We start from the raw sequence: 144179 nt of genomic DNA on the forward strand, positions 1-144179 counted from the left end.
GAAGCAGAGGGAGGGAGCCCTGCTGTATTTCACGTGTCATGGCGTGCTGGAAGAAAGAAGACTATCATTTAGTGGAATATTTACGAGCCGCAGGGTTCACGTCTCTGGGGAGGGAGCCTAATAAATTGGAGTTTCAGAGGAGATTGTATCTCAAAGAGCTCAAGAAGCTGTCGGTGGTTTTGTCTGAAAGTGGATGTGTTGGGGCTTGTGCTAGAGTGGTGGTGCTAGGGATGGAGATACCCGGAGGTGGAAGACTACTTGGAATAGTTTGGTTCTAGTGAAGTAATTGTTGTTCAAGGAATCTGAAAGTACATACAGAGAAATTCTTAAGAGAGGGAGTGGAGCAAAGAGAAAGAGCGATAGGGAGTTGTATTTTCTCTGTCTTATCACATAGTCCACACTGAATCAGAGCATGTCCAGGCAAGTCTCTAACATGTCTCCACATGTCAATGCAACCAATAAGGGGTTATTTGGGAGAGTTTGCATACTGTACCATACAGAACATTGACTACAATATACTATACATGCATACAAACATACAAACATGCATGTGTAGGGTCCTTGTATTGGAATATAATGTGTGTAAAAATCCAAATTCTCACTGGGCCAGCTTTGTAAGCTACATTGTATTTAATTTCTTTATTTGGCATGAAATATTCAGTTGTGGCCTCTTATAGCCATTTCTCAGGGAGAGCTCTTTACTGTTAGAGATCTAGCAACACATGCAGGAATGGCTGGAACGGAAAAATGGAATGGTCTCAAACACATAAAACATTTGGTTTCCATGTTTTTTGATACCATTCCATTCCAGCCATTATTATGAGACATCCACCAGCCTCCTCTGGTGTATATGTGATTCTATCTGTGTGAAAGAGACATACAGTTGAAGTTGGAAGTTTACATACACTTAGGTTGGAGTCATTAAAACTAGTTTTTCAACCACTCCACACATTTCTTGTTAACAAACTATAGTTTTGGCAAGTCGGTTAGGACATTTACTTTGTGCATGACACAAGTAATTTTTCCAACAATTGTTTACAGACAGATTATTTCACTTATAATTCACTGTATCACAATTCCAGTGGGTCAGAAGTTTACATACACTAAGTTGACTGTGCCTTTAAACAGCTTGGAAAATTCCAGAAAATGATGTCATGGCTTTAGAAGCTTCTGATAGGCTAATTGACATCATTCGAGTCAATTGGAGGTGTACCTGTGGATGTATTTCAAGGCCTACCTTCAAACTCAGTGCTTGACATCATGGGGAAATCAAAAGAAATTAGCCAAGACCTCAGAAAAATAATTGTAGACCTCCACAAGTCTGGTTCATCCTTGGGAGCAATTTCCAAATGCCTGAAGGTACCACATTCATCTATACAAAAAATAGTACGCAAGCATAAACACCATGAGACCACGCAGCCGTCATACTGCTCAGGAAGGAGACGCGTTCTGTCTCCAAGAGAGGAATGTACTTTGGTGCAAAAAGTGCAAATCAATCCCAGAACAACAGCAAAGGACCTTGTGAAGATGCTGGAGGAAACAGGTACAAAAGTATCTATATCCACAGTAAAACGAGTCCTATATTGACATAACCTGAAAGGCCGCTCAGCATGGAAGAAGCCTCTGCTCCAAAACAGCCATAAAAAAGCCAGACTACGGTTTGCAACTGCACATGGGGACAAAGATTGTACTTTTTGGAGAAATGTCCTCTGGTCTGATGAAACAAAAATAGAACTGTTTGGTCATAATGACCATCGTTATGTTTGGAGGAAAAAGGGGGAGGCTTGCAAGCCGAAGAACATCCCAAACGTGAAGCACGGGGTGGCAGCATCATGTTGTGGGGGTGCTTTGCTGCAGGAGGGACTGGTGCACTTCACAAAATAGATGGCATCATGAGGAATGGAAAATTATGTGGATATATTGAAGCAACATCTCAAGACATCAGTCAGGAAGTTAAAGCTTGGTCGCAAATGGGTCTTCCAAATGAACAATGACCCCAAGCATACTTCCAAAGTTGTGGCAAAATGGCTTAAGGACAACAAAGTCAAGGTATTGGAGTGGCCATCACATAGCCCTGGGCAGAACTGAAAAAGCATGTACGAGCAAGGAGGCCTACAAACCAGCTCTGTCAGGAGGAATGGGCCAGAATTCACCCAACTTATTGTGGGAAGCTTGTGGAAGGGTACCCGAAATGTTTGACCCAAGTTAAACAATTTAAAGGCAACGCTACCAAATACTAATTGAGTGTATGTAAACTTCTGACCCACTGGGAATGTGATGAAAGAAATAAAAGCTGAAATAAATCATTCTCTTTACTATTATTCGGACATTTCACATTCTTAAAATAAAGTGGTGATCCTAACTGACCTAAGACAGGGAATTTTTACTTGGATTAAACGTCAGGAATTGTGAAAAACTGAGTTTAAATGTATTTAGCTAAGGTGTATGTAAACTTCCGACTTCAACTGTATACACATAGTTCAGTATGTACTTGTCCATATCAACACACACATTTGCACTCACATGCGCCACATAACATTTGAACATCAAAACTCCATGTACGTTCCATATTCATTGTCTACAATCAATCGCATTCAATCAAATGTATTTATAAAACCTTTTTTACATCAGCACAAAGTGCTTATACAGAAACCCAGGCTAAAACCCCACAGAGCAAGCAATGCAGATGTACAGTAGAAGCACGGTGGCTAGGAAAAAATCCCCAAAGGCAGGAACCTAGGAAGAAATCTAGAGAGGAACCAGGCTCTGAGGGGTGGCCAGTCATCTTCTGGCTGTGCCGTGTGGAGATTATAGCACATGGCCATTAAGGCCAGATTGATCTTCAAGATGTATAACCGTTTGTAGATGACCAACAGGGTAAAATAATAATCACAGTGGTTATATAGGGTGCAACAGGTCAGGAGCTCAGGAGTAAATGTCAGTTGGCTTTTCAGAGCGAAACATTCAGAGGTTGAGACAGTTGGTGCGGTAGAGAGAGAAAAAGGGAAAGAGAGAGAGAGGGATGGAGAGAGAGAAAGAGAGAGAGGGAGGGGAGAGGGTCGAAACAGCAGGTCTAGGACAAGGTAGCACGTCCGGTAAACAGGTCAGGGTTCCATAGCCACAGGCAGAACAGCAGAAACTGGATCAGCAGCACGACCAGGTGGACTGGAGACAGGGACAGCCAGGAGTTGTCAGGCCAGGTAATCCTAAGGCATGATCCTAGGGCTCAGGTCCCCGGAGAGAGAGAGATAGAGAGAGAGAGATGGGAGAATTAGAGGGTGCATACCTAAGATCACACAGGACACCAGATAAGACAGCAGAACACTAGCCCCCAGCACATAAACTGTTGCAGTATAGATACTAGAGACTGAAACAGCCTTCAGAAAACTCTGAGCCCACCTGAACTCTCTTTGCACACTCCCATTAATACTTTCTGACAAGGCTTCACATCCCTGATGCTGTATGAAGGTTGTCATGGGAACAACAAGGAGACGAGGCAAGGGAGTCTACTCACAGTGACAGTGATTGGCCAGGATGAAAACTCATCAGACAGTTGTGGCTTTGGCATGTTGATTGTCTCTCAAAACAAACCAGTGTTAATCTTGGTCAGGTCACATGGCCCGTAGCTTCCACATAACAGTGGCATTTACATCCAAGCCTGAGTAACCTAGTTCTTTCATTCTGTAGTAGTGAGAATTATGTAAAGTTCTCTCCTGCTGTAGTAGTGAGAATTATGTAAAGTTATCTTCTTCTGTAGTAGTGAGAATGATGTAAAGTTCTTTCCTGCTGTAGTAGTGAGAATTATGTAAAGTTCTCTTCTTCTGTAGTAGTGAGAATGATGTACAGTAAGGGGCAAAAAGTCTTAAGGTAAATGATTTGCAGACTCAGGCGTTCTGCTCTCATGTCTGCCTCCCTGTCAGAGATTTATCACACAGTCTCACCACAAGTACACTACACAGCACTCAACACTACACACATCATACCATAGGCCATATAGACAGAGAGAGAGAGATTGTGTTAGGGATAAGATTGTTTGCATGTGTGTTTCTCTATGTGTGTCTGTCCTCACATTTGGGTCCACCTTTCACGTGTATTTTTATAAAATTCAGAAGCCAGGGATTTCAGGCCTCCTGTATGAGCTTAGAGCCGAACGGATTCTGATACCGTCATCCTCTTAAATCCTTGTACGTATTTTTAGTCTAAGCAGTTGCCTCAGCTTTTAGTCTGCATATATTGAATTGCATTTTCCAATATGATCCAAGCCTGTGTTGAAAAAATATAGATGTAGTCAGCAATGTTCTGCATTCCTTGGAGTCGGATATGTATATGATATCTCCCAAACAGCACACGGTTGCATGTGAGGGACGGTGAGATTGAACTCTTCACTGCTCTACAGTGTTTGTGTGCGGGTGTGTACAAACTTCATATCCATTCCAGGGGTAATGCAGACTAGCAGATGTTACCACAAAGCAGTGTCTCTATGACACAACCACACCATAATATACATGAGAGAGTGAAAGTGTTCTATATTACTGAGTGTGACAGAGAGAGGGTAAGAAACATCGTGATAGAGAAAGAGTCACACCCTCAGTCCAATCCATACATTAACCTTCCAGCCACATCCCTAGGTGTTGACATGTCAGTGTGGCAGAGTGACACTGGGTTGGCTGGGCGTCTCCTGCTCCATGTCAACCCTCTGTCAGGGCTAATGGCTGGTGACCTCAGGCCTGCTGATATCCCTTATCTCTGCCTACTAATGATATGACGTCAGCCCATTCCATAGTCCAGACTGTAGCATAGTGACTGCCATATCGCTATGACCATGCCATACATAGCATCCACTGGCAGACTACTCATACTGTAAACAACACATTGTGTTCTCACTCCTTGTAGGCCCTACATGGAAAGTCAAGTTGCCCGTGTCTGTAAAGTAGCCCAATACAAACAGACGTAGGTTACAGCTGAGGGTTCTGAGGGTGATACATGTACGCTCTCACGCACACCTTCAAATTAAAGAGGAAGCCCACACCTCCATCTAACACCAGACTGTTTTCCAGATGGACACTTCAGGACTCCTGTTGTTGAGGAAAAACAACCTGTTGGTCACTTCAGTACACACCTCATACATGTCAGAACATTTAGGGTTGGTGATTTATAATTTAGGATATATATTAATAATAATCTGTATGTTTTCATGGTGCACTTTAAATGAGCTACAGTATACCACTAGTCCTCATGTAGCTATTTTGGCCTTCTTATTTTGGTCGTCTGCATTTTTGCATCACTGCCTGGTACAGCAACTGCTCGGCCTCTGACCACAAGGCACTACAGAGGGTAGTGCGTACGGCCCAGTACATCACTGGGGCTAAGCTGCCTGCCATCCAGGACCTTTACACCAGGTGGTGTCAGAGGAAGGCCCTAAAAATTGTCAAAGACCCCAGCCACCCCAGTCATAGACTGTTCTCTCTACTACCGCATGGCAAGCGGTACCGGAGCGCCAAGTCTAGGACCAAAAATCTTCTCAACAGCTTTTACCCCCAAGTCATAAGACTCCTGAACAGGTAATCAAATGGCTACCGGACTATTTGCATTGTGTGCCCCCCCAACCCCTCTTTTACGCTGCTGCTACTCTCTATTTATCATATATGCATAGTCATTTTAACTATACATTAATTTACATACTACCTCAATTGGACCGACCAACCAGTGCCCCCACACATTGGCTAACCGGGCTATCTGCATTGTGTCCCGCCACCCACCACCCGCCAACCCCTCTTTTACGCTACTGCTACTCTGTTTATCATATATGCATAGTCACTTGAACCATATCTACATGTACATACTACCTCAATCAGCCTGCCTAACCGGTGCCTGTATATAGCCTCGTTACTGTTATAGCCTCGTTGCTGTTATAGCCTCGCTACTGTTATTTTTCACTGTCTTTTTTACTGTTGTTTTTATTTCTTTACTTACCTATTGTTCACCTGATACCTTTTTTTAATTGCACTGTTGATTAGAGCCTGTAAGTAAGCATTTCACTGTAAGGTCTACACCTGTTGTATTCGGCGCACGTGACAAATAAACTTTGATTTGATTTGATTACAAGGTGTCAACTTGTTCCTTTTTTCACATCTCATAGCTTCCCTCAAAAACAGTTACAGTTAGGACTGAGTGTCTGTGTAACTGTCTGAGATTATTTGATTTGCCGTATCTCATGCCCACATGCTACCAAGATGTTTTCCTGTGAACACAATTTATGTGAACACAATCTCTGTGAACATGTATTTTGTGAACACAGCAAAATAATAGACCGCCTCAGTTTAGAAGTCAACAGAGCGATCCTCATAGCTGGAAAATATGTTATCTACATTTTAATGAATCATCTCATCATCATGCATCATCAAACAGATCTGTTGGAAGAACCCACACCATCTATTAAATGACATTTCTCCAGTGGCCCATTTAATCAGAATCACGTGTGGGCGTTCACAACTGGTGATTGTGTAAAAGATGCGGTGCTTAGGCTCTATTATAAGCCGTATATTCTCATCAGTTGTATAGAAAGACACTCCATAAACCATGTATAGGTAGAATGTGTAGACTAATATATACAGCACATAATCTGTATCTATAGACTGTCTATGTATATATTAGTGAGTAACACTTTCATGGTCTCAGGTTGTACATCTTTTAAACAGGACCACCCACACTGACTGGGTCCCCTCTCCAAATTTAGGCCTGTTTTCACAGTCCACTTCTCCCCTACACCCCCTCTGCCCCCACTTCCCACCATAGCTAGCACTCAAGGTGTTATGGGGCTTGAGTTAGCTTACCCCCAAGGCTGACAGATTTTTAACCCACAAGGGTAACATCTTTTTGGGGTCGGAACTAATCAGTAGCTCACCGCTTTTCTCCGATGCATGACACACACACACACTGTCACGCCCTGACCTGAGAAAGATGGTTTGTTTCTCTATGTGGTTAGGTCAGTGTGGGGTGGGCATTCTATGTGTTGTATTTCTTTGTGTTGGGCCGAGTATGGTTCCTAACCAGAGGCAGCTGTCTATCGTTGTCTCTGATTAGGAACCATGCTTAGGCAGCCTTTTTCCACCTGTGTTTGTGGGATCTTGTTTTTGTATTGCCGTGAGTAGCATGCAAAACTTTTCGTTCGTTGTGTTGTTTATTGTTTTTTGCTGGTTCACCATTAAATAAAATATGATGAACCCAACACACACTGTGCCTTGGTCTACCTTTAACGACGGACGTTATACACACACACACACACACACACACACACACACACACACACACACACACACACACACACACACAAACACACTGCCCGTCTGGAAACCTTTCTGCAGCGGCTCGCAACTCACTTCACGCCTCCTGACTTACAGTTTTTCAGTTGTTAACACACGTTTGCTGAAACTACAGCTCAGGTACTCAAAACTCTAAAAACAAAACAGTTAGCCAATTTCCCCAAACCCCACATACATCTTGCAAAATGAAACACAGCAATCAAAATCATGTACTCCCTGCTCAAAATGAAACTCCGCATACAAATGAGACACACACACACGTATCAACTTAGTGACAAACGAGATCACACTAATGTGACATATACAAAACACTACGATCGGAACCTATTTCAGTGTAAAGACTACGACTTTGTTGTTATACTGTATATTGTTTGTGTGTACTCCAAAAAGAAAGAAACACAAATACAACAATTTTTGTTTTATATTTCAACATGGCAAACAGCATACTTTAAGCACACATACAGTAAATATATTTTGCATATGCAAAGGAATAATATACTGTATGTTAGATCAATTGTATGGAATAGATAAAGAAACTGTCAAAATACAGTCAAATCAAGATCATAATCCGAAATGTCTGTTTTGTTCCAGCCACAGATTTTCATCAACATCACAGGCGATATTCTCCTTTGCCAGACAGCGGGGGAAATATCTTCTGGCGTGACGCATCCACCCCTGACAGGACTCTGCTGGAATGGCACCACAGGCCTCCTAAATTGCCTGGAGAACGTTCATGGGGTTTGCGATCATACACCTTCCACCGCCATGCTGAAAACAACTCCTCAGTGGGGTTGAGAAGGTGGGAATATGGTGGGAGATAGAGAACTGTAAACCTGGGATGGTCATGGAACCAGCTGAGGATCTGAGCAGCCAGATGGAAACGTTGTCCCAAATTAGAACATACATTTACTGCTCAGGATCACCTGGCCCTCTCTGCTCTGCCTGAAAAGGTGTTCAGGAAATAAAGGAGATGGGCGTTGTTGTATGGTCTAAGGGTGGCATGGCAGTGGAGAACCCCATTGAGGCTCATAGCTGCTCATATGGTGACATTTCCCTCGCGCTGGCCAGGTACATTACCTCTATAATGGTGCGTTGACCAATGATCTTCCTTCCTCTCCTCCTCATCTTTGCTAAATTGAATCCAGCCTCATCTATGAATATCAGTTCCTGGGGGATGGGACTTGTATCCAACTCCATGATTCTCTGAAATGACAGTAAATACTGTAATTGCTGTATAGTAAAGTTCACTGGCAACATCAATGAGTCTCTAATGTTTCAAGAGTGTAATACTACTACATTACTTACTTGCACACCGTTTATCCTTCACTCGGGGAATTCCTTTCAAATGGGAGTGTAGATTTGCTTCACCTGGAGATGGTGTTTCTTAAGGATGGGGGCTGTGGTTGATAAGCTCCCTCTGATGTTATGGAAGATGGCAGGGTTGCCAATAACCTAGTTGTGAAGGTTGTGCTAAAGATTGAGAACTGTGTGTTGTGTTTTGCCAAGTGTTTGTTATAGAATTGCAATCTGAGTGTAAAGTAAAACATGTGTCAGTAGTAATGTAGATCTGGTGTCTGGTTCTGCTAAACGAGTTAAACGTGTGGGTCATTGTCTCGTGGGCCAGTTTTAGTGTGTAAACAATTGGGCAAAAACGTTAAAAAAAAACCTCTCCAGCTGTTGGTCGTGCTGTTTACGTATACTCACACACGTCTGAGAGGTGCTGAAAGGAACAGGAGGAAGCTTTCATGTCACCTCCTGATCAAAGGGTGATGACAGACAAAACAAAGGGGGTGAGATGCACATGAGGAAACACATAAAGAACCAACCCACAGACATACACAAAGATACACATAATGCCCAACAGCTTGGCAGAGTAATGGAGAATGTGATGCAACAGAGTCAGTATTTCCCCTGGCTGAGGCTTCAAGGGTCGTCAGTGTGATCAGAGTGAGGGGGCGATGGTGGGCAGGCCATGGCGCTGGGGAAAGGTCAGGGGAGCTTTAGGTCCAGTGGGAGAGAGGGGTGGGGGAGAGGGAATGGGGATGGGACAGAGGGGAGAGAAGGGAAGAGGTAGGCAGGTTGGGGACAGGAGAGAGGGAGAAAGGAAGAGTTGGGGAGAGGAGAGCAGAGAGAGGAAGGGTTGTGGGGAAGACAGGGTAGAGAAGAAGAACCATAGGGTAGAACTGAGAAAAGGGTAAAGGGTGAATTGAGAAAGGTGGGAGCAAAAGGAATGAGAGATAAGTTGAAAACAAGAAGGCAAATGACAGGAGAGGAGGACCCCACCTGTCCACCCCCCTCCTCTCACCCACTGCCCAGCAGTTGGTCAGGTCTCTGAGGGACAGGTGACGTTGGGCGAGTGTTTACTGGACGTGACGCACACCAGAGCAGAGGGAATGTGTGGTACGTCAAATGAGACGAGGGGGAGAAGAACAGACAGACAGAGAGACAGAGAGACAGAGAGACAGAGAGACAGAGAGACAGAGAGACAGAGAGACAGACAGACAGACAGACAGACAGACAGACAGACAGACAGACAGACAGACAGACAGACAGACAGAGAATTACAGACATAAGGGAAAGAGTTAAGCGAGAGAGTGAGAACAGCAGGCAGCATGTGTTTGTCATCTGTGTAACAGTAGCTGGGGCTAAGGGGCAAGGGGGATCTATAAAGGAGAGAAGGAGTGTTATATTACCCATGTTCTCCTGCTGCCCCCAGCTACCGTCACGCTCCACTAGGTGCTGATGTCACTCACTCACGTCCCAACACTCAGACACACACATTAAGACACAGAGGCATGCACATAGTTACGAACACACACACACAAGGACACAGAATCCGACCCACATGCACAAATGTACTTACTGACATACTGTACACACACACACACCCCAGCTAGCAATGAGGAATTGGCCCAGAAGCAGCGCTCTTCCGGGGGGCTGGAACTGATTGAATCGGCCCGGAATGGCCTTTGATGGGGAGAACATCAACACCCTAGAGGACGTCCTCAAAATGAATGACTGCCCAGAATCGGCCCAAGTACATCGGGCCGTTTCCGTCTACCGGAATTCAGCCATCTTACCAGAATCACCCCAGAAGCGCCCCAATGCAATTTCATATAAATGTATACAAAATTACCCAATTTAGTAATTTATACATTTTATACATACCCATTATACCCATTCACAAACATTTTTTGGAATACATTTACCCCCTTTTCGTCATATCCAATTGTCTTGTCCCATCGCTGCAACACCTGTACGGACTAGGGAGAGGCGAAGGTCGAGAGTCGTGCATCCTCCGAAACCCAACCCCGCCAAGCCGCATTGCTTCTTGACACAATGCACGCTTAACCCAGAAGCCAGCCGCACCGATGTGTCGGAGGAAACACCGTACACCTGCAGTGATCCTTCTCTTACCCTACTTCTTCAATGAAGACCCGAGTGGCCTTTATGTCCGTGACCAGGTATGCCTATGCACAAATGATCTGTTTCTTCATAAACATAATTATAATTTCATCATCTCTTGAAGACTGAAACAGGTTTCCTTCTCATCACCCCGAGAACACATCCCCACAGTGAAGCGTGGTGGCAGCATCATGCTGTGAGTATGTTTTTCATCGGTAGTGACTGGGAAACTGGTCAGAATTGAAGGAATGATGGATGGAGCTAAATACAGGGAAATTCTTGAGGGAAACCTGTTTCAGTCGTCAAGAGATTTGAGACTGGGACGGAGGTTTACCTTCCAGTAGGACAATGACCCTAAGCATGCTGCTAAAGCAACACTCGAGTGGTTTAAGGGGAAACATTTAAATGTCTTGGAATGGCCTAGTCAAAGCCCAGACCTCAATCCAGTTGAGAATCTGTGGTGACTTAAAAATAGCTGTACACCAGCGGAACCCATCCAACTTGAAGGAGCTGGAGCAGTTTTGCTTTGAAGAATGGGCAAAAATCCCAGTGGCCAGATGTGCCAAGCTTATAGAGACCTACCCCAAGAGACTTGCAGCTGTAATTGCGGCAAAGGGTGGCACTACAAAGTATTGACTTTGGGGTGGTGAATAGTTATGCACGCTCAAGTTCTGTTTTTTTGTCTTATTTCTTGTTTGTTTCACAATAAAAAATATGTTGCATCTTCAAAGTCGTAGGCATGTTGTGTAAATCAAATGATACAAACCCCCCCAAAAATCTATTTTAATTCCAGGTTGTAAGGCAACAAAATAGGAAAAATGCCAAGGGGGTGAATACTTTTGCAAGCCACTGTAGATGGACAGGTGCCTTTCCAAATCATGTCCAATCAATTGAATTTACCACAGGTGGACTCCAATCAAGTGTAGAAACATCTCAAGGATGATCAATGGAAACAGGATGCACCTGAGCTCAATTTCGAGTCACATAGCAAAGGTTCGGAATATTTACGTAAATAAATCTTAAAACCTGTTTTCACTTTATGTGTTATTGTGTGTAGATTGATGAGGAAAATGTTGAATTGAATCTATTTTATAATAAGGCTGTAAGTTAGGGGGTCTGAATACTTTCCGAATGCACTGTAATACTGTAGTTTTTACTGTAGTATTCTCCAGTATACTACAACATGCTATAGTAAGTATTACCCATGATTGAGGGATACTACAGTGTGTAGTATAGTATCCTATAGTATACTACAGTTTAGAATTCTGTAGTAAGTACTGTGGTATTCTATAGTAAACTGTAGTATTTCTTCATGTGGGCAACTCACTCTCACATACTCACAATCCAACGCCCTCACATCTCTTTTACCCCCACACACGCAGGTCTCCTACCCTCTGACGCTCATCACCTATTCAACAACACTTACTCCCTCATTCACATATTCACTAAACCACTCTCTCACTAACTCACCTATTCACTTCTTCATTCACCCACTCTCTAGTGTATAACCGCCATAGTCCTGTTTTCTGCTTCACTCACCTCCTCATACTCTCCTAGCTATCTCACTCCCTAGGGCACATGAGAAACACTCATAGGATGAAAAGACAAGAGGGAATGATCTGAGACACAGAGAGTTGCGGAGAGAGAGATGGAGATAGAGAGTAAGAGAGAGAGATAGAGAGAGCGACAGAGAGAGGGAGAGAGAGAGGGGGGGAGTGAGAGAGAGATGGAGAGAGGAGTGAAAGAGAAAGAGAGAGAGAGCTGGAGAGAGAGAGAGAGAGAGATGGAGAAAGAGAGTAAGAGAGAGACAGAGAGAGAAGGAGTAAGAGAGAGAGATGGAGAGAGGAGTGAGAGAAAAAGAGAGAGAGAGACGGAGAGAAAGATACAACCTATATTTATGTTCATTTATTTTCCCTTTCGTACTTTAACTATTTGCACATCATTACAACACTGTGTATATATACATAATATGACATTTGAAATGTCTTTATTCTTTTGTAAGTGTAATGTTTACTGTTAATGTTTTATTGTTTATTTCTCTTTTGTTTTTTATCTATTTCACTTGCTTTGGCAATGTAAACATACGTTTCCCATGCTAATAAAGCCTTTAAATTGAAAGAGAGAGATGAAGAGAGAGAGAGAGAGAGAGAGAGAGAAACACAGTTCCATGTTCTCTTGCTCAGAAAACATGAAAAAGTGGGCCACAGAACAACAACCCCAATGCATGCACCTAGACAGATAGATAGGACTGACAGGACTGTGCATTATACCCAGCATAAATATAGAAGGAACCAGTCTCTCTCCTCTGCACCCATATGGACATGACCTCCCTCACTCACGGAGCACATGGTGTTACGCTGAATACCGTCCCCCTCTCAACCCCTCAGCGCTTCCGTCACACTCTACAAATAACTCACACAGGGTCCCCAGACACAGCCACACCCCCCAGCATTGTTTATATGCCCTCACAACTTCTCATTGGTCGATACAGAGATGTCAATCATTGTTTACCTGCCCTCGTGACCTTTTATTGGTCGATATGGAGCTGTCAATCATGTCCAAGCCCCGCCCAGTCCTGTGTTTTCTGTTTATTTGTGTGCGTTGTGTGTGCCTCCTGACAGTGCTGTACTGTGCTGGCTAGGAAAATGCTTACTGCAGCCGTGACTGTGAAATACTGCATGCTTCCACGGGCGGACAAGGGCACACACTCCTCATTCAGGGGCTTTAAATCACACAGCACTGGAGGAGGTACACACACGCACGCACACATCCCCACTGCAGAATAGGTGAGGGTGATTTTTATGGTCCTCTTGTCCTCCTGTCCCCGTTAATGGTCAGCCCCTCCCTGCACCTGAACATCCTGGACACAGAAACACAGAGAGTGAGGGTCAGTAATTGAAGAGAGGGAATCAGTCACTGCTGGACTAAGCTGGACATGGGTGTCCATGAATTCCTCTATGGGGGCAGAGTTCAATACATGGTTGTATGTGTGTGTTTTGTGTCTGGTCAGGCTCTGTGGAGTAGACAGTGTTAAATGTCTGCAGGTACACGTGCGCATCTATACACACATTAACAACAATAGCTGTGGCTGAACAGTTTGTGGGGGAGACAAAGGTGGGAGACATTTTGTGCATGTGCTCACACACAGAATTACATAGGCATGCTCGCACACAGGCTGCTGTACATATACACAGGAAGTTCTCTCTCTTCTCCTTCCTGTCATCTGCCCAGCCTCTCCCCTTTCCTATCTCCTTGAAAATCTTCCCCTCACCCAATCTATTCTTCTCTCTCTCTCTCTCTCTCTCTCTCTCTCTCTCTCTCTCTCTCTCTCTGACCTGGCTATTTGCCCTGTGACACTCCCCTCTCTGGCAGCAGGGCCAAGTTCCTCTTCTGTCACTACATGTCATCACCCTCTCTCTTCTCCCTTTTCACCTCTCCCACCCTCATCTGACTCCCTCATCCTTAGGGCTCAGTCAGGGTGAGAGAGTTATGCTGGTTTGGAGGCAGGGTTAGACAGACAGATTGGATGGATGGGTGGACTAGAGAAAGACTAGAGAAAGGCACAGGCACCAGAGCCTCATCCCACCCTAGCCTCTGTCTGAGACCACTAGACAGACAGGAAGAGAGAGACAGAAAGAAATGGAAAACACAGAGAGAACAGCTGGTCTGGTAATGTAATACTTGTACTGGGCGATAGTGTAGGATAGACTGGGTTAGTCTGGGAGATAGGGTAGGATAGACTGGGCTAGTCTACCCCTTGACTGCTGTAATGACAGCCTACCACAGAGCACCATACTACCTAGTACACAGGATCTCTATCTCTGTATCTCTGCATGTCCCACCAGAACAGTCTCTTATTCTCTCTCACCTCCCCCCATCTCCCTCTGTGTAACGTGTGTGGGAGACGATCCGTGAAATCCACCTGATAACCAAGTATACCGTTACCTTGCTGCTGCTGTGGAGTCATCACCTGGAGAGCAGTTGGACCTACAGGCAGGAGAAGGAGAGGGAGGAGAGGGAGGGAAAGAGGTGACGGGGTGGAACACAAAAACACAGATGTATCTACATAAACACTAGCTATAGCTGGCATGCCAGAGGTGTTCGGACTGTGTACCATAACTGTCTCTCTCTTCATAAACAGCATTAAAACGATGCAGACCAGGCTATTGAACGTCAGAGGTGTTTTTCTAACAGAGTAACATCATCCCTCTGAGGCTGAACGAATTGCAACAGTAGCAGTAGCTCGCTTGGCTACATAACAGACTCAGAATCCCCTCTCTGGTTATGCGTGACATCAGACACCCAAGCACGTCAGCATGCGTGTACATATGTCCGTAGGATAGACTGGGCACAGCCCCTGCATGGCTTATGAGGAGATGGGTGGAGCAGGGAGTGGGAGGAGGGGTAAAATTACATCACAATACAATTTCATGGAAGTAGTTTTGAAGGTGCTGTAGCCCTTGACTGTTTGCAGAATAATGTTGCCCCCTACTGGTAGAGAATGGGACATGCATGGCTCTAAGCTGTTAAAAATGCAAATGCCACATTGAATGCTGCTAATGGATTTGTGCCACTCATCTATCCATTTTCACTCCAATTTTTACAACACATTTGTCTCATTGAGATAAAAGTGAGAATGTATTGTTTTAACCTGTTTCAAATGCAGAAGTTATCACTAGGTATCACTGAAAGGGTGATACCTAGTCAATTGTACAACTGAATGCCTTCAACTGAAATGTGTCTTCTGCGTTTAACCCAACCCCTCTGAATCAGATATGTAGTATTTGTGTGTGATGTTATGCTGCTTCCTGGCTGTCAGCTGTGGAATGCATTGAAGCACAACTGCTATGTTAACTTGACTTCTAAATGTCAAACAATCAATCAATTAATCAATCAGCTGAATCAATAAATCAATCGTCATGAATTCCCAATGAAATTGAGTTTAATAGATTGTTAAAAATAAGGTTATGATGCTGTTTTAGCAAACATTTACCAGGAGAAACCACAGTTATGGCCATACGGCTTTATGGGCCCAGAGAAAGGCCTGGTACATACTACAGACCATCCTCTGGGATACTGGAGATACACATATGCACACACACACACACACGCACGCACGCACGCACGCACGCACTCAAATGCAAGCCACACACACATGCAGACATCCATCCACCCAAAACGGTGGCAGTTAACAGGGATTTGAACCAAGTAATACATAGCCGTGTTCTTTAAAAAAAACATGCATAGCTTAGTACCATGAATGTGTTGTTCTCCTGATCAGTCCACAGACGTTACTGGACTGTTTAGCTTTGATCCTTGTGTATTTTCCATTTTCTATTGACCACGGTTTCATTTTATGGCACCATTATTACTAATCACTTTGAATATTCTCCTATTATGTTTTTTTCATGTAGAAAGTTACATTCTGAACCACCGAGGCTCAATAAGAAAAATAAATACTGCAATGGCTACAACACGATATGAACGTTTTTCTTCTGAATTGGACAATAAACAGGCCGAGGCCTAACCAATCCCAACCCAGTTTGTTTTCTTCAAATCAGATCGGTTCCTGGATGGGTGACCAGAGGCCTAACCAATCCCAACCCAGTTTGTTTTCTTCAAATCAGATCGGTTCCTGGATGGGTGACCAGAGGCCTAACCAATCCCAACCCAGTTTGTTTTCTTCAAATCAGATCGGTTCCTGGATGGGTGACCAGAGGCCTAACCAATCCCAACCCAGTTTGTTTTCTTCAAATCAGATCGGTTCCTGGATGGGTGACCAGAGGCCTAACCAATCCCAACCCAGTTTGTTTTCTTCAAATATAGAAAATGAAACACTTCGGTTTATCGGTTTTTCTGCTTTCAGGTTACAGACACCATCAAAATACAGATTCATTTATAGAAGTGTCTCACAGACAACAAGTACAAAGAGCCCAAAATCAAAAGTAAAAAAAGTTATTTGAATGCGTTTGTAAAAACACAAAAACAAATGAAACACAAAGCCAACTTAGTTCTGTGTGGACAATGATTTTTAAGGTGCAACGTAAACACTTACGTTCATTAATAAATTCCCTGTGAAATATACAATTTTTCAGAGATGAAACCTTAAAAAATATATATTCATCATCAAATCCTTGCTATTATGACTTTACTTAAAACCCCCAGAGAAGATGCAAATGGTTAATGTTAAATACAAATGACATTTAATATTCTTTTCATACTTCATTTTTTTGTCCTTTGGTAACTGGGTACATACACCTTGACAGAAATAAATAGTCCGTTACACCCTTTTCCCCTAAAATAGTTAGCACATTTTTAGTAGAAGTGTACATTACCACGGATGGGTGTTCTACTTCAAGCGGCCTACATTATGTTTAAAAGTGCCAGGGAGCTCTAGCATGAGGGAAGACCCTAAATTGCAGCAGGAGCACATTTCCCCAAAATGGCGGAACAGAGAGTTTGGCCCAAAATGGCAGAGCAAGCAGACATTTGGACGGAGATACAGTACAAGACTTCCCCATGCAGTCTGATACTAACTTCGGCACCGTTACAATACTTCAAAATGGATCTTTTCTCCCCGATTACCTCAAGAAAGTGAGGAAATAAGAAAGGCTTTTTAAAGTATTGGAACAGGGCCCTACATTACATCTCACAGTCCTTTCTACACACATAGGTGCCCAAACATTGCTCACATTACCAACACCACAAAGGTAGCAAAAATAAATCTGTTTTGTTCAAAGGTTCCGATCTAAAATGCTCGACATGGTAAAGGCGACAGTGAACCCACACACATACAGTCCCATATCATAACTTTACAAAACCACTTAACCATTCCCTTTTGTCTTCTGTTTCTAAACATACAATACTGATCTTCCCTTATTTAATGTCATCTTAAATCTATATAATGCAGTTCCTCATCTCTGTTGACTGTACTGTTATTTTAAATATTTGTTCATCCTGTGCCATTATGTGCAGTAAATACCATATAAGAAGTTTGCCTCCCAGGAAAATGACATTATTTGATCCTTATTGAACTATGGGATTACGTAGCACCTACACATGGTGGTACAGTACATATGTAATAACCTGGCATAATAAGCCTGTCCCTTTAAAGTAACTGTCCAGTGTTTCCAGATTTCAATGAAATATGACCTATAATTAATGACAATACGAGTGAAATAGTTTTCCTAGTTTTAAAAATTAAAATATGTTAAAAAAAATGCTGCTTTCCTATGGAATGGTGTGGGCTTACCCCAACAACAGAATGGGGTGGGCATATACCGGTCATTAAAAATATTTATGTGAGTAGACCGCTGATTGGCCAGCTCATCCTCCTCAGGAGGATGACATCATCCTCAATGAGGAAATAGCAAGCATTTTTGAAACGGTCTGTTTGAGACACAAGTTTGAGGTGGGGGTTTTGAAGTGTCGACAACATTATTTGAGTACGAGTTAACAGAATACAGACTTCTAAAACTGAGATTTTCACTGGACAGTTACTTTAAAACACTGAGGTGCATTTATACCGCAGTCGACTTCTAGAATGTGCTGCAGATATCTGAAGCAAGTGAAAACAACGGTTTGAAAAGGGCCCGGTGAAGTGCACTGCATTTAAAAAGAGTGCACTTATCTATCCCATGTGCACTTATCAGGAGTTGACTTCCCTACTTCACTTTAACCTTGCCTGGCAAACATTAGGGCCCCAAATTCATGGATACATTTAAAACAGACACTAAAAGAATCCTTAGCAACAATGTAGTCATCCACAGTAGTAATAATAATATCAATAATAACAACTTAAACCCTAAGGGAGGGGCATGCGGGGGGGGTTGTGTGACCGAGTAGTGATGTGGCAGTCTAGTCTGTGATTGGCTCACTCCTGGCAGGAAGTGACTTGCCAGACGATGATGTGGCTGCGTTCTGGTTTGGCGGGGGTGGCCTGCTTCATGGTGGGCTCCGATAGGCTGCCATCCACCTCTCCTTCATCATCACCTGTTGAGGAGAGATACGTCATATAACGTCATACACACACACACACCCCCCCCCCCTCCCCCCACACACACACTCTACTCACCCATTCTGAAGTCGATGTAGCCTTCTCCTCCACTCATGACCAGGAAGGTTTTGGCAGGTTCAGAGGTCGCCATGTCAGACGACTCACAGGCGGGGTCATCTGACCCAGAATCCCCCCCGGGTCCGGGGGACGGGATCACCTGACCTGGAACAGGAAGTTAAGTATTGAGTACTTTCTCGGTCAAGTTCAGGAAGAAAACTGAATGAAACAGGTAGGGACTACCTGCGCACAATCATTTTAATTTTCTGTTTCAAAATGTTTCTCGTTGCACACCCTAATGATCACTACCCCTTGCTGCTTACCTGGGACGGCTGCAAAGAACTTGACTGCGTCTCTGTGTCCGTGGAAACACAGCTGTGCCTGTGCCATGGAACAGTAGGGCACGAAGCTGCCTGGCAAAGTGCTCTCGGTGCCCTCCTCACTGAACACCCGCACAGCACCGCCAGGGCGATTTGGCACTGCACCCGCTGTCTTGTTGGCTACAACGTCACAACAACAAGAAGACAACTATAGAGTTAAAAACAAAACCTATAGAGTAATGATGTCAGGAAAAACTCCTGGCCTTAAATTAAGAATTTCTTAACTGTAATGTTTTGCGAAGTGAATCCATTTAGCTTGTTATCCATCCATAGCAAGCGGCACACTACAAAGCCTCCATTATAAACTGGATGTTCGAGCCCTGAATGCTGATTGACTGACAGCCATGGTATATCAGATCCTATACCACGAGTATGACAAAACAAATATTTGTACTGCTCTATTTACGTTGGTTACCAGTTTATAATAGCAAAAAGGCACCTTGGGTGTTTGTGGTATATGGCCAATATACCACGGCTAAGGGTTGTGCCTAAGAACAGCCCTTAGCTGTGGTATATTGTCCATATACCACACCACCTCGGGCCTTATTGTGTAAATATACCACAAGGCCATGGGTGCACTATGATGACATCACAGCCCAGCTCTTGCCTGGAGTAAACAGACAGATGACAGCATGTGTCATATGGAACAAGGGGGTGAAACATGACTCAGACAGAAAGAAAAGAGTGATTGTGAAGATGGGAAGAAGACTGAAAAGAGGAGAGAGAGAGAGAGAGAGAGAGAGAGAGAGAGAGAGAGAGAGAGAGAGAGAGAGAGAGAGAGAGAGAGAGAGAGAGAGAGAGAGAGAGAGAGAGAGAGAGAGAGAGAGAGAGAGAGAGAGAGAGAGAGAGAGAGAGAGAGAGAGAGAGAGAGAGAGAAGGTTAATGGAAAGGATGTTGTAGATTGTGAAATGTGTCAGTAACTGCAAGGCCATCCTGAAAACACATACAATAGACCCAAAGCCAAGGTCACGCTGTAAACATGCTACACTTGGAAAGGAAGGAGTCATTATGAAATGAATGAATGGAGTGAAACATTTAGAAACAATACAGACAAGTTAAAACTAAAAGACAGGTTATGGGTCGTCAACAGAGCGACAATGACTGTGATTGCCCTGCACAGACAAGGAAGCAGTCAGTTGGGTCTGTCTGTTTGTCTAGCTGCATAGAGAGAAGCAGAAAACTAACTGTTGTCTGTCTGTTTGTCTAGCTGCATAGAGAGAAGCAGAAAACTAACTTAAGGAGAGACCAGAAACCCACTACTAGGATCAGAAACAACAGGCAGGGAGAGACCAGAGATCCACTACTAGGATCAGAAACAACAGGCAGGGAGAGACCAGAGATCCACTACTAGGATCAGAAACAACAGGCAGGGAGAGACCAGAGATCCACTACTAGGATCAGAAACAACAGGCAGGGAGAGACCAGAGATCCACTACTAGGATCAGAAACAACAGGCAGGGAGAGACCAGAGACTCACTACTAGGATCAGAAACAACAGGCAGGGAGAGACCAGAGACTCACTACTAGGGTCAGAAACAACAGGCAGGGAGAGACCAGAGACTCACTACTAGGGTCAGAAACAACAGGCAGGGAGAGACCAGAGACTCACTACTAGGATCAGAAACAACAGGCAGGGAGAGACCAGAGACTCACTACTAGGATCAGAAACAACAGGCAGGGAGAGACCAGAGACTCACTACTAGGATCAGAAACAACAGGCAGGGAGAGACCAGAGACCCACTACTAGGATCAGAAACAACAGGCAGGGAGAGACCAGAGACCCACTACTAGGATCAGAAACAACAGGCAGGGAGAGACCAGAGACCCACTACTAGGATCAGAAACAACAGGCAGGGAGAGACCAGAGACCCACTTCTAGGATCAGAAACAACAGGCAGGGAGAGACCAGAGACCCACTACTAGGATCAGAAACAACAGGCAGGGAGAGACCAGAGATCCACTACTAGGATCAGAAACAACAGGCAGGGAGAGACCAGAGACCCACTACTAGGATCAGAAACAACAGGCAGGGAGAGACCAGAGACCCACTACTAGGATCAGAAACAACAGGCAGGGAGAGACCAGAGATCCACTACTAGGATCAGAAACAACAGGCAGGGAGAGACCAGAGACCCACTACTAGGATCAGAAACAACAGGCAGGGAGAGACCAGAGATCCACTACTAGGATCAGAAACAACAGGCAGGGAGAGACCAGAGACCCACTACTAGGATCAGAAACAACAGACAGGGAGAGACCAGAGACCCACTACTAGGATCAGAAACAACAGGCAGGGAGAGACCAGAGATCCACTACTAGGATCAGAAACAACAGACAGGGAGAGACCAGAGATCCACTACTAGGATCAGAAACAACAGACAGGGAGAGACCAGAGATCCACTACTAGGATCAGAAACAACAGGCAGGGAGAGACCAGAACTGACCAAAGAGCACAAACCAGACCCAAATACACGGAGAGGAGGATAGAGAGAAAGAAGGGTAGAGAGGAAAAGAGGAGAAGATGCCGCTATATGGAACTGACTAGGAATAGAAGCACTAGAGATAGAAAGGGCAAGACAGCAGGAAAGAGGAGGAGGGATAGAGGGAGAGAAACAGAGTAGTAAAGAAAGAGAGAAGTCTGGTTAAGAGGGACAGAAACAGAGTAGTAAAGAAAGAGAGAAGTCTGGTTAAGCTTGCTGTGTGATGGAGACTCACCCCTGAGGCCCCTCAGTAAGACTCCATGCTGAGGAGGACCTATAGCTTCAGTGAAAGAGGCAGGAGAGGAGGAGGGATATATGGGGCAGTGGAGGAGTAGAGAGTCTATGAATACCAACTGTCTCCTTTACAGACAGCTAATTGGAGCTGGTTCATTCACTGTATGAGTGTTAATTAAGCAGGTGTACTGAGGCAGCTCAGCAGGACAGCCACTAGCTGGCTCAGCCACAGACATTAAACCCTAACTGTAACCACACTGCTAACCTTATGCCTAACCTTAAATTTAGACCAAAAAGCTCATTTCTGTTTTCATGACTTTTTACAATATAGCCAATTTTGACTTTGCAGCTGGCCCATCAAGTGGAAATCGCTCAATAAACGTCAACCTGCGTGAATGAATGGGCCAAGTTAAAGTAGATACACCTTTTCACCATCCAACAACACCATACAGTGGCTTGAAAAATATTTGTTGATCGTTACGTTGTTATAAAACTTGGTCTTTTGAGGGACGTGAACCTTTTCAAGGGGCAAGTAACAATGAATGAGGGAAGGTGAGGAGAGGAGGCCATCTTAGATGACTGAGATGTAGCTCGTATGGACTTACCTTCTGACAGCGGGATGGAGATGATGACACCATTTCCTGTTCCGACCCACAGACGGCTACAGGATATCATGAGGGCTGTGATCCTGACGAAGGAGAAGCCCAGTTTACCAGTACCTAGAGAAGGGGAGAGAAGAGAGGACAGGGTCATAACACTGCTTAAACTCATGCTAAATTGACAGTGTAACAGGGTAACGTACACTGAGTGTACAAAACACTTCCCATGACAGACTGACCAGATGAATCCAGGTGAAATTTATGATCCATTATTCATGTTAAATCCACTTCAATCAGTGTAGATGAAGTGGAAGAGACAGTTTAAAGAAGGGTTTTTAAGCCTTGACACAATTGAGACATGGATTGTGTATGTGTGCCATTCAGAGGGTGAATGGGCAAGACAAGAAATATAAGCATGGTACTGTTTTGATGATAAGTGTTTGATGTGATTTCATTTGCATTGATGTCAGAGTGGTTCGAGGGACAATAGAGCCCTGAGTACCGGACCATTAGCGACCTGACGGCCGTTAGCGAGTTGGGTACTACTGTACCAACGCATGTCCAGAGTGCATAAGAGGAGATTACTGTGAATCAACAGTCGTGGAATTTGAATGAGGTCATGACTCATGACGCCGGTGTGGCGGTAATACGGTAACCGCAACAGCCCTAAGCACAATCATTCATGTATTCCCCCATGCATTCTACTGAAACAAAGTTATTTTTACATCTATCATCCTAAAACTCCTCTGCTTTGTCAATGTCAATACCTCATGCCAATAAAGCTGTATTGTTTTGAACAGTGAGTCAATGTACAGTACCCAGCATCTTGGAGACGTAGGGCTCTATGTCGACGTCCTGGAGGTGCTGGTAGGTGTGGGCGTGGAACAGTCTGAGGGTGGAGTCCAGGCGGATGGATACCCAGATCCCATCTCCCACCCAGGCCAGCTGACGCACCTGACTCTCCTTCCGGGGGTGGGCGTCAAACAACTTCTACACAGGAGGAAATAGATAAGTTAGCATTATAACCATGTTAAACCACACTAGATCACTATTAGATATTGCACAGACATCATGGGCTGATATACAGTGTATACTCTATTTGATTGTGGTTGTACATTTGAGAGAATACACAAATGTTAGATCACAAGAAACATAAGACACTGATCTCAAAGGTCAAAGTGGGCTGGAGTTATTCTAACCTATGTGGAATAAGTCACCAAAGGGGCTTTATCAATTTCATGGATGAAAGACTTAAAAGTAGAACTACAACAATTAGGACAACAAAACATCTTCAAACCAAAAGGTAGATTATACAATAACTTAGTGTCATTTTGTGAAACTTCCTTTTGGGAATTTTGGAAAAGACTTCTAACGGCTGTGGGGAAAGTCATAAGGATTCACATTTATCTAGCACTTTTCCGAAACACAAATCGCTTTACACTGTCCCCCCTTGTACCATCAGAAGGTTTACAGTATAAACCATGTCAGATGATGTACCTCTATCCTCATGGCCTTGGGTTGGATGACGTAGATCTTGTTCCTGTAGCCACACCACACCTTGTCATGCACCACTGTCATACAGCGGATAGAGTGGTGCGGCCGGCCCAGGTCTAGTAGGTGGTAGTTGGTCAGATCCCACTGTCCATCTGCATAGGGAGAAACACACAGAGAAATTATATGCCTGTGACACAAAATGGCTGCCAAGCCGTTTTACTCCAGGGAGCATCACAATAGCAGGTTGACGTTTATTAGAGTCTGGTCTTGGAGGCAGAACTGAGCGATTTCCGCTAGATAGGCCAGCTGCAAAGTCAAAATTTTCTATATTGTGAAAATTCATATAAAACACACATTTTCTTTTGGGTCATAATTTAAGGTTAGGGTTAGGCATTAGGGTTAGCAGTGTGGTTAAGGTTATGGTTAGGTTTAAAATAATATTGTATTACTTTGTGGCTTGGCCAGCTAGAAGATTCATTACAAAAACAGTAACCTGCATCACAATATGGCTTGAATCAATGCATCCTTACCCAGGCCTCTGTGGAATATAGCCAACGTGCCATCCGCCAAGGCAACCAGGACTCTTCCTCTCACATGCCTGCAGACAGAGAGCACACATAGACATGTCTGGTGAGATATACATGGCCTGAATACTCACTACAAGACATGTCTGGTGAGATATACATATATACTCACTACAAGTACTGTCTGTCTCTCTTTGGGAACCTTTGTGTGTGAAATAATTAAAAAATCATATCAATCATGTACAGTACCAGTCAAAAGTTTGGACACACCTACTCATTCAAGGGTTTTTATTTATTTTTACTATTGTCTACATAGAATAATAGTTAAGACATAAAAACTATGAAATAACACATATGGAATAATGTAGTAACCAAAAAAGTGTTAAACAAATCAAAATATATTTAATATTTGAAATTCTTCAAAGTAACCACCCTTTGCCTTGATGACAGCTTTGAACACTCTTGGCATTCTCTCAACCAGCTTCATGTGGTAGTCACCTGGAATGCATTTCAATCAACAGGTGTGCCTTGTTAAAAGTTAATTTGTGGAATTTCTTTCCTTCTTAATGCATTTGAGCCAATCAGTTGTGTTGTGAAAAGGCAGGGGTGGTATACAGAAGATAGCCCTATTTCATATTATGGAAGAACAGCTCAAATATGCAAAGAGAAATTACAGTCCATTATTACTTTAGACATGAAGGTCGGTCAATCCGCAAAATTTCAAGAACTTTCAAAGTTTCTTCAAGCGCAGTCGCAAAAAACACCAAGCACTATGATGAAAATGGCTCTTATGAGGACCGCCACAGGAAAGGAAGACCCAAAGTTACCTCTGCTGCAGAGGATAAGTTCATTAGAGTAAACTGCACCTCAGATTGCAGCCCAAATAAATGCTTCACAAAGTTCAAGTAAAAGACACATCTCAACATAACCTGCCCAGGGACTGCGGTTGAAAATTAGCCGGCTGGCTAAAACCGGCACTTTTACTGAAACGTTGATTAATGTGCACTGTCCCTGTAAAAATAAAATAAACTCAAACTCAAACATCAACTGTTCAGAGGAGGCTGTGTGAATTGGCCGAATTGCTGCAAAGAAACCACTCCTCAAGGACACCAATAATAAGAAGAGACTTGCTTGGGCCAAGAAACAAGAGCAATGGACATTAGACCGGTGGAAATCTGTCCTTTGGTCTGATGAGTCCAAATTTGAGATTTTTGGTTCCAACTGCTGTGTCTTTGTGAGACGCAGAGTAGGTGAACAGATGATCTCCGCATGTGTAGTTCCGACTGTGAAGCATGGAGGAGGAGGTGTTATGGTGTGGGGGTGCTTTGCTGGTGACACTGATCGGTGATTTATTTAGGATTCAAGGCACACTTAACCAGCATGGCTACCACAGCATTCTGTAGCGATACGCCATCCCATCTGGTTTGCACTTAGTGGGACTATGATAAGAGAATGATCTAATAAAGGTAAATGAATCAATAAACCATGATGAATTATTAGTCATACAGCATGGTTAATGAATAATCAATGTAATGATCAATGTAGTGATCGATTGATCTGATTAGTTCCAGAAAGTCCAGGAACAACTGGAGAGGGAAAGAAATGTGTGTGTATGCAATTAGTATTAGAGAGCAGGGGACAGATGGTAAAGGGAGTAAAACTTCAAAGGGTTCCTAACCTTGAGGGAAAGGAACAGGCTGAGCTACAATGTGATAAACAGCGTGAGAAGTCAAGGGGGGTTGCAGGTCACCAACAGTTTGTGTGTAAATGGATGTGCGTAAGTAAGCAAGAGCTATATAATGACTGTTTTGTTATCCTGACCTCAGAACGTTCTCTGAATAAAAGCTACAGAAACCTTTTGCAGAAAGCTGAGTCCTTGCCTAATTATTTAACCCATTGTCTTACAAACCTTGGGCATTAGTCATGGCGAATTGATTATTGATTATTATCATCAAGATATAAAATTCCTTTAACAATTGGTCCTTCGACCGGGATCTCAAAAACTGCCGCTGTCGTTCGAAAGAGACACCGAAACCGTGCACGGGCGGATGAAATATCCGTAAATCAAAGACCTGGCCCTTTTCTGTGGGTTCTTTACAGGCCGGTGGCAAACTGGTACGCGACAGAGGTGGTGACGAGATTCAACGAACATTGAAAAACTCAGCTGCAAATAACAAGGTTAGTAAGCTTTATTCATACTTTTGGGGAATAGCACCTGTATGATTACATTAAATAAGGGGTGAGTGATACACCTGTGTGTCTGCATTACATGATGGAATAAGGGACACAATTGGGTGTTGGCATTAAATGAGGAAACGACTGATGTGAGAGTGAAAGGCAAAAGCGATTGAGGTGAGAGTGAAAGGCAAAAGCGATTGAGGTGAGAGTGAAAGGCAAAAGCGATTGAGGTGAGAATGAAAGGCGGGAGCAAGTAGAGGATTTTAATGTACTCTGTTTGTTAGACGAACTATCCGGAAGGGAGTTTGTATCTGGTGACCTGTCTTTATAAGTTTGTGTGGAGAAAAATGTTTTAAAGGGAACCAAGTATTCTGTGCAAATGGAAGATAGGAATCGGGTATAAGTTCAAACAGGAGGAGGAGGGGTCCGAAATGACTCCATGGTATCTGTGGCCACTACCAATATAAACTAGCTAAATGTTGAGTACCTAAAACGTAAAATTGGTGGAAAGACATTGGCAGGAAACGTAAATTGGAAGGCGAAATATAGTAATATAATTATGAGGGAGGAGGTCAGAGACATGATTACATTAATATAGGTTGCCTGTCTAAATACGTCTAGGAGGGGATGGTCAGATCTTCCGGAGGCGCAACCTAGGTCTGATTATCCATGGGAGAAGGGAAACCTAATATGGCGGAGTGAGATACAGATATTATTGTCAAAAGTTACATGAAGCAACAGATAAATAGGCTGTTAACTAGGGCTTTACAACCCCTGGAAAATAGTATATAGTTGCATACGTATGCGACCTAATGTCCGATCAAAAGTCACCGCTATAGATAAAGTTTCAAGAAAGAGATACACATAGATTGTACAACACATAGACAAATTGGGAAATTTCCACAGGGGTAAGAGGATAATTGCGTATGAGATGGATAATGGATCTATCAAAAGTCATGAAAGAAATTATTCTGGGACCCTAGAGGAAATTACCAATAGGACATGGACACAGGAAAATACAGCAAACACATAGAGATCAATAGCAAGTACATACCGATTGTAATTGAATCAGAGTTTGAAAAAAAAAGCACATAGAATAAAAGATCATTCAGGAACTAAAGAGATACACATTGGGAAGTTTCCACAGGGGTAAGAGGATAATTGCGTGTGAGATAGATAAGAGGGTCAAAAGCCATGTACATGTGAGACCTAATGGATCTATCAAAAGTCATGAAAGAAATGATTCTGGGATCCTAGAGGAAATTTAGATTGTACAACACATAGACACATTGGGAAGTCTCCACAGGGGTAAGAGGATAATGGATCTATCAAAAGTCATGAAAGAAATTATTCTGGGACGCTAGAGGAAATTACCAGTAGGACATGGACAAAGGAAAATACAGCACACACATAGAGATCAATAGCAAGTACACACAGATTGTAATTGAATCAGAGTTTTATAAATGAAAGCACATAAACTATCTTTTATTCTAAGGTTCTTACGAATAATCCTTCTAAAATTCTAGATTGGGAGAAGAAGCAGAATAAATAAGAGTGTACTTTAACAACATGGGTAGTAAATCCTCTAAGAAAATCCCGGTATTGACGGGAGATGAACGTTTTATGCTGGGAAAGATAAGAGGAACATTTATTTTGGCCCGAAATGGAGGAAGAAATACGATTTTGATGGATGTTGAAAGATTGGAATTAATGGTAAAACAAATACATAGGGTCTGTGGGGGTAAGATAGAGAAGCAGCGCGCAGAAGGCCTTGACACTGCTCGGGTTTGGCTGGCAGAAGCTAGAAAGAGAGCGGAGGGGGGCAAGAGTAAGGGAGTTACTAAGAATGAATGTTTGGGTAGCCAGGTGCAGACAGAGAGGACTCCCACGGCTCTCACAGAGACACCATCTAAACCCAAATTATACCCCTCCCTGGCTGACCAGGGGTGGCGGGAGAACCCAGATAGCGAGGTGGTGGTAGTGAGACGGAGGCAACCACATCAAGTGCCGCCCGTACCGATACCCCCTCCCCCATATGCTGGTCCTCAGGGAGCCGAGGGAGGTAGAGAGGAAGAGACACAGGGAGGAGGACAGGATTTAGCCACTTTATTGAAAAAGTGGATAGAAACAGAGGGAGATAGAAAGATGAGAACTAGGGGTAGAGAGCGTGTTGGTGGTGCTGCACAACCCAGAGCCCTCAGTAGACTCGTTTCCCATAACCAAAGTCCGGATAGGCATAAACAAGGGGAAAGTGGGGATGATTCGGAATGGATAGAAGAGAAGGAAAGGACAGCCAGACAGTACCCTCTGATAGCCTTACCTAACCCCCGAGCTGGGGAGGAAGGACAGGGGCCGACACTGGAGGTATATAGAGCATGGACTCAGAGAGATGTAGCCAGGGCAGTAGAAGGGGTAGGACATCCCAAGACAGGAATGGATGGGTTCAAGAGAGATTTGCTCTGGCAGCCAGCTTTAAACTAAACACGGGTGAAGTAGAGAGAGCAGTTAGACAGCTGGTGGGAAAAGATTGGGCAGCAGTTAGGGGAAATTGGGTACCAGGAAATGGGGATTTGATAGTAGTGCCCTGGGCGATAGATGGACAATATGTCGAGAAAATCACACAGCTGTGTAATAATCTGAGGGACCACTATCACCGACATGCAGATTTCTCTAAGGTTCACGAGTGTAAACAAGAAGACAGTGAGACTATAAGCCAATACCTAGAGAGATTAAAGGACGTGTTCAATGCAAATAGTGGGTTAATAGAACCCCCGATAGTGGATGGATTTGATGCCCCGTATTATCAGCAATTAAAAATTGCTTTCCTCAGTGGAATGCGTCCCGAGATAAGCCGTGCCATCAAACAGAACCTCGTAGGGTGGGGGCTAGCAGATCTGAGAGATGTAAAGAGATATGCTGTACACTATGAGCAACTTGGCAAAGGTGAGAAAGAGAAGAAGGAAAGGAGCAGAGTATCTGATGGCCACTCTAGGAGAGATTGCAGGGAAGGGTAGAGGTGACAGGGGAGGAAAAAATAGCAAGGCAGGAGAGAAAGGGGGAAATAGATGTTACAATTGTGGCGAGACAGGACATTTTGCTAGAGAATGTGAGGAGCCGTGTAAACACTGCAATAAAGTAGGCCATAATCACCGAGATTGCAAAAATAACAAAGACAGGAGAGGCCAGAGAGGGGGTCGAGACAAATACAGAGAGAAGAAGGTCAGGCGCCCACAGCCAGACTCAGAAGAGGAGGAGGATGAGGCATGACTAACTATGGAGAGCGGGGGAACAAACACTAGTGAGGGGAAACAGGATTTTCAGGATTTAGTTATAAACAGCGATTGTGAAGTTTTTGAATTGGCTACAATTGATTTGGCATTACAACAAGAACAGAAACCCTATTTAACACTAACAGTAATGGGAGATAGAATCACATTTCTGTGTGATACTGGGGCGTGTCGCACAGCAATCTATGCAGACGAGGCTCCCAAAGGGATAAAAAGTAATGGGGAACAGATAATAGTACGGTCAGCATCAGGACATCAATTCATGGAACGGTTATCTGCTCCTATAGCCCTGAAACATGAGTCATCTGGGGGAGAAGCCACTGTCTCTGTTCTAATATCTAAACTATGCCCAGTCAACTTGTTAGGCCGAGATGTAATGACTAAACTGAATGTGGCCGTCACTCCCACTGAGAGGGGAATGAAGGCACACATTGTCAAAGACAATATGGTCGTCTGTGGGGATGGGGAACCATGTTATTGGTACAGTCAGGATTTGTTGGGGGGGGGGGGATAACAGATATTCCTAAAACCTTGATGGAACTCTCCGACCAACTGGCACCAGGACTCATTAAAATGTCCCCCGATGACTTACACTGTACTCTCTGATATAACAAACGCCCAGGTCCAGATCTTGTCTATGAGGAAGCATTACTTAGAAACCCAGGGAGAACTATAGGGTTAAAGTGGTTACACTATGACAGCACTCATGTTGCTGTGGAAGTGGAGCTACTAACACAAGACCAGACATTGTTCAGAGAAAGGTGGAGCCCCCATGTATCTCTCGCCAGGGAGCCCTCAGAAAGGTGGGAGGAAATGGGCCAGTGGGTGTCACAGGGGAGGAAAATCACAGACTGGGTAGACATGATTAGTGGAGATCAACACAGTCCCTCAACCGATAGGTATCGCAAGAAGCTATATTGGAGAGCTAATAGTGTTCCTTATGTACACCTAGAAGCCAGGATATCTTAAAGGGGTATACACACATGGCATTTTGGAAGTTTTGTTTTCTGAGTTTTAATTAAACACGTGAAATTCTTTTGATAGGGAATGTTCTGGGAACCTGGGATACAAAATATGGATAAAGTTCTTTGCCTTCATTTGTCTAATGTAGTAAGAAACACGGTTCTGAAAGGGTGATATGACTTTTGACCCCTCTGGTGGCTTCCCTGTGTGGTCTGATCAGCCGCAGTGAAAAGCCATTTGGATGGTGAATTTAAGGTCATTGGTGACATTGATTTTAAGGGAATTTGTAGAACTGATAATTGTTATGGAGTTAAAGTTCTTAGACACAATTGATAATTTGAACCAATGAGAAGACAATGTATCAAGGGGAGGGAAGTATAGTAGAGTAGTTAGGGAAGAAGGGTGTTTAACAAGAATAGATAAGTATAGCAAATGGGTAGAAGCGTTCCCAACTTACTTGGTGGACATGATTATGGTAGCTAAAATATTAAGTCAAGATATTATCCCTAGAGTTGGTTTACTAGGAGCCATCTCTTTAAATGATGGATGACAGTTTAGCTAATCAGGTAGAGCCTATAGAATGCCAGAGTTAGAGATACCAGAACAGGTAGACATAGAAGTTGAATAAATACTAGCAGAGCACATGAGAAGACTGTTTGTTAACCAAACCCGTTTGTCCAAGACTTTGTGTCCAACAGGTGAATTACAGGAGAAGGTGATTCACTCAGTACAACCAGGAGACTGGGTGTGGATCCAGTCCCGTTAGGAGAAAAAACTGGAAGCAACACCGTTGGGAAGGCCCATACCAGGTTCTGTTAAACCATTGCCTTTGCCATTAGAAAAGCTGAGTCACTTGGGTCCACGTTACTCACTGCAAGAAGGTATGTACACATATGAGCACTGCTGATCACACACAGAGTTAGGAGAAGAACCGAGTACCAACAGGGTCCGGGGGTTACCTCCTTAACGAAGATTCCCTATCCCGACCGTTCATCACTGTGTGTGCTCCTAGAGGTGTGAGTATGGGGTGGTACCTAGCAGATCGACTAAGGGCAGGAGAGGGTTGGCGGTTTTTGGGAAGAGTAGAGACTCTGAGCTGCATCATAGTTTTGGTAACCTTTCTGATACATTCAGATCCACCACCTTCCGGTACTAATCATAGGATACCGTTGTCATTGAGAAGAAGTAGAAGATAAACTATATAATACACTGATGAGTGACTTACAGAATAAGGAATCAAAGAAGATCAAGATGTAGAATTTAAGGTAAACATTAAACAATTTCCTGGGGAAGCAGACAACTGTACAGGAATTGGGGTTGGCCAGATTGAAGTACTCAGCCAACCCACCTAGGTTCACTTAACCTGTTATGGATAGGGGGCAGTATTTTCACGGCCGGATAAAAAACGTACCCGATTTAATCTGATTATTACTCCTGCCCAGAAACTAGAATATGCATATAATTATTAGCTTTGGATAGAAAACACTCCAAAGTTTCTAAAACTGTTTGAATGGTGTCTGTGAGTATAACAGAACTCATTTGGCAAGCCAAAACCTGAGAAGATTCTGTACAGGAAGTACCCTGTCTGACCATTTCTTGACCTTCATGTTTATCTCTATCCAAAACAGGGGATCTCTGCTGTTCAGTGACACTTCCTACGACTCCCATGGGCTCTCAGAAGGCGGCAAAAAGCTGAATCGTGGCTTTGCAGGCATTGGCTGAAAAACATTAGCGCGTTTGGATAGTGGCCGGTCAGAGTACTATGAGACTGAGGCTCGTGCACGAGTCGACTCCATGTTTACTTTCTCTCTCTTTGAACGAAAACAACCACTCCCGGTCGGAATATTATCGCTTTTTTTACGAGAAAAATTGCATAAAATTTGATTTTAAACAGCGGTTGACATGCTTCGAAGTACGGTAATGGAATATTTAGAATTTTTTTGTCACGAAACGCGTCGGGCGCGTAACCCTTCGTCACCCTTGGATAGTGTCTTGAACGCACGAACAAAACGCCGCTATTTGGATATAACTATGGATTATTTTGAACCAAACCAACATTTGTTATTGAAGTAGCAGTCCTGGGAGTGCATTCTGACGAAGAACACCAAAGGTAATCAAACTTTTCTAATAGTAAATCGGAGTTTGGTGAGGGTCAAACTTGGTGGGTGTCAAAATAGCTAGCCGTGATGGCCAGGCTATCTACTCAGAATATTGCAAAATGTGCTTTCACCGAAAAGCTATTTTAAAATCGGACACCTCGATTGCACAAAGGAGTTCTGTATCTATAATTCTTAAAATAATTATGTTTTTTGTGAACGTTTATCGTGAGTAATTTAGTAAATTCACCGGAAGTGGGAATGCTAGTTCTGAACGTCACATGCTAATGTAAAAAGCTGTTTTTTGATATAAATATGAACTTGATTGAACAAAACATGCATGTATTGTATAACATAATGTCCTAGGCGTGTCATCTGATGAAGATCATCAAAGGTTAGTGCTGCATTTAGCTGTGGTTTAGTTTTTTGTGACATTATATGCTAGCTTGAAAAATGGGTGTCTGATTATTTCTGGCTGGGTACTCTGCTGACATAATCTAATGTTTTGCTTTCGCTGTAAAGCCTTTTTGAAATCGGACAGTGTGGTTAGATAAAGGAGAGTCTTGTCTTTAACTCCTGATGAGTACCAGTGTTATAGATACAAGAATGGCACCGAGAACTTAGATGATTTTAATGGCTGAAAGGTAATCGTTAATGTGACTGACTTAGGTTTGAAAGCACAGGAGAAAATGTTTAACCTCATAGCACCTATAACTGATGTAGGGTGGGCCAGTATCAGTAAAGGACGCATACGACAGAAATTACCACAAAGGATGGTTAGGAACTTGCGTCCTGGGGTTATTGGTCCAACCAGTTCGAGTTAGTGATCAGAGACCAGTTATAGGAGGCTAAAGTAGGCACAGGAGGAGTTTTGACCAGGATGGGAGTAGCTTTACAAGATGGATGCTATTGGCATCCTCAGGGAAGTTCCAGATGAATACAAAGCTATGAATCAAATATGTGAAGGCTTTAACACTACATTATCTTGGTGGTTGACAATAAATAAAAATGTGGATGGGATTAATGACATCTTTTATAATCAACAGAGATTCATGAATGAAAACGGGGATGCAGTAAAGAGGTTCTCTGACCAATTATCCACCACTTCCCTCATGACCTGGTACAATAGACTGACTCTCGATATGTTATTGGAAGAAGAGGACGGTGTAGGTAGAATGATTAGGTTCATTGCTGTACGTACATTCCTGATAACACAGCCCATGTTTTGGAAATGGAAAAGTGTTGTAAGAACTGTATTATGGGCTGCTTTCACCTGTATGAGTGTGTTTGTGTTGTGTGGATGTTGTCTCGTCCCATGTGTGAGAGGTTTAATCACCAGGACTAGAGAGATCGATGACGCAGCAGTTGGTGAGATATGGACCGCTTCCGAGCTCCGATCAGTGGGATGGCGAATGCGGGCCTCCAGGCCAGGAAGATGGCTCCGTTTTATTTTTGAGATGCCAATGTTTGATGAAACAATTTTCAACGTTTAGATAGACTGTTCCTTTAATGAAAATTATGATGAAAATCCTGAATCAAAGTGTCATAATTGGAAATAGGCCTAGGACTGTCATTGATGAGTATAGGAAGAATATTCATGTATTGGTCTTGTTTAATCCTTGTATCACAATTAAGTTACATATAGCGTGTGATTATTTGTGTTTCCATATAGCGTATGATTATTAGTGTTTCCATATAGCGTGTGATTATTTGTGTTTCCATATAGCGTGTGATTATTAGTGTTTCCATATAGCGTGTGATTATTTGTGTTTCCATATAGCGTGTGATTATTTGTGTTTCCATATAGCGTGTGATTATTTGTGTTTCCATACAGCGTGTGATTATTTGTGTTTCCATATAGCGTGTGATTATTAGTGTTTCCATATAGCGTATGATTTTAGTGTTTCCATATAGCGTGTGATTATTAGTGTTTCCATATAGCGTGTGATTATTAGTGTTTCCATATAGCGTGTGATTATTAGTGTTTCCATATAGCGTGTGATTATTAGTGTTTCCATATAGCGTGTGATTATTAGTGTTTCCATATAGCGTGTGATTATTAGTGTTTCCATATAGCGTATGATTATTAGTGTTTCCATATAGCGTATGATTATTAGTGTTTCCATATAGCGTGTGATTATTAGTGTTTCCATATAGCGTGTGATTATTAGTGTTTCCATATAGCGTGTGATTATTTGTGTTTCCATATAGCGTGTGATTATTAGTGTTTCCATATAGCGTGTGATTATTAGTGTTTCCATATAGCGTATGATTATTAGTGTTTCCGTATAGCGTATGATTATTAGTGTTTCCATATAGCGTGTGATTATTAGTGTTTCCATATAGCGTGTGATTATTAGTGTTTCCATATAGCGTGTGATTATTAGTGTTTCCATATAGCGTGTGATTATTTGTGTTTCCATTTAGCGTATGATTATTTGTGTTTCCATATAGCGTGTGATTATTAGTGTTTCCATATAGCGTGTGATTATTTGTGTTTCCATATAGCGTGTGATTATTAGTGTTTCCATATAGCGTATGATTATTTGTGTTTCCATATAGCGTGTGATTATTTGTGTTTCCATATAGCGTGTGATTATTTGTGTTTCCATATAGCGTATGATTATTTGTGTTTCCATATAGCGTGTGATTATTAGTGTTTCCATATAGTGTATGATTATTTGTGTTTCCATATAGCGTGTGATTATTTGTGTTTACATAAAGCATGTGATTAGTAGGGTTCTCATATAGTATTTGATCATCATGGTGAATTATTTAATCATTTATGGGTGGAATTGATAAGAGAATTATCTAATAAAGGTAAATGAATCAATAAACCATGATGAATTATTAGTCATACAGCATGGTTAATGAATAATCAATGTAATGATCAATGTAGTGATCGATTGATCTGATTAGTTCCAGAAAGTCCAGGAACAACTGGAGAGGGAAAGAAATGTGTGTGTATGCAATTAGTATTAGAGAGCAGGGGACAGATGGTAAAGGGAGTAAAACTTCAAAGGGTTCCTAACCTTGAGGGAAAGGAACAGGCTGAGCTAGAATTTGATAAACAGCGTGAGAAGTCAAGGGGGGTTGCAGGTCACCAACAGTTTGTGTGTAAATGCATGTGCGTAAGAAAGCAAGAACTATATAATGACTGTTTTGTTATCCTGACCTCAGAACGTTCTCTGAATAAAAGCTACAGAAACCTTTTGCAGAAAGCTGAGTCCTTGCCTAATTATTTAACCCATTGTCTTACAAACCTTGGGCATTAGTCATGGCGAATTGATTATTGATTATTATCATCAAGATATAAAATTCCTTTAACAGACTATCATTTGTTTTTCAACAGGACAATGACCCAACACACCTCCAGGCTGTGTAAGGGCAATTTGACCAAGAAGGAGAATGATGGAGTGCTGCATCAGATGACCTGGCCTCAACAATCACCAGACCTCAACCCAATTGAGATGGTTTGGGATGAGTTGGACCGCAGAGTGAAGGAAAAGCAGCCAACAAGTGCTCAGCACATGTGGGAACTCCTTCAAGACTGTTGGAAAAGCATTCCTCATCAAATCAAATGTTATTTGTCACATGCGCCGAATACAACAAGTGTAGACTTTACTGTGAAATGCTTACTTACAAGCCCTTAACCAACACTGCAGTTTAAGAAGAGTTAAGAAAATAATTACCAAGTAGACTAAAATAAAAATTAACACAACAAGAATAACAATAACGAGGCTATATACAGGGGGTACCGGTATCGAGTCCGTGTGCGGGGGTACAGGCTAGTTGAAGCTGGTTGAGAGAATGCCAAGAGTGTGCAAAACTGATCAAGGCAAAGGGTGGCAACTTTGAAGAATCTGAAATCTAAAATATATTTGGATTTGTTTAACACTTTTTTTGGTTACTACATGATTCCATATGTGTTATTTCATAGTTTTGATGTCATCACTATTGTTCTACAATGTAGAAAATAGTAAAAATAAAGAAAAAACCCTTGAATGAGTAGGTGTGTCCAAACTATTGACTGGTATTGTATATAAATGACCTTGAGTACGAGCGGAGTCCTCAGAGTACTCACACTATGTTGAGGATGGAGTCCTTTAGCTTGATGGCGTGGAGACACTTCTTCCACCGAGCCACAGACGAGTGCACATACAAACTAGAGAAGGAGGAGACAAGAGAGGAGACAAAGATTAAAAAACACAATCCCAAAATAAATGGGGATGATTTTCTACAGATAATTATACAGATCAGGATGCATAAACAAAAATAAAGATTAACAGAGAAATTACTAAAAATGTATAATGCATTTTTCTTTTCTTGACCAAAGAGATTCTACTGTATATTCCATACTCATTTATTTCTGTGTGGCCCTAGTGGCCCCTGGTGACCACTCCCTTGTCCTCACCATCCGTTCTGGGCCCCCAGCCACATGGTGGGCAGGGCGCTGCTCATCCTCTGGACGTCCTCCCCAGCAGGGAGCATGTCGTCGGGAAGAGAAGCCTCGCCCACCCCCTCCTGGTCCCTGGGAGACAGAGAGAAAGAACAAGGCTGGTGAGCTTTAGTGTATCAAACACACATTAAGAAAGTCATACATTCTTTAATTACTCATGTATATAACCCAGTGCCTTAAACAAGGGACCAGAGTTCTCCCTGGTCAGGTCACTACTAACTAGTACTAGGTCAGACAGTCTCACCTCTGTGTGTCTGCAGTGGAGGACTCATGGTGGCCGGCTCCCAGAGGGTCTGTGAACACGTGCTCTGTGTAGGTGCCTGGCTGACTGACGACCAGCCCCTGGCTCTCCTCCCCCTCCTCTGTAGCCTCTGTGGCCTCTTCCGCCGTGGGGACCCCATCCTCTGCAGGACTGGGCTCTCTGGACAGATCCACTGTTGGGTGGAGGTAGGGGGAATATGTAGAGAGAAAATATTACAGTAAGTATGCATTAGATACAAAAGGATGATTCAGGGTGGAACCCAGGGCATACCCCAGTTTTATTGTGTGTGAAAGTGTGAAAATGCCAACACTAAAACCCCTCATTCAACTACTCCTGGTTGAATCAAATGGGTTAGTTCTGGGCAGGAACAAACGCCTTCAAGCCCTGTATCTCTCCAGGACTAGTGATGGAGGTGACCACTGCTATAATGTCCTGAACCGCAGCCAGTTCCTGTGTCTGTGTTACCTGAGCTGTGCTGAGCCGGGAGGTCATTGAGCCCTGCCCCGGCCATCTGGAGGACGGCGGTGGTCCCTTCTGTTGCCAAGGCGCCGTCGCTGCCCGTGGAGCCCAGACTGGCCACGCTGCCTGTCAACGACACGCCATCAACTGGCCCGGACTCCTGGTCCTGGGGTACAGGTAGCTCCTCCCCTGCAGGGTAGTCTGTCTCCAACACACCTGAGAAACAGACATGTGAAAACACACAGAAGTGAGCACACACACACACACACACACAGTACCGTTTTATTCATTCCATTCAGACATTACAATGACCCCTTCATCTGATTGAAAGTAACACCAGCCAACACTGACATATACAGACCCATCTTGAAACATACGTACTATCTTAATACTATAAATTCCTCATAAACTGTACACAAACACACACACTACACACAAACATCACACACACACCTGGTATGCTGGCGATGCAGAGGACGTGTGAGTTGCAGGCGTAGAAGCTGTCCAGCAGGTCAGAGGGCTGGTTGGCCTCCAGCACCATGACTTTAGTAGAGGAGTGGGTACTGGTACAGATCCACACCCTGCAGGACATCTCATCCTGCAGACGCAGCTCCTTCTCCTTCTCCTGGTCACCTTTCTCCTGCTCCTGGAGCAAGGACAGGACAGACTGATCATGAGCAAGGGCTCCATTATACCAGGACTAGTATGTGTAAGGGCTCCATTATACCAGGACTAGTATGTGTAAGGGCTCCATTATACCAGGACTAGTATGTGTAAGGGCTAACAATGTTGACTTGACTGAGCCCTGTCATGATGGCTTGAGGCCAGTGCTCGTAAATATGAGCTTTAACTTGTGTCTGTATGTATTACTATCCAGTCTTCTTTCTCCAGTCATTTACAGTACAAGCTCTCAAAAACAGTAATAAGCTGTTTTAAACACACTTATATTGTAAAGTTCCAGCATACAGTACTTTTGTTGACTGATATTCAAGCTCTCAAAAACAGTCAGAAGTTTCCATATACTGTCCTGTGATCCTGATGAGACACCCTCCTTATGTGAAGGTGCTTAAGGTACGGGTACACCCCCCTTGGCCAACATGCTCAAAACACCTCCCCCTTACCTTGTTCTCTGTCTCTAAATGGTCCAGGCTGCTCACAGAGCCCTTCCTGCTCTGTCCTTCCAACATGGACCCTCCCTCTCTGATCTTCCCTCCTGACAGGTTCACACCCGCAGCACACCACAGCTGCAGACATATCAATCAATCAAACAACGGAACATTTATAGAAATTGCATTTAAAAAAGCTCAATACACCACAGGAGGTTAGTGGCACCTTAATTAGGGAGGACGGGCACGTGGTAATGGCTGGAGCGGAATGAGTGGAAAGGTATCAACAACATCAAACAAAGTTTCCATGTGTTTGATGCCATTCCATTTGCTCCATTCCAGCCATTATGAGCTGTCCTCCCCTCAGCAGCCTCCATTGCAAAACATGTATTATACTTGTGTATCACAACTTGGTATTCAAATGTTGCATTGTGCACAAAAGTAATGTATGTTTTCACAGATCAAAATGAAGTTAACTTAATCCCAGTGTGTGCTGTGCTCACCTTCATAGAAGCATCTTTCTGGTCCAGGGGCCTCAGGTAGACTGGCACAGGTAGATTCTTCTCTTTGTTCTCTGTTGGGCCCCCGTTCACTACCTGAAAGGACACACAAGATGTCATATAAAAAAGAAAAACTTGGATATGGTTATTATTGCGAACTCTCTCCCTCTCTCTCTCCCCTCCCCTCCCCTCCTCTCCTACCTTAGATTTGCTGGGTAGACTCCATCCGTGGGCCTGTACCTGTCCATCCTCCTTCTGCATGTGGGCTTTGACCTGTCTGTACTGGGCCCTCTTTTGCTCCCTACGGGACGGAGAGGCAAATGGGTCCATTCTGACAGGGAGACAAGACAAAAAGGGAATTTCATTACAAAAAATTACATTATGGGCTGGTTTGCTGAATCCTGGAATAGAAAGCACTGTCAAATGAGATTCTCCAATGAAAAGGCTTTGAGGTCCAGAAATATGCCCAATATGGGTCATGAGAAACAAGCCCTAGGAGTATGTGAACAGTTGTAAAATAGAACAGGTCATGAACAGTTGTAAAATAGAGCAGGTCATGAACAGTTGTAAAATAGAACAGGTCATGAACAGTTGTAAAATAGAACAGGTCATGAACAGTTGTAAAATAGAACAGGTTATGAACAGTTGTAAAATAGAACAGGTCATGAACAGTTGTAAAATAGAACAGGTCATGAACAGTTGTAAAATAGAACAGGTTATGAACAGTTGTAAAATAGAACAGGTCATGAACAGTTGTAAAATAGAACAGGTCATGAACAGTTGTAAAATAGAGCAGGTCATGAACAGTTGTAAAATAGAACAGGTCATGAACAGTTGTAAAATAGAGCAGGTCATGAACAGTTGTAAAATAGAACAGGTCATGAACAGTTGTAAAATAGAACAGGTCATGAACAGTTGTAAAATAGAACAGGTCATGAACAGTTGTAAAATAGAACAGGTTATGAACAGTTGTAAAATAGAACAGGTTATGAACAGTTGTAAAATAGAACAGGTTATGAACAGTTGTAAAATAGAACAGGTCATGAACAGTTGTAAAATAGAACAGGTCATGAACAGTTGTAAAATAGAACAGGTTATGAACAGTTGTAAAATAGAACAGGTTATGAACAGTTGTAAAATAGAACAGGTTATGAACAGTTCTAACACTCATAAGTAGATGACCCACATATCCATGATTATATTATAAGTGCTGTGTAATACATGGAGTGAATGACCATGGCTCATCATGGCAGAGGTCAAGAGAGGAGTAAGGAGAGCTACAACAGTACTAACACATGACAGAATGAGTGCTGTGTCACTACTCACTCCTCGTTGAGGAAGTCGAAGGCCTTGGACTTCTCAGTGGGGAACTGGGAGAAGGTGCTGCTCCTCTTCTTCATTCCCCCTCCTGCAGGGGGCGTGTACTTCACCTCCCTCGCCTGGGACTCCGACTTCTTCATCACTGCTGTGCTGGAGGAGGAGGGGCTAAAGAGGCGGCTGAAACTGCGGGGGGAGAGAGAAACCATAGGGATGCGAAGGGGGGGGGGGGGTTGGTATAGGGAGGAGCAAGGCCGGGGGTCAACCACCAACCAACAGTAAACAGTCACCCACCACCACCACCACCACCACCACCTCAAGTATAGTGAAGTGAAGCATGCTGGGGATTTGGGAATGTTGATTAACAGAGCCAAGGCCCACCCATCACAATACCACTCGTGGCCCCTTAACTGAACGGGAGTCATACATATTAATATAGTGTTATAAGCCTACATACAGTACATTAGTACTGTACATTAGGACACCTACACCTGTGTATTTCTGTGTTTGTATATACGTTTTGGCATATGTTATCTGAATGTTAATAGCAGATAGTAATCTGATAGTGTGGGACAGATGGTAATCAAGCAGATAGATTTGAATGGACTGCATAACATGTGATTACAATGAGCTCCACAGCACAGTAAGAGGAAAGAGCCCCATGTTAAGACAGTCAGTCACAGTAAAACTCACAGGGATGAAGGAGGACACCTCTGTCAGTTGATCAAAAGAAGCATGCAATTATATTTTTATTATTTTCTTCATATGTCTACACATCATACTGTAATGTGACAGTAGATCTTACAAGAGTGCGCATTAATAAAGGCCTATTGCAGAATGAAGCACTTGTCCATAAATTGTCCTCTTAACAAATAAAACTTCTGAGAGGACATGAAGGAGATACAATCAGCTGACATAGACCTCTCCCTCTCAGCAGTCTTTAAGCAGACTAGCAGGACAACATAAGGCAACAGAGGCAGGCGGGAGGGAGGGCAAGAGAATCACATTGGACTGATTTGTTTGTGGATTGGATGGAAAACATGAAGAGAGTAGTACACATCCAGCATATGTCTATTGTTCAGGGGACTGTAGCAGACCTGGGTTCAAATACTATTTAAAATCGTTCAAATACTTTGAACGTTTGCTTTATCCTGCATGGACTGCCAGGTGGGCGGGATATACGCAGTAGGGAATTTTCTATTGGTTCCGTTGCAATAGGCAAGCTCAATCAAGCAAAGCGAAAGGATTTGAAATAGTATTTAAACCCATGGCTAGACTGTAGTTACTGTACCAAGGGGCAAGAGAGGGATGGCTATGACTTTTAAAACATTTACCTAAGACTGAACATTTAATAGCACATCCAAAAAGAAAGAAAACAGGGATGGAATTTCCAGAATGTTAGCATATGATATCATGTTGATAGTGTTGGATACATCATATCAGAAATGTATATAATTATTTCGTACAGCTGGTCATTGAAGGAAAGATTATTTGAGACTGCTTACAATTGCCAGATGCTGGATTTCTTCTTCTCAGTAAGGGAAGGGTTTTCTCTGGAGGCTCTGGTAAGACAACACAACATCATGTTAAAGGGACAGTTCAGCAGAATTACTTACGACATTGGTTAATTTAACAAAACCAAAGTGTTGATCGCAGTCACTCCTTGTCCATAAAATGCCTTCTAAGTAAAGAGATATTTAGATAACTATGTAATTTCTCTGAACTATTCCTTCAACTCATTCATTTAAATTGGTAGAGCAAGGATAGAGCAGAAGGATGATTTCAGTGGAGTCTCAGAGTGGAGATTAAAGAGTGTATATGAAAGGGGGTGTGGAGAAGGAAACCCTTCACTAGGCAACATAGTATTATGTTTCATTCTATTTAACATTTGATCTCCAAAAATGTTTATTTACTTTTGAACATTTGGTGTCCTGAAACAATGGACTTTGACATCACTCTGGGAACCAGTTATTAAGCAACTGCAGCATATTACTATAGCAGAGGCCATGGAAACAACTGGGGAAAGGATTAATATGTTGTGTCCATAATCCTTTGCCTATTCCTTCATATAGGTATCTGATTCTAGAGAAGAAGATTTTTTATATATATATATATATATATATATATATATATATATATTGAGCCTCTCTCTCTCGTTAGCTATGGCTATCCAACACTGGAACTGTTCCATGTCAAGGTAAGCTTTTGGTTTAATAAATGTATTGCCACTGGGCTCACCAGTGTAACTGCTAAACTGCTTACTGACTGTACACCGTACTGCATGATTGTAGCAGGTTTACTAACACATTAGTTCTAGTAGATATGTTGACTATGACATTAGCTAACATGGTGACAACAATGTAGGCTTGGTGTAGTGGTTAGCGATCATTTGCGCCTGGTCACAGACAGCTGTTGTGCTGTGCAATGAAGTCCACAAGCGAAGGGAAAAGGTGAGCAGAGGAGAGAGCGTGGATGTGAGAAGGAATCATACAACAAGCAAAGTGATTATGCTGTTTGTATGTGGCTTCTATGAAAGTGAACTGTGTTTGCGGGTGATCAGGGGTGTATTCATTCTGCCGATTCTGTTGAAAAACAAATCTTAAACGGAAGCAAGCAGAAAAGAATGGGGAATGTGAATGACATTTATCCAATATGCTGTAATAGAAATAAGGCCATGCTCATTAAAAAAAAATGGTCCTCCCTGATCTTAAATGGCACCGACCGCCACTGACTCAAGTGTATAGCAGTGGCCTAGTTTCAATTCTAGCATTCAGATTAAGAGGAAAGTCCTTGTTTAGTGGAAAATGTGGCGATATAATTGACCAAATTGTTTAATTGGCCATATTGTTTAAAAATACATGGTTAGCTGAGGGATATCATTGTATACTGGCTCTATTCTATTCCCTTCAATCCTACTCTCTCCTCCTCCTCACCTGATCATCTCTGTCCACCTAACAGCCTCCTGTAATTCCATCAGTCTCTCCTTGTACTGGTTCCTTTCCATGAGGACTCTAGCCATCTCTACCCTGGTGAACCTCTTCCTCTGGGCTGTAGGAACGTCACTCTGGAACACCAGAGAGAGAGGGTGTTTTTATTGGTCGGACATACAACGCACCAATCATAGTAACAAGCTGAATTTTAAGGAAGGTACATTTTGCAGCAATATGATAAAAATATACATTTAACAGTGATTACAATATAGAAAGGGGTACCACTATAGGACATGAAGAGGTACAGTCACATTATACAGGACAATGTTATACATATGTAAGAGGCACTCACATCCTCTTCCTCGTTTGGCTTCCCTTTCACCTCCTCCATCTCCACACGCACTCTGGAAAAACAGAAGAATTGGTTCAATCAGGTTCATCAACAATATGCTATGCCATGTGTTCATGTTGACAGTTTACTCTTGGTGATTTCCCTAATTGGTGGCCATATTAATATGTTGTGTTGCTGTTGTCAAATCAAATCAAATCTGATTTGTCACATGCGCCGAATACAACAGGTGTAGACCTTACATGATCAGTTGTGTGTGGTGTGTTATCGTGTGTTGTTGTTCTTATTGACCCACTTCTTGAGCTCCTCCTCCAGCTCTCTGTTCTTCTCCTCCAGGTTTTTCCTGGTCTGTGTCACGGCGTCTAGTTCCCCCTGCAACACTTCCTTCTCACACGACAGCTCATCCACCCGCGCTATCAGGTCATTCTTCACCACATTCAGAGCGTTCCTACAGGAAACAAGGGGGGAAAGGAATGAATGTGACACCTTACAACACTGCATGCAAGATGTTTGTGTTATGTTGTGCTTCCAGTATATAGTCCGGTATAGTGGGATCTACAAAGCTATCTAAATATGGAATAGACTTTGGACCAGTTTAAAAGACTGATAACATTTGAATAACTTTGGGAGGTATACATTGAAGAAAAATATAAATGCAACATGTAAAGTGTTAGTCCCATGTTTCATGAGCTGAAATAAAAGATCCCAGAAACAAAAAGCTTCTTTCTCTCAAATGTTGTGCTGAAATTTGTTTACATCCCTGTTAGTGACCATTTCTCCATTGCCAAGATTATCCATTCACCTGACAGGTGTGGCATTTCAATAAGCTAATTACACAGCATGATCATTACACAGGTCCACCTTGTGGTGGGGACAATAAAAGGCCACTCTAAAATGTCATATTTTGTCACACAACACAATGCCACAGATGTCTCAAATTGAGGGAGTGTGCAATTGCCACGCTGACTGCAGGAATGTCCACCAGAGCTGTCGTTTTAGAGAATTTTGCAGTACAGCCAACTGGCCTCACAACCGCAGACCATGTGTATGGGATCGGGTGGGCGAGCGGTTTGCTGATGTCAACGTTGTGAACAGAGTGCTCCATGGTGGCGGTGGGGTTATGGTATGGGCAGATAACATGATGAGATATTGAGGCCCATTGTCATGCCATGCACCTGCCGCCATCACCTCATGTTCCAGCATGATAATGCACGGCCCCATGTCGCAAGGATCTGTACACAATTCCTGGAAGCTGAAAATGTCCCAGTTCTTCTATGGCCTGCATACTCACCAGATATGTCACGCCTTGAGCATGTTTGGGATGCTCTAGATTGATGTGTAGGACAGCGTGTTCCAGTTCCCTCCAATATCCAGAAACATTTTCACAGCCATTGAAGAGTGTGTCACGTCCTGACCAGTAAAGGGGTTATTTGTTATTGTAGTTTGGTTAGGACGTGGCAGGGGGTGTTTGTTTTATGTGTTTCGGGGTTTTTTGGTTAATGTTCTATGTCAGTATATTTCTATGTTCGTTCTAGTTTTTCTATTTCTGTTTAGTTTATTGGGTTAACCTTCAATTGGAGGCAGCTGTTCCTCGTTGCCTCTAATTGAAGGTCCTATTTAGTAGGGGTGTTTTTTTGTGGGTAGTTGTTCCATGTGTAGATGTGTGCCTTACAGGACTGTTTCTCATTGTTTTTGTTTAAATGTTTATTTTGGTTTTCTTCAAAATAAAGAAGATGAGTATTCACATTCCCGCTGCGCCTTGGTCCCATCCTTATGACAAACGTGCCAGAACTACCCACCACCAACGGACCAAGCAGCGGGCCCAGGAGGAGCAAGGATCCTGGGCCAGGGAAAGAAGGGAGTGGAGGACATCATGGACATGGGAGGAGGTAATGGCAGGGGACAAGACCCTGCCATGGAAACAGGTGGAGATAGCGAGGGAGGAACGGCAACAGTACGAAGAGCGAGCCCAACGACGGAAGCACGAGAGGCACCCCCAATAACTTTTTTGGGGGGCACACGGGGAGTTTGGCTGGGCCAAGGGTGAGCCCTAAGCCAACTCCCCGTGCTTATTATGGGGAGCAGCGGATCAGAAGAGCGCCGGTCTATGCGGAAGTGCGCCCGATCTCGCCCATGCGCACGCACAGTCCGGTGCGAGCGATTCCAGCCCCTCGCAAGTGCCGTGTTAGAGTGGGCATCCAGCCAGGTAGGAGTATGCCTGCGCAGTACATCTGGCCACCAGTACGTCTCCTAGGCCCAGGCTACCCTGCGCCTGCTCTACACACGGCAGCCATCAGGCCTCTGCACAGCCCAGTTCGCCGTGCGCCAGCACTCCACCCGTGCAGGGCTACTGTGACTACCCAGCCAGGACGGGTGGTGCAGGCTGTGCCCTCCAGACCTCCAGTGCTTGTTCATGGCCCGGTGTATCCAGTTCCTGCTCCTCGCACTAGCCCGGAGGTGCGTGTCTCTAGTCTGGCGCCTCCAAAGCCAGCACCACGCACCAGGCCTCCAGTGCGTCAGCCCAGTCCAGTACGTCCTGTTCCGGCTCCTTGCACTAGCCTTGAGGTGCGTGTCTCCAGTCTGGTACCTCCAGTACCAGCCCCACGCACTAGGCCTCCAGTGCGTCAGCCCAGTCCAGTACGTCCTGTTCCTGCTCCTCGCACTGGCCTTGAGGTGCGTGTTACCAGTCTGGCGCCTCCAAAGCCAGCCCCACGCACCAGGCCTGTAGTGCGCCTGTCCAGTCCAGAGCTTCCGGCGACAGTTCCCCGTCCAGAGCTTCCGGCGACAGTTCCCCGTCCAGAGCTTCCGGCGACAGTTTCCCGTCCAGTGCTTCCGGCGACGGCCCACAGTCCGGAGCCTGCAGAGACGGCCCACAGTCCGGAGCCTGCAGAGACGGCCCACAGTCCGGAGCCTGCAGAGACGGCCCACAGTCCGGAGCCTGCAGAGACGGCCCACAGTCCGGAGCCTGCAGTCGCCCTACAGTCCGGAACCGGCGCAGCCAGAGTCGCCCTACAGTCCGGAACCGGCGCAGCCAGAGTCGCCCTCCAGCCCGAGGTCTCCAGCGACGCGCCTCAGCCCGAGGTCTCCAGCGACGCGCTTTAGCCCTGAGCCTTCAGCGGGGGTGGACAGGTTAAGTTGGGGACTAAGGCCAGAGCCTGAGCCACCTCCATAGTAGGAGGATTGGGGGGGGGGGGGTGTAGCACAAGAACCGTCGGTGACTGTGGCCACCCTCCCTTCCCTCCCTTTAGTTTGGGATTATTTTTGTTTTGGGGTTTATTTTTGTGTTTTGTTTGAGGTGCATCCGGGGTCTGCACCTTTGGGGGGGGGGGGGTACTGTCATGTCCTGACCAGTAAAGGGGTTATTTGTTATTGTAGTTTGGTCAGGACGTGGCAGGGGGTGTTTGTTTTATGTGTTTCGGGGTTTTTTGGTTAATGTTCTATGTTAGTATATTTCTATGTTCGTTCTAGTTTTTCTATTTCTATGTTTAGTTTATTGGGTTGACCTTCAATTGGAGGCAGCTGTTCCTCGTTGCCTCTAATTGAAGGTCCTATTTAGTAGGGGTGTTTTTTCATGGGTTTTTGTGGGTCGTTGTTCCATGTGTAGATGTGTGCCTTACAGGACTGTTTCTCATCGTTGTTTTTGTTTAAATGTTTATTTTGGTTTTCTTCAAAATAAAGAAGATGAGTATTCACATTCCCGCTGCGCCTTGGTCCCATCCTTACGACGAACGTGACAGAGTGGGACAACATTCCACAGGCCACAATCAACAGCCTGATCAACTTTATGCGAGGAGATGTGTCGTGCTGCATGATGCAAATGGTGGTCACACCAGATACTGACTGGTTTTCTGATCCATGCCCCTACTTTTTTTTTTAAGGTATCTGTGACCAACTGATGCATTTCTGTATTCCCAGTCATGTGAAATCCATAGATTAGGACCTAATGAATTTATGGAACTCTGTAACTCAAATCCTTGAAATTGTTGCATGTTGTGTTTATATTTTTGTTCAGTATAAATGTCAAATAAATCTAAAACTATACCACTCTTAGTGTGGTTTTCTTACTTTGTCTCCATTAGTTGTGTGTTCTCCGTGATCAGGTTCTCAACCTCACGACCCATACCTGTAAACAAGGAGCACCACTGAGAAATGACCTAGTTTTCTGCTTTGTGTTCATACAACAACATGTATAGAAGGCCTGGATAGATTCTCTTATCTATCAAATAGTTCTTAATCTACTATGTTTTTAAATCTTTATCCAAAATAAATCAATATTTATGGAGGTGCATTTACTTCAATGGATGAACACAGTCACATTGACTGACTTAAATATTCATATAGATATAATAAAGAAGTCCATTCAGGTTGTTAAATATCATAGTGAGATATTTCTAAGAAATACAAAACAGGGACAACCCCAACAGCCACCAAACAGAACATGTTACATGTCGCAACAGAGAAGGATGGAGCGAGCGGGTGAGGTCTTACCAAGCAAGCTAAGATCTGAGAAAACCATGCAATCCAAGTCAAGCAAGAGAACGAGAGAGAGGTGGAGAGAGTGAGACATGAGGTATGTATGAGAAACACAACGGAGGAATGAGAGCTAGGGTACTCCTAACAGGCTAGTGGGGAAAGGAATGAGTTACAGTTCTAGGGTAGAGAGACAGTTGGGAAAGCTAGAGAAGCTATAAAAACAAAACACACAAACTAAAACTATTTAAGCTGTAAAGTAAAAATGTGTTATTAAAGCTGTACGATGAGTTATTATTCATGCTTATAGTGCATGTTAGACAGAAATCAGTATAACCAAAGCAGTTATATGAAGAACAAAAATGTTCCAAATGCATTTAGCCCTTCTAACAGCATTCATATGTCCGGTTTCATCCTGTGATCAACTTTTGTTGCCACTGTAATGCTAGCGAGGAGCGGGGGTCAAATGCAGGTCAAGGCAGTAGTAGTAGAGCTATGAGCTGTCGATATGAGGTGGTGAGAGGCCGAATATAGAGCAGGGATGGGCAACTGGTCCTGAAGGGACATAGTGTATACAGGCAGGCTTTTGTTCCAGCCAAGCATTAAAACACACCAGATTCACAAAGCCTAATAAATTAGCCATGGTTTTCCAATATAGAACATGTTTGCTTTAATTAAGTCAGGTGTGTTTGGGTGGAGCAAAATCCTGCACACACACAACTGCAGATACCCATCCCTGGAATAGAGTTTTTCCTCTGAGGGCATAGAGAGAGGTATCGGAGGAGAAATAACAAAGGAGAAGGAGCAAAGGAGAGGTTTTGAGGTCATAATACACACCAGAGTACTCCACTGGGGTTAGGGACAAAAGCCAGAGGAGAGGACACAACGAGGAGAGAGAGAGGCGGGTTAGACACTGATGGAGCTAACAGCAGAGAATGACTTTTAACTTATACAAGCAGAATTTCTAAATCCAGTTTAGCTTTGTTTTTACCTAACAGCAACGGTTATTTCACTTCAGTGCAACAGCCAGTGTGTATTAGTGAGCTGAATGTAGTAAAATTGTGTCCGTTTATTGTCTAACTCAGTGGCCTGCTACTATAGTAATTCAGGAGTTAGCATGTATTGAAGACAGGAGCAGGAACAATGTAGGGAGGTCACCTGGGTAAACAACACACTCAGACACTCACAAGGGGTTAACACAAGTCATCCCAAAACTAGTTAAACTCCATCTGTCAAAAGACATTCCAAAACTAGTTAAACTCCATCTGTCAAAAGATATTCCAAAACTAGTTAAATGCCATCTGTCAAGAGACATTCCAAAGATAAACTTTTAAATGAATCCAATGGTTGAACTTTGTAGTTGACAGTGTCACACAGTTTGTACGTCCATTTTTTTGAATAGATAAATCTTCCCAAAAGTTGCTGTAATGTTGGGGGGAAATGAATACTGTTCCTTGAAGGTGTCAGGCTTAATTTAGTTCTTACAGTATAGCTTATATAGAAATCGATCCTTGTGTTGTAATTCATCATAACGTTACTACAATGTTACTACAACATTACTAAAATGCTAATAGCAACAGATCGTTAAAGGTGTTATATTTCATTACCATAAAGTCACTAGTGTTATAACAACATTACTACAATGCTAAACGCTACACATCCTTGGAGGTGTTTTGCTGCTATAGGAAAGAGTTCCTTCTCTCACTTACCCAGCAGGTCCGCCCCCTCGTCCACGTCTCCGATGACGTCCCCTATGCCTGCAGACGACAGCTCCGCAAACAGAGAGTCTGTGTTGCGGTCAAACGCCATGTTCTCAATGCCAATGCCTCCTTTGGTCGGGGTGCTGCATAGTGGAGGGATTAGCAGTTAGCATTTAGCAGATTGTACAGGAGTAATACCCAATGTATTTCAAGGTCTAAAAAGTAGTCTCAATTTGTCAATGAAAGAGAGGATTTATCCCAAATTGACTATATGGTTATGGTTTTGTAGGGGTTACCTGGATGCTTTGTATCCACTGAGGTCCATGTCCAGTTCAGGGGTGGACTCAATGATGTCATGCACCTCTGAGCTATCCTCGTTCTCTGGCAAACCTACAGATATAATACAGAATATAATAAAATCAAAGAGAACTTAATTATGTGCTATTAGATCATCAAGAATGGATACAAAGACAAATCTCTCTGTCATCTACCATTGTAATACTTGTCGTGAGGACTTAGTTGCAGTATCGTGAGTAACATTTCATACCCACTGATATTGACCTGTTCCCCAGTGCCGCCAGCAACTCCATGCTCTTACTGTTTGGCCTCTCCCCTTCCATGGCGACGTCCGAGGCCGTGGTGGACATGGGAGTGACCGACTTCGAGCCAAGGTCCGACAGCTCGTCCTGCAACCACAACCGATAGGGTCATCATAGAGGTCATAGAGAGGTCAAGAATCAAAGGTTAACCCTAACCCTGACCTTGACCCATTAAGGGATAACATTTTCCTGAACTAGGGCCCAGAGTTTTTCCTGGTAAGGTCATGTGCGGGGAAAAACTCCTGTCTCTAGTGCTAGGTACAGTAGAGACAGGACAGGAACTAAGGAACACAGGGACGTCACCATGGTAACAGGTCAGACAGGGGAGACACCACAACACCGCCTGGCTTAAAGCAATCACACTGGAGCTGGGGACAAAACTAAACAAGCACTAGTTACAGACATTGAGAATACAAGTAGTACAGACAGAAACCCATGGCCTGTGACTCCCATCAACTTCCAGAAAAAATGTATTCTATTATGAGTCAGTTAAGAACAAATTCTTATTTACAATGACGGACGGCCTACCGCAGCCAAACCCGGACAATTCTGGGCCAATTGTGTGCCGCCCATTGGGACTCCCAATCACAGCTGGATGTAATTCAGCCTGGATTCAAACCAGGGTCTGTAGTGACGCCTCTTGCACTGAGATGCAGTGCCTTAGACCACTGCGCCACTCGGGAGTAAAGATCTTTCAATTTAATATATAACATTTCTTAAGGGTATTTCTTTGAAGTGATGACTTTTTCATTGGTAGAAGCTCTAAAAAACTGAAATAGGAATCCATTATTCTGTACAATAATCCAAAAAGAATTTGATCGTAGATGATGTATTTTCTGTAGTTTGAGCTCAGGACCAGGAATACGATGACTGGGACAAGGAAAGGTAGAACACAGTCAACAGACAGCTAATACACACTAATTCACACTTCACATCAGATCACAGGGTTCACATGGACTTCACAAGAGGTCAGAGGTCAACAAAGAACATAAACCAATCATGGGCCCAGTGGGGAGTGCCATTCCTTCACTGAGAGACAACAACACAGAACACACACACAACTCAAAGTTCAGCTCATAACAGAAACAAAACACAAGATTCACTATGAATGACAACACAATAATAAGTGATCTAATCTACAATGTTAGTCTACATAGAGTACAATAAGATATAAAACTACAGTGTAGTTCTACTGTGTAAAACAGAGTGTTATAACTACGAAGACGTATTTAACTACGGAGAGTGGTATACATGCTAAAACTGTGAGATAACCACATACTGTGAGACAATTTGCTTCCAAGTTCACGTGAAAAAAATGAAACGGAGCTAGGACAGCAACAGCGTGTGAAAGAAGTACAGCTAGTACCATGCAGTTTGGCAAAATGAAACACGACAACATAGAAGCTGAATGGAACCACGCCTTCCCCACTCTACAGACCACTGACTGATCAAAACAGCTCATTTTAGGGGGGAAACTAAATGGAGGTGATCATTGATTGTTCCTTTAGCTCACTGAGAAGGATCTATCTAGGATTTGAAGGGAAACCTGACATGGTTGCATTGGGCTCAGGTGGTCTGTGAAGTGAGGGACTTTGAATAATGCGCAAAGGGATGCTGCTTGCTCTGAAAAAAATGAAACAGCACACTGAAGACAACTACTAAAGCCCACACACACACACAACATGGGGCTCCCCATGGCATGTACAAGCGGCTTGCAGTGACGGTTTTCTTATCCACCACCACAGAGACAACTACCTTGCAGTCGTCTGGGAGTGAATTCCCCCAAGAGATCTGCAGCGTACTGTAACCATCCCTTTTCTTTGGGGGGTCGTCTGCATCCAACTGCTTGGGAAGAGAGTTACAATGAAGAAGCGCATTTCTGCAGAAGCACTGAGGCAACACACACTGCCAAGCGTGCGTGTGTGTGTGTGAGTGCTCGAGTCGGTCTACATTGCTCACAGCTGGTGATGGTTGGCTGAAAGTCAAGGTTTTTAGATTCAACATGTCGGAGGTTTTGAGGTGACCGACTAGCCCAGTGACTACCATCTCACCACAGCTGACTGAAGCCATCTCACCACAGCTGACTGAAGCCATCTCACCACAGCTGACTGAAGCCTATGAAGTCCAGTCACTAAACCATACAGAAGAACCCTACTTACATAGTCAGAGTATTATTGTGTCAATGAAGTTTAGGGTTTGAGTTACTCACATACTGACTCTTGGGTTTGAACGCTTATGAGGTCGCCCTTATTTACGAGAGAACCCAAAAACCCTGAACACACTCGAATTCCAAACTAAATCTGAAAATACATATGTTCACATCTTTCATTGGTGGCTGCAATCTCCCTTTTCTAGGTTCTTCTGAATGGGTAAGAAACAGGTTATTGCAATGAATGATTCCGATACCATTCTAAAAGTCCAGGCATCAGAAGCAGTGGTAATCTGGTTGAAATGGCACACAGCATTTGGTTCATGGCTGCGAGACATAGGTTTGCTGTTTGAATTGACAGCTGGACGAGAGAGCAGTGCTCAATCAATAGTAGTGAGTGACCGATGGCATTTGTTAATGAACTCAGAGCAGTTCATCTGAAGAGAATACATGTCAGAAAACTATGGTCATGTCAACATGGGGTTTGCACATAGCCCCCAACTGGTTCTAATGACATCATTTCAACCAGCTTTGACCGCTGGGACTGAGTATTTTTTGCCTATATAAAGAAAACCAATACAGTCTATAAGAGATACCACTGTCACTACACTTACAGATCAACAATAGACGATTCCATAAAGAAAAAGCTATTTCTAGGTTGGCCAAACCATAAAATGTTATGTAGTAGAACATTTTGACAATAAATACAACTACTCATTTACAAAGAGTCAAAACATCCAATCACGTGACGGCCTGCGCTCTCTCTCCCCCAGTGATTGGGTGCCTGCCAGCAGCCTCTATCCCAGAATGTACCACGACACAGACCATCTACCCCTCGTCACGGAGACCATGCCCCACTTCTGAACGAAGCAGAGCAGCAGCCGAAATAACACAGGCACCCTTAGGGTATTTTACCATCACTGAAGAGAAAAATAGATATGTATACAGACTCCATGCAGTAATATTCAAAGTGGTGATGCTTATTCCTACCGCTTATGTAAAGGAAGTGCAAAGCCCCTTTCAGAACGGTACAATAACACACTGTAAGTCTTTGTGACTGTGGGTCTGTGGGGGAGCGTGACGGCATTTGGTATACTACTGAGAATCTCATCCAGTGCCAGAGAGCGATGATGTCATTATGTTACCATCCGACAGACATCTAACAGGATGAGGCCAAATTACTAAATAAGGAGCATTCTATCCTGCTAAGTTATGCATATTCATGAAGTTGGCCCTCTGAAACATGCTCTGAATGGCTGGTTTGGGGGTTCATTTGCATATGTACTGAGGAGGAGGGGAGGGCGGTTGTATGAATACACAGAAGCCCCTGTCAGATCCTTCTAGAAGACATCACAGAGGGGTGCCGACTCTCTCCCCTCTCAGAGCCCTTTCCAAAGACCTCTTCATTAGGCATGCTAAGCGTGCCTAGTCCAGAGCCCTGTGCTCTAAGCACATGAGGGGGAGGAAACAATAGGAGGCAGCCACTTCAGACTATTGAGGTGCACCCTTGCTCTCTCACATTGTGCGTGATTAGTCCAAAGCCCCCCCTTCTTGCAGAAAGAGGCATTTCAAATGTATTTGAACAGGGCCCTATAGCCTCACCCAGGCAGAAATAAACAGACTCAGGTTTATTCAAATGTGTCTGATCATTAAAATAGACAGTTTCATTCCCCCCTTTTTTTCTAGGCTGCGCCAATCACATCTCCGTGTATCTGTTATCGAGCCGTCCCCATTTCCCACCTTGAGGCTGGCATTGGAGCGCGGACGCTCCAGGTCGTTGAACCTCCAGGCCTCTGCGCCCGGCGTCTCAGACCTGGCCTGGAGGTCAGGGGTCAGAACTGACCCCCCTCCTGACATGGGGAAGACACCCAGAGACATGGGACGCTCTTTCCTAGAGAGACAGAAGAGGAAGAGGGTCAGTCAGATTATACAGTGTGAGGGGCATGTTGAGCATGACTGTCTACACTAACTACACTATAAATATATCTGGCCATTCGTATTGACAACGTTTAAAAAACATTCTGATGAGCGAGTTAAAAAGCTAAGACTTAACGTGGGCTTATGTTTTAGAAACAGATCTTGCCTCTCTCTACACAACAGGAAGCAGATTGTACAGTCAACTTTACTGCCAGTTGTTGACTATGGTGACACCATTTACCAGAATGCAGCAGCCACTACTCTTACACCTTGGGATGCCGTCTACCACAGCGCCGTTCGCTTTATCACAGGTGACAGTTTTAATACTCCTGACTGCATCCTGTATCAAAAGGTTGGCTGGTACTCATTAAAGTCCTATAGATCACTTCACTATTCCTTTTTTGCTTACAAAGCTCTACTAAACAAATTAGGTGAATCCGCCTTTGGTTTTAATGCCCCCCATTTTTGGAATAACCTGCAGAACTCCTGGTGTCCTGATTCCCTGATTCCACTAGGGCAGTTTAGGAGTCTAATGTTGAATTGGTTAAATAGGAATTGCATTTGTCTTGATTAAATGTCAACATTTACTCTGATGTTGAAGTTGTAGTTTTTTAAATTGTAACCTGTAGTTTTTAGAAATGTTTTATTGGAATGTTAATGTTTGGTCTCAATGGGCTCCCCTGGTTAAATAAAACATTTAAAAATATATACTTTTAGAATGTTCCAAGTCCAAGTCATCAAATTCCACCTGCTATAAATAACAGATGTTATAATCATCTACAGGTAACTGCCAAAGTACAGGAAACACCAACATAAAGTGTCTTAATAGGGTGTTGGGCTATCACGAGCCAGAACAGCTTCAATGCACCTTGGCATAGAGTCTACAAGTGTCTGGAACTCTATTGGAAGAACGTGACCAAATTCTACCTCAAGAAAATCCATAATTTGGTGTCTTGTTGATTGTGGTGGGAATTGCTGTCTCAGGTGCCGCTTCAGAATCTCCCATAAGCAGTGGTGGAAAAAGTATTCAATTCTCATACTTGAAGAAAAGTAAAGACACCTTAATAGAAAATCACTACTAAGGTAAGAGTCACCCAGTAAAATATTACTTGAGTAAAAGACTAAAAGTATTTGGTTTTAAATATACTTAAGTATCAAAAGTAAATGTAGTTGCTAAAATATACTTAAGTGTCAAAAGTAAAAGTACAAATAATAAAAAATTCCTTATATTAAGCAAATCAGACAGCACAATATTCTTGTTTTTTTTATTTACGGATAGCCAGGGTCACACTCCAACACTCTGACATCATTACAAACAAAACGTGTGTTTAGTGAGTCCGCCAGATCAGAGGCAGTAGAGATGACCAGGGATGTTCTCTTGATAAGTGTGCGAATTGGACCATTTTCTGTCCTGCTAAGCATTCAAAATGTAACGAGTACTTCTGAGTGTCAGGGGAAATGTAAGGAGTAAAAAGGACATCATATTCTTTAGGAATGAGGTGAAGTAAAAGTACATCACCGGGGCCAAGCTTCCTTCCATCCAGGATCTCTATACCAGGCAGTGTCAGAGGAAGACCCTAAAAATTGTCAAAGACTCCAGCCACCCTAGTCATAGACTGTTCTCTCTGCTACCACACGGCAAGCGGTACCGGAGCACCAAGTCTAGGTCCAAGAGGCTTCTAAACAGCTTCTACCCCCAAGCCATAAGACTCCTGAACAGCTAATCAAACTCTTTGCATTGCCCCCCCCCCCCCCTACTCTGCTGCTACTCTCTATTATTATATATGCATAGTCATTTTAATAACTCTACCTACATGTACATATTACCTCAATTACCTCGACACCGGTGCCCCCGCACATTGACTCCGTACTGGTACCCCTGTATATGGCCTCCACATTGACTCTGTACCAGTACCCCCTGTATATGGCCTCCACATTGACTCTGTACTGGTACCCCTGTATATAGCCTCCACATTGACTCTGTACCGGTACCCCCTGTATATAGCCTCCACATTGACTCTGTACCGGTAACCCCTGTATATAGCCTCCACATTGACTCTGTACCGGTAACCCCTGTATATAGCCTCCACATTGACTCTGTACCGGTAACCCCTGTATATAGCCCCGCTATTGTTATTTACTGCTGCTCTTAGCTCTTACTTTTGGGGGGGGGGGTATTTTCTTAAAACTGCATTGTTGGTTAAGGGCTTGTAAGAAAGCATTTCACTGTTGTATTCTGCGCATGTGACTAATACAATTGTATTTTATTTGAAAAGTTAATAATAGTAAAGCACAGATACCAAAAAATGACTTCAGTAGCACTTTAATATATATTTACTTAAGTACTTTTTCATGCTCATCAACTGTCTCCCGAGTGGCGCAGCAGTCTAAGGAACTGCATCTCAGTGCAATAGGTATCACTACAGTCCCTGGTTTGAATCCAGGCTGTATCACATCAGGCCGTGATTGGGTGTCCCATATGGCAGTGCACAATTGGCCCAGTGTTGCCCGGGGGAGGCCGTCATTGTAAATAACCATTTGTTCTTAACTGACTTGCCTAGTTAAATAAAGGTTAAATAAAAAAAAAGTCAAATAATCAAACCACTCATCCCCTGTGGATGGGTCATTGTCATCCTATGGGGGCATAGCCATGGTAGCCAAAATAATGGCCTGCCCAGAATATTTATGCATGATGGGATGTTAATTCCTTAATTATCTCAGGAAACAGACCAGTGTGGAAGTACCGTAATTTCCGGACTATTGAGCACACCTGAATATAAGCCGCACCCACTGAATTTTTTTACAATTATTATTTTGAACATAAATAAGCCGCACATGTCTATAAGCCGCAGGTGCCTACCGGTACATTGAAACAAATTAACTTTGCACAGGCTTTAACGAAACACGGCTTGTAACAAAAATAAATAGGCTTTAACGAAACACGGCTTGTAACAAAAATAAATAGGCTTTAACGAAACACGGCTTGTAACAAAAAAATAATAATTAGCAGTAAGCTTTAGTTGTCTTTTTGCACTGAGTCAATTCCTCACGCTGCTGTTTCCAACGTCTTATCATCGACTTATTAAGACCAAGCTCCCGTGCAGCAGCTCTATTTCCTTTTCCAACAGCCAGATCAATCGCCTTCAACTTGAAAGCTGCATCATATGCATTTCTCCGTGTCTTTGCCATGATGAGGGTGACAAAATGACTACAGTAATCAGAATGATGGGAAGTTTGAGAGTGCTCGATTGAATCTAAACAGTAAACAAAAAAGTTGTTTGACCTTAACCCGTTCGGCAATTTCATTGGTCTAATGAAAGCTTCATGCCGCCCAAAAACTGAGCACGTCACAGAATGAGTTGTTTTGGGGGAAAAAAATTGAAAGCGGGAAAAATCCATATATTAGCCGTGTCATTGTTTAAGCCGCGAGGTTCAAAGCGTGGGAAAAAAGTTGCGGCTTATAGTCCGGAAATTACGGTACCAGTTTTCAATAGACTTTGTACCCTCATTTAATCAAGTGTTTCCATTATTTTGGCAGTTACCTTTATAACACCAAGACTTACCTGACTCTGCCCACTGTTCCAGAGTCTGAAGTCTCTACTACACTCATATGGTGGAGCTTGATCCTCTCTACATGCTCCATGTAGTTATGGATCATCTGTAATGGACAGAACAGACAGGTTAGTTCTACATGCTCCATGTAGTTATGGATCATCTGTAATGGACAGAACAGACAGGTTAGTTCTACCATGCTCCATGTAGTTATGGATCATCTGTAATGGACAGAACAGACAGGTTAGTTCTACATGCTCCATCTGTAATGGACAGAACAGACAGGTTAGTTCTACATGCTCCGTGTAGTTATGGATCATTTGTAATGGACAGAACAGACAGGTTAGTTCTACATGCTCCATGTAGTTATGGATCATCTGTAATGGACAGAACAGACAGGTTAGTTCTACATGCTCCGTGTTGTTATGGATCATCTGTAATGGACAGAACAGAGAGGTTAGTTCTACATGCTCCATGTAGTTATGGATCATCTGTAATGGACAGAACAGACAGGTTAGTTCTACATGCTCCATGTAGTTATGGATCATCTGTAATGGACAGAACAGACAGGTTAGTTCTACATGCTCCATATAGTTATGGATCATCTGTAATGGACAGAACAGACAGGTTAGTTCTACATGCTCCATGTAGTTATGGATCATCTGTAATGGACAGAACAGACAGGCTAGTTCTACATGCTCCATGTAGTTATGGATCATCTGTAATGGACAGAACAGACAGGTTAGTTCTACATGCTCCATGTAGTTATGGATCATCTGTAATGGACAGAACAGACAGGTTAGTTTTACATGCTCTGTGTTGTTATGGATCATCTGTAATGGACAGAACAGACAGGTTAGTTTTACATGCTCTGTGTTGTTATGGATCATCTGTAATGGACAGAACAGACAGGTTAGTTTTACATGCTCTGTGTTGTTATGGATCATCTGTAATGGACAGAACAGACAGGTTAGTTCTACTTTTGGTACTTGAAATCTTATTCTTAGACAAACAACACAGATTGGAAGAGTTCCCTCTTTTCTCCCTCTCTCTCTCTCTCTCTCTTTACCTCTGTGTGTCTTTGATGGAGTGAGTTGAACTCCTTCTTTAGCTCAGACTCTCGCTCTTCCATCCTGCCGACTGAAGGAGAAGAGAAGAACATCAGTCAGACAGTCAGTCAGATTATCATTTTGTCAGACAGACAGTCAGATTATCATTTTGTCAGACAGACAGTCAGATTATCAAACAGTAAATCAATCAGAGTATCAGTTTGTCAGACAGTCAGTCAGTCAGATGATCAGTTTGTCAGACAGTCAGTCAGTCAGTCAGATGATCAGTTTGTCAGACAGTCAGTCAGTCAGATGATCAGTTTGTCCGACAGACAGTCAGTCAGTCAGATGATCAGTTTGTCAGACAGACAGTCAGTCAGATGATCAGTTTGTCAGACAGACAGTCAGTCAGATGATCAGTTTGTCAGACAGACAGTCAGTCAGATGATCAGTTTGTCAGACAGTCAGTCAGTCAGATGATCAGTTTGTCAGTCAGTCAGTCAGTCAGATGATCAGTTTGTCAGACAGACAGACAGTCAGATGATCAGTTTGTCATACAGACAGACAGTCAGTCAGATGATCAGTTTGTCAGACAGACAGTCAGATGATCAGACAGTCAGACAGTCAGTCAGTCAGATTATCAGTTTGTCATACAGACAGACAGTCAGTCAGATGATCAGTTTGTCAGACAGACAGACAGTCAGTCAGAGGATCAGTTTGTCAGACAGTCAGTCAGTCAGATGATCAGTTTGTCAGACAGTCAGTCAGTCAGATGATCAGTTTGTCAGACAGTCAGTCAGTCAGATGATGTCAGTCAGTCAGTCTTATCCAACGCCAGTCTAGTCAGCTGTTTAATGAGTAGCTGTTCTTATAAGGAAACACACAGACATAGAGGCTAACCAATGAGTCATGAGTAACAACATATTGTGACAAAAGGTAAAGCTTCAATGACCACACAAATAGAACTGCTCTGAACTGAGATAAAATACTTTCATATTCTTGTGTTTCCAGAGAGACGACTGTGTCTGTTATCAACGCTGTTATAGCCACTACAGCCAGTCCACACTATCAACATCAATTAAAAGCAGCCCAACATGGAAAGATGTGGGACGAGCTATACTCTACTCCCTGTAATGACAATGATCTGCCACTAGGTGTCCTCAGTTCAACAGTAATAAGCCATCAGACACTAGACTGCTGTGTGATGCCAATGGGGCGGGGAACTCACAGTACTGAGAGGAGGTAATCTCTCTCAAATGATTTTAAATAGGCCCGATTTAAGACGTAACAAAAACCCCTAATCCTCCCATTAGTCTGTCTGGTTTAGCCTAAACCTGGCATTGAGCAGCCAACAGCCGGAGCACAGCACAATTACACTGACATTAACACTCTTCAAACGCTGCTGGGACACTGGTAATGTTTGATTTGAAAATACTGCTGTGATGTTATGGTAATGTTTGAATTGAAAATGCCATGACTATTCTAGAGGGATTCTGTGTCTGTTTCTGATGTGAAAGGAAAATAAGGGCAGGGTAACTTCATGTGATGAATTGATATGTGCTGTTGATGTATACTGATCAAACAGAGCACCTCAACTCTGTGTCTAGATGAAACAGAGCACCTCAACTCTGTGTCTAGATGAAACGGAGCACCTCCACTCTGTGTCTAGATGAAACAGAGCATCTCAACTCTGTGTCTATGTGTCTAGATGAAACAGAGCATCTCAACTCTGTGTCTAAATGAAACAGAGCATCTCAACTCTGTGTCTAAATGAAACAGAGCATCTCAACTCTGTGTCTAAATGAAACAGAGCATCTCAACTCTGTGTCTAAATGAAACAGAGCATCTCAACTCTGTGTCTAGATGAAACAGAGCATCTCAACTCTGTGTCTAGATGAAACAGAGCATCTCAACTCTGTGTCTAGATGAAACAGAGTTGAAGCGGCTAGAGGTTTTCATGGTGATGTTCTGGTACAGGGGTAACCCTACAATAATCTGTAAAGACAGATAATTGCGTACTGGGAGAATGATGTAACATGGGAACATGGCACCACTACAACAAGGGCAACAGTACCATTTCCATGATGTAGCCTACTGGCACTAGGAATGCATGTCACACAAGGCTGTGGTGGTGGGCCATTTATGATGAGGTCATCGGACTGGCAGTGCAGTGCAGTCCAGTAGTGGGTGCAGCATGTCGTTATTCATGGGTCTTCATTACAGCATGATCAGATCCTCTTTGGTGGATGAATTCCCTTTGATCAGCATAGCAGGGACCAATGAATTCATTCTATCTGACTGTATATTACATGATAAGGGCCCCATCCCCATCTCCCTAATTAACATCATCTCCATGTGGTGTTATTGATATTATATGAAGCCATTACACATCTCCTGAATGAGGGACCACTACTCCACATCACATAGAGGAGGACAGGTTGTTCTGACTCCAGATTAGGTAGGTAGGTAGGTAGGTAGGTAGGTAGGTAGGTAGGTACCGTAATTTCCGGACTATTGAGCGCACCTGAATATAAGCCGAACCCACTGAATTTTTGTACTTTTTTTATTTTGAACATAAATAAGCCGCACATGTCTGTAAGCCACAGGTGCCTACCGGTACATTGAAACAAATTAACTTTACACAGGCTTTAACGCAACACGGCTTGTAACAAAAATAAATAGGCTTTAACGAAACACGGCTTGTAACAAAAAATAAAAAATTAGCAGTAAGCTTTAGTTGTCTTTTTGCACTGAGTCAATTCCTCACGCTGCTGTTTCCAACGTCTTATCATCGACTCATTAAGACCAAGCTCCCGCGCAGCAGCTCGATTTCCTTTTCCAACAGCCAGATCAATCGCCTTCAACTTGAAAGCTGCATCATATGCATTTCTCCGTGTCTTTGCCATGATGAGGGAGACAAAATCACTACCATAATCAGATGGGAAGTTTGAGAGCGCTCGATTTAATCTAAACAGTAAACAAAAAAGTTGTTTGACCTTAACCCGTTCGGCAATTTCATTGGTCTAATGAAAGCTTCATGCCGCCCAAAAACTGAGCATGTCACAGAATGAAAAAAAATTGAAAGCGGGAAAAATCCATATGTTAGCCGCGTCATTGTTTAAGCCGCGAGGTTCAAAGCGTGGGAAAAAAGTTGCGGCTTATTGTCCGGAAATTATGGTCGGTAGGTAGGTAGGTAGGTAGAGTGAGGGAAAAAAGTATTTGATCCTCTGCTGATTTTGTACATTTGCCCACTGACAAAGAAATGATCACTCTATAATTTTAATGGTAGGTTTATTTGAACAGTGAGAGACAGAATAACAACAACAAAAATCCAGAAAAACACATGTCAAAAATGTTGTAAATTGGTTTGCATTTTAATGAGAGAAATAAGTATTTGACCCCTCTGCAAAACATTACTTAGTACTTGGTGGCAAAACCCTTGTTGGCAATCAGAGGTCAGACGTTTCTTGTAGTTGGCCACCAGGTTTGCACACATCTCAGGAGGGATTTCGTCCCACTCCTCTTTGCAGATCTTCTCCAAGTCATTAAGGTTTCGAGGCTGACGTTTGGCAACTCGAACCTTCAGCTCCCTCCACAGATTTTCTATGGGATTAAGGTCTGGAGACTGGCTAGGCCACTCCAGGACCTTAATGTGCTTCTTCTTGAGCCACTCCTTTGTTGCCTTGGCCATGTGTTTTGGGTCATTGTCATGCTGGAATACCCATCCACGACCCATTTTCAATGCCCTGGCTGAGGGAAGGAGGTTCTCACCCAAGATTTGACGGTACATGGCCCCGTCCATCGTCCCTTTGATGCGGTGAAGTTGTCCTGTCCCCTTAGCAGAAAAACACCCCCAAAGCATAATGTTTCCACCTCCATGTTTGACGGTGGGGATGGTGTTCTTGGGGTCATAGGCAGCATCCCTCCTCCTCCAAACACGGTGAGTTGAGTTGATGCCAAAGAGCTCCATTTTGGTCTCATCTGACCACAACACTTTCACCCAGTTGTCCTCTGAATCATTCAGATGTTCATTGGCAAACTTCAGACGGGCATGTATATGTATTCTTGAGTAGGGGGACCTTGCGGGCGCTGCAGGATTTCAGTCCTTCACAGCGTAGTGTTTTACCAATTGTTTTCTTGGTGACTATGGTCCCAGCTGCCTTGAGATCATTGACAAGATCCTCCCGTGTAGTTCTGGGCGGATTCCTCACTGTTCTCATGATCATTGCAACTCCACGAGGTGAGATCTTGCATGGAACCCCAGGCCAAGGGAGATTGACAGTTCTTTTGTGTTTCTTCCATTTGCGAATAATCGCACCAACTGCTGTCACCTTCTCACCAAGCTGCTTGGCGATGGTCTTGTAGCCCATTCCAGCCTTGTGTAGGTCTACAATCTTGTCCCTGACATCCTTGGAGAGCTCTTTGGTCTTGGCCATGGTGGAGAGTTTGGAATCTGATTGATTGATTGCTTCTGTGGACAGGTGTCTTTTATACAGGTAACAAGCTGAAATTAGGAGCACTCCCTTTAAGAGTGTGCTCCTAATGTCAGCTCATTACCTGTATAAAAGACACCTGGGAGCCAGAAATCTTTCTGATTGAGAGGGGGTCAAATACTTATTTCACTCATTAAAATGTAAATCAATTTATAACATTTTTGACATGCGTTTTTCTGGATTTTTTTGTTGTTATTCTGTCTCTCACTGTTCAAATAAGCCTACCATTAAAATTATAGAGTGATCATTTCTTTGTCAGTGGGCAAACGTACAAAATCAGCAGGGGATCAAATACTTTTTTCCCCTCACGGTGGGTAGGTATGTTGGTAGGTAGGTAGGTTAGATCGGCTCTCAGATCTGTATGTAAGAGTATAGGCTATGTAAATACTGCATTATTGAATACTAGCTAACTGTCTTCTGATCTCCATTCAGGTCTTCCCTGTCTTAGGTCTAATTAGCCAGAGCCATATACTGTATGTGCTATACAACTGCACTCATATACCATGTATACCGTACATGTCTAGCCTGGTGCCTAACCGTCACCATATGGATGGTTTGATTCATCACATTTTTTAAGCATCAGTGCAGTGTACTACATTAACATACACATTGTGGTGGAAATACTTCCCAGCCATTCATACGAACCACAGTGACTGTGGCCAGCTATGGGAGGGGCCTTTCTCTCTGCCTGCCCTACAGGCATCCGCAGGACAGCTATGCGGTCCTTCTCTGAGGAGTGGCGAGAGTGGGTATGATGTAGACCGAGTTAGTGTGTTTAGAACGTTGGCTCACTCTGTTGGGTGGACTGGGTGAGAGGAAGAACTGCATCTATGCAATATTCTGCTTCTTTTGACAAAAGACAATGAACACCATTGCCAAAGAAACCAAGAGTTGTGTCTGCAGATCAGGGTTGGGGTTTCAGAAAGTAAACCAAAATCCAATTTTCATAACTGAAAAGCATTGAAAATAATTGGAATTTCAGTGTACTTCCAGAATTTACTGGAATTGACCACAACCCTGCTGCAGATACACACCATGTCTAAACAGCAGTCTAGTGTACCATTGTCCTGCAAAGTAACCATGGATCTGAAAGTCCATTCATCTTCTCCTTTCATACAAGCTTCCCAATTAAAGTAGGAGGGCAAGTAAGAGAAGATGCCTGCAGTTTAAGACTATCCACACAGAGTAGCTTGTGGGCTACTCTACACAGAGTAGCTGTGGACTCTGCCCTGGTCGGAGAACGCCTGTCTGGAACAGCATAATGACCCATGAATTATTCACCACAGTCTGGGAGTGGCAGCAGCCAGGGCAGCGTGCTCTACAGATGGTTAACTACACGGATGGGACTCGTGTGTTTATACACACAGGGCGTGTGCCGTTACGATCTGCATTTCCCAGTCCTGGATTGCCAGTGTGTTTCTGCTTTAGCAATTGTTTAGCATGACAACAATAAAGGAAATGGCTGAAGCAGGAACTGGCAGTCAGATTGTCATTTTCCTAAGACTGAAGAACAACAGCAGTATGTCAGTTTATGAAGCTATGGTTCTCTCCTCCTCAATAAGTCATTGCTAACAGAGGTTTGAGCTATCACATCAGACTGTGGATGCATGTGTTCCCTAAAGGATGCCACTTAGAGGATGGGAGTAACAGTAATCCTGTAATCCCATTACTGTCACCCAAAAAGAGTGTGAATGAATGTGTGTGTGTGTGTGTGTGTCTAATTAATTATCAGAGGGATTAATGGGAGACGAGAAAGGCGGAGGCAGAGAATACCATGGAAATACATTTGCACTGGGCTCCATGGAGATGCTATATATGGACAGCTGTGTGCAAAATGGTAGGCATACCAATGATGTGAAATGCATGTATGTAGGTGTGTGGGTGGGTGGGTGGGTAATGTATGTGTGGATTCAGTGTGAGAGGGAGAGAGGAGAAAGAGGAGTGAGATGGTGAATCCCAAACCACCTCCTCGCCCCTATCCAAATCACTCCGTTGTCACGTGTTGCTGATGAAACTCTGAGGGTGACTTCCAGAGAGTGGCGAGGGGATCAGTAACCCATCAACGTCAGGACACACTCCTGATTGGAATGAAGCAATTCATGTTCCACTTTTAAATAATAAAACAAGCATGAAATTCAAATGAACAAGTCCACCCTGTCGTTTTACAAAATCTGAACCTCAGCAACAGTTAAACATTTAATTTGGGAGGTATTTCATCTTTTACATGTGTCAAGTCTCGACATTAGACATAAACAAATGCATAACATTTACATTTACATTTAAGTCATTTAGCAGACGCTCTTATCCAGAGCGACTTACAAATTGATAAGGCACGTCTCTCCATTCTATTGTGTGAAATTGGGCAAACTCAAAAATAACGCAGTACTTCATGGGATTGCACTTTGCTACGGAGCAGGCAGTGTTGCAGGCTCAGTCGAAGTGCCTACCGGAGGGTCTAATAAGCCCCTACACCCTCGATAGTTTTCACTCACTCAGCTTTAGGACACTTGTGCAAATGGCGGAGGTGAGTGTGAACGCGCAAGTGGAGGGTAAGGGGTTGATTTGGGATTCAGCCTGTGTGTGTGTGTGTGTGTGTGTGTGTGTGTGTGTGTGTGTGTGTGTGTGTGTGTGTGTGTGTGTGTGTGTGTGTGTGTGTGTTTGTGTGTGAGAGCGTGTGTGTGTGTGTGTGTGTTTGTGTGTGAGAGAGTGTGTGGGAGAGTGTGTGTGTGTGTGTGTGAGTGAGAGAGTGTGTGGGAGTGAGTGAGTGGTGTGTAAACTTACTTTGGTCTGCATAGTTCTTGATCTTGAGCTCAAGCTGGCGGGAGTGGGACTCCATTCTGCCCACATGGTTCTGAAGGTCCTTCTTCTCCTGCTCCTGACTGTCCTCAAACTCCATGAACTTCTGCTCAGAGACACACAGAGGACTCTCAGTAACTCTCTCTCGTCAGTAACATATATACACACACACAGACCACTCTCTCACACCACTCTCTCACACCACACACACGCCACACATTGCGTAATACAGTTTAAAAGAGACACTGCAAATATAGAAAGCAGAATTATTATTTGACCAAAGACAGGACCACCCTGTACGTTATGCAGAGGGGTACATGTGTATCTACTGCCACAACATAGTCTAGACTACACTCTAAGAAGCAGGATGTCTACTACTACGTTAGACTCCCACAGGATAGAGAGACCAGGATCTGGAAGTCTTCTGTTCACCAGGAAATGCAGGTCCCCTCCCCTCCCACATCCTCCTGGTGTGTCAGAGAAGTGTGTCCTGGACAGAAAGCCAGTCTGTGTGTGTGTGTGTGTGTGTGTGTGTGTGTGTGTGTGTGTGCTTCCACATCCTGCCAGCTGTAATCCTTTACTCTAGCCTGCTCTTCAGTACTCTCCTTTCTTCTTTTCTGTTTTCACATTTATAGATGCATTGCAATTAGAGCTAACTACAGTACATCAGATAATTATCTTTTTTCATCATTAAACAAAGCCATGACATTCTATAGAATACATTTCTACCTGTAACGTTCAACACAGCTAGAAAGGCCGCAGCTAATCATCTGGCCACCATACTGTATTATCCAGGCCTTCTGTACTCCTCTCCCCTAGAAGAACAAACCAGGGAGCGCAAAGCCGCTGGAAAACGTGTGGCAAGACAGCATTTGCCCCAGTACTTCAATCTGGTGTGAATGCAGCGGCATTGAACACGTTTACCAGACAAATTCAATAGTTCACGTCATAGAAAAACAATTTGCAACAGAAAAGAAAGCTGGTATTTGTTATTGGACAAGTTGACATAGTACCTCCCCCAATTTCAGCCTGTTTACATGTTTTAGTGAATAAAACCCTGTCCCTGGGATTTCACGTGGTAACCCCCATGCTCGCTGTGACAGGTGGATTCACTTGTCAGTCACAGTGGTCTCCTAGCTACAGCCTACAGAGCCTAATCAACCACTAGTTTGGTTGCACCAGCCCTTTGTTTTTTGACTCTGCACTTGGTTTATTTCTTCGCTCACGCTCCTCTCCAGTGTGGAATCCTGGAGCAATCTGACTTTGTGGTCGTGTTATCTAGTGGAAACCATCCTCATGAGAGAGCGAACACACATTTTCATGGAAAACAAGGCATGTGTGAATAAAAGCAGTTAATAAAAACAGTTTAGTCATCTAAAACTATATAGAATGATCCAGTCTATAGCTAGCTAGCTAACAAAATTACTAACGTTAGCTTTAGAGTAGCCTTCCTAGATAGCTAGCTAGCTAGCTAGGTTGATGCAATCATGCAGCCAGTAGCTAACATGATTTAGACTCACTGAATAAATGTGTTTGGCACAGGATAAAGAAGATGAAACGATCTGCTGCTGCTACCCAAGGACAATGGATACGGAAGTTCTTGGAAAGGTTAGTCAGACAGTTTGTTAGTCCAGTAATGTTCATTGACATATTTTATTTGCAATGCTGGTGATTATTCACATTACTGCAAATTTCACTGTCTTAAAAGTAAAAACCCTACAAATTCCACCACAGAGCAGTCTACAGACAATATGAACACACATTTGTCCAACCATAAAGAGTGAATTTTTTTTCAATAAAATCTACTTCATGAAAAGGGGTACATTATTTTCAATTAAAATGTTGAAAGTTGATTTAATAATTGAATATATGGGTTTGACTGGCAATCAGTTCCTACTGTGAGCACCAGGGAACCAACCTATGCAGGGAAGGATGGACACAATAAAGAGGAGAGGATGCATATGAGGAATCACAGCGTGGAACATTCCAAATCCCCAGGATTCATAACACCCCTCATCGGGACTCTGGTTAATGCGGTTCAACAGTTAGGTTGTTTCCCAAATGACACCCTATTCCCTATGTAGTTATCCAAATGGGCCCTTAGGGCTCTGGTCAAAAGTAGTGTACTATATAGGGAATAGGGTGCCATTTGGGACACGGGCTGCCCTGTCATCCTCTCCACTGCAGCACTTTAGTTATCTAATGTTGTTCTTCTGAACGAGGCCCCTTGGCCTACCCAGAGATACTTCTTGAACCGATGGTTAAAATTGCATAATTTGTTTTGGAGTACTACCAGTGTCAGTTTGTGTCATCTGAAACGTTGGTGTTTTATCGACCGTCTCATGTCCCAACAATGTGTTGTTGGAAGCCGTGCAGTGAGTCTAAGCAAGCAGAGTCTCGAAGGGTGAAATATGTTTTCACTGTCCATGGTCGAGAACATCTCAACTCAGCAAAAAAAGAAACATCCTCTCACTGTCAACTGCGTTTATTTTCAGCAAACGTAACATGTGTAAATATTTGTATGAACATAACACGATTCAACAACTGAGACAAACTGAACAAGTTCCACAGACATGTGACTAACAGAAATTGAATAACGTGTCCCTGAACAAAGGGGGGTCAAAATCAAAAGTAAGAGTCAGTATCTGGTGTGGCCACCAGCTGCATTAAGTACTGCAGTGCATCTCCTCCTCATGGACTGCACCAGATTTGCCAGTTCTTGCTGTGAGATGTTACCCCACTCTTCCACCAAGGCACCTGCAAGTTCCCGGACATTTCTGGGGGGAATGGCCCAGGCCCTCACCCTCCGATCCAACAGGTCCCAGACGTGCTCAATGGGATTGAGATCCGGGCTCTTCGCTGGCCATGGCAGAACACTGACATTCCTGTCTTGCAGGAAATCACGCACATAACGAGCAGTGTGGCTGGTGGCATTGTCATGCTGGAGGGTCATGTCAGGATGAGCCTGCAGGAAGGGTACCACATGAGGGAGGAGGATGTCTTCCCTGTAACGCACAGCGTTGAGATTGCCTGCAATGACAACAAGCTCAGTCTAATGATGCTGTGACACACCGCCCCAGACCATGACGGACCCTCCACCTCCAAATCGATCCCGCTCCAGAGTACAGGCCTTGGTGTAACGCTCATTCCTTCAACGATAAATGCGAATCCAACCATCACCCCTGGTGAGACAAAACCGCGACTCGTCAGTGAAGAGCACTTTTTGCCAGTCCTGTCTGGTCCAGCAACGGTGGGTTTGTGCCCATAGGCGACATTGTTGCCGGTGATGTCTGGTGAGGACCTGCCTTACAACAGTCCAGGCTCTCTCAGCCTATTGCGGACAGTCTGAGCACTGATGGAGGGATTGTGCGTTCCTGGTGTAACTTGGGCAGTTGTTGTTGCCATCCTGTACCTGTCCTGCAGGTGTGATGTTCGGATGTACCGATCCTGTGCAGGTGTTGTTACACGTGTGCAGGTGTTGTTAGACGTCGTCTGCCACTGCGAGGACGATCAGCTGTCTGTCCTGTCTCCTTGTAGCACCGTCTTAGGCGTCTCACAGTACAGACATTGCAATTTATTGCCCTGGCCACATCTGCAGTCCTCATGCCTCCTTGCAGCATGCCTAAGGCACATTCACGCAGATGAGCAGGGACCCTGGGCATCTTTCTTTTGGTGTTTCAGTAGAAAGGCCTTTTTAGTGTCCTAAGTTTTCATAACTGTGACCTTAATTGCCCACCGTCTGTAAGCTGTTAGTGTCTTAACGACCGTTCCACAGGTGCATGTTCATTGAACAAGCATGGGAAACAGTGTTAAACCCTTTACAATGAAGATCTGTGAAGTTTTTGTTTTTTATGAATTATCTTTGAAAGACAGGGTCCTGAAAAAGGGAAGATTATTTTTTTGCTGGGTTTATATGTGATGCATTGTGGGTAAATGGTGACTGCCTAATTTACAAATAATAATGAGTAGGCCTAGTTACAAATGATGCAAGGTGATTTGTAGATGAGTCAGTCACTACTCTGATGAACAAGCCTTGGCTGTCTTTGCTTCACTAGGCTGGCCAACTATGATAATAACAACATTGTTAGACAACAACACAAGGTTAGTGGTTTTATAACTTACACATAAAAAAATTGTTTAAGTCTACTGTGAATAGTGTTAAATGTAACCCTGCCTTACATAAAGCTTACAGAATTAATTGCAGAAGAGCATCTTTAATCAGATGACATAAAATGTATACTTTCTACATTGAAACCTGTCTGTATTTATTTTTCAAAGTTAACATTGTGTGTGTGTGTGTGTGTAGAGTGTAATTAATATTTAAAGTCATTGTAACCATTCTTTGCAGAACGCTCAGCCCTGCTATAATAGTTCACTAAACTACAGAGTATGTTGTCCACTGAAGTTGTTGTCTCTGGCTCTTTTGATATTATATTCAGAATGAATAACAACCAGGTTTGTGATAGTTTGAGCCACCTTAGGTCAAGATTGTTCTCAATTCACATGACCAGACAATTAAAACCACAGGCCTATAGTCATAACACAGATGAAAAGGGAAGCTATGTATAATAATAATATTTTGTCATAGCCTACGAATAGGACCCAGAGTTTTACCTGACCAGGTCATGATCAGGAAAAACTCCAGGCCCCAGAAAAGACACAGACAAATTTTGCCACACCGCTTTTGAACCGGTGGTGCCACCTCTGAGGGAGTGGACATTGTTTGCATCCATGTGGATTCATAGTGATTCAAAACATTGGCTAAGGATGAAATATTACTTGCCACATGTCTGTAAAGTGGCAGTTTATAACCACACCTTAGGGATGAATGTCGAACTGGAGTGAAACCTACTTACGCTCACTCACATTTCTATAAACAGTCAAACAGTGTATCAATCATTTTTACAAAGGGAACTGCGTGATAAACTACTATATCATGGAGACTTTATTCCTCATAGTGGTGAGAAGATGCACACACCCAAACACCCTTTTTTATTTTTCCAGGTTTGTGTTTTCGATTTGAGCGATCTGTTAAATAACAACAACAGAATCAATGCGTGGCAGAGTGGCCTATAAAAGCTGAAGAACACATGCACATCCAGGTACTTTTGGCTGATGAAGACCTAAGGGTGAAAACGTTGATATAATAACATCACCAGGGAACATGAGCAGCAATGTGGCGTTTTCCTTTTTATATTTCAGAGTGGCCTATAAGACATTAGGGGAACAGATGTTGCTCTTTATTTTCTCCTGGATAAAATCCAAGAGGGTTTGACAAACCATTCCATTGGAAACAGTAGGTCAATATTGAGTAAAATGGGGAAGGTTTATGGTGCAACACCAGGCCCAAGAGTACGTAATAGAAGCCAAGGCAGAGGAAAGTCTCTCCCTCTCAGTGAGCCCTGGCCATCACAAAGGATCACATGACCTGAAAAATCATAACCCGCACAGCCTACTATACGAAAACCTCAGTCCCCACCCCCCCTCCTCCTCCTCATCTGCATATTTTCTGGGGAACACAGGGTTTCCTGGGATGAAGAAACCCAAGGCAGGCTGGAGGAGTGTGTGTCTCAATGTTTCTGTGTCACAGCCTGGACAGAGCGGAGCGGCCTAAAACAGCACCACACGCTGAGTTTGCTCCAATGGGACTACAGAGGTGGTCCGAGTCACATCCAACTCTCCCTCACTAAGAACCAGGGCCAGGCAGCAAGAGGTCCAACAAACACACACCTGGAGACAAACCAAAACACACACAGAAATAGGTCAAACCAGACTGGGCAGTGCTGCAAGTGAAGCCCCGCAGTCTTGGACGAAGTTGTCTGTAACCACTGATCAAAGCTCAGTTTAGTCATTTTGACCCCAAATGGCTGTGGTAAAAATTGTGGTAGGATAAGCTTATCCTAGGTCTGCTGTAGGGGCAAGGCAACCTTTAGCTCTATGGTGATCGTTCTGCCCACTGTGGTAGGGTCATGACTCTGTGTACGGGCCTGGACAGATGCTAAATGCCTCTTCTATTCATGATGCCTGTTTCTTTACCTTTACTAGAGGGAGGGGCTTAATATGTTATCTTTACTAGAGGGAGGGGCTTAATATGTTACCTTTACTAGAGGGAGGAGCTTAAGATGCATATCCAAAGCAGTTGAAACAATGCAGACTGACGGATGGAACTTTATTCTCACAGTATTATACACTCCGGATTATTTTAGAAATTACATATTTGAGTAGTAATGTCATGATTACTCAAGTAACAACTCATTCAGGATGATAGTGAGAAAAGGTGGGACTACAGAAATAGCATGAAAGCCCTTCATACTGCAAGTGCCAGTAAAACACAGTTCTGTTTTATCTCCCCTCTTCTCCTCTTCTCCACTCGCTTGTCCTGTCCTCTTAATTCTGTTCTGTCCTTTCTCACCTCATCCTCTCCATCCGATGAGCAGTCTTGATAAATTGCTGAGTCACTAAACCTGCTGCTTCTGAGGCAGAATACAGCATATTCTCTGTGTGTGTGTGTGTGTGTGTCCAATGTACCTTTCCCGATTAGGAATGTTTGTCTGATTCACTTCTCATAAATGTAAATGTGTAACTACTCATTCATAAACAGTTAAGGGTTTTCCTAGACTACAATAGGTAATTGCGGCCCACTTATGGACGCTGTATAATAGCCTGACTGTATTTGTCTATACTCTTGTCTGATTTCTGATGCTTTAGTTTAGAGCAGTGGTCACCAACTGATTCAAGATCACTTTGAGTCAAAATGCAATCCGAGATCTACCGCTCAGATTTTTGTTTTTTTACCTAAACCTATGCAACATTAACCAATTAAAAACAGTTCTGTAACAATGAGGTTTGTGCAGTAGACTATAGACCCAATACATAATCACTGCATATTGACTATCCTTGACTATGCAAAATTGTCCTACTCAAGAAGGATCATGGTTGTCAGTTATAAGCAAACAATGTGAAAGGAATGACAGGAAGAAGTAGCCTTCACTATTCAGTGGGGTTTTATGTGGCTGTATGACAGACCCGCTTGTATTATGGTTGTGTAGGCTAGTATAGTGTCATGATGTTGACCTGGGGGTAGGTTTATGACCCCCCCCCCCATAAATACCTTTCTCCCTTCCCTCTCTCTCTTGACTCTACAGAAGGACTCTTGAAGAGCCTTTGTTAAACATACAGAGTCTGGGAACATCAAAAGGTGGGGGGGGAAAGGAATCATATTTCGGTAATCCAACCAGTTGAAAATATGTGTTTGTACTTAATGAATATGAGGTCAGTTCGGTAGTCATCTGAGACATTCTTATTAATGATAGGATGACACACTGTATCGTGTAAAGTCTACACATTATAGTTATCAGATTCACATGGAATTATTGTGCAATTTAAATGTTTAAATATGAAACTATTTGTGAAAAAATGAAATGTAATTTTAGCTTCCAAATGAGAGAATTGGGTTTTCATAAGGTTAAAGCTCTGCTCAATCAGTGGCCCGCCCCTGTGAAGAGACATGGGTTATAAACTATGAAACACACCCTTCTCTCCCTCCACTATATACAGTGGGGGGGAGAGTATTTGATCCCCTGCTGATTTTGTACGTTTTCCCAGTTACAAATAAATGATCAGTCTATCATTTTAATAGTAGGTTTATTTGAACAGTGAGAGACAGAATAACAACAAAAAAATCCAGAAAAACGCATGTAAAAAATGTTCTAAAATCATTTGAGGGAAATAAGTATTTGACCCCTCTGCAAAACATGACTTAGTACTTGGTAGCAAAACCCTTGTTGGCAATCACAGAGGTCAGACGTTTCTTGTAGTTGGCCACCAGGTTTGCACACATCTCAGGAGGGATTTTGTCCCACTCCTCTTTGCAGATCTTCTCCAAGTCATTAAGGTTTCGAGGCTGACGTTTGGCAACTTGAACCTTCAGCTCCCTCCACAGATTTTCTATGGGATTAAGGTCTGGAGACTGGCTAGGCCACTCCAGGACCTTAATGTGCTTCTTCTTGAGCCACTTCTTTGTTGCCTTGGCCGTGTGTTTTGGGTCATTGTCATGCTGGAATACCCATCCACGACCCATTTTCAATGCCCTGGCTGAGGGAAGGAGGTTCTCACCCAAGATTTGACGGTACATGGCCCCGTCCATCGTACCTTTGATGCGGTGAAGTTGTCCTGTCCCCTTAGCAGAAAAACACCCCCAAAGCATAATGTTTCCACCTCCATGTTTGACGGTGGAGATGGTGTTCTTGGGGTCATAGGCAGCATTCCTCCTCCTCCAAACACGGCGAGTTGAGTTGATGTCAAAGAGCTCCATTTTGGTCTCATCTGACCACAACACTTTCACCCAGTTGTCCTCTGAATCATTCAGATGTTCATTGGCAAACTTCAGATGGGCATGTATATGTATTCTTGAGCAGGGGGACCTTGCGGGCGCTGCAGGATTTCAGTCCTTCACGGCATAGTGTGTTACCAATTGTTTTCTTGGTGACTATGATCCCAGCTGCCTTAAGATCATTGACAAGATCTTCCTGTGTAGTTCTGGGTTGATTCCTCACCGTTCTCATGATCATTGCAACTCCACGAGGTGAGATCTTGCATGGAGCCCCAGGCCGAGGGATATTGACAGTTCTTTTGTGTTTCTTCCATTTGCGAATAATCACACCAAATGTTGTCACCTTCTCACCAAGCTGCTTGGCGATGGTCTTGTAGCCCATTCCTGCCTTGTGTAGGTCTACAATCTTGTCCCTGACATCCTTGGAGAGCTCTTTGGTCTTGGCCATGGTGGAGAGTTTGGAATCTGATTGATTGATTGCTTCTGTCGACAGGTGTCTTTTATACAGGTAACAAGCTGCGGTTAGGAGCACTCCCTTTAAGAGTGTGCTCCTAATCTCAGCTCGTTACCTGTATAAAAGACACCTGGGAGCCAGAAATCTTTCTGATTGAGAGGGGGTCAAATACTTATTTCCCTCAATAAAATGCAAATCAATTTATAACATTTCTGACATGCGTTTTTCTGGATATTTTTGTTGTTATTCTGTCTCTCACTGTTCAAATAAACCTACCATTAAAATTATAGACTGATCCTTTCTTTGTCAGTGGGCAAACGTACAAAATCAGCAGGGGATCAAATACTTTTTTCCCCCACTGTAAGCCCTTTACGAAAATATAACTTTCTGTTCTGATGACATTAGGGCGACAGTCCTATGTTGAAAGTGTTCAGATAATAAGCTGTTCCGGGTACATTAGGGCGAGAGCCCTATGTTAGAAGGACAAAGACCACCTATAGAACTAAGCCAACCTCAGCAAGAACCTAACGAAATTAGCATCAAATTTCAATGTGAAGGTGACGACCTCCATGCCGGAAGGATGAATTTCGACTATACCAGCCAGAATATAGCATGAGCTAAAAGTATGGCAACTTGGTATGTGCTTTGAACTCTTATTCACTCCAGAAGTGATACCTCCTAGCCGTTGAGTTGTCAGCGGCCGCTGTAAACGTGGGCTAGGAAAGGACGGACAAAGGATCTCTAACAAACAACACAATACTACCAAGTATTCAGTTTACCACCAGAGATACTCTTCAAAGGACAAGGAAGATCTCTGTTGGGCAACACGGCCAGCATCTACGACCAACCTACTAATGCGTAGCGCCAAGTAAATATTTATTGCATTCTCCTTTTTCAAATGGACGGTAATTTAGAATGCATAAGATACTGTATTTACGATAGCATAGCTTCTCCCTTTGTTCCTCAGTCTTCCCGCTCTTTCACTCAAACCCAACGCCCTTTCCTTTGTGTAACCTGCCGTCATACAGGTTCCGTCCCCCAGGGACGTTTTCTTGTAGGACATAATTAATATTCAATGTATGATCCATTCTGTGTATATGTAATTCTGTGAGATTATTTAGGTATTTAGTAAATAAATAATTAAACTAAAGTTTGTATTGCTGATTCAACTTGTTAGCCAGGGTTTGTGAAGATAAGCAAGAATTCTACGATGTTCAGATGAGACAGAAACAAGGTGACGATTAATATTGACTGCTATTGATGTAAAAGATTACTAGGTCTTTAAGAGTTTATTCGGAAGATAACAGCTCTATAAACATTATTTCGTGGTGCCCCGACTTTCTAGTTAATTATCTACCTGATCAGCTCAATCAGGTAATATTAGTTACAGAGAAAGGATTTTATAGAATAGCATGTCATATCACTTAATCCGGCATAGCCAAAGACACGACAATAGGCTAGTGACTCTGGATAATGTATGCATCCCTCAGTTCTCTTCAGTGTTGTAGTAGCCTACTCGAGTCCGGCCTAGGAGTGTCTCGGTCTTGTCTTGGTGTCAGATACATTTTTACTCATCATTTCTTGCCGAGACCAACCAATACCAGGGAAGTGAAAAACTCATCATTATCAGATCCCATAAAACCGCTTTGCCAGGCTAAATAGCCACACTCCTTTCATGACACATTAATATCTTGTTACTTTTGTTAAATCATTTGTATACATTTTAAATGGCTTTTACAGATTGGATGTTTTACAAGAAAAAGTACTTTTATTCATGGTTGTTTCTATTGTTTTTAACAACATGCACTTTTTAACAAATGTAAATGTAATATTCAAATGCTGTTTTTATGCTTTTATGCAGTTTTTACGTGTATAAATGTTGTACAAATATAAATGAGCTGTTTTTAAAGGAAATGTAATAAAACTTTTCCAAAAGGAAAAAAAAATGATATCTTATAGACTATTTTCTGGTCTTCCTACTGTACTCTTAACATTACTGTCCTTTACTTTCATTGAAAAATATGCTCCTCATCATTTCCTTGATTTGCTGGTAGGGAAGAGTGGGGATCATTGTTTGAAAGTTGCTCACTCTGAGAGGAGGGAGGGAGCAGCGGTGAAGCTTCCTCTCACCTGACTTACCGTCCCTCCTCTCTCCCTCCCTTCACTGAAAAAAGAGGACAGTCTTCCAGCTGATGGCGAAACTTAAGTTGCACTGCATTATTTCTGCACCAATTCATGTTGTTACTCCTATGACCAGAGAAAGTTAAATATCCCTTCATATTAAAAAATACACAAGCCTCTAATAATAACGGAATAATAACATGTCAATCATTATTTTAATTATGTTGGTAACCCATTGTATAAAAGTGATTCAAAGCCAGTGTTTTGAGGATATATTGGCACGGTAATAACACCCATTCCAATATATCCTCCAAACACCGGCTTCTCGAGCATTATCACTTCATTGAGAGGCTTTGAAGCCACTGGTCGGCCATATTGGTACTCCCTAGTAGGAGCAGTCCTCCATTGGAATTAATAGAATTCTACAGTATTTCAATTAAATGTTTAGAGAACAAAATTACATGGAATTAAATAGGGGTCAGTAACATTTGTAGTCTCTTTTACAAGTGACAAGTACCAAGATGACTGCTAGGTGGTTTAAATACAGCACCCCCTGTCAGTCATCCAGGGTTTATACACATCACTGGTCTAGACAGGAGCTAATGGCTGTGAGAGCAGAACACAGGTGGGATGTTTCTGATGCCATGACTGGATTTACCGTGACAGGAAGACCGTTCTCCCAGTGTCTCTGTCTATCTCTGGAGAAGAAACAATATACTAAAGATATTTGCATGCAAAGTGATAGGAGGCTGACAGCTGTTTCTGTAAACTACAATAGCCAAGCAGGCAAACAGTCTGACAAAAAAGTATGGATGGTTGACTGTAACTGGGGGCTACATCCTCTCATGGCAACATCAAACGCGCACCTATAAACTTGGAGGACAAAAACATATTGGTCGCAGGCATTCTGTGTGTTAGTGCGTGATGAAATTGAGGCTACTGTGAATCAATCCACAATGGATGGGTATGATACTGTTAGCATGATGCTAAACTAGTCACACAGTTACTCATCTAACTGGGGAGCTGATATTACGAACGTGGCTCTCCTTGCACAATATAAGATTATTAGCCTCGTGGGTATCCCTTGTTGACAACGTTGCACCACGTGCATGTTCTACACAACACATGGGCATCGGTAAGGATGCTTTGATGATGAAAAACACTGGCTCCGTGGCCTTGCAGCGAGAGGCAGCGTTTCAAATCCGCTGTCAATGTCCTCCATCTCTCTCCCTCGTTCGCTTCCCGGACTCACCTCCTCTGCGTGTTTCCTCAGCGCTTTCTCCCGTTCATACTGCGTGATGAGCTGTTCGTTGTCCTCCTTTAACAGTTCTAGCTCCACTTCATGTTCCTGGTTTTCTGCGAACACCGAATCCAGGTTCTCCAGCACAGCCACGACGAGCGGCATCAGTTCTTTCACCACGTCTTCGTCGTATTTTCCTATCAGTTTCTCGAACTCGCGGTAGATGGAGTTGGCCAGGCCCGATACCCGCTCCGACATCATAGCCGATGTCCCCGGGTCGTCCTGGTACACTACTCCGTCCTCCAACTCCATTTTCTTCCTTTCCTTGAACAAATCGGTCCTGTGAATAGGATTTACACTTACCCCGCCACTATGAATTCCGTTATTTCCTTTAAGAAAATCGAATGTGTATTCCCTTTAAAAGCTTGAATTTAAATGGCAATATCCGTGTAATTGTCCCTCCCTGGAAGCGTTCGATAGACGTGGATAATTGTTTTCCTCCCGTTCCGTCTGCTCGCAAGAGAGGTGCGTTCAGTTCACTTGAACGTTTGCTACTTTGCAGAACTGTTTGTACTGAACGACACGTTTTCAAAAAAGTTTTCGTACGTTTTTGAACAGACTGAGGTACGTTTGCTCCCGTTTGGTAGGTGTGGTGAGGTGTGACTTGAAGCAACGAGTGACGTATTTAAAGGGCAGTGACCATGCTGACAGCGTTCCCGCGACCTTTATTATTATACCTCAGTTCCCCCAACCCACAGCCTCCCCGTTATTCAACTGGTCGTTCAGTACCGTTTCCGTTCAATTGAACGTTCCAGAACGTAAAAACTTACTGAATGCAGCCCAGCTGAGTATCACGTGATGACGTCATATTTTAACGTGGATCATGTAGTTTTACCGAATATTTGTAGCCTACTATGCTAATACGACAGTATGCTGTCAATAAAGGCATCTTTATTTAAATTCCATTGTCCTCAAAATACTTTAAGATCCTGCTCTAATAATGATTACATTTAAGTTATTTAGCAGATGCTCTTATCCAGAGCGATTTACAGTTAGTGCATTCATCTTGTGATAGCTATCAGTCATGGTAAGAAACGTTTTCCTCAATGAAGAAGCTAAATAATAAATAAATAAAATATTAAAATAATATATGCAATAAATAACATATTTCTTCAATAATTTATACATTGTATTTGTAACCCACTATCTCACAAACCCAAAGACCTAAACAACAGACTAAAACAACCAAAAAGAAAAAACAAGTGGCAAAATTGTCCTACTCAAGAAGGATCATGGTTGTCAGTTATAAGCAAACAATGTGAAAGGAATGACAGGAAGAAGTAGCCTTCACTATTCAGTGGGGTTTTATGTGGCTGTATGACAGACCCGCTTGTATTATGGTTGTGTAGGCTAGTATAGGCTAGTGACTCTGGATAATGTATGCATCCCTCAGTTCTCTTCAGTGTTGTAGTAGCCTACTCGAGTCCGGCCTAGGAGTGTCTCGGTCTTGTCTTGGTGTCAGATACATTTTTACTCATAATTTCTTGCTGAGACCAACCAATACCAGGGAAGTGAAAAACTCATATCAGATCCCATAAAACCGCTTTGCCAGGCTAAATAGCCACACTCCTTTCATGACACATTAATAGCTTATAGACTATTTTCTGGTCTTCCTACTGTACTCTTAACATTACTGTCCTTTACTTTAATTGAAAAATATCCTAAAACTTTGTAGTGCTCCTCATCATTTCCTTGATTTGCTGGTAAGGAAGAGGGGATCATTGTTTGAAAGTTGCTCGCTCACTATTAGTAAGGGGAGACTGGGGGAAGTTGGAACATATTTTATATTTTTATCTGTTATAGACCTGTTGGAGTTAGTGATCATTTGTAGAGTGGCTCTCTATTTGCCCTCAACATGCATTTGTCACCATTCTGAATGTCTAAAGAATTCATATGTTCTTCCTAAATACTGTATGAACACAGTGGCCATTTTGAACTCTTATTATGGTGGCAACTAGGGGTGTGCCGACATAATCGGATTTACTCTTGATTACTCTTGATCAGAAACCCTGGAGTGTGCTTTAAATGCCGGTAAAGCTTATACCTCAAGTGTGAATTACTGTGCCATCACTCAAAGCGCTTCTCAGAGAGCATCATTATGTTCATTCACTCATTCACACACATTGTTCAAAGGTAAATGACCCCGACAGATCAAAATGCACATGATTTACTTACTTAGTCTTATTCAATTATCAACGGAAAAGGCTAATAAATAGCCTAATGCATGGCTGGCTACTATTGCCTGCATTTATTCCAGACAGATTTAGATGAAGGTAGGCTAATTCACTTGCCCCATATATTGTTTCACTTAAGACAGAAGAACTAGCCAATAGTTGTTTAGAGAACATAGAGCTTCACACTTTGAGTGAAAGAGAGATGCGTGTTGGCAGCAAAAATTACGAATAATCAGATTACGTATTTAAAAACAAAATCTGATTACGGATAATAAAAAAAAATACTTGTGTTCTAGTCATATTCTGAAAATTCTCCATATCCATTACTATACTCGTTTTGTCCGAGTACTTGGTACAGCCCTAGTGGCTACCATGGTCTTCTTGAATAGTACTCACATTTTCCTAGTTTCGGTCTTGTCTCGGTCTCTTCCACCCTCCAGTCTTGGTCTCAACTCTGACTGGATTTGCTCCGGTCTCGATCTTGAATCGGTCTCCCTTTAGGTGGTCTTGAACACAACACTTGATATCTTGTGGGGGCTTTCTGATGAAGTAATCTGTAAAGTTGAGCCGTACCCTGAATAGCAGCACATTCATGTCTTCATCCAAGTTTATTTCCTCATGGTAGTTCTTCACAGGCTGGATGCAGCCTACTGGTACTCCCAGTTTAGTACTGCACTGCTCCATCTGCAATGAAAGAATAAAGTTGGAATTCAATTGAATGAGCTGTACCTGTGTATGTAACTACCATGGAACATGTATTAGGGACACTGGCTAGCCACCCTTTGATGGTTAACAAATCTTACAGTCTTTCATAATACAATCAGATGCTTTTTTTACTCACCTTCTCCTTTATGTACTTGCTCAAATAGATGTTTTTCAGGTGTTTCTTCACCAATGGACAGGCGTCACCCACTCTGGTGAGAATAACCTTTTTTGGGGAATCCCTGCCAGAGCAAACTGATTTAATCCAGCAGTCCTTTTTCTCTCCAGGCAATGCGATGACGCTCCTACTCAAAGACATAGTACACCTATAATACTATTAGTTTGTGTGACCATCAAAATAATAGCAATGTACAGTAATTTTCTGACCTGGGTTGAAATATATGTGTATTTGATCATTTTATATTTAATACTTATTTTCTGTGTATTTGAGTATTTTCAAATAATGTGGCCCAAATCAACTACTTCTATTGGAAGATTTGAAAGTTTTTTCAAATGATTGCGTAACACTTCATTTTAAGGGTCATTATTACAGTGTGATTGCTGTAATAAGGACTTACAGTGTAATTCATTACAAGTATTGGATTGAATTGTAATAATTCATAGTTACACTGTGATAACAACATGTAACTGGCGGTAATTGCAGTCTGTAATTACAGAGGTGTAACAACTAATGCTTGTTCCCATGCTTGTTTCAAATGTTAAAGTTTTCGATAGCATCCCAACGCACCATTTTAGTCAGTGCTATCCTGTCACGATTCTCTAAGACAGAACCCAGAAGCAAACCAGGACAAGGTGAGTATTTATTGGTAGTCTTGATGTGTAATTTGAGTGATCCAGGAGACGGAGCGGCAGCAGAGGTGAGTTGATGAGAGTAAATGGGTTGATCCAATGAAGTCACTGAATCCACCGACGGCCAGGCAAGGGAGTTGAATGTTCCGGGAGAATGACTGTAGACAGAGTAAACGGGAGTGAGTAACCAGTAACAAGCACCAAACAACAAAACTAGCTCAGGAAACATGAGGCTGATACGCTGGCACAACATACTGTTCATTGCTAACGATCCGGCAGGGAATGGATGTCAGGTCAGGGCTTATGAAGAGGTGAAGATCAGGACCAGGTGTGCAGAAGGTTGATGAGATGCAGGTGCGGGTAATAAATAGATCTCCCGCCTAACCTCATTGCCTGGCAACCAGACAGGGTGCGTTCAGGAACCTTAGACAACACGTAAACAAAAACAGTCATCTCAGGCAGAAACAGACTCAGGAAGCGGGATTCCTGACACTATCCAGGATTCCTTGGGACATCCTTACCCTAACCTTTACCCATACCCTTACCTTATACTTTGAAAGTATTTTCAAATACTTATTTCCAAATAGATTATTTCAAATACCAACCAGACCTGGTTCCAATGCATGGTAGTATAGAAGTATATTTGTATATTTTAAAATACATGCCAATACTTTCCAAGTGTATTTCCACATATATTCCAATATAAAACTACTTGTACTTTCAAATGCAATATATTAAAATACTAACTTCCAAATGACTTTTGAAATACCCTAATAGTATTTGAACACAGGTCTGACACTAACATTTTCACTCTCACCCATATCAGCGGCTCCTACTCTGATGTTCCTCATCTTCTGGATGACACCAATCAAGACAGCCATTTTATCAGCTGGCATGACACTGACCAGACAGTGAACTCTGTCCTCCGAACTGTGGGTATTTATGTAGCCAGGATCCTCTTCTGATAATGGTGATATGGGATTAAACTAGACAAGAGTGAAATTTTAAAAACGTGTTTTAATCAATACTGACTAACTGACTATAACAGAGATTCCTTGTTGGTGAAATTGTGTTTCACTTTGTTTACTTTACCTTGTGGCCCTCTTTTACATGGCTCTTTAGGGCCTTGATGATGTCAACCTTATGCACACCTTTGACACTTTTCTCCAGACCCATGACATCATTGAGCACCAATGGGAAATAGATTCCATGTTTTTCTTTTTTAGATTTTGTGGGTTTCGTACTGTAAAATAGGATGTGCATTTCTAATGAATTATACAATTTGATGAGTATTCACATCCATTTGCTTTAATATGTTATGGTTTCACTCAATGGGTTTCATATAACACTTGCTTATAACTTACTGAACTAACTTACTTTTCTGGTAATGCTTTCACCTGCAGCAGCGAAGTTGGCCAAGGTGATATTTGTAATGTGACCCTGAAACACACAATTGATGGAGTTGATTAAGCTGGATTTTCCCGCTCCGATTGGTCCGTGGAGGAGGATTCTGATAGTCTTTACTTGAGGGTTTTCAGGCACATAGTCTTTCAGTTCCTTAAGCATTTCCACTTCCTGACTGTCAGAGGGCAGTAGAGGACAGGTTGAGAGAGGTAGACTCAGCAATATGATATCATGTCACAGCAGGCTTACAGAAAACAAAAAAACAAAATTCTAATCTTCCAAGACTGCCACATAATTTGGGTGATTTGTAATCTGTTGTTTGAGGTGTTTGTCGCCCCACTTTGCATGATGCTGTCACATCACGGAGTGTACCTTTAAATGAATAAAAAAAGCAATGGACTTGGAATGATGCCATTTACTTTATTGCATAATTTTCATGGGAGGTGGTCCGTGTACACAGCATTTTCAACTGAAAATGATTTTAAAATATATTTTTCTCCCATTCATTTTCAAACGTACCCCCAGGGTGTGATCATTCCTTATCAAAAACTATTAAACAAGCATACACTACCGGTCAAAAGTTTTAGAACACCTACTCATTCAAGGGTTTTTCTTTATTTTTAAGACATCAAAACTATGAAATAACACATATGGAATCATGTAGTAACCAAAAGAGTGTTAAACAGATCAAAATATATTTTATATTTGAGATTCTTCAAATAGCCACCCTTTGCCTTGATGACATCTTTGCACACTCTTGGCATTCTCTCAACCAGCTTAACATGGAATGCTTTTCTAACAATCTTGAAGGAGTTCCCACATATGCTGAGCACTTGTTGGCTGCTTTTCTTTCCAACTCATCCCAAACCATCTTAATTTGGTTGAGGTCGGGGGATTGTGGAGGCCAGGTCGGTCATCTGATGCAGCACTCCATCCCTCTCCTTCTTGGTAAAATTGCACTTACACAGCCTGGAGGTGTGTTGAAAAAAGAAATTATAGTCCCACTAAGCCCAAACCAGATGGGATGGCGTATCGCTGCAGAATGCTGTGGTAGCCATGCTCGTTAAGTGTGCCTTGAATTCTAAATAAATCACAGACAGTGTCACCAGCAAAGCACCCCCACACCATCACACCTCCTCCTCCATGCTTTACGGTGGGAAATACACATGCGGAGAGCATCCATTCACCCACACCGCGTCTCACAAAGACACAGCGGTTGGAACCAAAAATCTCAAATTTGGACTCCGCACCAAAGTTCCACCGGTCTAATGTCCATTGCCCGTGTTTCTTGGCCCAAGCAAGTCTCTTCTTCTTATTGGTGTTCTTGAGTAGTGGTTTCTTTGCAGCAATTCGACCATGAAGGCCTGATTCACAGTCTCCTCTGAACAGTTGATGTTGAGATGTGTCTGTTACTTGAAACTCTGTGAAGCATTTATGTGGGCTGCAATTTCTGAGGCTGGTAACTCTAATGGACTTACCCTCTGCAGCAGAGGTAACCCCCCTCCTTGTCACAACACAACTGATTGGCTCAAACGCCACACGTCCAGGTGACTACTTCCTGAAGCTGGTTGTGAGAATGCCAAGAGTGTGCAAAGCTGTCATCAAGGCAAAGGGTGGCTATTTGAATATCAAATATAAAATATATTTTGATTTGTTTAACACTTTTTGGGTTACTTCATGATTCCAAGTGTTATTTCATAGTTTTGATGTCTTCAATATTATTCTACAATGTAGAAAATAGTAAAAATAAAGAGAAACCCTTGGTGTTCTAAAACCTTTGACCGGTCGTGTATGTTGAAAAAAATGCAATCAATATACTATGATTAACTACTATGAACTTAGATCATATAGCTCTTAGATATCTATCAAAAACGAGTCCATCGCCTACTGTAAGTACAAACAAACTACAACTTGTAATAAGTACTCAGGGAGAAAAAGGTGTAGATTCACGCGCAGAGTGCAGCAGGTGTTTATTTCGCAGAAGGCAGGAATCGTAGTCACAGGCAGGCAATGGTCATACATAAGTAAGCAAACAGGCAGGTGAACCAAAACTAGGACTGAAGGCTATAACTGGTTCTCACAAACAAGCCAGGAAAAGGCTTAGTAGAGTCAAACTGAACAATACCTCAACAAAGGCACAAACAGAATGAACTGAACTAAATAAGGAGCTGATGAGACCAGGTGAGAAACTAATACAGGTGAAATCAATAAATAAAAAATGAAAGACAGGGCTACGTTGAAGAACACAAAGAAACATGGTTACTTTCAAGAACACAACATAACAGAACACAAGGTTGACTAAGAAAATAAATACAGAACCTTACACAACTAACCTATAGAAGGCCAAGGTGGTGCAGGTGATATAAACAGCCACCTCTTCATAGACAAAGTCCAATATAATTACTGTACTGTGGCGTACAGCAGCTCAGCCACCAGGGGGAGACACGTCGAGGCCTGGTGACAGACGGAGTATACATCATGAGGCGATGGCTCCATTTGCTGGACGTGCCAGGTCTCGGCGGGCTCTCTGGCCAGGACTAATTGGGGCTGATTGCAAGTCCCATAAAGCTGCCAGAAGGGCAGCACACAGGGAGAGTAGGGGAAGAAAGGACTCCCATATATTTGGGGACGGTTACAGAGGTAACAGGAGTGAGTGCAGTTTTGATCCCGACAGGATGCAGCAAGACCCGGAGCCCAGAAGATGGTATCCCGGAGAGGGTCTCATGGGGGAGACCTATTCTTTTCTTTTTGAACTATTCTTTTTAATAAACACCTTTGAAACTGAGCTAATCCTACTCTGTCCGTGTCTGATCTCGTAAACATTTTGACCCAACCCCCTGGTCTGTCACAGTACATAAAACAGACTACCCACCCACAGTGTGTCACAGTACATAAAACAGACTACCCACCCACAGTGTGTCACAGTACATAAAACAGACTACCCACCCACAGTGGGTCTTGCTGCTCCGGGTCTTGCTGCATCCTGTCGGGATCAAAACTGCACTCACGCCTGTTAGGCATACATAACACTGACAAGTCTCTTACTTATACTTTCACTTATGATATTAGTGCATTGTATTTAGCTGAGATTTTTTACCCAGGTCTTCTCAGACTATGTGAGCGTAGTGTACAAAATGCTTCAAATGATGCAAAACATATTATAATCACACTTTTAGATTTTTACTGTAAGTGCTCTATCTTGAAAACTACTGCTGTTGGGCGCATATCAACAGTACATTCGTGGCCAAAAGTTTTGAGAATGACACACAAAGTCTGCTGCCTCAGTTTGTATGATGGCAATTTGCATATACTCCAGAATGTTATAAAGAATGATCAGATGAATTGCAATTAATTGCAAAGTCCCTCTTTGCCATGCAAATGAACTGAATCCCCAAAAAACATTTCCACTGCATTTCAGCCCTGCCACAAAAGGACCAGCTGACATCATGTCAGTGATTCTCTTGTTAACACAGGTGTGAGTGTTGACGAGGACAAGGCTGGAGATCACTCTGTCATGCTGATTGAGTTTGAATAACAGACTGGAAGCTTCAAAAGAAGGGTGGTGCTTGGAATCATTGTTCTTCCTCTGTCAACCATGGTTACCTTAAAGGAAACAAGCGCTGTCATCATTGCTTTGCACAAAAAGGGCGTCACAGGCAAGGACATTGCTGACCAATAAGATTGCACCTAAATCAACCATTTATCGGATCATCAAGAACTTCAAGGAGAGCAGTTCAATTGTTGTGAAGAAGGCTTCAGGGCACCCATGAAAGTCCAGCAAGCGCCAGGATCGTCTCCTAAAGTTGATTCAGCTGCGGGATCAGGGCACCACCAGTACAGAGCTTGCTCAGGAATGGCAGCAGGCAGGTGTGAGTGCATCTGCACGCACAGTGAGGCGAAGACTTTTGGAGGATGGCCTGGTGTCAAGAAGGGCAGCAAAGAAGTCACTTCTCTCCAGGAAAAACATCAGAGACAGACTGATATTCTGCAAAAGGTACAGGGATTGGACTGCTGAGGACTGGGGTAAAGTCATTTTCTCTGATGAATCCCCTTTCCGATTGTTTGGGGCATCCGGAAAAAAGCTTGTCCGGAGAAAACAAGGTGAGCACTACCATCAGTCCTGTGTCATGCCAACAGTAAAGCATCCTGAGACCATTCATGTGTGGTGTTGCTTCTCAGCCAAGGGAGTGGGAACTAAACATTAATATTTTGGGTCCATGGCCAGGAAACTCCCCAGACCTTAGTCCCATTGAGAACTTGTGGTCAATCCTCAAGAAGCGGGTGGACAAACAAAAACCCACAAATTCTGACAAACTCCAAGCATTGATTATGCAAGAATGGGCTGCCATCAGTCAGGATGTGGCACAGAAGTTAATTGACAGCATGCCAGGGCAGATTGCAGAGGTCTTGAAAAAGAAGGGTCAACACTGCAAATATTGACTCTTTGCATCAACATCATGTAATTGTCAATAAAAGCCTTAGACACTTATGAAATGCTTGTAATTATACTTCAGTATTCCATAGTAACATCTGACAAAAATATCTAAAGACACTGAAGCAGCAAACTTTGTGGAAATGAATATTGGTGTCATTCTCAAAACTTTTGGCCACAACTGTAGACTAATAAAAACACAAAATGACCCTTAAAAATATGTGGTTAAACACCCAACTGTATAAAAAATAAGTAACTAAATTATATTATGTATGCCTAATTTCTGAATGTAACATGATTTTTTTTTTTAAGGAAAGAAATTGTCTGTAGCCTACCTCAAGTCTCCCACTGATAAGGGGCGGATGGGGCCACAGTGTCTCCTGACCCCTCCTGTCTCAGCCTCCAGTATTTATGCTGCAGTAGTTTATGTGTCGGGGGGCTAGGGTCAGTCTTTTATATCTGGAGTATTTCTCCTGTCTTATCCAGTGTCCTGTGTGAATTTAAGTATGCTCTCTCTAATTCTCTCTCTTTCTTTCTCTCTCTCGGAGGACCTGAGCCCTAGGACCATGCCTCAGGACTGCCTGGCATGATGACTCCTTGCTGTCCCCAGTCCACCTGGCCGTGCTGCTGCTCCAGTTTCAACTGTTCTGCCTGCGGCTATGGAACCCTGACCTGTTCACCGGACGTGCTACCTGTCCCAGACCTGCTGTTTTCAACTCTCTAGAGACAGCAGGAGCGGTAGAGATACTCTCAACGATCGGCTATGAAAAGCCAACTGACATTTACTCTTGAGGTGTTGACTTGTTGCACCCTCGACAACTACTGTGATTATTATTATTTGACAATGCTGGTCATTTATGAACATTTGAACATCTTGGCCATGTTCTGTTATAATCTCCACCAGGCACAGCCAGAAGAGGACTGGTCACCCCTCATAGCCTCGTTCCTCTCTAGGTTTCTTCCTAGGTTTTGGCCTTTCTAGGGAGTTTTTCCTAGCCACCGTGCTTCTACACCTGCATTACTTGCTGTTTGGGGTTTTAGGCTGGGTTTCTGTACAGCACTTTGAGATATCAGCTGATGTAAGAAGGGCTATATAAATACATTTGATTTGAATTTGATTTGATATGATGCCTCAAGAATTCATTTTTTTTAACCTTTATTTAACTAGGCATGTCAGTTATGACCAAATCATTTTTTACAATGAACGGCCTACCCTGGACAACACTGGGCCAATTGTGCGCCACCCTATGGTACTCCCAATCGCAGCCGGATGTGATGCAGCCTGGATACGAACCAGATGCTGCAGTGATGCCTCTTGCACTGAGATGCAGTGTCTTAGACCACTGTAACTGTAACGCACGAGATGCAGCCCCAAGATTTGTTTTGGGGTGGGGCACACGGGACAGTCGGTGGTGCCGAGGTCGGAACCAGAGCCAGTCGGGTTGACGTTGGAGGTGAGCGAAGGGTGGAAAGCAGAGACAGTGAAGGAGTTGATGGGGAGATTGGAGGAGAGAGAGGTGAGAGACCTGCTGGTTTGGTGCATAAGGCACGGCATTCGCACTATGGAGCGTGTCAGTGAATTGATGTCACCTGAGTCAGTTCTCCATACTCGTCCTGAGGTGCGTGCTGGCCGTCTGTTGAAGACTGTGCCTGCGCCCAGAAACAGGCCTCCTGCATGTCTTCCCAGCCCTGCACGTCCTGTGCCTACACCCAGAAACAGGCCTCCTGCATGTCTTCCCAGCCCTGCACGTCCTGTGCCTACGCCCAGAACCAGGCCTCCTGCATGTCTTCCCATCCTGGTCAAGCCCGTGCCTCCTCCTCGGACCAGTCCGCCAGTGGGTCTCCCCATCCTGGTTAAGCCTGTGCCTCCTCCTCGGACCAGTCCGCCAGTGGGTCTCCCCATCCTGGTTAAGCCTGTGCCTCCTCCTCGGACCAGGCCTCCAGTGGGTCTCCCCATCCTGGTCTGTCCTGTGCCTGCTCCACGGACCAGGCCTCCAGTGGGTCTCCCCATCCTGGTCAGTCCTGTGCCTCCTCCTAGGACCAGGCCACCAGTGGGTCTCCCCATCCTAGTCAGTCCTGTGCCTCCTCCTAGGACCAGGCCACCAGTGGTTCTCCCCATCCTGGTCCGTCCGGTGCCACCTCCCAGGACTAGGCCTCCAGAGTGGCCCGCCTGTCCGGAGCTGCCAGAGTGGCCCGCCTGTCCGGAGCTGCCAGAGTGGCCCGCCTGTCCGGAGCTGCCAGAGTGGCCCGCCTGTCCGGAGCTGCCAGAGTGGCCCGCCTGTCCGGAGCTGCCAGAGTGGCCCGCCTGTCCAGATCTGCCAGAGTGGCCCGCCTGTCCGGATCTGCCAGAGTGGCCCGCCTGTCCGGATCTGCCAGAGTGGCCCGCCTGTCCGGATCTGCCAGAGTGGCTCGCCAGCCGGGTGCAGCCAGGGTCGTCCGCCAGCCGGGCGCAGCAAGGGACACCCGCCAGCCGGGCGCAGCCAGGGTCATCCGCCAGTCGGGCGCAGCAAGGGTCGCCCGCCAGCCGGGCGCAGCCATCGCCGCCCGCCAGCCAGGCGCAGCCATCGCAGCCCGCCAGCCGGACGCAGCCAGGGTCATCTGCCAGCGCCGCCCACCAGCCGGACGCAGCCAGGGTCATCCGCCAGCCTGGCGCAGCCATCGCCGCCCGCCAGCCGGGCGCAGCAAGGGACACCCGCCAGCCGGGCACAGCCATCGCCACCCGCCAGCCGGGCGCAGCCAGGGTCGTCCGCCAACCAGGCGCAACAAGGGTTGCCCGCCAGCCGGGCGAAGTCAGGGTCGCCCACCAGACCTTCGGCGCGGCCCGGTGCGCCACCTAAGAGGGCGACGCCAAGGGTGGAGCAGAGGCCACGTCCCGCACCTGAGCCGCCGCCGTAAGAAGGCCCACCCAGACCCTCCCCTTCAGTGTCAGGTTTTGCGGCCGGAGTCCGCACCTTGGGGGGGTACTGTAACGCCCTGGCCATAGAGAGGGGTTTTAAGTTCTTTATTTTGGTTAGGCCAGGGTGTTACATTGGGTGGGCGTTCTATGTTCTTTTTCTATGTTTTTGTATTTCTTTGTTTTGGGCCGTGTGTGGCTCCCAATCAGGCACAGCTGAAGTTCGTTGTGGTTGATTGGGAGTCACACATAAGTGCATGTTTTTCCGTTGGGGTTTTGTGGGTAATTGTTTCTGTTCAGTGTTTCACCTGACAGGACTGTTGGCTGTCAGTTTCTTATTTTGTATTTGTATAGTGTTCCATTTTATAATTAAATATGATGAACACTAACTCCGCTGAGTTTTGGTCCACTCTCTCTTCAGACAGCCCTTACAGTAACACTCAGGATGAGGTCCTAAATAAGTGTCACGGTTAAGACTGACATTCCTTTTTATACCGCTCAGACCAATGATGTACACTGAACAAAAACATAAAAGCAACATGGAACAAGTTCAAAGATTTTACTGAGTTACAGTTCGTATAATTAACCTGTTAGGGCTAGGGGGCAGTATTTACACGGCCGGATAAAAAACGTACCCGATTTAATCTGGTTACTACTCCTGCCCAGTAACTAGAATATGCATATAATTATTGGCTTTGGATAGAAAACACCCTAAAGTTTCTAAAACTGTTTGAATGGTGTCTGTGAGTATAACAGAACTCATATGGCAGGCAAAAACCTGAGAAGATTCCATACAGGAAGTGACCTGTCTGACAAGTTCTTGTTCATCTTGGCTCTTTTTATTGACGACTGAGGATCTTTGCTGTAACGTGACACTTCCTACGGCTCCCATAGGCTCTCAGAACCCGGGAAAAGCTGAATGATATCGAGGCAGCCCCAGGCTGAAACACATTAGCGCGTTAGGAAAGTGGCCAATCAGAGGGCCATTAGACTAAGGCTCGTGCACGAGGGGATCCAATGCTTTTACTTTCTCTCTCGTTGAATGTAAACAGGCTTTGCCGGTCGGAATATTATCGCTTTTTTACGAGAAAAATGGCATAAAAATTGATTTTAAACAGCGGTTGACATGCTTCGAAGTACGGTAATGGAATATTTAGAATTTTTTTGTCACGAAATGCGCCGTGCTCGTAACCCTTATTTACCCTTTCAGATAGTGTCTTGAACGCACGAACAAAACGCCGCTGTTTGGATATAACAATGGATTATTTGGGACCAAACCAACATTTGTTATTGAAGTAGAAGTCCTGGGAGTGCATTCTGACGAAGAACACCAAAGGTAATCAAACTTTTCTAATAGTAAATCAGAGTTTGGTGAAGGCTAAACTTGCTGGGTGTCTAAATAGCTAGCCCTGTGATGCCGGGCTATCTACTTAGAATATTGCAAAATGTGTTTTCACCAAAAAGCTATTTTAAAATCGGACATATCGAGTGCATAGAGGAGTTCTGTATCTATAATTCTTAAAATAATTGTTATGCTTTTTGTGAACGTTTATCGTGAGTAATTTAGTAAATTGTTAGTAAATTCACCGGAAGTTTACGGGGGTATGCTAGTTCTGAACGTCACATGCTAATGTAAAAAGCTGTTTTTTGATATAAATATGAACTTGATTGAACAAAACATGCATGTGTTGTATAGCATAATGTCCTAGGTGTGTCATCTGATGAAGATCATCAAAGGTTAGTGCTGCATTTAGCTGTCTTCTGGGTTTTGTAACATTATATGCTAGCTTGAAAAATGGGTGTCTGATTATTTCAGGCTGGGTACTCTGCTGACATAATCTATTGTTTTGCTTTCGTTGTAAAGCCTTTTTGAAATTGGACAGTGTGGTTAGATTAACGAGAGTCTTGTCTTTAAAATGGTGTAAAATAGTCATATGTTTGAGAAATTGAAGTAATAGCATTTCTAAGGTATTTGAATAACGCGCCACAGGATTCCACTGGCTGTTACGTAGGTAGGACGATTTGGTGCCACCTACCCTAGAGAGGTTAAATCAATCAACATATACAAATTAATTAGGCCCTAATCTATGGATTTCACATGACTGGAATACAAATATACATCTGGTCACACATACCTTAAAAAAAAGGTAGGAGTGTGGATCAGAAAACCAGTCAGTATCTAGTGTGACCACTATTTGCCTTACGCAGCGCGACACATCTCCTTCGCATAGAGTTGATCAGGCTGTTGATTGTGGCCTGTGGAATGTTGTTCCACTCTTCTTCAATGGCTGTGCAAACTTGCGGATTTTGGCGGGAACTGAAACATGCTGTCATACACGTCGATCCAGAGCATCCCAAACATGCTCAATGGGTGACATGTCTGGTGATTATGCAGGCCATGGAAGAACTGGGACATTTTCAGGATTGTGTACAGATCCTTGCGATATGGGGCCTGAAACATGAGGTGATGACGGCGGATGAACGGCACGACAATGGGCCTCAGGATCTCGTCACGGTATCTCTGTGCATTCAAATTGCCATCAATAAAATGCAATTGTGTTCGTTGTCCGTAGCTTATGCCTGCCCATACCATAACCCCATCGCCACCATGGGGCACTCTGTTCACAACGTTGACATCAGCAAACAGCTCTTCCACACGAAGCCATGCTCGCTGTCTGCCATCTGCCCAGTACAGTTGAAACCGGGATTCATCAGTGAAGAGCACACATCTCCAGTGTGCCAGTGGCCATCGAAGGTGAGCATTTTCACACTGAAGTGGGTTACGACACCGAACTGCAGTCAGGTCAAGACCCTGAAGACGGTTTCTGTCAGTTTGTGCATAAATTCCTTGGTTGTGCAAACCCACAGTTTCCTCAGCTGTCCAGGTGGCTGGTCTCAGATGATCCTGCAGGTGAATAAGCCGGATGTGGAGGTCCTGGGCTGGCGTGGTTACACATGGTCTGCGCTTGTGCCAAATTCTCTAAAACGACGTTGGAAGCGGCTTTACCTACTGGTAGAGAAATGAACATAAAATGATGTGGCAACAGCTCTGTTGGAAATTCATGCAGTCAGCATGCCAACTGCACGCTCCCTCAAAACTTAAAACATCTGTTGCATTGTGTTGTGTGACAAAACTGCAAATTTTAGAGTGGTCTTTTACTGTCCCCAGTGCAAGGTGCACCTGTGTAATGATCATTCTGTTTAATCAGCTTCTTGATAAGCCATACCTGTCAGGCAGATGGATTATCTTAGCAAAGGACAAATGCTCACTAACAGGGATGTAAACAAATATGTGTACAAAATGTGAGAGCGTACAAGTACTTGGGAGTATGGTTAGATGGTACACTGTCCTTCTCTCAGCACATATCCAAGCTGCAGGGTAAGGATACATCTAGACTTGGTTTCCTCTATTGTAATCACTCCTCTTTCACCCCATCTGCCAAACTAACCCTGATTCAGATTTAAAATATATATATATATATATATATATATATATTTCACCTTTATTTAACCAGGTAGGCCAGTTGAGAACAAGTTCTCATTTACAACTGCGACCTGGCCAAGATAAAGCAAAGCAGTGTGACACAAACAACAACACAGAGTTACACATGGAATAAACGAGCGTGCAGTCAAAATCACAATAGAAAAAAAAGAAAGTCTATATACAGTGTGTGCAAATGGCATGAGGAGGTAAGGCAATAAATAGGCCATAGTAGCGAAGTAATTACAATTTAGCAAATTAACACTGGAGTGATAGATGTGCAGATGATGATGTGCAAGTAGAAATACTGGTGTGCAAAAGAGCAGGAAAGTAAATACAAACAATATGGGGATGAGGTAGGTAGATTGAATGGGCTATTTACAGATGGGCTATGCACAGCTGCAGCGATCGGTTAGCTGCTCAGATAGCTGATGTTTAAAGTTAGTGAGGGAAATATAAGTCTCCAACTTCAGAGATTTTTGCAATTCGTTCTAGTCATTGGCAGCAGAAAACTGGAAGGAAAGGCGATCAAAGGAGGTGTTGGTTTTGGAGATGACCAGTGAGATATACCTGCTGGAGCGTGTGCTACGGGTGGGTGTTGTTATCGTGACCAGTGAGCTGAGATAAGGCAGAGCTTTACATAGCATCGACTTATAGATGACCTGGAGCCAGTGGGTCTGGCGACGAATATGTAGCGAGGGCCAGCCGACGAGAGCATACAGGTCGCAGTGGTGGGTAGTATATGGGGCTTTGGTGATACAAATAATGGCACTGTGATTGACTGCATCCAGTTTTCTGAGTAGAATGTTGGAAGGCTATTTTGTAAATGACATCGACGAAGTCGAGGATCGGTAGGATAGTCAGTTTTACGAGGGTATGCTTGGAGGCGTGAGTGAAAGAGGCTTTATTGCGAAATAAAAAGCCCATCCTAGATTTAATTTTGGATTGGAGATATTTAATATGAGTCTGGAAGGAGAGTTTACAGTCTAGCCAGACACCTAGGTATTTGTAGTTGTCCACATATTCTAAGTCACAACCGTCCAGAGTAGTGATGCTAGTCAGGCGGGTGGGTGCGGGCAGCGAATGGTTGAAAAGCATGCATTTAGTTTTACTTGCATTTAAGAGCAGTTGGAAGCTACGGAAGGAGTGTTGTATGGCATTGAATCTCCTTTAGAGGTTTGTTAACCTGTTAGGGCTAGAGGGCAGTATTTACACGGCCGGATAAAAAACGTACCCGATTTAATCTGGTTACTACTCCTACCCAGTAACTAGAATATGCATATAATTATTGGCTTTGGATAGAAAACACCCTAAAGTTTCTAAAACTGTTTGAATGGTGTCTGTGAGTATAACAGAACTCATATGGCAGGCAAAAACATGAGAAGATTCCTTAAAGGAAGTGCCCTCTCTGACAAGATCTTGTTCTTCTTGTCTCTGTTTATTGAAGACTGAGGATCTTTGCTGTAACGTGACACTTCCTACGGCTCCCATAGGCTCTCAGAGCCCGGGAAAAAGCTGAATGATGTCATTCCAGCCCCAGGCTGAAACACATTTGCGCTTTTGGCAAGTGGCCGATAAGAGGATAATGGACTTAGGCGCGTGCACGAGTCGATCCCGTGCTTTATTTTCTTTCGTCTATTTACCTAAACGCAGATTCCCGGTCTGAATATTATCGCTTTTTTACGAGAAAAATGGCATAAAAATTGATTTTAAACAGCGGTTGACATGCTTCGAAGTACGGTAATGGAATATTTAGAATTTTTTTGTCACGAAATGCGCCGTGCTCGTAACCCTTATTTACCATTCGGATAGTGTCTTGAATGCACGAACAAAACGCCGCTGTTTGAACATAACTATGGATTATTTGGGACCAAACCAACATTTGTTATTGAAGTAGAAGTCCTGGGAGTGCATTCTGACGAAGAACACCAAAGGTAATAAAACTTTTCTAATAGTAAATCGGAGTTTGGTGAAGGCTAAACTTGCTGGGTGTCTAAATAGCTAGCCCTGTGATGCCGGGCTATCTACTTAGAATATTGCAAAATGTGCTTTCACCGAAAAGCTATTTTAAAATCGAACATAGCGAGTGCATAGAGGAGTTCTGTATCTATAATTCTTAAAATAATTGTTATGTTTTTTGTGAACGTTTATCGTGAGTAATTTAATTTACTTATATACATATTCTAGTTACTGGGTAGGAGTAGTAACCAGATTAAATCGGGTACGTTTTTTATCCGGCCGTGTAAATACTGCCCCCTAGCCCTAACAGGTTAACCATGCTGTATGACTAATAATTCATCATGGTTTATTGATTCATTTACCTTTATTAGATAATTCTCTTATAACTCCCATAGTTGATTTCTTCAAACCAAGCTGCTTACCTATTGCAGATTCAGTCTTCCCAGCCTGGTGCAGGTCTACAATTTTGTTTCTGGTGTCCTTTGACAGCTCTTTGGTCTTGGCCATAGTGGAGTTTGGAGTGTGACTTTTTGAGGTTGTGGACAGGTGTCTTTTATACTGATAACAAGTTCAAACAGGTGCCATTAATACAGGTAACGAGTGGAGGACAGAGGAGCCTCTTAAAGAAGAAGTTACAGGTTTGTGAGAGCCAGAAATCTTGCTTGTTTGTAGGTGACCAAATACTTATTTTCCACCATAATTTGCAAATAAATTCATAAAAAATCCTACAATGTGATTTTCAGGATTTTTTTTCTCATTTTGTCTGCCATAGTTGACGTGTACCTATGATGAAAATTACAGGCCTCTCTCATCTTTTTAAGTGGGAGAACTTGCACAATTGGTGGCTGACTAAATACTTTTTTGCCCCACTGTATACAGAATGGTGTCGTCGCGTAGAGGTGGATCAGAGAATCACCAGCAGCAAGAGCGACATCGTTGATATATACAGAGAAAAGAGTCGGCCCGAGAATTGAACCCTGTGGTACCCCCATAGAGACTGCCAGAGGTCCGGACAACAGCCCCTCCGATTTGACACACTGAACTCTATCTGAGAAGTAGTTGGTGAACCAGGCGAGGCAGTCATTTGAGAAACCAAGGCTGTTGAGTCTACCGATAAGAATGTGGTGATTGACAGAGTCGAAAGCCTTGGCCAGGTCGATGAATACGGCTGTATTGTCAGTATACGACAGTATTGTCTCTTATCGATGGCAGTTATGATATCGTTTAGGACCTTGAGCGTGGCTGAGGTGCACCCATGACCAGCTCAGAAACCAGATTGCATAGCGGAGAAGGTACGATGGGATTCAAAATGGTCGGTGATCTGTTTGTTAACTTGGCTTTCGAAGACCTTGGAAAGGCAGGATAGGTCTGTAGCAGTTTGGGTCTAAAGTGTCTCCACCTTTGAAGAGGGGGATGACCGCAGCAGCTTTCCAATCTTTGGGGATCTCAGACGATACGAAAGAGAGGTTGAACAGGCTAGTAATAGGGGTTGCTACAATTTAGGCAGATCATTTTAGAAAGAGAGGGTGAAACAGAGTATGTTACAGTCCCTGATGTCTCTCTGGAAGGAGATCCTCGCCCTGCACTCGTCTACTTTATTGTCCAGTTACTGACCATTGGCGAGTAAGATACTCAGAAGCTGCGGATGGTATGCACGTCTCCTTAGTCAGACAAGAAGTACACTCCGTGTACATCTTCTCCGCCGGCGGCGTCTTGGAGCAGCCTCTGGGATAAGCTCAATTGCCTTAGGGGGTACGAGTTACCTCCGCTCTGATATGCAGAAGTTACTTCCGACTAAGTAATAACACAAAAGAAATTCTAGGATAATAATGCAAGAAATAACACACAAAAAATAAAAAATACTGCAAAGTTGCTTCGGAGCTAGAAGCAGAGCTGCCATGTCTGCCAGCAACAATGCATATTATTCCAAGCACCATGAAATGACACCATATATCTATTCTACAAACCTTACTGAGTATTCCTTACAACCCTTTTACTGCTGCACCCAGAATAGTTCTTGCTCTAAGCCAATCTATTTTGTCATTGTTGGTCTTAAAATATGTTTTTAAAAACATATTTTTTATTTCTTTTCATAAATTACTTTTTTACTTTTCTTGTTGGCACAATAAAAGTGGCCCTTGATTAGAATGTATTATGTCTTAGCAGCTAATGATATTACAATGTGTTGAAATGTGGGATTGTATTTAAAAGGTTTCCTTGTTACCATATGAAAGTGATGTCATCAATTGTGCTGCTGGCAGAATAGAACTGAGTGGGACATGTTTGATGAAGATAAAACCAAAACAGAAACCAAAACCAAACAAAAAAACGATCCTTTGAGAGGTATAAAAGGGAGTGGCAGACTTAACCTTGACACTTATTTGGGACTTCATTGAATTCTTGACACATCTTATCACTGGAAGACTTGAGGTAGGCTATAGACAATTTTGGTCCATTTGTTTATTGTTTTAAAGTTGATGTTATGTTCAAAAATTAGGCATAAATAAGATGGTGGACTTTGAAAATGGCTTCAAGCTACCACAAGCTGAATAAAGGATGTACTGCCTGTCACTATAATACCTCCATGTAAAAAAGCCCTGTTCAGACCTGTTGTTTACACCTGACTTTTGTGATCCAATCACCATGATTAGATTTCTCTCCAACTATGGTCCAGGGAGTCCACGCCAGGGTTTGCGTCCGTTATGAATTGAACTGAGGATACATTTTGAATTCCAATTCACATCTTGAGTTTGAATTAAAAATGGTCTGTACTGTAAAATGTAACTGTTACCCAATCTATGTGCCTTTACTCTGTGAATGGTCTGTCAATGTCTGTCTGCTATTTAGTGGTTAGGACATTGAGTGCTCTTTGACCTATCATAAGGTTCAAAGTGAACTTGTTGCTGTATGAAAGGACTAAGTAGCTATGTCTACGTATGCTCATATATATATATTTTAAGTGACACAATTGTTGAAATTGCTGTTATTTGTAGTCCTGCATAATTTTCTGTACATTTACAGACTGTAAATAAGACATGTTTACACTAAGACAATATGCTTATGTGGAGCACCAAAACATTTATGGATTTTGGGGTATTATTTGCTATTGTTTGTTCAACAGTTGCCTTGTTTACACCTTGAGCTAACATGTTTGTTTTGTGATCTGATTGATTTGATCATATCAATATATGATCACGGTTTGTTATCTTTACACATGGTTTTAAATGTCTCTTATCGATCCTCTGTGTTGCATTGGGACCAGATTTCCTGGTGCCAGCCTGTATGCAAATTAGTTGAAAGATATTATTTGTTTTAAAATAATATTGGATTTTTATTTTACACCAACAATTGATGCCATAAGTCAATGGTGTTACCTGTCAATGATTTTAGAAGCCGGAATAATTATGATTTGAATTGTTTGACCATCCAGATCTGTTTATACTTGATTGATATCCAGATGCAATTGGTCCCTGATTACCTCCGGAAGTGGTCTGGAAGATCAGATCACAATCATATGACAATGCGTCTTTAATTGTCTACCCTGTAAAAAAAGGTGGGAACAATTATAATGTGGACAAGATGAAGACAAAGGATGCATGTTAGCACCAGGTATAAACGAGGCTAGTGAATAAGCAAATCTAATTTATTATTTTTATATTGTGTGTGTGTGTGTGTTTGTTTGTTTGTTTAAAGTATTTATTTTATATTTCAGTTAAACAAACTTAAGAATAATTTTAGGAGAAAGGCATGGGGTTGTTTAAATCCAAACCTAGCCCTCCACCTCCATCACCAGGTAATTAGTATGTTTATATGTATGGAGGGGTTTTAATCACCATTTTGAAGTTGATGGTGATGTTTCCAAATGTTCACTTTTTCATAAAAAAAATGGTTCCAGAAATGTCTTAAAATGCCATTGAATAACATTTTAAAAATCAAATCAGTGATTAAAGGGATCACACTTCTTACCTTACCTGGGCTGCTTTCAACTGGCCCAGAAAGAGCCCCCAAAAACATTAGCTACGATATTGTTTCATACTGTATATAGGCATAAAACTTCTTAAGGTAAAAAAAAACAATACTTTGAGTTTGAGGACATTGTAATGCTTTACAGAGCCTCAAGGAGGCTAAATGGTGTCGTAACATAGCTAAGGGAACGGGTACATGGAGTAATTTTGGGGAGTATCATGCCTTTTCAATTTCAGTCCTGGGGAGAGTTTCATTTGTATTTATTTTTTAGGCCAGGGGAGGGTCATGTATTTTGTAATTGATGAAATTTCAATATTTCATGAAAAATATTTAATGAGAAGTTGTTTATCAGAATATGTACTGACTCTTTTGTTTAACAGCTTTTAGCAAAGAATGGAGACACACATCTTGGGGGTAAGTTCAGCATACACAAACCTTTTCAGATGCACAAAAATACATGGACATCTGAGAAGTGTAAGATTGATCACAAGTCTAACTTGTTTGGTCTCAGGTCACTACAACTCCAATGTGGATGTTTATGTTGTAAACTACCCTACTACCCCTACTTATATTTTATGATGGACCAGAGAGAGACATATTTTTAAGTAGGGGTGGTGGGTTGTTGAATTAAGTGCTTCAGAACTTAATCAAGATTTAGCCTAACCCTTTCTTTAACCCTTTCTCTGGTTTTTACTGCCATCTGACAGCCAGAAAGAGGAAATGCTGCAGAAACTGAAAGACTATGTGCCTGTAAACCCTCAAGTGAAGACTATCAGAATCCTCCTCCATGGACCAGCTGGAGGGGGCAAGTCAAGCTTCATCAACTCCATCAACAATATCTTTCAGGACAAATGTATGAACATTGCCTTAGCTGATAATACCTCTGCAGGTGCAAGCTTCACAAAAAAGGTACATTCTTAGGTATTATGTGACACATTCAAAGTAGCAATTGTTCACAACAATATATACACTGCTCAAAAAAATAAAGGGAACACTAAAATAACACATCCTAGATCTGAATGAATGAAATAATCTTATTAAATACTTTTTTCTTTACATAGTTGAATGTGCTGACAACAAAATCACACAAAAATAATCAATGGAAATCCAATTTATCAACCCATGGAGGTCTGGATTTGGAGTCACACTCAAAATTAAAGTGGAAAACCACACTACTGGCTTATCCAACTTTGATGTAATGTCCTTAAAACAAGTCAAAATGAGGCTCAGTAGTGTGTGTGGCCTCCACGTGCCTGTATGACCTCCCTACAATGCCTGGGCATGCTCCTGATGAGGTGGCGGATGGTCTCCTCCCAGACCTGGACTAAAGCATCCGCCAACTCCTGGACAGTCTGTGGTGCAACGTGGCGTTGGTGGATGGAACGAGACATGATGTCCCAGATGTGCTCAATTGGATTCAGGTCTGGGGAACGGGCGGGCCAGTCCATAGCATCAATGCCTTCCTCTTGCAGGAACTGCTGACACACTCCAGCCACATGAGGTCTAGCATTGTCTTGCATTAGGAGGAACCCAGGGCCAACCTCACCAGCATATGGTCTCACAAGGGGTCTGAGGATCTCATCTCGGTACCTAATGGCAGTCAGGCTACCTCTGGCGATTACATGGAGGGCTGTGCGGCCCCCCAAAGAAATGCCACCCTACACCATGACTGACCCACCGCCAAACCGGTCATGCTTGAGGATGTTGCAGGCAGCAGAACGTTCTCCACGGCGTCTCCAGACTGTCACGTCTGTCACATGTGCTCAGTGTGAACCTGCTTTCATCTGTGAAGAGCACAGGGTGCCAGTGGCGAATTTGCCAATCTTGGTGTTCTCTGGCAAATGCCAAACGTCCTGCACGGTGTTGGGCTGTAAGCACAACCCCCACCTGTGGACGTCGGGCCCTCATACCACCCTCATGGAGTCTGTTTCTGACCGTTTGAGCAGACACATGCACATTTGTGGCCTGCTGGAGGTCATTTTGCAGGGCTCTGGCAGTGCTCCTCCTGCTCCTCCTTGCACAAAGGCGGAGGTAGCGGTCCTGCTGCTGGGTTGTTGCCCTCCTACGGCCTCCTCCATGTCTCCTGATGTACTGGCCTGTCTCCTGGTAGCGCCTCCATGCTCTGGACACTACGCTGACAGACACAGCAAACCTTCTTGCCACAGCTCGCATTGATGTGCCATCCTGGATGAGCTGCACTACCTGAGCCACTTGTGTGGGTTGTAGACTCCGTCTCATGCTACCACTAGAGTGAAAGCACCGCCAGCATTCAAAAGTGACCAAAACATCAGCCAGGAAGCATAGGAACTGAGAAGTGGTCTGTGGTTACCACCTGCAGAACCACTCCTTTATTGGGGGTGTCTTGCTAATTGCCTATAATTTCCACCTGTTGTTTATTCCATTTGCACAACAGCATGTGAAATTTATTGTCAATCAGTGTTGCTTCCTAAGTGGACAGTTTGATTTCACAGAAGTGTGATTGACTTGGAGTTACATTGTGTTGTTTAAGGGTTCCCTTTATTTTTTTGAGCAGTATATATATATATATATATATATATATATATATATTAACCTATATCTAACATACTGTAACTGTATGGCCTAGAACAGGGGTAGGCATCTAGATTCAGCCACAGGACGATTTTTGTCAGAGTGTATGGTCGGGGGGCCAGAACATAATTATAATGTGTACACTGCAAATTGACTGCAACTAAGCACCAAAAGAGATAGTATTTGAAAATAATAATTATTTCATACCTTGATTACATTGAGACACGATCACGTCTTGTATTTTATTTGTGGGAGTACTTGGGAACAAATATTTAAAAATATTTGTTAAAATAGAAAAATTACTTGGGGCCGGTTTTGACCCCCGGGCCGCCTGTTGCCTCCCCCTGGTCTAGAAGGTAGACAATTGACATGAGTATTGAATTAATGCCGTATGGTTTTTATACAGTAGGTAGTTGTAATTTTGCAATGTATTTCTACAGTATGAAACCCACAAAATTGTGAAAGAAAAACCTGGAACCTACTACCCCTTCCTTTTCTATGATGTCATGGGGCTGGAGAATGGTATTGACAAAGGAGTTGATGATGCGGACATTGTCAAGGCCCTGAAGGGGCATGTAAAAGAGGGTTACACGGTAAGAACTGAACACTGCAACTTCTCAGTCTGTAAATATGTTTGCTGTATATAATAAACATGATTGTTTTTCCCTCTTTTTTCACCAGTTTAATCCTGCATCACCTTTAAAAGAGGAGAATGCGTACTATGTCAAGGCCCCCACTCTATCTGACACAGTTCACTGCCTAGTTAGTGCAATACCAGCTGATAAACTACCTATGATGAATGCCAACAATGACGAGAAGAATGATGTCTTCAAGAAGATGAGAGCCATCAGACTAGCTGCAAGTTACATGGGTAACACGTTTTTATGGAACATTGTTTATAATGTATAATGTTGTGGCGGGGCCTCATCATACATTTGACTAGTCGGTGCATATCAGCCCATATCAGAGCAGAGTTTGAACCCTGGGGCGCGTTCAGCAGGACGCAATGTTTTGGATAGTTCAGATAGAAATATTTAGTGTAGAACAAACATGCCTCTCCGACCTATAGACCAAGGAATCATGTCCTCTCTGGTCATGGCATTTCTATCTGCAACATTCAACAACGTTTGGAAAAGGAATGTTGCCCTGGTCTTGAACCCAGTTTTAAATATGCATTTTTCACTAATAATACAGTATATTTTCATGTAAAATAAACAAATTATTTAATACATACACAAACTGACCTGATACTTTAGACCTTTAGTAGTAATAAGATGGAAGAGACACAAGATTCAATTGGTTTCCATGTATTTGGCAGGGATTCCCCAAATGGTTATTCTCACCAAAGTGGATTTAGCCTGTCCATTGGTGAGGGAAGACCTGAAAAAGGTCTATTTGAGCAAGTATATAAAGGAGAAGGTAAGTGAATGATATTTGGAAAGTTTTGTTAGAAATGCAAGTATTTGCAGATTTGGCGCTCCATAATCTCTCTTGATGAGGAAAACATTTACATGTTAAGTCTGTCGGGAGACTGTGTCATATGACTGATAATGAGGAACAATTATTTTGGTGCGCTGGTTTTGTGTTACTGGCTATTTGCATTAATCATATGATTTCGCGGTTTTCATGAGTTTCATATCTCGGACTGGTTCCGGGTTGCCAAGATAGGCACTCCTGGACCATAGGCCCTGGCCTACAGTATGAAATAAATGGTTTGAGGGAGCACTTTAATTTATGCTTTTTCGTCTTCTTGTGAGATACATGTCCGAATGTGTTATTCTACTCATCTGATTGAATTGGAACCATATTCTTTCTTGCAGATGGAGCAGTGTAGTAATGAACTGGGGGTACCAGTGAACTGCATTTTGCCTGTGAAGAACTACCACGAGGAAATCGACTTGGATGATGACATGGATGTGCTGCTATTGAGATCACTGAAGCAGATGGTGGATTTTGCAGAGGGCTTCAAGCTATCACAAGCTGACTGATGGATGTACAGTACTCAATCTACAGCGTGTCACTGTATAATACCTCCATCTAAAGAAGCCCTGTTCACACCTGGTATTTACACCTGTCTTTTGTGATCCAATCACCATGATCAGATTACTCTCCAACTATGGTCCAGTGCGTCCACAAAAGGGTTGGCATAATTTCTGAATTGAACTGAAAATACATTTTGAATTTCATTCAAATCTTGAGTTTGAATTATAATTGTCTGTACTGTAAAATCAACTGCTTCCCAAACTGCTTACTATGTCCCTCTACTCTGGGAATGGTCTGTCGAAGTCTGTTAGTGTTGGTAGGACATTCATTAAACAATAGTTTCAGTCCTCCTTTACCTATCATAAGGTTCAAAGTGAACTTGTTACTGTATGAAATGGCTAAGCAGCTGTCTATGCTTATATTTTCTAAAGTGAGTGTCATAATTGTTGAAGTTGTTGTTATTTGCAGTCCTGGATAATTTACTGTACATTTACACACTATAGATAAAATCCGTTTATTGGTCAATTGCACACAAGGTCCAACCGAAATGTTACTTCAGCTTTTAACCCAACTCCTCCGAAAGACACATGCATACAGTGAGGGAAAAAAGTATTTGATCCCCTGCTGATTTTGAACATTTGCCCACTGACAAATAAAGTATCAGTCTATAATTTTAATGGTAGGTTTATTTGAACAGTGAGAGACAGAATAACAACAAATAAATCCTGAAAAACGCATGTCAAAAATGTTAGAAAATGATTTGCATTTTAATGAGGGAAATAAGTATTTGACCCCTCTGCAAAACATGACTTAGTACTTGGTGGCAAAACCCTTGTTGGCAATCACAGAGGTCAGACGTTTCTTGTAGTTGGCCACCAGGTTTGCACACATCTCAGGAGGGATTTTGTCCCACTCCTCTTTGCAGATCTTCTCCAAGTCATTAAGGTTTCGAGGCTGACGGTTGGCAACTCGAACCTTCAGCTCCCTCCACAGATTTTCTATGGGATTAAGGTCTGGAGACTGACTAGGCCACTCCAGGACCTTAAAGTGCTTCTTCTTGTGCCACTCCTTTGTTGCCTTTGCCGTGTGTTTTGGTCATTGTCATGCTGGAATACCCATCCACGACCCATTTTCAATGCCCTGGCTGAGGGAAGGAGGTTCTCACCCAAGATTTGACGGTACATGGCCCCGTCCATCGTCCCTTTGATGCGGTGAAGTTGTCCTGTCCCCTTAGCAGAAAAACACCCCCAAAGCATAATGTTTCCACCTCCATGTTTGACGGTGGGGGTGGTGTTCTTGGGGTCATAGGCAGCATTCCTCCTCCTCCAAACACGGCGAGTTGAGTTGATGCCAAAGAGCTCCATTTTGGTCTCATCTGACCACAACACTGTCACCCAGTTGTCCTCTGAATCATTCAGATGTTCATTGGCAAACTTCAGACGGGCATGTATATGTGCTTTCTTGAGCAGGGGGACCTTGCGGGCGCTGCAGGATTTCAGTCCTTCACAGCGTAGTGTGTTACCAATTGTTTTCTTGGTGACTATGATCCCAGCTGCCTTGAGATCATTGACAAGATCCTCCCGTGTAGTTCTGGGCTGATTCCTCACCGTTCTCATGATCATTGCAACTCCACGAGGTGAGATCTTGCATGGAGCCCCAGGCCGAGGGAGATTGACAGTTATTTTGTGTTTCTTCCATTTGCGAATAATCACACCAACTGCTGTCACCATCTCACCAAGCTGCTTGGCGATGGTCTTGTAGCCCATTCCAGCCTTGTGTAGGTCTACAATCTTGTCTCTGACATCCTTGGAGAGCTCTTTGGTCTTGGCCATGGTGGAGAGTTTGGAATCTGATTGATTGATTGCTTCTGTGGACAGGTGTCTTTTATATTGGCCTTCCCTGTGGCTCAGTTGGTAGAGCATGGCGTTTGAAACGCCAGCATGGTGTGTGCAACACCAGGGTTGTGGGTTCAATTCCCAAGGGGGCCATTACAACAACAAAAAAATGCATGAAATGTATGCATTCATTACTGTAAGTCGCTCTGGATAAGAGTGTCTTCTAAATGACTGAAATGTAAATGTAATACAGGTAACAAACTGAGATTAGGAGCACTCCCTTTAAGAGTGTGCTCCTAATCTCAGCTCGCTACCTGTATAAAAGACACCTGGGAGCCAGAAATCTTTCTGATTGAGAGGGGGTCAAATACTTATTTCCCTCATTAAAACATTTTTGACATGCGTTTTTCTGTTTTTTTTGTAGTTATTCTGTCTCTCACTGTTCAAATAAACCTACCATTAAAATTATAGACTGATCATTTCTTTGTCAGTGGGCAAACGTACAAAATCAGCAGGGGATCAAATACTTTTTTCCCCCTCACTGTACATATACATACAGGTTTTGGAGCGGTGCGGGGGGCTGCCACACTGGGTGCCCTGGGACCTGTTGTTGTGGGGGGGGGTTAAGTGACTTGCTCAAGGGCACAACAGCAGGCAATGGCATCTGGGATTTTATACCAGCAACCCTCTGGTTGCCAGCTCACTTCCCCACAGAATTTTCCCATCGGACCCAGGATTCAAACTGGCAACCCTCTGGTTGCTGGCTCGCCTCTAACCTGACATCGTTGAAAATTAGCATTCCAGTGGTATGAGTCCTATATATGTATTTCCTAAAATAAGTGTCAACTAACTCTAGCACAAATATGGTACTGTGCAACGTCAACACACCTCTGAGGACACAGAAACAGACCAGTTTGAAATAGTGTCTCTAGAAATTGTGTTTTCAAATAATGATTTAAACTAAGTCAATACACTACGACAACATGCTCATGTGGAACACCAAAATGGGATTGATTGTTTGGTATTGTTTGTTCAAGTCTACTTTCAAAAAGGACATAACCTGTTCTTACTAATCAGTTTTCCCTACCAGCTTCAGGCATGACATAAGTGAAAGTAAAAGTTAGAGGCCCCTCTTACATCAGTGAAGTCTAGTCACGTATCAAGGTCACTGTTGTTCGGCAAGCATTTACTGGTTAATCTAGTGCCATTGTAGTCATATATTTCAGAGAATACACTGTATCAGTTATGCTCCGATAGCATCATTTATGATTTTTTTTATTAATCTGTTTATTCCATGTTTCAGTCTATTGACCTTAATCAGGATGCATCTTAATCAGGATGCATCTGTTCTTCCTGTTCATGGGAACAGGAAGAACAGGTTAGACGTTTCTGTCTGAGGTTAGAGATGTCAATCTGAGGTTAGAGATGTCTATTTTAGGAGTGTGAGTTCTGAAGAAGTCATGTGATTTACTAGAAGAGCACAGCGCAATTAGAGGTAGTCAGTAACCAGTTTTCCATCCACCTTTTTATGTAAAGTACATGTTGGATAAAAAATGTCACGACAGGCCTGATGAAAACAGGAAACTTTTTCACAGCATTGCAACCACCTTCATTCACTTGAACTCCCCTAGCGAACACACACACACGATGTCTGGAAGAGGCAAAGGCGGCAAGGGACTCGGAAAAGGAGGCGCCATCTGAGACAGAAAGAGAGCGAGACTTCTCTGCGTTCTAAAAGAGCAACCCTTTTAATGGTAATTCCTGGTTCTTGTAGGCAGATATCTACTTCTCTCATTCCTGAGGCAACACGCTGTCAGGTTCCCCCCTCGTGCAATAGAGCGAGCAGACTGCCAACAAGTGTCGAGCAGTCTCAACTGCCCCTAGACAAACATGCGTTCTTCAAGGTAAAGAGGTGTGTTTGATTTAAGGCGCTCGAATTCCAGCTTTTTTATAATCATTTGATCACTGATAGCGTAGTTCATTGTTGTAGCACCTGAAAAACACATTTAAACCACATCGTTTTTAGCAACTACACTGCACGTCGTTTCCTGATCATGCACTAGTATTTTAGCTTTTAACTAACATAGGTTTTCTACCACCTTGCTCTGCACTGCACTGCCCCGCCCCCTAATCCTAACTAACAAATCTACATCGTTTGAACCAAGTTGCTCTGTGTCTGGCTCCCATTTTCAGTATATAGCTCAAGGGAATATCTTATAATTAACCACTGGCACTATCCCATTATTAGAAAGTGTTTTTAGTCAAATAAAATAAAATAAAAACCTGAATCTACCATACGCCTCACTACAAAGCCAACAATGGCTACTGCACCACCAATCACAAATGAACAGAGAAAATTGATATGGACCAAAGCTTTTGAGGGTAATTCAGACATTACTAGGACACCATCTGTGGAGGAAAACCCCCATCACTAAACCAAAAAAGATCCCCGCCTATCCAAGTACGGCAAGTCCCAAGCAGGCAAGAAAAACACATTATCACTGGACTGTTATGCCTCTTCTACCCAGCAAGAAATGACAGTGCAAAAAGAGAGTACCAACTCTCCTGAACCCACCCCTGAAGAACCTAGCAAACCAATGAATGCTATCAGGCCACCCAAAGAGTGCACCATCCCAATTTCTCCACCAAGCATCACCACCAGAGAAGAAATACCACTTACCAAGGACAAAACGGACCCTATAGCGCTCCTGGAAGTACTAGTCCAGCTCCAATACCTTGCCAGCGAACTCAACAAACATACCCAATCAACCCCTCTCGCCCCCTTTGCTCTCCAACTACAAGATACCCTCATGAAAATGAGCACTGCCCTTGTGCACGGTGATACCACAGCAACTAACCCTCCACAAGCCCTACCTCTATCCCCACTTCAAGATACCTATTCTGATATTGTCACTCAAAATATGGGAATATATTGGAAGCTGTACAGTAGCCACCCACAAAAACAGACCAGAAGGGAAAGCACAAGCGACAAGCAGAAATTGTCTCCTGTGGTAATTGACTTCTTGAACAGCGATGCCCTCCCACCTCCTTCAAACAAAGACATCTACAAAGAAATCCTACGCAATAAACCTAATATCCAACTGCAAAAGCTCATCCAGATGAGAAGAGGTGGAATCCTTGTATTTGTCAAGGATATCCACTCTCTGAACTCTCTCCTCTCCCCCTGGCCCACAGGGGCCTTTAATGGGGCAACAATAAAGTGTAGGCTGGCACAGAGAGGAAACCAAACCACCCAAGACAACAGACTCACCAAACAGCTAATCATCAAGGGCATCCAAATGGAAACCACCAGCGAAGAAATCCAACAGGAGCTGGAGAGGCAGCGCATTACAACCACCAAAGTATACAGGATCGTCAGCCGAGCCACACAGCAACCGACTACTTTCATCTGTATTCACCTCAACAAGCATGGTCACCCCCCACCAGCATTAAACAGTGCTACAAATGTCAAGAATTCAACCACGTATCCACCAATTGCAAAAACCAGGTCAAATGTCTGCGATGTGCTGAAAACCACCACCATAAAGAATGCCTCAAAGAGAAAAATGATGCCAGCTGTGGTGGTGCCCACTCATCGGTTTCCAGACAATGCCTCACCTATCTAGCCCTCACCACCACCAAGCCCACCCGTGCTACTACCACCATCAGCACAGCCACTACCAACCATCTCACAACACCAAGCCTCTCCGGCTCTCAGCAACACCATTCACCTGCTGGAGGATTTGAAAGGAATATGCAGAGACGAAGAAATGGTAAAGAGAGTTGTGGACAGCATAAGGAAACAGAGATGGCCCCACCTCCTAACTTTGAATCGCCTTCTACAGCCTTAACTACACTCCAAACCAAATGGCTACTCCAATAAATGTTCTACATGTCAACAGAGGCTTGAGGAGAAACAAGCAGGAGCTGAAGCAACTTTTTCTAGAAAAGCAAACTAGCATTGCCTCTATCAACAAAACCTTTCTAAGTACTAATCCAAGATTCCATATTCCTGGCTTTAACATTCTAAGGAAGGATCAACCAGAGGGATGCAGAGGGGGTGTGGCACTGCTTTTAAAGGAAGGAATCGAGTACTCTGAAGCTGTTTTCAACCTCACCAAAGAAGAACTCAACAATGAGTACACTGCAGCAAAAATACTCCTAAATGCACAAACAACTCTTTTGATAGCCACTATATACTGTCCACCCACAACAACACCCTCCGAAAAATGTATCACTGCCCTTGCAGACAACAACGGCCATACCATCATAATGGGAGATTTTAATGCCAAACACATCGACTTCAACTGTAATACTACAAATCACTCGGGAAGAGTATTAAGGGATATCCTCGACAATACAACACCAACGAGCCCACATACATCCATTCTTCAACCTCCACGGCAGACATCCTTGATCTTGTCCTCTGCTCCCTGGACTTGGCTGCTAAACTCCTTAGCTTCTCCGTCAGCCATGACGTGGGAAGTGACCACCTTCCTGTCCTTGCCTCCTCCTCTCTCCAACTTCAACAAGCACCTGAAAAACAAAGATACCACTACAAGAAAGCAGACTGCGAAAAATACAGAAAATGCATTACAGACAAGATAACACAGAACCCCAAGGATTTGGACCAGCTGGCTGAGAGAATAGGGAGTATCCTCATCCAGGCCCGAGAAGAGACTCTCTCACTTACCTCCATCAGACCACCACAACAACTCCCACCACATATCCTCAGTCTCATCAAGCAGAAAAGAAAGGTCCGGAGAGACTTTATTACAACAAGAGCACCCAACCTGAAAACAAAAGTTAATTGGCTACAGAATCACATCAGACATCAACTCACCCTCCACAAACAGAAACAGAGGACTGCCTTTTATCACCAGCTAGATGCAGACACCAACCCCCAGACCTTCTGGCCAAAAAATCAAAACAATTAACAGAGACAAAACCAATAACATACCTGTGCTAAAGTTTCAAAACCAACTCATCAAAGACCACAAAACAAAAGCAACATTATTCAGAAACCACCTACAAAATGTTAATTCTTGTCCCGACGATCCTCTCTTTGACAAAGACTGGAAAAACCTCGTCGACGGAGAAATACAGAAAACAGTGTATACTTCAAATCCGACACCAGTAGACCATCCCCTCACCCGCTCTGTTACCATTGAAGAAATCAAGACTCATTTGAAAAAAAAAAAAAAAACAAAGCACCTGGGGAAGACAACATTGACAGCACACTCATCAAACAAGCACCTGATGAATACCTGCACCTCCTTTCTAACCTCTTCACCACATGTCTCATGGAAGGCTATTTTCCCCTACCTTGGAAATCTGCAGTTGTCACAATGATTCACAAACCTGGCAAAGACCCATACAACGTTGCAAGTTATAGACCAATAAGCCTCCTCAGTCATGTCGGGAAGCTGTTTGAGATAGTATTCACCCAAAGACTGAGCAGCCACACTGAGGAAATGGGCCTCCTTGGAATCCACCAAGCTGGCTTCAGAAAAAGTTCAACTACCGATAACATTCTAAGACTGTCAGAGGACATCCTTCGGAACTTCAAGAAAAAATAACTTACCCTGGCAGTTTTCTTTGATATAGAAAAAGCATTTGACAAGATGTGGCACAATGGGTTGTGCTACCGGCTTGCAGACTCCATCCTCAAACTACCACTCCATCAGAAACATCACTAGCTTTCTCCACAACCGTACAATTAAAGTGAAGGTCTCGACAGCTATATCCTCACCTTTACCCCCGAAGCAGGTGTCCCACAGGGGGCAGTTCTAAGCCCACTACTTTTTCTACTCTACATATCAGATATTTATTACCCTCCACCCACCGTAGGCCAAGTCTCACAGTTTGCCGATAACTTCTGCTACTGGTCCAGCTCCAAATGCCCCCAACTTGCTGCAAAAAAACTCCAGAAGTCTATTGAAATGATCGAGATGTGGTCTAACATGTGGCGTGTAAAATTGAACCCACAAAAGACCCAATGTGTCCTCTTCACAAGAAGCACCAGCAAAAAAAGCAAGAAACCCGTAGATCTCAAACTCTACGGTGAAACAATAAAAGTAGAAAAATAAGCAAAATTCCTTGGAGTAACCTTCCAGAAGAACATGCACTGGACAACCTATATAGCGAACATAGAGAGAGAGGGACGAAAAAGACTAAACCACCAAAAAACGCTATGTGGAAGAAAATATGGAGCCTCGCCTCAGACAGTGCTGAAAGTCTACATCAGCTACATCCGATCTCTCTTTGAATACGCCCTACCAGCCTGGATTAACAGCTTCACAACAGCAGATGAATCGGCTACAGATAATCCAAAACATGGCAATAAAAATGGCTTACAGACTACCAAGATACATCAGCAATCACTACGTTAACAGCATATCTGGACTCACATCAATCAACAATAGACAGTCAATCATCGGCCAGAAGTTCATCAACAGAGCCACTCACAACCCATCACTGAAGGAAGCTGTGGGACAGGCCAAATGGACTACAGATACACCCATGTCCATAATGCTGAAACTGACCTAAAAAATAAGAAAGAAAATATATATTTTTTAAATTAAAAATACAAAAGGATTAAAAATACAAAAACAAAAAAATTATAAAATGTGTGCGTATGAAAGTGTGTAGATATATGTGAATGCACTCCTTAACGCCCCCTCCCCCTGCAGAGTTGTGAGCTATAAATTTAACAAAGCTGATTTTTATTTTTAAACACAAACTCATGTCGGGAAAAAGGAAAAGGTGAAACTAACCTACACCTGTTCTGATAAAAACCTTAGGGCATTTAGCCTAAGGGGATGCCTTGCTTGACCACACCCTCCCTCCTTGCTCCTGGCCTGCCCTGCCTCTTCCACCAATCCATTTGTTTCTATGGACAGAAAAGAGCAGAGGCTCTGAGCTGTCCGATCAAGTCCATTGTCTACTGAGGTGGCAGGAATGCATAATAGGGGCTTTTATTTCCCAAATTACAGCGTGCCGTGGAATTTGAAGACCAAACAAACACGTATACAAAACACAGGGTAGAAACCACCAAAAAAGTGTGAGGAGTACCTTGAATAAATATGCAATCGCACAATAATTATCACACAGGACGAGACCCGTAATCATCTGCACAATATACGTGGCACGAAAGCCAAAACAACATAGCACAGTACTCACACGAACCAACGGACATTGTAACAATAATCAACAGGACAATGGTGAACAATTACTAATCAATGGGAATAGGGGCCAGGTGTGCGTAATGAAAGTTCCGGAGGGATCCGTGACATTATTTCTGTAACAATTGTTGTATTTTATTGATTTTCTATATACTTTTTTCATTACAATCCCTACCATGGCTAGTATTGGGTGTTCCATTATTCGACTCCTCTATGGGAACTTTGTAATATTTAGAATAGCCACGGAGTAGTCTTTGTGTCTCGGGAACATTTGGTTATCAATATATAGTTTATCGACTACAAGAGCTACACGTTTCCCTTTTAATCTATTCTCCTTGAAGATTGGGTACAGACCTTTGCGCCGTTCTGCAGTTTCCTTCGGGAACTGATCATTCATGCATATTTTTGTGCCAGCACGTCTTTTACCCAGGCTTTGAACCATTATTTTATCAACGATTGGGCGCTCATATCTCCGAAACGGTGCACACGTTCGAGTTGGATTTTGTCGACAGCTTTGCGTGGAATCTGAAGCGCTGTAAGAAGGAATTCCTTCACCCCACTTTCAGGAACTTCTCCTTTTTTTTGGATACCAGTAAGTACCAGATTTTCTCTCATAGATCTAGTCTGTATGTCAAGTAAGGCTTCTCTCAGAAAGATGTTCTCATTTTTAAGTTCATTAATGTCTATTTCAGTCCCTTTTAGCTTGTTTGTTTCTTTCTCCATTGTCACATCTTTTTCGTCACTCATCTTGAGGCTCGCCTTGAACTAACTCCTTTATATCTTTACTGACTAATTCAAGTATGCCCAGTTTGCCATTTATCGATTTTAACAAGCATAAATCGTCTGTGTCTGTCGAGGAGTCGCGTTTTCTTTTGTAGATTGGTTATCCTTGTTTACTCTCCGTCATGTTTGGGTGTTGCTTGTTTACGTAATATTTGTCGCTACATTTTTATAGCCTATGATTTGTTTTGTGTTGTTATCCAGATTGAAGGTTATTACCCACCAGTATGTTAAGTGGTAATATTTATTCGAACTTACAGATATTGAATATTACGTTTTTATCTTGAGGCGATCGTAACCGCTGTGTTCAGTCCTCCATCTTACCCTCTCCTATCTCACAGCTGTGTTGTACCGGAGTTTCCTGACTTAAAGGGAACCAGCAGCACTTTGTTCTCCACCCTCTCCATAGCCCCCAATGCAATACTGTCCATGGGATACATTTAAGGTTGTAGAGAGATAACTATTCTACCTGTCTTAGCTAAAGTGGGGTGGGAAATGCTCAGTAGGGTCTCTACTAACCATTGGGGGCTGTGTCGTACATATCCAGCAGCAGTTCATTCATTCTCCACCCCCTCCATAGCCCTCAATGCAATACAGTGTGTTACAGTGTATTGCATTGGGGCCTATGGAGGGGGCGGAGTGAAAAGCCAGCAGCAGGCTGTGCGACACAGTCCCCCTCAAAAACTAAGCATATTTGTTTAGTAGAGACCCGATTTGAGTATTTCCCACCCCAGATTATGACAGGTGGTAAAGTTTCCTCTCTACAACCAAATATGTATACCATTTACAGTGTATTGCATTGAAGGCTATGGATTGGGCAGAGTGAAAGCCAGGACTGAGCACTCTGTATTAAACCTGTTGCCCAGCACACGAGACAAATTCAAGTTTTCCAGACTCTATTGAGTAATTCCAATAACATCTATTTGTACTTTATTTAGTGCATTTCTTTAAATACTCAACCATGTCTTCCTCCATTCCTTGCAGGGACAACCTGTTCTGGAGAAAAGGTGTATTTGTCATCCGCATGGGACGGCCAGTCAAATCAATTGATTTGTCACAGATGCTCACCTATAGAACTCTTTTGCTATCACAGACTGGAACATGTTCCGGGATTCTTCTGATTGCATTGAGGAGTACACCACATCAGTCACTGGCTTTATCAATAAGTGCATTGAGGACGTTGTCCCTACAGTGGCTGTACGTACATAACCCAACCAGAAGCCATGAATTACCGGCAACATTCGCACTGAGCTAAAGGGTAGAGCTGCTGCTTTCAAGGAGTGGGACTCTAACCCGGAAGCTTATAAGAAATCCAACAATGCCCTCTGAAAAACCATCAAACAGGCAAAGCACCAATACAGGGCTAAGACTGAATCGTACTCCACTGGCTCCGACGCTCGTCTTATATGGCAGGGCTTGCAAACTATTACAGACTACAAAGGGAAGCACAGCCGTGAGATGTCCAGTGACACGAGCCTACCAAACAAGCTAAATCACTTCTATGCTCGCTTCGAGGCAAGCAACACTGAGGCATGCATGAGAGCATCAGCTGTTCCCTACGACTGTGTAATCACACTCTCCGTAGCCGACGTGAGTAAGACCTTTAAACAGGTCAACATTCACAAGGCCGCGGAGCCAGACCGATTACCAGGACGTGTGCTCCGGGCATGTGCTGACCAACTGGCAGGTGTCTTCACTGACATTTTCAACATGTCCCCCTGATTGAGTCTATAATACCAACATGTTTCAAGCAGACCACCATAGTCCCTGTGCCCAAGAACACTAAATCAAATCAAATTTTATTGGTCACATACACATGGTTAGCAGATGTTAATGTGAGTGTAGCGAAATGCTTGTGCTTCTAGTTCCGACCGTGCAGTAATATCTAACAAGTAATCAAACAATTTCACAACAACTACCTTATACACATAAGTGTAAAGGAATGATTAAGAATATGTACATATAAATATATGGATGAGCGATGGCCGAACAGCATAGGCAAGATGCAGTAGATGGTATAGAGTACAGTATATACATATGAGATGAGTAAGGCAACCTGCCTAAATGACTACAGACCCGTAGCACTCACGTCCATAGCCATGAAGTGTGTTGAAAGGCTGGTAATGGCTCACATCAACACCATTATCCCAGAAACCCTAGACCCGCTCCAATTTGCATACCACCATAACAGATCCACAGATGATGCAATCTCAATTGCACTCCACACTGCCCTTTCCCACCTGGACAAAAGGAACATCTACGTGAGAATGGTATTCATTGACTACAGCTCAGCGTTCAACACCATAGTACCCTCAAAGCTCATCATTAAGCTAAGGATCCTGGGACTAAACACCTCCCTCTGCAACTGGATCCTGGACTTCCACTCCCAGGTGGTGAGGGTAGGTAGCAACACATCTGCCACACTGATCCTCAACACTGGAGCCCCTCATGGGTGCGTGCTCAGTCCCCTCCTGTACTCCCTGTTCACCCACGACAGCTTGACCAGGCACAACTCCAACACCATCATTAAGTTTGCAGACGACACAACAGTGGTAGGCCTGATCACCGACAACGACGAGACAGCCAATAGGGAGGAGGTCAGAGACCTGGCCGGGTGGTGCCAGAATAACAACCTATCCCTCAACGTAAGCAAGACTAAGGAGATGATTGTGGACTACAGGAAAAGGAGGACCGAGCATGCCCCCATTCTCATCGACGGGGCTGTGGTGGAGCAGGTTGAGAGCTTCAAGTTCCTTGGTGTCCACATCACCAACAAACCAGAATGGTCCAAACACACCAAGACAGTCGTGAAGAGGGCATGACAAAGCCTATTCCCCCTCAGGAAACTAAAAAGATTTGGCATGGGTCCTCAGATCCTCAAAAGGTTCTACAGCTGCAACATCGAGAGCATCCTGACTGGTTGCATCACTGCCTGGTACGGCAACTGGCTTCCTCCTCTTCTGCTGCTTGGTCCTGGTTTGGTGGGTGGTTATGTAACGGCTGTCTTCTGAAATGAACCAAGGCGCAGCAGGTATGTGAATACTCATTTTTTATTACCAAAACAAAAGGAGTAGAGCATCCGCAGGAACAACACAAAAGGGTGACACCAGTGACAGTTCTGCAGGCTATAAAAGCAGTGCAAAAAACAATTCCCCACAACCCCAAAGACAAACACACACACCTATATAGGACTTCCAATCAAAGGCAACTATACACACCTGCCTTCAATTGAAAGTCCCAATCATCCACCCAACATTTAACAAACACAAACTCCCTGCCACATCCTGACCTAGACAAAGCAATACGCCCTCTGCTGGTCAGGACGTGACAAAAAAATTGATTTTAAAACAGCGTTTGACATGCTTCGAAGTACGGTAATGGAATATTTTGGCATTTTTTGTCACGATACGCGCCGGTCGCGTCACCCTTCGTTACCCTTCGGATAGTGTCTTGAACACAAGAACAAAACGCAGCTATTTGGATATAACTATGGATTATTTGGAACCAAAACAACATTGGGTGTTGAAGTAGAAGTCCTGGGAGTGCATTCTGTCGAAGAACAGCAAAGGTAATCCAATTTTTCTTATAGTAAATCTGAGTTTGGTGAGTGCCAAACTTGGTGGGTGTCAAAATAGCTAGCCATGATGGCCGGGCTATCTACTCAGAATATTGCAAAATGTGCTTTCACCGAAAAGCTATTTTAAAATCAGACACCGCGATTGCATAAAGGAGTTCTGTATCTATAATTCTTTAAATAATTGTTTTGTTTTTTGTGAACGTTTATCGTGAGTAATTTAGTAAATTCACCAGAAGTGTTCGGTGGGTATGCTAGTTCTGAACGTCACATGCTAATGTAAAAAGCTGTTTTTTGATATAAATATGAACTTGATTGAACAAAACATGCATGTATTGTATAACATAATGTCCTAGGAGTGTCATCTGATGAAGATCATCAAAGGTTGGTGCTGCATTTAGCTGTGGTTTTGGTTTTTGTGACATTATATTGTAACGACGGTCGTCAGGAATGCACCAAGGCGCAGCGGGTTGAGTGCTCATAATTAACTTTAATGAAAGCACTACTACAAACAAAACGATGGACGACGAAGACAGACTTGAAGGCACAAGACAGCAATTCAAGTGACAACCTCCCACAAATTACAAACACAAACACACCCTAATATATAGGACTCTCAATCAAAGGCAACTAGACAACACCTACCTTCAATTGAGAGTCCACACCCCAATTAACTAAACATAGAAAACAGACTAACTAGAAAGAACATAGACTAACAGAGCAGTGACCAAAAAAACCCGGAATACATAAATCCACTACCCTCTACATAATACACACACCCCGAACTACATAAACCAAATACCCTCTGCCACGTCCTGACCAGCCTACACTAACAAAATAACCCTCATACTGGTCAGAACGTGACATTACACCCCCCCCCCCCCCAAAGGTGCAGACCCCGGATGCACCTCACACACAAAAAAAACCAACAACAAATAACCCCCAAAACACTAATAAATCCCCAAATGTACATGGGAGGGAAGGGAGGGTGGCCACCGTCACCGACGGTGTTCCTGCAACACCACCCCCCCCCTAACCCCAATACTCCCCCCTCAGGAGGTGGCTCAGGAGCCGGACGCAGACCCCACTCCACCCCTGGCTCACTCCCCTCATAAACTGTCTCTACAGTGATGTCCCTCTCTGTCGACCCCGGACTGTAGGGCGACTCTAGGAGCTCTGGACTGTAGGGCGACTCTAGGAGCTCTGGACTGTAGGGCGACTCTAGGAGCTCTGGACTCTAGGACGACTCTAGGAGCTCTGGACTCTAGGACGACTCTAGGAGCTCTGGACTCTAGGACGACTCTAGGAGCTCTGGACTCTAGGACGACTCTAGGAGCTCTGGACTCTAGGACGACTCTAGGAGCTCTGGACTCTAGGACGACTCTAGGAGCTCTGGACTCTAGGACGACTCTAGGAGCTCTGGACTCTAGGACGACTCTAGGAGCTCTGGACTCTAGGGCGACTCTAGGCGCTCTGGACTGTAGGGCGACTCTAGGAGCTCTGGACTGTAGGGCGACTCTAGGAGCTCTGGACTCTAGGACGACTCTAGGAGCTCTGGACTTTAGGACGACTCTAGGAGCTCTGGACTGTAGACAGACTCACTTGGTTCTGGACTGTAGCCAGACTCACTCGGCTCTGAACAGTGGGCCGTCTCACCTGGTTCCGAACAGTGGGCCGTCTCTCTCCGGGGCACTGTCGCCGGAAGCTCTGGACGAGGCACTGTTGCCGGAAGTTCTGGACGAGGCACTGTTGCCGGAAGGCCTGGTGCGTGGGGCTGGCTTAGGACGTGCCAGACTAAGGACACGCATCACATGGCTAGTACGAGGAACATGGACAGGACGTGCTGGACTGGGCTGACGCACTGAAGCCTGGTGCTGGTAATGGAGGTACCATACTGGAGACACGCACCTTAGGGCTAGCGCGTGGAGCGGGAACAGGACGTACTGGACTGGGCTGACGCACTGGAAGCCTGGTGCGTGGTGCTGGTACTGGATATGCCAGCCTGGAAACACACACCTTAGGGCTAGTGCGTGGAGCGGGAACAGGACGTACTGGACTGGGCTGACGCACTGGAAGCCTAGAGAGTGGTGCTGGTACTGGATATGCCAGCTTTGAAACACACACCTTAGGGCTAGTGCGTGGAGCGGGAACAGGATATATTGGACCGTGAAGGCGCACTGGCGGTCTCGAGCGCAGTACTGGCTCCACCCTTCCTGGCTGGATGCCCGCTTTCCCCTGACAAATGCGGGACGCAGGTACTGCGCACACCAGCCTGTGAATACTAGGCCTCAACGCCGTGCACCTCACTCCAACGCACGGGACCTGACTAATACTAGGCTGCCCCCAATAAGCATGGGGATTTGGCTTGCGGCTCAATCCTGGCCCTTCCAAACTACCCGTGTGCCCCCCCCAAAAAAAAATATTGGGGCTGCCTCTCCGGCTTAATAGCCAGTCGTGTTCCCCTGTAGCGTTCCCGGTCTTCGCTCCATTTTTTCCATGGGCCCTCTCCGGCCATAATCTGTTCCCATGTCCATTTCTCCCATTGGTCCAACTCAAATTCCCTTTGCTCCACTAAGTCCACCTGTTGCTCCTTCCTTCGCTGCTTGGTCCGGATTTGGTGGGAGGTTCTGTAACGACGGTCGTCAGGAATGGACCAAGGCGCAGCGGGTTGAGTGCTCATAATTAACTTTAATGAAAACACTACTACAAACAAAACAAAACGATGGACGACGAAGACAGAGTTGAAGGCACAAGACAGCAATTCAAGTGACAACCTCCCATAAATTACAAACACACCTTAATATATAGGACTCTCAATATAAGGCAACTAGACAACACCTGCCTTCAATTGAGAGTCCACACCCCAATTAACTAAACATAGAAAACAGACTAACTACAAAGAACATAGACTAACAGAGCAGTGACCAAAAAACATAAATCCACTACCCTCTACATAAATCCACTACCCTCTACATAATACACACACCCCGAACCACATAAACCAAATACCCTCTGCCACGTCCTGACCAGCCTACACTAACAAAATAACCCTCATACTGGTCAGAACGTGACATATATGCTAGCTTGAAAAATGGGTGTGTGATTATTTCTGGCTGGGTACTCTCCTGACATAATCTAATGTTTTGCTTTTGTTGTAAAGCCTTTTTGAAATCGGACAATGTGGTTAGATAAAGGAGAGTCTTGTCTTTAAAATGGTGTAAAATAGTCATATGTTTGAAAAATGGACGTTTTTGGATTTTTGAGGTGTTTGTAATTTGCGCCACGCTCTATCATTGGATATTGGCGAGGCGTTCCGCTAGCAGAACATCTAGATGTAAGAGGTTTTAAGGGAAAAATAAATACTGTTTTAACACATCACAAATGTATCCTATAGATCAAGGGCATTCAACTCTTAACCTATGAGGTCCGGAGCCTGCTGCTTTTCTGTTCTACCTAATAATTAATTGCACAAACCTGGTGTCCCAGGTATAAATCAGTCCCTGATTAGAGGGGAACAATGTAAAATGCAGAGGAACTGGCTTCGAGGTCCAGGCTTGAGTTTGAAGGTTTTAGATACTCTACATAACTTTTTCCTCTGGGAGTGCTCTTGAATCAAAAGGGACCCCTTATTATGGACTGTCCACAATGACTTCCTTGGACAGGAAGGGACAGACCTCCTCATGAGCAATAATGCCTATGTATTGATTTAGTGTTATGACTTGTGTTATCTTTTGTATGTGACTTTTTTTATGATGCCCTGTAATGGATTGTACACAATTACTTCATTGGACAGAAAGGGGCACACCTCTGTTTGATAGTAAGGCTTGTCACAGTGGACTATCCTCAGATCATACTGTCTCTATGCAGGGATTAGAAACTTGTACAGAGGATTTGTGTGGTTGTGAAGGAGCGCTTTGATAAGTTTTGACTGTGGCTTTGCCCCGCTTGCTCTCCTGGGATGTGAGTTGTAGGGAGTGCCAATGATGCGGCAGCATCATCTCTGAATTCCTTCTAATTCTTTGGAGAGACACTTTGGAGAGGTATACTTCCATAGTGTTAAAGAGGAACTAGCGGAAGTTTTGATCTCATCTTTATTGAATGCATATTTATTTTAGCAAATTTTTGTTGGGGAAAAACTGAGAAGGTAATTTCCCTGAACAAGGGTGTTTGGTAAACTGCAAAGACAAATAATGACATAACACATTGCAAACGCTTCGACAAATATAGAGCATGGCTAGCATCACATTACATGTTATACTGTAACTGACATGGTGCACACAGACGTTATAGTTAACACAGGCACAGCCATCTCCTTCAGGAAATCGTCTCCAAAGTCAATTATCTGCTTCAGTGCTCTCAATAGCAGCACATCCATGTCTTTGTCCAAGTCGATTTCCTCATGGTAGTTCTTCACAGGAAGAATGCAGTTCACTGGGACGCCGAGCCTTATACTGCATGTCTTCATCTTCAACAGAAACATAAAATAAGCTTTATATACACACAAATACACAGTGCCCTCCAAAAATATTTGGTTAGTGATATAAACACATTTTATCTGGGATCTATACTCCATCAATTTGAAAAATCTAAATTCCAGTTAAATGTGTAGTTTGAATCCATTATGGGAAGTGTTATTTATTTTACATTTTTAAATAAGAACAAATTCTTATTTACAATGATGGCCTACCCCGGCCAAACCCGGACGACGCTGGGCCAATTATGCGCCACCCTATGAGACTCCCTATCACGGCCGGATGTGATACAGACTGGATCCGAACCAGGGACTGTAGTGACGCCTCTGGCACTACGATGCAGTGCCTTAGACCACTGCGCCACTATAGTATATGACCCTATATACCTTAAATTTGAGAGTCTCACCATATTCTTGATATACTTGCTTTGATACACTTGTTTCAAGTTTTTTTTCACCAACGGACAAGCCAGATCCACCCTGGTGAGGATGACCACTTGGGGGATTCCTGAAAAAGAGTCTCCAGTGATTTTGTGCATAAATTGGTAACTACACCCTATTCTCGTTCCCAGGCTATCACACAAAAGCAGAAGTGGCTGGGAACGAGATTAACTACACCTTTACAATATACATTATATGGTCAGTTATAACTAAAAGCTAAAAAAAATAACATGTATTATTTGTGAATTTAGGAAGTATATCAATTGTTTCTATAAAATGTATATAGGTTCAGAACTTTTGAAATAGCACACTTACAAATATATGGCAAACAGAAATCGAACTGGATGGACATCAGAAATAGAGGAAGGCCAGGACTAAAAACAAACTAAATATAACTATTGTAAAATAGATTGTGTCTGTAAAATGTGTATAGTACGAATAACCTGGAAGTAGAAGCCTAAGTGTTATTGTTCATGAGTATACTCCAATTGGGGGAGTGATGGTAGGGTTTGCGGGGAATCATAAATGAAGGTATATTCTAAAAAAAGTGATATATATATATATATATATATATACACACACACACACACACACACACACTGCTCAAAAAATAAAGGGAACACTTAAACAACACAATGTAACTCCAAGTCAATCACACTTCTGTGAAATCAAACTGTCCACTTAGAAAGCAACACTGATTGACAATACATTTCACATGCTGTTGTGCAAATGGAATAGACAACAGGTGGAAATTATAGGCAATTAGCAAGACATCCCCCAATAAAGGAGTGGTTCTGCAGGTGGTGACCACAGACCACTTCTCAGTTCCTATGCTTCCTGGCTGATGTTTTGGTCACTTTTGAATGCTGGCGGTGCTTTCACTCTAGTGGTAGCATGAGACGGAGTCTATAACCCACACAAGTGGCTCAGGTAGTGCAGCTCATCCAGATTTTGTTGTCAGCACATTCAACTATGTAAAGAAAAAAGTATTTAATAAGATTATTTCATTCATTCAGATCTAGGATGTGTTATTTTAGTGTTCCCTTTATTTTTTTGAGCAGTATATATATATATATATATTACATATATATATATTACATACATATATATTACCAGTAAAAAGTTCTAGAACACCTACTCATTCACGGGTTTGTCTTTATTTTTACTTTTTTCTACATTGTAGAGTAATAGTGAAGACATCAACACTGAAATAACACACATGGAAACATCTAGTCACCAAAAAAGTGTTAAACAAATCCAAATATATTTTACATTTGAGATTCTTCAAATAGCCATCCTTTGCCTTGATGACAGCTTTGCACACTCTTAGCATTCTCTCAACCAGCTTCACGAGGTAGTCACCTGGAATGCATTTCAATTAATAGGTGTGCCGCCTTAAGTTAATTTGTGGAATTTCTTTCCTTCTTAATGCGTTTGAGCCAATCAGTTGTGTTGTGACAAGGTATACAGGTATACAGAAGATAGCCCTATTTGGTAAAAGACCAAGTCCATATTATGGCAAGAACAACTCCAATAAGCAAAGAGAAACGACAGTCCATCATTACTTTAAGACATGAAGGTCAGTCAATACGGAAAATTTCAAGAACTTTGTAAGTTTCTTCAAGTGCAGTCGCAAAAACCATCAAGCGCTATGATTAAACTGGCTCTCATGAGGTCCGCCACAGGAATGGAAGACCGAGTTACCTCTGCTCCAGAGGATAAGTTCATTAGAGTTACCAGCCTCCGAAATTGCAGCCCAAATAAATGCTTCACAGATATCATGTAACAGACACATCTCAACATCAACTGTTCAGAAGAGACTGCGTGAATCAGGCCTTCATGGTCAAATTGCTGCAAAGAAACCACTACTAAAGGACACCAATAAGAAGAGACTTGCTTGGGCCAAGAAACACGAGCACGACATTAGACTGGTAGAAATCTGTCCTTTGGTCTGGAGTCCAAATTGGAGATTTTTGGTTCCAACCGCTGTGTCTTTGTGAGACGCAGTGTGGGGGAATGGATGATCTCCGCATGTGTATTTCCCACCGTAAAGCATGGAGGAGGAGGTGGTATGGTGTGGGGGTGCTTTGCTGGTGACACTGTCTGTGATTTATTTAAAAATCAAGGCACACTTAACCAGAATGGCTACCACAGCATTCTGCAGTGATTCGCCATCCCATCTGGTTTGCACTTGTGGGACTATCATTTGTTTTTCAACAGGACAATGACCCAACACACCTCCAGGCTGTGTAAGGACTATTTTACCAAGAAGGAGAGAGATGGAGTGCCTCCACAATCCCCTGACCTCAACCAAATTGAGATGGTTTGGGATGAGTCGGACCGCAGAGTGGAGGAAAAGCAGGAAAAGCTGCCAACAAGTGCTCAGCATATGTGGGAACTCCTTCAAGACTGTTGGAAAACATTCCAGGTGAAGCTGGTTGAGAGAATGCCAAGAGTGTGCAAACCTGTTATCAAGGCAAAGGAAGGCTATTTGAAGTATCTCAAATACTAAATATATTTACATTTGTTTAACACTTTTTTTGGTTACTACATGATTCCCTGTGTGTTATTTCATTGTTATGATGTCTTCACTATTATAATGTAAAAAAAATAGCAAAAATAAAGAAACATCTGAGTAGGTGTTCTAAAACTTTTGACCAGTAGTGTATGTGTATATGTATGAATGTTTATATATTTAAACTCAGCAAAACAAGGAACGTCCCTTTTTCAGGACCCTGTCTTTCAAAACTAATTAATAAAAATCCAAATAACTTCACAGATCTTCATTGCAGAGTTTAAACACAGTTTCCCATGCTTGTTCAATGAACCTTAAACAATTAATGAACATGCACCTGTGGAACGGTCGTTAACCTCTTACATCTAGATGTTCCGCTAGCAGACCACCGCTCCAATATCCAATGATAGGGCGTGGCGCGAATTACAAACACGTCAGAAATCCAAAAACGTAAATTTTTCAAACATATTACTATTTTACACCATTTTAAAAGACAAGACTCTCCTTTATCTAACCACATTGTCCGATTTCAAAAAGGCTTTACAACGAAAGCAAAACATTAGATTATGTCAGCAGAGTACCCAGCCAGAAATAATCACACACCCATTTTTCAAGCTAACATATAATGTCACAAAAACCAAAACCACAGCTAAATGCAGGACTAACCTTTGATGATCTTCATCAGATGACACTCCTAGGACATTATGTTATACAATACATGCATGTTTTGTTCAATCAAGTTCATATTTATATCAAAAAACAGCTTTTTACATTAGCATGTGACTTTCAGAACTAGCATACCCACCGAAACTTCCGGTGAATTTATTAAATTACTCACGATAAACGTTCACAAAAAACATAATTATTGAAAGAATTATAGATACAGAACTCCTTTATGCAATCGCGGTGTCCGGTTTTAAAATAGCTTTTCGGTGAAAGCACATTTTGCAATATTCTGAGTGGATAGCTAGCCATGATGGCCAGGCTATTTTGACACCCACCAAGTTTGGCACTCACCAAACTCAGATTTACTATAAGAAAAATTGGATTACCTTTGCTGTTCTTCGTCAGAATGCACTCCCAGGACTTCTAGTTTACACCCAATGTTGGTTTGGTTCCAAATAATCCATAGTTATATCAAAATAGCGGCATTTTGTTCTTGCGTTCAAGACACAATCCGAAGAGTGACGCGCCTGCGCATATCGTGACAAAAAATTTCAAAATATTCCATTACCGTACTTCGAAGCATGTCAAACGCTGTTTAAAATCAATTTTTATGCGATTTTTCTCGTAAAATAGCGATAATATTCCGACCGGGAGACGTCGTTTTCGTTCAAAGACTGAAAATGTAAAATGGACTCTTCACGTGCACGCCTGCGCCCGTTTCATTGTTCTCAGATCGACCACTATCCAAATGCGCTACTGTTTTTCAGCCAGGGACTGCAGAGTCATCATTCAACGTTCTGGCGCCTTCTGAGAGCCTATGGGAGCCTTAGAAAGTGTCACGTTACAGCAGAGATTCTCTATTTTCGATAGAGATGACACAGAATGCCAAGAAATGGTCAGAGAGGGCACTTCCTGTATGCAATCTTCTCAGGTTTTGGTGTGCCATATGAGTTCTGTTATACTCACAGACACCATTCAAACAGTTTTAGAAACTTTAGGGTGTTTTCTATCCAAATCAATTATATGCATATTCTAGTTTCTGGGCAGGAGTAATAACCAGATTAAATCGGATACGTTTTTTATCCGGCCGTGAAAATACTGCCCCCTATCCTAAACAGGTTAAGACACTAGCAGCTTACAGACGATAGGCAATTAAGGCCACAGTTATGAAAATGTAGGACACTAAAGAGGCCTTTCTACTGACTCTGAAAAACTCCAAAAGACAGATGCCCAGGGTCCCTGCTCATCTGTGTGAACGTGTCTTTGGCATGCTGCAAGAAGGCATGAGGACTGCAGATTTGGCCAGGGCAATAAATTGCAATGTCCGTACTGTGAGACGCCTAATACAGTGCTACAGGGAGACAGGACAGACAGCTGATCGTCCTCGCAGTGGCAGACCACGTGTAACAACACCTGCACAGGATCGGTACATCCGAACATCACACCGGGACAGGTACAGGATGGCAACAACAACTGCCCGAGTTACACCAGGAACGCACAATCCCCCATCAGTGCTGACTGTCCTCAATAGGCTGAGAGAGGCTGGACTGAGGGCTTGTAGGCCTGTTGTAAGGCAGGTCCTCACCAGACATCACCGGCAACAACATCGCCTATGGGCACAAACCCACAGTGGGCTGGACCAGACAGGACTGGCAAAAAGTGCTCTTCATTGACGAGTCACGGTTTTATCTCACCAGGGGTGATGGTCGGATTTGCGTTTATCGTCGAAGGAATGAGCGTCACACCGAGGCCTGTACTCTGGAGCGGGATCAATTTGGAGGTTGAGGGTCCGTCATGGTCTGGGGTGGTGTGTCACAGCATCATCGGACTGAGCTTGTTGTCATTGCAGGCAATCTCAACGCTATGCATTACAGGGAAGACATCCTCCTCCCTCATGTGGTACCCTTCCTGCAGGCTCATTCTGACATGACCCTCCAGCATGACAATGCCACCAGCCATACTGCTCGTTCTGTGTGTGATTTCCTGCAAGACAGGAATGTCAGTGTTCTGCCATGGCCAGCGAAGAGCACAGATCTCAATCCCATTGAGCACGTCTGGGACCTGTTGGATCGGAGGGTGAGGGCTAGGGCCATTCCCCCCCAGAAATGTCTGGGAACTTGCAGGTGCCTTGGTGGAAAAGTGGGGTAACAGCTCACAGCAAGAACTGGCAAATCTGGTGCAGTCCATGAGGAGGAGATGCACTGCAGTACTTAATGCAGCTGGTGGCCACACTAGATGCTGACTGTTACTTTTTTTGACCCCCACTTTGTTCAGGGACACATTATTTCATTTCTGTTAGTCCCATGTCTGTGGAACTTGTTCAGTTTATGTCTCAGTTGTTGAATCTTGTTATGTTCATACAAATACAGTGGGGGAAAAAGTATTTAGTCAGCCACCAATTTTGCAAGTTCTCCCACTTAAAAAGATGAGAGAGGCCTGTAATTTTCATCATAGGTACACGTCAACTATGACAGACAAAATGAGAAAAAAATTCCAGAAAATCATATTGTAGGATTTTCTATGAATTTATTTGCAAATTATGGTGGAAAATAAGTATTTGGTCACCTACAAACAAGCAAGATTTCTGGCTCTCACAAACCTGTAACTTCTTCTTTAAGAGGCTCCTCTGTCCTCCACTCGTTACCTGTATTAATGGCACCTGTTTGAACTTGTTATCAGTATAAAAGACACCTGTCCACAACCTCAAACAGTCACACTCCAAACTCCACTATGGCCAAGACCAAAGAGCTGTCAAAGGACACCAGAAACAAAATTGTAGACCTGCACCAGACTGGGAAGACTGAATCTGCAATAGGTAAGCAGCTTGGTTTGAAGAAATCAACTGTGGGAGCAATTATTAGAAAATGGAAGACATACAAGACCACTGATAATCTCCCTCGATCTGGGGCTCCACGCAAGATCTCACCCCGTGGGGTCAAAATGATCACAAGAACGGTGAGCAAAAATCCCAGAACCACACGGGGGGACCTAGTGAATGACCTGCAGAGAGCTGGGACCAAAGTAACAAAGCCTACCATCAGTAACACACTACGCCGCCAGGGACTCAAATCCTGCAGTGCCAGACGTGTCCCCCTGCTTAAGCCAGTACATGTCCAGGCCCGTCTGAAGTTTGCTAGAGAGCATTTGGATGATCCAGAAGAGGATTGGGAGAATGTCATATGGTCAGACGAAACCAAAATAGAACTTTTTGGTAAAAACTCAACTCGTCGTGTTTGGAGGACAAAGAATGCTGAGTTGCATCCAAAGAACACCATACCTACTGTGAAGCATGGGGGTGGAAACATCATGCTTTGGGGCTGTTTTTCTGCAAAGGGACCAGGACGACTGATCCGTGTAAAGGAAAGAATGAATGGGGCCATGTATCGTAAGATTTTGAGTGAAAACCTCCTTCCATCAGCAAGGGCATTGAAGATGAAACGTGGCTGGGTCTTTCAGCATGACAATGATCCCAAACACACCGCCCGGGCAACGAAGGAGTGGCTTCGTAAGAAGCATTTCAAGATCCTGGAGTGGCCTAGCCAGTCTCCAGATCTCAACCCCATAGAAAATCTTTGGAGGGAGTTGAAAGTCCGTGTTGCCCAGCGACAGCCCCAAAACATCACTGCTCTAGAGGAGATCTGCATGGAGGAATTGGCCAAAATACCAGCAACAGTGTGTGAAAACCTTGTGAAGACTTACAGAAAACGTTTGACCTGTGTCATTGCCAACAAAGGGTATATAACAAAGTTTTGAGATACACTTTTGTTATTGACCAAATACTTATTTTCCACCATAATTTGCAAATAAATTCATTAAAAGTCCTACAATGTGACTTTCTGGATTTTTTTTCTTCTCATTTTGTCTGTCATGGTTGAAGTGTACCTATGATGAAAATTACAGGCCTCATCTTTTTAAGTGGGAGAACTTGCACAATTGGTGGCTGACTAAATACTTTTTTGCCCCACTGTATTTACACGTTAAGTTTGCTGAAAATAAACGCAGTTGACAGTGAGAGGACGTTTCTTTTTTTGCTGAGCTTATATAATGAATTAAAATATAACAATTGTTTCTATAAAAGTATGTTTTGTACATATTTACTGTATACTCATCCACACATTGCACTTTTATAATGCTAATACTACACTCTCAAAAAGTTTACTTGGAGTATAGGTAATTCTCTAAGTTCCAACACAAATAACAGAAGCAAACCATAGTAACAGATGCAAACCCTAGTTAGATGCAAACCCTAGTTAGATGCAAACCCTAGTTACAGAAGTTAACCCTAGTTACAGAAGTTAACCCTAGTTACAGATGCAAACCCTAGTTACAGAAGTTAACCCTAGTTACAGAAGTTAACCCTAGTTACAGAAGTTAACCATAGTTACAGAAGTTAACCATGGTAACAGAAGTTAACCATGGTAACAGAAGTGAACCATAGTAACAGAAGTGAACCTTACTTGAACAATTACCATTTTCAAAAGCCAGCCAGCAAAAAGTACATTTTACCATACAGGAGTTGACATAATGAAATAGTTGAGACATTTAAAGAAATATACTCCATCCAATCCTGTATATCAAGGCATTGGGTATAAGTAGAACGGTATAGATTTGAGTATATGTTAAGTACACATAAAGTAGATAACATTGGGGCAGGTATTATGAAGTTTAGAGAGTGTATGGAATTCTTTGAAAACATCCTCCTGCAAGATAGTCACTAAATTATGAAAAATTATTTGTATAAATGTTACTTATGACCATAGCCACGGGAAGTAAGGCTGCTGAGGGTGCTGCAGCACTCCCTAATAAATCACAATATTTTTTTGTTATTTTTTTTACAAAAGTAGTGCACTGGGCATTTATTAATCCTGTATGAGTGGACCAAAACAGTAGTCAGCAGCACAAGGAGAAAAAATTCTCAGCACCCCCCTTTATTCAGTATAACAAAGAAGAAATATGAACAAAAATACATTGAGCGTAATGTCACGTACATAAAAAGTAACACTTACAAATAAGTGGGCTATTTTAAACCAAAAAAAGTCAAAATACAATTTATGTGAAGGATTTTCAAGCACTTTGCATTTAAAGCAACACATCTTTCAGAATAGCAGTAATTGTGTCTGTCTCCACTTACCCAAGTCTCTAGCAACTAATCTGATGGTCCTCATCTTCTTGACGACATCATCATCGATTACAGAAATCTTATCTGCAGGCATCAGACTGACCAGGCAGTGGGCTCTGTCACTAGAACTGGGATTATTATTGTAGCCCCTATCACCCTCTGTCAATGGACTTATCGGATTGAACTAGACATAGACAAAGAACAACAATACATAGAGAGTTCAAATCAACTTCCAGCATTTGAACAATAGCATAATTGACTCTTCGCTAAGCTCGGACAACATTTTCCTGGGAAGCCCAATTCCCCCTTCTAACCACTGGCGAAATCCCCTCACAATGATCTCAAACTGTGTTTTTAATACACAATGAAATTAAACACAGACTACCCCTTGCTAATCAGGAGACTCTGGTATGTTATGGTAGACTGTCATTACAATTGCTTCACAGTAACACAGGAAAATGAACGTCTTAGTGTGACTAGCCACCGGATGGCACTGAATGTACTTTCAGCATGCAGCCAAATTTACTAACCCCATTTGGAGCTAACTAGTGCGCTAAAATTGTATCCTGATATACACAGCAGATGAGAATTAGCTAGCTACCATACATTTAGTAAGACCATTTTATATTAACTGGCTAGCTACATTAGGTGGTCAATGAGACTGAGCTAGCTAACCAGCTGAGCTAGCGAACCATGATTTGATGTAACAAGTGTTATTTATGATTCCAAAAATACTCCAACAGGCTCTGCATTTCAGGAATCACAGTAGCAAGTACCCATAGTGCACTTTTTAATGATTTAGACATTTCAACTAATAGTTTTTTGGATGACAACTCTCTTGTAATGCCCTCAATGGCATTCACGTCAAACGTGAGCTTGGCCGAGGTGTTGGACTCGAGATACCTTGTGATTCTCTTTCACATGTCCCGTCAGTGCTTTGCTGAGGTCATCTCCATGCACTCCTTTTCCACTCGCTTTCTCAAAGCCCATGACATCGTTGAAGACAAATGGGTAATATAGTCCAGTTTGTTGATTTTCAATTTTGTGGGTTTTGTACTGAAATGACAGTGGATTCATTTATTCCATTGAAATCATCAGTCAATATTGTAATTTGCCTTTAAAATAAATAGAACAATTGTATTGTTATTTCCATATTCCAAAGGGAGGATTTTTTGTAGTTTGAGCTGTTTTCAACTTACCTGTGTTGATGTTTCATTGTTGTTTTTAAATTGTTTAGCTGGTTATTTTCCAACGGTTTACATGAAACGGCAATCCAACTCAAATTACACTAATGTTCGTAAACTACGGTCTACTTTTTATTTTCCACAGTCAACTCACTTGATTGTGCTGTTATCCACTTAAATTGTGATGCAGAATTAGTTATTCCCTGAATTTATGTAAATGAATTTACCCTAACCCTGGGTGCTATCATTTATTGTATCTCTGGTTGCTACCCTGAATGTATATAATATGTGCAAAATAACTCACTGTTATGGTGAAGCTTTGATCAGCCATAGCAGAATCAGCCAGAGCTTTCGACGTAGTTTTATTCTGAAAGATGTTATTGATAGAGTTGATGAAGCTAGATTTGCCAGCTCCAACTGGTCCATCGAGCAGAATTCTAACATGTTCAATGTCAGCGTTACGTGGAACATATTCCGTCAGGTGTCTCAACAACTCTTCTCTCTCACTGTTGGTGAAAAGCAAGTTTAGTGTCCTGATTGCAAGGTAATGTTGCAAAATTACAATAAATTGATAGAATAATTGACTAGCACCAGAAATGGCTATATCAAGATACATAACAGAGTTTATGTAATGCTTTATGCATGCATTATATTTGATGCAAATGTCTTTGGTTCGGGGATATTGCATTGAAAATAGCAGAACATCTATACAGCATCAAGTCTGCTAGCCCAATCCACAATTTAGAGCCCAGTTTTATTACCATTGGTATCATTAGTAATTTTCATGTCTATCAAATACCTACACACCAATAAAGCTGAGCTGTGTTAGTACGCCACTAACAGAATGTGTAAGGATACAGCAGTACTGTGTCTAATACAATTTCCACCATGGTAACATTAACGTTCATCCTAGACTATCCTATAATGTGTAAGTTATTCTACACTCTGTCAATTACAATTTTTCAAAAATAAAAAATTTTGACACGAAAAACAGTATACCTGTTTAGTTAAATTATATTGTCATCAGGATAGTCCTTCGTGACAGACTGTAGGCTTCCGAGATAAGCAAAACACTCATTAAATAATATCTGCAATTCCACCGACCATTGTCAGATCAGATCAGATAGATTACGGGCAAGACTTGGCTATCGCTGTACGAAAGCGGAAATCCACCATGTCCTTTATTTGCCACTACATCAAAAAGAGTTTGATTATTAAAAACTTACCCCCAAGGTGTTTTCCTCCATGGTTTTTTATAAGCTGCTAAATACATTGAGAACATATAGTATAATGAAAAAGATGCAACAGAAATTGGGCACTAGAATTACTGAAAAAATATATTAATATGTTTACATCACTTATTTTATTGATTTCCCACCGTTTTATAAATCAGAATCAGTGGAGGCTCATAATAATGACTGGAATAGAGTGTAATGGCTGAAATGGCGTGAACAAATGGTATCAAACACATGACAACTATGTGTTTGATTCCATTCAATCCATTCTGGCCATTATTATGAGCCGTCCTCCCCTCAGCAGCCTCCACTGGTCAGAATACAAAAATCCAGCCCTTCCTAGGACCATGTAAAGGTTCTCTGTCGAATAAACGTCTTTACAAGACTGCTAGATTTCTAATCAAATGGCTTCCCAGACTACCTGCATTGAATATTTTTTGCACTTAACTCTTTTTTTATTTAACCTTAATTTAACTAGGCAAGTCAGTTAAGAACAAATTCTTATTTGCAATGACGGCCTACCCCGACGACACTGGGCCCCCGCTCTATGGGACTCCCGATCACGGCCGGTTGTCATACAGCCCGGGATCAAACCAGGATCTGTAGTGATGCCTCTAGCACTGTGATTCAGTGCCTTAGACCACTGCGCCATTCGGAAGCCCTACTCGGGAGCCCCACTCAGACGCCTCTTGCACTGACTCTATGCACAGACACTGGACTCTACCCACAAACTCACACATACTTACACTGAAACTCCAAAACACACAAACACACACAATGTGCACACACATGCATACTGACGCTACACACACTCACACACACACACACTTTTACACTCACCACATATGCTGCTGTTACTGTCTTATCTATCCTGTTGCCTAGTCACTTTACCTCTACCTATATGTAGAGTATATAGCTACCTCAAGTACCTCGTACCCCTGCACATCGACTCGGTATTGGTACTCCCTGTATATAGCCATGTTATTTTCAACTCCCTATATTTTGCAATGTTATTTTTACTCTTTATTTGTATTCATTATTCACTGTGAATTTATTCCTCATGTCGCTATTTATATTGTGTATTTGATTTTATCTTACCTTTTCTGCATTGTTGGAAAAGGACCCGTAAGCGTTTCACTGTTGATCTACACCTGTTGTCTACGAAGCATGTGACAAATACAATTATATTTTATTTGATTTTAATGGAATTGCCTCCCTCTGGTGGTCAGCTGCGTCATTAAATTTGTTTATTTCACTTCCCTTGGACATCACGTCAAAGGGGCGGTCCTTAGAAAAACATTTCCTCAGTTTGACTCATGACACAGACATGGCAAAGCAATCGCTGAATTTGTCTCGAGCAGGTGGATTCAAGGGAGTTAACGTCATGGAGAAAATCAGACCTCTCCGATATGAAAATGGATTGCCCTCCCTTCAGCAAAATATATTTTACTTAAACCCTCCCTAAATGCTTAAAAAAAGTGACCCTCCCTTATATCAAAAATAATTATTAAAACATAAAGTGGATGGCAGAGAGCATGCCATGTTTACCACTTCTCGGACAGACCATCTTCGTCCTGTGATGTTACTTCAATATATCCACATAATTTTCTTCCCTCATGATGCCATCTATTTTGTGAAGTGCACCATGCCCTCCTGCAGCAAAGAACCCCCACAACATGATGCTGCCACCCCCGTGCTTCACGGTTGGGATAGTGTTCTTCGGGTTACAAGGCTCCCCCCTTTTCCTCCAAACATAACGATGGTCATTATGGCAAAACAGTTCCATTTTTGTTTCATCAGACCAGAGGATATTTCTCCAAAAAGTACAATCTTTATCCCCATGTGCAGTTGCAAACTGTAGTCTGGTTTTTTTATGGTGGTTTTGGAGCAGTGGCTTCTTCCTTGCTGAGCGGCCTTTCAGGTTTTGTCGATATAGGACTCGTTTTACTGTAGATATAGATACTTTTGTACCTGTTTCCTCCAGCATCTTCACAAGGTCCTTTGCTGTTGTTCTGGGATTGATTTGCACTTTTCACACCAAAGTACGTTCATCTATAGGAGACAAAACGCGTCTCCTTCCTGAGCGGTATGGCGGCTGCGTGGTCCCATGGTGTTTATACTTGCGTATTATTGTTTGTACAGATGAACGTGGTACCTTCAGGCATTTGGAAATTGCTCCCATGGATGAACCAGACTTGTGGAGGTCTACAATTTTTTATCTGAGATCTTGGCTGATTTCTTTTGATTTTCCCGTGATGTCAAGCAAAGAGGCACTGAGTTTGAAGGTAGGCCTTGAAATACATCCACAGGTACACCTCCAATTGACTCAAATTATGTCAATTAGCCTATCAGAAGCTTCTAAAGCCATGACATCATTTTCTGGAATTTTCAAAGCTGTTTAAAGGCACAATCAACTTAGTGTATGTAAACTTCTGACCCACTGGAATTGTGATACAGTGAATTATAAGTGAAATAATCTGTCTGTAAACAATTTTTGGAAAAATCACTTGTGTCATGCACAAAGTAGATGTCCTAACCGACTTGCCAAAACTATAGTTTGTTAACAAGAAAATTGTGAAGTAGTTGAAAAACGAGTTTTAATGACTCCAACCTAAGTGTATGTAAACTTCCAACTTCAACTGTACATAATTGTCACATATACAGTGTTTATATTTTCTGCATTGTTGTTTATATAATTTCAATTTCATCAACTTGAAATATCATATATATCATATGATATATATCGGTAACAGTATACTTGACACCCAGTCTCATAAGTTATGACACGGTCATAACCATGTCATAATATGTCATAAAAGCTGACATAACTTGTCATAACCACTCCGACATTGCTTGTCCTAATATTTGGATATTTCTTAATAAATTATTTTTACTTTTTTTATGTATATTGTTGTCTATTATTAGATATTACTGCACTGTTGGAGCTAGGAATACAAGCATTTTGCTACACCCGCAATAACATCTACTAAATATGTGCATGTGACCAATAAAATGTGATTTGATTTTCATAACACTGTCATGACACATATATTTAGACCTGTTGTGACATATATTGCATTATTTTATGCAGGGGCGCAACTTTGGTTTTAGAAGTAGGGGGGACATAATTATTTTTTATTTTTTTATTCAGTTGGAGAAACACTCCAAACAGCCTACCTGACCGCTCGGAGGCGTCCGTATGTTCCTAAAGCACACCGTTGTCTCGTTTTGTATCACATTCCAATGATAAAACTGGGGGGGCCAAAAATGCAATTTCAGAATGTGGGGGCCCCGTCCCCAGTGAAAGTTGCACCCCTGATTCCATGGCTGGTTATGATACCTACCTAAGAGTGCCAAAACCTACCACGGTAGTTATTTTATGGCTGGTTATGACACCTACATAAGAGTGTCAAAACCCACAAAACCAACTAGACAAGGAAGAACATTCCATTACACCATAGCCTACTTGTTAACAGTATGATTATGTTATATAACATTTTCTGAAATTGACCATATTAAATTATTATGTGCTCTTTATGACAGAACGTAAAAAATGTGTGAAAATAAAACATTTACTTTTGAGAAAAGTACACTACCTAAAAATGCCCTTTATTCGTGGAATGACACATATACCCATACCCATTCTTGATGAATATTACTTATAAATGCCTTATGAACTTAGCCTCATGAACCTCATGAACTGTAGCACCCCATAAGAACCAGAAACATAAGCTTGTTTTACTCCCTTGTTTAAAAAATAATAATACAATTGTAAACAAACACTGTATAGCCTCAAACCATGGTTAAAACTATAATTTTGTCCTTGCATCCATAGCTCTGTCTATGAATTTGAGAGTGGTTATATTTCTCTATGCCTCATTCCTCAGATGTTTACCAAGATAACAGCGGGTGGCTGCTTTGTTATTGTGTGAATTGCAGATTGCACCTTTAATAGTCACAATTTAACATACAGTATATACATTGAACACATACACACATCTTACCTTTAGATTTGGTTAGAGCTGAAATGGGTTGTGAAAGGCTTTGTCTTGATTCAACCGTCCCCATGTCTTTGTCCAGTGATTCAGAAGTCTGTTCAAATATTAAATACAATGTTAATAGTGTGAATAACATATGCAAAATTAAAGAGTGTGTTAACATCAAACCGAAAAAGTGAGTATTGTCATTGCAATCTTTACAATTCAGTTATATTCATTCTATATCACTGCACCAGAAATTGCTATCTCAGAATATGTTCAGTATATGCAATACATGTTTATATTTGACACTGTAAAATAGCAAAACTTCTATACAGCATCAAGTCTGCTAGCACAATCCAAACACAATTTAGAGCCCAGTTTTATTACCATTGGTTTTAGTCATTATGTGTACGGTATTCTATACTCCGTCAATTTTAATTGAAATTAAAACAACACATATTTTGACACCTACCTTGCCAACCTGATTCTCAAATGAGCACAGGTATAAATGTTTGGTTACTTTATATTAGCAACAATATTCTTTCGCAATAAGCCAACATAATTAAATTATATCTGCAATTCAACCGACCTTTGTTAGATCAGATAGCCAACTCTTGCCAGTAAGTAACCTATGGCTGTACTACATACATAAATAACTTTGTTGTACTTTATACAACGTGTGGGTCTGATACTGGATGCTGATTGGTTGAAACCGCATTCCAAACGTGATTTATTTTAAGACTCAGCGATACACGAAGTTAATTACAGCAATATCGAGTACATTTCCGCCACAACTAAGAATGTTAAACTTCTCCACGTTGTAGCAACGTGAAGCGCACCCATGCACATGCGCAGATACTCTGTGTGACTGTGTGAGAGGGAAGTCTTGGATCGCACCCATCTCAATATATGTTGTGTGCTGCTAGTGGCAATGTCATAATGCTGTGTCTAACTTTAAGTAATAAGGCATGTGAACCCATGGATTAGAGTGCCTTAATGCTTTTATATCAACACACACTACATTACCAAAAGTATGTGGACACCTGCTAATCGAACATCTCATTCCATTATTGTGGGGTTGGTCTCCCCTTGCTGCTATAACAGCTTCCACTCTTCTGGGAAGGCTTTCCACTAGATGTTGGAACATTGTTTTGCTTCCATTCAGGCACAAGAGCGTTAGTGAGGTCGGGCACTGATGTTGGTGGCGATTAGGCCTGGCTCGCAGTTGGCGTTCCAATTCATCCCAAAGGTGTTCGATGGGGTTGAGGTCAGGGCTCTGTGCAGGCTAGTCAAGTTTTTGTACGCTGATCTCGACAAACCATTTCTGTATGGACCTCGCTTTGTGCACGGCGGCATTGTCATGCTGAAACAGGAAAGGGGCTTGCCCAAATTGTTGCCACAAAGTTGTAAGCACAGAATTGTCTAGAATGTCATTGTATGCTGTAGCATTAAGATTTCCCTTCACTGGAATTAAAAGGCCTAACCCGAACCAGAAACAGTCCCAGACCATTATTCTTCCTCCACCAAACTTTACAGTTGGCACAATGCATTGGGGCAGGTAGCGTTCTCCTGGCATCTGCCAAACCCAGATTAATTTGTCGGACTGCCTGATAGTGAAGCGTGATTCATCACTCCAGTGAACGCGTTTCCACTGCTCCAGACTCCAATGGCGGCAAGCTTTACCACACCAGCTGACATTGGGCATTACACATGGTGTTCTGACACTTGTGTGCAGCTGCTTGATAATGGAAACTAAGTTCATGAAGCTCCCGGCGAACAGTTCTTGTGCTGACGTTGCTTCCAGAGGCAGTTTGGAACTCTGTAGAGAGTGTAGCAATCGAGGACAGACGATTCTTACGTGCTACGCGCTTCAGCACTCGCCGGTCCTTTTGTGTGAGCTTGTGTGGCCTTCTACTTCTCGGCTGAGCCCTTGTTGCTCCTAGACTTTCCACTTCACAATAACAGCAGTTACAGTTGACCGGGGCAGCTCTCGCAGGGCAGAAATTTGATGAACTGACTTGTTGGAAAGGTGGCATCCTATGACAGTGCCACATTGAAGGTCACTGAGCTCTTCAGTAAGGCCATTCCACTGCCAATGTTTGTCTATGGAGATTGCATGGCTGTATGCTCGATTTTATACACCTGTCAGCAACGGGTGTGGCTGAAATAGCCGAATGCACTAATTTGAAGGGGTGTCCACATACCTTTGTATATATAGTGTATTTAAAAAAAATGAATGACATGTTTTCATTGAAAATATTATTTGAATTAGTACATTTATTTTATTTCATCCTTCCACCAGACAATATAGTCTGGACCAAAACCCAGTCACTAATTCTATTTGCATTGTTGCTGGACAGAAACACTGCCATTACTAGTTCTAACAAAAATGGTTGCTATGCAGGCTGGTTAACGTTCTTCTCCCTTGCTAACTAGCCACTAAAGCTAACACAGTCACATCAAATTCTACAGCTCAGCTGGAATGTATATACAAAATGTACATTTAAAATTTTTGTCATTTAGCAGATGCTCCTATCCAGAGTGACTTACAGTTAGTGTATTCATCTTAAGATAGATATGTGAGAAAATCACATATTACCAGTGGCGACCCGTCATTCAGGACAGGTGGGGCCTGTTTTGCATGTTATTTTGGCATTAATACGTGTCACATATCAGTTTGCAAACAATGTAAAAAAAAAATATATATACAATATATCATTGAGTTAATCAAGCTGCATACCAACTTTGTCTCCTTTTTGCTTTCTTGATCAAGGCAGCTCCAAAATGCAGGTGTTTCAGCCTAGCTCAGTGGTGGTGGTGTGGCACCCAGTGGAAAATATGGAGAGTAGGGGTTGGTAATATTCTCGAGTTACGCCGTGATTGGCTCAGTGTTCTGTCACTCATGGGGACACTACGTCACCGCAATATCTACCGGTAGAGCTAGAAAATTCAAGCCCCTTACAGTAGGTGATATCATAAAGTTACATAGAAGTGCCCATCCAAGAAGGCTCAAGGTCATTGGCCACAGATAAAATTACGTCAAATCACATTATATCTACCGTAGCTTTGATTGGACTGATCATGTCAACATCATGCTTTCAAAATCTTATCTAGCAGTCATCATCATGAACCAAGTCAACAATCTACTGGCAAATCCTTTTCAATCCTTGAAATATGAAGAGAAATTATAGATAAAACGTATCGGTGCTCATCAGCCATTGTACATATATATTACACAACAAGATGGAAATTGCAAATTAAACAATGAGTGGTTTGGTAGGAATCAGTGGCTAACTGCAAGCAAAGCAATCACAAGCCTGCTATTCAGTGGAGTGGGAGTGTGTTCCAAGTCTGGGGTTAAGGGTCTCTTTTTCCAAGCTTAAAATTATAAACATTCAACATTGGCCATGCTGTCAATCCAGCATGACTTCTGCCATTCTCAAAACAACTGGAAACTCGGAACTGGGAGATCTCAGACTTCAGTGAGTCCAAGACAACTGGTAACTCTGAAAAAACTAGCTCCAATTGGGAAAATACGTTTTGAACGGTCATCCAACTCGGAATTGCATGTTGGGAACTCGGGCCTCTTTCTAGAGCTCCGACCTCACTGACGTCATCATGATTCGACTTTGTTTTTTTCAGAGTTCCCAGTTATCTTGAAAGCGCCATAAATTCATAGAATGACAAACTTTGATGACACACTTTGCCCGCGCCACCTTCATGTTCAAGTGAGTAGAGCACAACAAGCTGAGTCCAAAAATGTGTTGTATGCTGCTGCATAAATGATGTAATATGCCAGGGAGATATGTATACTGTAGCTAAGAAAGTAATACTAAGTGTATGTTGTGTAGTAAGCTGTTAGTAGCCTATGTGCCTCACCCTAATAATTTGGTCCCTTTTCCCCTAATAACTTGGTGGTGCACATGTAGCCTATAGCCTGTTTTGGAGAAATGTCATCATCGAATATATTGTAAGAACTTTCATTGTCTGCTTATTGTGGCGTACAGCAGGTCAGCCACCAGGGGGAGACTCGTCGAGGCACAGTGACAGACGGAGTATACATCACGAGGCAATGGCTCCATCTGCTGGACGTGCCAGGTCTTGACGGGCTCTCCGGCCAGAACTAACTGGAGCTGATTGGGGATTGGTGAGTAATCAAGGGCTGATTGCTCACCAGCTGTACAAGTCCCATAAAGCTGACTCCCGTATAGTTGGGGACGATACCAGAGGTAACAGGAGGGAGTTCAGTTTTTGATCCCCACAGGATACAGTAAGACCCGGAGCCCAGAAGACGGTATCCCAGAGAGGGTCTCTTGGGGGAGACCTTTTCTTTTGGACTATTATTTTAATAAACACCTTTGAAACTGAGCTAATCCTACTCTGTCCGTGTCTGATCTGTGTAAATGTTTTGACCCAACCCCCTGGTCTGCCACATTATATACCCCCTTTATTTATACTACGGTTCTGACTTGGTGTACAGGGAGAATACTGTAAGAACAGCCCGTATTCTGTCGCTGTACATTTCAAAGTGCTGAACAAATAGTTATATTGACTACGTCCGTCCTAGCTCGCTCATTAATGTCTTAATCGGAATTATGGATTGCCTATTATTCACTCGTCGTCCCCTTATGCCATCGTTTGTAGATCTCAATTGTCAGTAGAAACCACATTTGTTTAAGCAAGTCAGCCATATCAGCTATGTTTTTTTAAAAGACAGTAAATGAACTGTTTTGCTGGCAGACAAGGCTCCGCTGATTGCCAGGTGTAGCAGTGGTAAGGTGTTGGGACTGATGTTGGGACTCTGATGTAGGGACAGCTTTATGTAGGCCCTAACAGTTTGTGGGCACCGATTGTCACTGTTATAGTGCAAGCCTTCCCTGTAGCTCAGTTGGTAGAGCATGGTGTTTGCAACGCCAGGGTTGTGGGTTCGATTCCCATGGGGGGCCAGCACAGGAAAAAAAAATGTATGTATTCACTACTGTAAGTCGCTCTGGATAAGAGCGTCTGCTAAATGACTAAAAAAAAAAAAATGTATGTATTGTTTAGTGTTGTGACTTTGCTGGCATACATCTAAAAGAAAGTGGGGGTGTTTGCCCCACCAAGATTTACATACTAAAATCGGCACTGCATATCACAGTCATACAGGATACGAACATTCCGTTCCAGCTAAACAATCAATATATATCGTTTTGCAACAAAACCCATTTTAATACACATTTAAAATGTATGAATAAAACATTTGAGAACAGTAATATTTTACAAACACATGATGGTACACATAAGAGATCATTTCTGATGAAAAAACACAAAGGTGAAAAATCTATGGATATAGCATTTTGGAGTGAAACTTAATATACACTCCCCTACATACATATTTAGACCGTGAAGCAATTTTTTTATTTGGCTCTATACTCCAGCATTGAGATCAAATGTTTTATATGAGGCAACAGTGATTGTGTGTTAGGAACATGGGACCAAAGTGAATATCCAAATACTTATGACACGTTCAAAT

At 42.9% G+C, this 144179-nt stretch overlaps 3 protein-coding genes across 14 annotated transcripts; 1 reads left to right on the forward strand and 2 right to left on the reverse strand.

The window, feature by feature from the left end:
- Positions 1–15647: 15647 nt before the first annotated feature.
- On the reverse strand, positions 15648–79821 carry LOC115171633 (C-Jun-amino-terminal kinase-interacting protein 4). 6 transcript variants are annotated; one of them, XM_029728629.1, is made up of 32 exons: positions 79282–79821; positions 67108–67228; positions 59854–59924; positions 58796–58890; positions 55056–55206; positions 52922–53008; positions 51166–51253; positions 50864–50957; positions 50577–50710; positions 49705–49716; positions 48463–48520; positions 44693–44845; positions 44401–44452; positions 44052–44182; positions 42624–42680; positions 41128–41304; positions 40003–40132; positions 39805–39897; positions 39317–39439; positions 38649–38841; positions 38202–38411; positions 37719–37908; positions 37430–37546; positions 37100–37180; positions 24498–24565; positions 23971–24119; positions 23292–23463; positions 22480–22593; positions 21876–21920; positions 19104–19280; positions 18802–18945; positions 15648–18719 (listed from the first exon to the last, which is right to left on the reverse strand). In XM_029728629.1, the coding sequence occupies exons 1-32, from the start codon at positions 79579–79581 to the stop codon at positions 18601–18603; spliced, it is 3906 nt and encodes a 1301-aa protein (XP_029584489.1). In that variant the 5' UTR covers positions 79582–79821; the 3' UTR covers positions 15648–18600. The 6 variants fall into 6 exon arrangements, with proteins under 6 accessions (XP_029584489.1, XP_029584486.1, XP_029584490.1 ...); XM_029728626.1 differs by having other exon boundaries at positions 51115–51253; XM_029728630.1 differs by lacking the exon at positions 52922–53008 and having other exon boundaries at positions 51115–51253.
- A 19677-nt stretch (positions 79822–99498) lies between these two features.
- On the forward strand, positions 99499–106213 carry LOC115171634 (interferon-induced protein 44). 7 transcript variants are annotated; one of them, XM_029728634.1, is made up of 9 exons: positions 99499–99614; positions 100615–100793; positions 100897–100977; positions 101531–101564; positions 101858–102059; positions 104141–104293; positions 104382–104571; positions 105019–105119; positions 105521–106213. In XM_029728634.1, exons 3-9 carry the CDS (start codon positions 100932–100934, stop codon positions 105686–105688), a joined length of 894 nt encoding a protein of 297 aa, XP_029584494.1. In that variant the 5' UTR covers positions 99499–99614; positions 100615–100793; positions 100897–100931; the 3' UTR covers positions 105689–106213. The 7 variants fall into 7 exon arrangements, with proteins under 7 accessions (XP_029584494.1, XP_029584493.1, XP_029584492.1 ...); XM_029728633.1 differs by having other exon boundaries at positions 100642–100793; XM_029728632.1 differs by lacking the exon at positions 100615–100793.
- Positions 106214–122806: 16593 nt separating this feature from the next.
- Positions 122807–139266, reverse strand: LOC115171636 (interferon-induced protein 44). Its single transcript, XM_029728640.1, has 9 exons — positions 139257–139266; positions 139140–139154; positions 138692–138779; positions 134679–134715; positions 133757–133958; positions 133172–133324; positions 132281–132452; positions 123935–124035; positions 122807–123521 (listed from the first exon to the last, which is right to left on the reverse strand). The coding sequence occupies exons 3-9, from the start codon at positions 138753–138755 to the stop codon at positions 123309–123311; spliced, it is 942 nt and encodes a 313-aa protein (XP_029584500.1). The 5' UTR covers positions 138756–138779; positions 139140–139154; positions 139257–139266; the 3' UTR covers positions 122807–123308.
- Positions 139267–144179: the final 4913 nt, after the last annotated feature.

Source organism: Salmo trutta, chromosome 32 (genome assembly GCF_901001165.1).
Source record: "Salmo trutta chromosome 32, fSalTru1.1, whole genome shotgun sequence".
NCBI lineage: Eukaryota > Metazoa > Chordata > Actinopteri > Salmoniformes > Salmonidae > Salmo > Salmo trutta.

Bases quoted from the DNA above. Each gene is read 5' to 3' on its own strand.
- LOC115171636 (XM_029728640.1), bottom strand. From the start codon at position 138,755: ATGGGGACGGTTGAATCAAGACAAAGCCTTTCACAACCCATTTCAGCT. The intron at 134,716-138,691 runs GTAAGATGTGTG...CAATGTATTTAG, and splicing joins AGCTCTAACCAAATCTAAAG to CAGCTTATAAAAAACCATGG. The intron at 132,453-133,171 runs GTATCTCGAGTC...GTCTATGTCTAG, and splicing joins ATGTGAAAGAGAATCACAAG to TTCAATCCGATAAGTCCATT.
- LOC115171633 (XM_029728626.1), bottom strand. From the start codon at position 79,581: ATGGAGTTGGAGGACGGAGTAGTGTACCAGGACGACCCGGGGACATCG. The intron at 44,846-48,462 runs GTAAGAAAACCA...TGTTTCCTGTAG, and splicing joins ACACAACTAATGGAGACAAA to GAACGCTCTGAATGTGGTGA. The intron at 24,566-37,099 runs GTGAGTACTCTG...CTCTGTCTGCAG, and splicing joins GACTCCATCCTCAACATAGT to GCATGTGAGAGGAAGAGTCC.
- LOC115171634 (XM_029728634.1), top strand. From the start codon at position 100,932: ATGGGGTTGTTTAAATCCAAACCTAGCCCTCCACCTCCATCACCAG. The intron at 100,978-101,530 runs GTAATTAGTATG...TTTGTTTAACAG, and splicing joins CCCTCCACCTCCATCACCAG to CTTTTAGCAAAGAATGGAGA. The intron at 105,120-105,520 runs GTAAGTGAATGA...TCTTTCTTGCAG, and splicing joins GCAAGTATATAAAGGAGAAG to ATGGAGCAGTGTAGTAATGA.